Source organism: Vitis vinifera, chromosome 6, assembly GCF_030704535.1.
Source record: "Vitis vinifera cultivar Pinot Noir 40024 chromosome 6, ASM3070453v1".
NCBI lineage: Eukaryota > Viridiplantae > Streptophyta > Magnoliopsida > Vitales > Vitaceae > Vitis > Vitis vinifera.
Window position 1 is genome coordinate 10,313,927 of NC_081810.1, and position 144,179 is coordinate 10,458,105.

General features: G+C 39.5%; 1 protein-coding gene, 1 non-coding gene and 1 pseudogene across 2 annotated transcripts; 2 read left to right on the top strand and 1 right to left on the bottom strand.

Moving 5' to 3' along the window:
* Positions 1-11,992: 11,992 nt before the first annotated feature.
* Positions 11,993-19,909, bottom strand: LOC104878003 (anther-specific proline-rich protein APG-like). The gene is made up of 2 exons (XM_010647653.1): positions 19,359-19,909; positions 11,993-12,101 (listed from the first exon to the last, which is right to left on the bottom strand). The coding sequence occupies exons 1-2, from the start codon at positions 19,907-19,909 to the stop codon at positions 11,993-11,995; spliced, it is 660 nt and encodes a 219-aa protein (XP_010645955.1).
* A 42-nt stretch (positions 19,910-19,951) lies between these two features.
* LOC100258560 (asparagine--tRNA ligase, cytoplasmic 1-like) lies at positions 19,952-105,536 on the top strand (annotated as a pseudogene).
* On the top strand, positions 56,176-56,282 carry LOC132253985 (small nucleolar RNA R71). The gene has a single exon (XR_009465935.1). It is a non-coding gene; the product is annotated as a small nucleolar RNA R71 (small nucleolar RNA).
* Positions 105,537-144,179: the final 38,643 nt, after the last annotated feature.

The following is a 144,179-nucleotide window of genomic DNA, read 5'->3' on the forward strand; positions in this document are numbered from 1 at the left end:
CACTATGTTTCCTCCGTGGAGCCTCTCGGGAGTTACCCAGTTAGGCTTGCACCTCGCGACGCTTCAATGTCATCATGCTTTCCTTCCGAGAGACGCCCCTTTGATCTATGGGTCTTTTTCAGTTGTACACGTGGATGACTTGGATCGCGCATTCGATGACGGGTGATCTGGGCTCATCTGGTTCTTTTGACTCATCATGCATTGTGTTTGATAGCTCTTATGTGAGCGATACTTGGGATTGATTCGAGAGCGTTTTGATTGTGATGGACCAGGAGTTATGGTATGACCCTACACTGTGGCATAACCATCTCAGAGAGTTCTTTTCTATTGGATGACCATTATGTTGAGGCATACTCTTCTCAGTTGATGATGGATTTTTTAGCCACGTCCATTCCTCGAAGGATATCAGATGTCCTTTTTCACATTGGAGCATGAGACATGATTGGCACGTTTCATCTGGTGTATTTTACACAGGGGCATACCCCTTTCGGTCCATGATGGTTTTTAGGCATAGCTATTCCTTGGAGGCAACTAGATTCATTTCATATTGGAGTACGAGATATGATTGGGTGATATATTTGATGTGATCACAGGAGCATAGCCTTCTCATCATTGTTGACATATTTTTGAGATGATTGGATCGGGACACGGACACTTATGAGAGCATGCAGCGGAGTTTAGTCATTTCAGGGTTTGCCCTATACTGGGGCATAACCCTTTCATTGGCGGTTGATCTTAGAGATATCAGTTCACATTGGGACATGCTCTTTCTTTGGGGGAGGTCAGATATTCTCTTCACATTACCACGATGGCTTTGATGAGCAGATGTTCATTTTGATAAGATGATGTATGATTGGTTGTATTCTTCTCATGGATGTTTGATTTGGAGATGCTTACACTGGGGCATAACCCACTCGTCTTGGCTATGATTTTGTGAGATGACAGTTTATACCAGACACTTACTTTCCAGAGATCATTCTGCATTGAGAGCTTACCCATTCTGAGATGATGCATTCATACTGGGGCATAGCCACCTTGCTGATTTTGACATTGAGACTCCACTTCTTGTTTATGATCGTTGCTCTCGATGGATTATAGAGTTGTTGGCACCCTGGGTTCAGTCTTCTCAGCATACCTAGTTGGATTCGGGTACCCACTTTCCTTTGTTACACACCTATCCATCCTACATTGAGCACTGTTATACCTGCGCCCTTCTTATCAGAGCCTTACATCTTTTGAGCCCACATATTTCATCGTCTTACATTACCTTATCCATTTCTCTTGTGATCAGAGGAGGATGCAGACCAGTCTCGGGCTTTCTGGTTGGGTTTTCACATGCCTTTGGACATTAGGTTCAACATCTCCCATGATGATAGGGCCTATTAGATTGTTGATGCACTTGTGATGATGTACTCATATTGCCAGTCGACATGTCATGTTTTGATTTGCTTACATTTCAGACCTAGGGTCTCGGTCAGCATTTGTTTGATCCATTATTTTAGTTTTGCTTTGTCAGCATAGTTTCAGTGATGTTTGGACTCGTTTTAACGTTTGTTCATTGAGGCTATGTATATCATTTTCATTGCATCATCATTGAACATATCCCAGAGTATCTTGTTCGGTGACATTCTGTGTCCCATGTTGACTACTATCTTACATTGGGGCATACCCCCGTCCTTGAGTTCATCGATTCTCTTTTGCAGACTTTCTCGCTGCTCATTCTACTTCTTGATCTTCATGGGTCATCACACTGGGACATACCTCCCATCCTTGAGTTTATCAGGTCTTTTGTGTACTTTCTCAGTGCTTGATCCATTTCTTGATCTTGGTGAGTCATCATACTAGGGCATACCTCCTTTAGCGCTTTTCCTACTGGGTCATACACCCCTCTCTTTGGGTTTGCCATGTCTCGTGTTGATTTCATGGTTGTCAGACCCATTTGTAGATCTTTACGAGTTATCACTTAGGGCATCCCCCTACCATCATCTTGTTTAGGGCATCCCCCTATTGACATCTTATTTAGGCCCCCCCCCCCCCCCCCCTTCTTTCAGTTATATCACCACCATGGATTTTCATCCTTGGGCTTTCAGATTTATCACCACCATAGATTTTCATCTATGGGCATTTCAGTTATTTCACCACCATGTCATCCTTGGGCTTTCGGGATTTTCACCACCATAGGTTTTCATCTATAGGCATTTCAGATTTATTACCACCATAGATCAGCTATCTATGGGCATTTCAGTTATTTCACCACCATAGATTTTCATCTATGGGCATTTCAGATTCACCATCATGGATTTTCATCCATGACCCTTTGTTTCAGTTATCACCACCATAGATTGTCATATATGGGCATTTCAGATTCACCACCATAGATTTTCATCTATGGGCTTTTCAGTTGTTATCACCACCATAGATTTTCATCTATGGGCATTTCAGATTCACCACCATAGATTTTCATCTATGGGCTTTTTAGTTATTATCACCACCATAGATCAGACATCTATGGGCATTTCAGATTCACCACCATGGATTTTCATCTATGGGCTTTTCAGTTGTTATCACCACCATAGATTTTCATCTATGGGCATTTCAGATTCACCACCATAGATTTTCATCTATGGGCTTTTCAGTTATTATCACCACCATAGATCAGACATCTATGGGCATTTCAGATTTCACCACCATGGATTTTCATCCTTGGGCTTTCGAGATTTTCACCACCATAGATCTTCATCTATGGGCTTTGATTAGGTTTTTACCATCATAGATTTTCATCTATGAGCATTTATTTCAGTTATTTCACCACCATAGATCGGACATCTATGGGCTTTGATCAGTTTATCACCACCATGGATTGTCATCCTTGGGCTTTCAGTTATTTCACCGTCATAGATCAGACATCTATGGGCTTTGATCAGTTTATCACCACCATGGATTTTCATCCTTGGGCTTTCAAATTTATCACCACCATAGATTTTCATCTATGGGCATTTCAGATTCACCACCATAGATTTTCATCTATGGGCTTTTCAGTTATTATCACCACCATAGATCAGACATCTATGGGCATTTCAGATTCACCACCATGGATTTTCATCTATGGGCTTTTCAGTTGTTATCACCACCATAGATTTTCATCTATGGGCTTTTCAGTTATTATCACCACCATAGATCAGACATCTATGGGCATTTCAGATTCACCACCATGGATTTTCATCTATGGGCTTTTCAGTTGTTATCACCACCATAGATTTTCATCTATGGGCATTTCAGATTCACCACCATAGATTTTCATCTATGGGCATTTCAGATTTCACCACCATGGATTTTCATCCTTGGGCTTTCGAGATTTTCACCACCATAGATCTTCATCTATGGGCTTTGATTAGGTTTTCACCATCATATATTTTCATCTATGAGCATTTATTTCAGTTATTTCACCACCATAGATCAGACATCTATGGGCTTTGATCAGTTTATCACCACCATGGATCAGCTATCTATGGGCATTTCAGTTATTTCACCACCATAGATTTTCATCTATGGGCATTTCAGATTCACCATCATGGATTTTCATCCACGAGCCTTTGTTTCAGTTATCACCACCATAGATTTTCATCTATGGGCATTTCAGATTCACCACCATAGATTTTCATCTATGGGCTTTTTAGTTATTATCACCACCATAGATCAGACATCTATGGGCATTTCAGTTTATCACCACCATGGATTGTCATCCTTGGGATTTCAATTATTTCACCATCATAGATCAGACATCTATGGGCTTTGATCAGTTTTTCACCATCATAGATTTTCATCTATGAGCCTTTATTTCAATTTATCACCACCATGGATTTTCATCCTTGGGCTTTCGGATTTATCACCACCATAGATCAGACATCTATGGGCTTTGATCAGTTTTTCACCATCATAGATTTTCATCTATGAGCATTTATTTTAGTTATTTCACCACCATAGATCGGGCATCTATGGGCATTTTTATTGTATCACCACTGTAGGTCTTCACCTACGGGCCCTCTAGTTTAGTGTAGAGTTAGTTTTTTTGGTTTGGTTTCCAGAGCCATTATACTTCTAGTTTAGCGTTTAGAGTTTAGCTTTTTGGTTTGGCTTCCAGAGCTATTATTTTCTCAGTTTGGTGCTTAGAGTCAGTTTCGTCATTTAGAGCCACATCTCCTGGCATTCATATTCACTGGCACTGCACATCTTACCTTCAGGGTTTTGCATTCGTCCTCGGCTTTCCTCACTTCGTTACCCGGTGCTTATCGCATATTCATCTCGTACTCCAGGGTGGTTTGACCGTTACTCATCTTTGACATGGTCTTTCGAGTCATTTTTGGAGATATCTTAGAGGGAGCCTAAGTCCTTAGTATAGCTTCAGAGGCGCTTTGAGATATGTTTTTCTTTTAGTATTAGAGCCTTTGTGTTCGTCTGCTAGCCTGAATGAGTTTGCGTTTCACTAGTGTCCCTATGGGGGTCTCCTTGGTTCTTCGGTAGAATTCACTTCATTCCACTCACTATTCACACTTTCTTTTCACTTCAGTGGTCATATTCCTTACACTCGTGAACTCTACCGAAGAGGGGCATATTTGTAGACCCCCATTTGGGGGGCCAGGGATCTTAGTTTTTTAGATAGCATTAGAGGAGCCGGGTAGCACGAGAGATAAGTGGGGGCCCCTTTTTCCCTACGCCTGGGAAATCAGCTGTAGGGGGGGTTGCAAGCCCATGCTTGCTGATGCATGAACAGGAAGGCAAGTAGTGACTTGCTGAGGAAGACACAAACAGGGAGGATAGAAGAAAGACAGAGAAGGAGGATGGAGAGGAGAGGGGCTTGCGGGTTCCGGGGTGATCCTGGAGATTGAAGCTTGGAGAAAAGAAGAGGGGGGCGCAGGGGGATTCAGAGGGGAGAGGAAGGAAGGAAAGCAGAGGGATTTTTATGAAGAAAACCTAGAGTCTTGTGGGCTTTTGCTGGAGAGATACTTCCACAGGTATGAATATTATAGGCTTGTTGATTGATTTGGCTGCTTATATTTCCTCCATAAATCTTGCCAATGTATGCATGTTGCTTGGTTTTCATGAGTTTCTCGTTTGTTATGGCCATCTTTGCTCTTGGATTCCATTAGTTGTATGAGCTCCAAGGAGTAGAAACTCCTTTTCTCCGCGCATAGGCGCGTCCTTTTTGCTTCGGGTGCATGGGAGCCATGCAAATATGGCTACCTTTTCCACACCTATCCCTGCAAGGAATCTTAAAGTCGCCCTTCTGCACGCATGGGGTCCAAACATGCAAGTCGCCTCTGCCATCTCTGCCGTCCGCCTCTTCTTTGCCGCCGACGGCATGTTTTACTCTTCCCATGGTCTCCATTGGGACGAGGCTCGGCGTATGGGCAGCACGGTCAGTGACTGACCGACGGTGGGACACGTCTTCGACGCCGGTTGCGGCTGCGGCATTCTCCTCAACACCGTCGCCATGCAGCTGGAAGAGGAGGACGTTCGACACGCGCTGCGAGCCTGGACCGCCAGATGACCGCGGTTCCCACGCTCTGCACCGCCGGGATTGAGAGGGCGCTGGAGTACGTGGACGCGCCGGGAAGAGGACGCGTGTCAGCTTCCGCTCTCTGGTAGCTGTTCCGACATGGTGGTGTCGTCGTTGCCGCCGCGAGGAGGTGGCTGTCGGTGTTGAAGCCAGGAGCGGGGGGAAGCTAGGAAGAAGATGAAGTTTTGGTTTTTGGGCTTGGGTTATGGCATTAGGCCTAAATTTGTGATGGATGGTTGCTTTGAGGCTTGCCCACTGATGTCTTTAGACTTGGGCTTAAGTTGTGGCATTAGGCTCAAATTTGTGATGGATGGTTGCTTTGGGCTTGCCCATGAAGACATTGGACTTGGGCTTGAGTTGGCGCCCAAGCCCAGTTCGTGTGGATGAAAGGCTCTATGCCAATCCTTTTACAAAAAGTATCCTAAGTTTTGATTTAATTTTTTTCGAATACTTGCTTAAATCATATTTTCATAATTCGAATTATTATTTTCCGTACTTATTATTTACTCAAAGTCCAATCTATAAAAGAAAATCAATATCACATGTTTTTTTAATTCTTCAAATACTCTTTTAAATCTCATATTTATCAACTTGAATTATTATCTCGCATTCACCTATTATATTTATACCGATCCTTCAAAAATCTCATGCTTTAATTTAATTCTTCAAATACTTGTTTAAATCTTATTTTCATAAATTGAATCATCATCCCGTATTATTAGTTGTTCGAATTCTAATCCATTAAGAAAACCCCATGTTTTTAATTTAATTCTTCAAGTACTTGTTTAAATCATATTTTCATAAATCGAATTATTATCCCATGTTTATTTAGTTATTTAAAATCTCATCCTTCAAAAATCCCCTATCTTAATTTAGTTTCTCAGTAATTCGTTTAGATCTTATTTTCATCAATTAGGATTATTATCTCGTATTCGTCTATTTATTTAAAACCTAGTTCTGCAAAAATCTCTTGTCTTAACTCAATTTTTCAACCCTAAAAATTCTATAGTTCGTTTAAATTTTATCCTCATCAATTAGAATCATTATTTCCATATCTATTCAAAGTCCAATCTTCCGAAAACCTCATGCCTTAATTAAAACTTCAATCCCAAAAATTCTACTATCCATCTTTATTCGCCTAAATATTATTCTCGTTAATTAATATTATAATCCCATACTTACCTATTTATTCAAAGTCATATCCTTCAAAAATCTAACGCCCTAATTTGAATTTCCAATTAGAAAAATCTCATTATTTTATTCGTTTGAACATTATTTTTGTTAATAAGTATTGTTATTCCATATTCGTTCATTTATTTATTTCAATCATTAAAATTCAACTCTTCAAAACCGAATTTCCAAATCTAACCTTTAGACTAAAAAAATTCCACCATTCAATTTTGTTCATTTAAATATCATCCTTGTAATCATTATTATAAATTCCACGTTTGCTTGTTTCTTTCTTCTAAAAATTCCAATAATCAGAGTTCAATTATTCAAAGGCCCGACTTTCAAATTTTTAATTTTCAAAATCCCACTATTCACTATTCATCCGCCCAATATCGTTTTGATTAATCAGTAACATTACTCCATACTTGCCCATTTATTTCCCTTAAAAATTTCAATCATTAGAGTCTAATTCTTCAAAATTCCGATTCCTAAATTTAGCTATTTGAAACTCCAATTGTCCTATTTCCGAACTTAATTTTCAGTTTCTCATGCTCCAACTCCCGTATTTATCCCGTTACTTATTATTATCATTATCATTATCATCTTATTCATTATTTCTATAAGTTTCGCCTTCGAATGATTTCTAAGATTTCCAATTTTTACACATCAACTTTCATAATTTCTATTTCTCAAATAACTTACGATTCTCATCTCTTTCAAAATTCAACTCCCAAAGTCTCAATTTTCTCAACTTAATCTTTCTTTAAAATCCCCAACTCTCAAATCGTTTTCAAAATTCCAACCTCTTTCAAATTCAGTTTCTGAAAATTCTCATTCTCACATTCAATTTCTAAAAGTCTAATATCCAAATAAACTCTAAAACTCCAATTTTCTAGTGATCTTCGAGATTTCAATTTTTCAATTAAATTTCAAAAATCTAATTTTCTTCCGAATAGTTTTAATTCCGCTCTGGCTTTCAAACAATCTTCTGCTCCTCTGGGCTTTGGTGGGGGCCCCACATACACATTTTTATGATTGATTGATTAATTAGTTGATTTGATGGTCGTACATGCTTGAGTTATTCTGCTCTATGACATGCATGATATTATTTCTTAATTGTGCGCTAACCCTCTTTCTTGATAGCGCACTGATCGTTTGATGCCAAGGTATGCTTCGCTCCCATTTTGATTGTTCTTATTGAGTATTTTGATTTTCACATGAGCATGGTCATTCTAGGTATTCATTGATTTATTCATCGATTGCCATGATTGTTTCATTTTATTAGTAGAGACCCGTTTTTAGGGACTTAGAGGGGTGCTACGGTCTCTACCGTACCTTCCTGATAAGTAACCTGACCCTCGAACCCGATCCGGTTTTTCACAGACCACCTTTTGTGAAACAAGGAGTCACACTTAGGGTTTTCTTTCTTATTTTGTTTACCCTTTTAAAAATAAAACAAAAACAAGTGGCGACTCCAAGTCATTTTCAAATAATCAATAAAAAATCAATTTTTCTGAATTAAAATCGAGCTCGCCATTCGAGTGGGAAACGCATTGAGCCGAAATGCGGGGTCCACAGGGTCACACTTTCTCTTCATTAAAAGCTGAAACAACAAAACTTCCAAGTTTTGCATGTGGAAACTTACCCGACTTTCTTCACTCCAAGAGACAAAGAGCCTAGCCACTCATCCTCTGAGGAAACATCCTCAGAGTTTGTTTGGCTAGAAATAAAAATAACTAGAAAACAAAAATATGAAGGACAAACACTTATATTTCTTACTATCATCCTCCTCTAAGCGGATTACATATCTTACAAGATTTTACATTGGTTCAAAGATATATATAGAGAAGATATTTTCTAAGAAATATCCCAATAATATCATTGACTGATTACAAGGAGAAAATAGAAATTTACGCAAAATATCTTGAGAAAAAATCTAACTTAGTCGGTAGCAAATATCTGAGATTGCACAGGTGGATTTCGCACGTTGAATTGTCCATTTTCCAAGTTTGAACTTTGATTTTGCAAGTTGAATTTGTGATTTCACAACTTGGAGGTGATTCCGCAACTTGGAGATGATTTGCAACTTCTTTCTCAGCTTGGAGGTGATTTCACAACGTGGTTCGCAGCTGCGAAGATGGAAGCATGGGCTGCGAAATGGCACTCGTGTGCCAAAGGTGGGTTTCGCAGCTCATTTCGCAGTTGCGAAATGGCTTTTGGACTGCGAAATTTTCGCTCAACTTTGCGTGGTTATATTCAAACGACCATAACTTCTTCGTTTCAACTCCAATTCACACATCGTTTAAAGCGTTGGACTCCTGACTTCCCGAGATTCGAAATGACATATAGTACACATGAAATGGACTCCAGGAAGTACTCAAAATGTGTCCAACAGTTGCTGTCCTCTTGAATTCTTCATGTTAGATTTCTCTCTTTGTTTCTCCTCCTTGCATTCATGATTTCCTTTTGGCAAAGGACTACAAAGCTCCAAATCTTGGATTCTTATTGTAAATGAGCTTCCATTTGCTTTGCCATGGATTATATAAAGCTCTCCCTCATCTTAGATTTCTTTGGTGATCAAAAAGCTATCAAAAACACCAAAACTTAACACAATTTCATTAGAAACGATTGCAAGGGTCCTTAACATGCCAATTGAGTTAAAAGGTAATAACTACTACTCAAAAGTATTAATTAAAAGCTATAAAATAGCACTTTTTGAGTAGTAATCACCCTTGTAACAAGCATTGAGGTCGGTGATTCCCAACTAATAAAGGCTTAAGGCACCGGGTTTTAAAGACTTTCACCATATACCCCTCGGACCTTGCTCGGGTTTCAAGGCAAGTGTAACACTTTGTTATTTCTTTCTTCCTTTTTTTTTTAAAGGATCATTGGCCTTTTATAAGGTGCCCCAACACTATCAAAATGAGGTCAAAGGTACCAAGTCGAAATTTTCCTAAGTTCAGGGGGTGAGATAGTTTTTCATCTTATAATCGGAAACTAATGTGCATAGTGTGTGGTAAGATTAAAGTGGAAGAAATAAAGTTGAATTCAATAGGAGTTTCAATTGTTCATCAACCTCAATAAGCATAATACAAACTTTAAGATTCAAGTAAAAAGGCAAGAACTCAATTTCTCCCATTTCATTTTGAGAATTTTTCCTTAATAACCATGGAGAGTAGAGTAAAAACTTTTAAATTAAGAAAAAAGTAACTAAATTAACAAATTAACCTAGCATGGTTAACAATACTTCCTTCCTCAACTCTCCCCCCAACCAAGATCAACATTGCCCTCAATGTGTCAAGAACAATTGAAAATAAAGGGAGAAAGTGGTACCTCCTGAGTGAAATGGAGTCTAAGTCGTATAAGAGAAACCACATGAGTCAAAAAATAAAAGAGTAATGAGTAGAGGAAATAGAAAAATGCTAAGTATAATAAAAAATGATGTCTATATATTAATCTGAGAAAGTACAATATGAGATATCATCAGGTAATACATCAAATCCCAAAATATAAAGCATTAAAACAAGGAACAATCTCCACTAATATAATATGTAAATAGAATAAGATAAAGAGATGTCCTATGATCAAGTAGTGGCACCCTCCGATGGAGACGATGCATCCTGAGGTGTAGTTGTGACTGTGTCAACTGTCTGAGGCTCATCTTGAGGATCAACTGAAGCAATGGCATCTGTGATGGCCTCCTGAGGTGGCAAGATCTAGACCTCTAATGTGGTAGTGTCCTTAGCTGGAATAGTATCCTTAGTTGGAATAGTACCCTTAGTTGGAGTTAAAGGCTCTGATGATGCTGGAAGGTCAGGCTAAGGTGAAGGCAGAAGACCCAGGTGCTGCTACATCTGGCGGAGTATAGCAGTCTGCTGGTCCTGCTGGGAACGCATCTCAACCATTTGCTCGAAGAGAGCAGCCTCTATGGTGGACAGTGTCTACAAGGTAGGTACAAGGTTGCGAAACTCTGAAGTAGAGATGGTGATGGAAGGCTCGGATGTAGTAGGAGCAACAGGTGGAATAGTAGGAGTCATAGGGGAAGCAGTAGAAGCAGCCTCAAGCATGGCCATTGGTGGTGCTAAAGTAGGTGATGCAGGGGCAGGTGGTATAGTCTCTATCAGAAGCTCGCCTTGCTCTGTAGGTACTGGAGTTGATTGTGCCTACTCAGTCTGTGGGGGCACTGGAGGTGCTACCATGGGAGGGGCTCCTGGAGGTGCAGAATAGCCCACCAATTGATTCCATTTGTTAAGAGTGAAATGCTCTCGACAAATGCGGCCGCGCTCGTGCTGAGGCTTAGTAGAAAAAACCCATATGCTCCAAGATCTAGCAAAGCAACCTCGGGAATAGCAATGGAATGGTGTCCGCCCTCTGAAGCTTCTTCATATGGACCTTATCCTCAAAGTGGACGAGGGAGGCCATGATCAAGTGGTGTGGGCCAAAGTAGAAGCCCTCTGATATGCGGAACAAAGCATCCAAGATAGCTCTTTACCTTTGTACCGAATGTTGTAGAGGAAAGAGGTTGGCGCATAACACCACATCTATGAGGAGCATCCCAGGTAGAAGCTCCTTCCGAAGAAGGATTGAATCTGTAGAGGTCCCCTTGGATAAAATGCGGTCCATGTCCCTCTGAGATACTGGGGACCACTGGCGGAAAGCAGATGGATCAACTGGATTGAAAGGAATCTATAGAGCCTTTACAATATCTCTAGCCTCGAGGATACCATGACGTCCATCAATGGTGAAGTGAATCGAGGTAAGACTCAGGACGCCGCGAGTAGTCATGGATTGGTAAAAGTCTAATGCTACTCTGAGATAAAAGAACTCACGAGGAGTCATAAATTGCTCAAGATAGTACCTCTGCAGTAGGCCATAAGTGTCTCGGAGCTCAGGTTGTTGTCACAAGGCCTCCTGATCAAAATAGAACTCCGAGTGAAAAGGTCTCGATCTATAATCTGAGTTGCCCTCAATGGGTGATGTTGTGAGCATCGGGCGTCTGATAATATACCCCGATGACATGTTGGAAGGAAGCTTAGAATCTACAGGAGCTCAAGCAGGTATAGCAACATGAGGCTCAGGCTATGAAGCTCTGGATGACTCGTCTGGGCCTGAAGTCCTCGCCCTCTTGGCAGGAGGGCGCCGCACTGAACTCATAGAGTGTGACAAATTCGCCTCTAATGTAGTAGCTGCTCTTCTAGTCTCATACCTGCATTGAGGAGTAGAAGATAAGGGACTAGTGGGCGCTCCACCCTCAGAAGGTGGAATCTACGGGGCCTCCGTGGCCTGAGATGGAGAACCACGAGGCACCCGAGCAGAGGAGGCTCTCTGCCTCGGAGTGCAACTCTGTGAAGGGGCCGCAAAGGCCCCTCGGGTCCTTTCCATATGGAAATAGAGAAATAGGGCTAATTGGGAAATGAAGAGATGATGGGCTTGGAAGAGTGGGGAGCCGGTTGTGGTGAGGTTGGATGAGAAATGTGGATTCCTAAAGAGTGTGCGGATGGTGGATGGAATTTCGCAAAGAAATGGAAGGTGGGGGTTTTCGAATGTTAAATGAGTGGATGAATTGATAAGTGAGATGCGAGAAGGAGAAGTAGGCTCGAAGGGGGGTGTCGAATGGGAGAGGGACGGAGAAGTGAGATGTGAGGGGGTGTGAACAAAGGGTGGAAATTTTGAAATGGAACAAAGACACGAGGTGACACTATGAAGAGGCCGCAAGGTGGCAGAGAGATTCGCAATGGGAGGGAGAGGGAACAATTTTTCACCAAGCTCACTAAAAATTCACAGGGTCTGCAAATTGCTATTTGAAAAGCCAAAATAGGTAGTAGCCAATGTTGACTTTCGCAGGGTGTGCGAAATGAGAATTTGCATCCTAAAACTGATAGTAGCCATTTTGAGGAGAGACATGAATTTCGCATGCCCTACGAAAATTTCGTAGGGTGAACGAATTTGGGTTTTAAGAGTGAAAATTGGCAGTAGCTAACCTTACTATTTGAGAAGGGTTTCGCATAACCTGCGAAATTTTTGCAAGGGTGTGCGAAATGCCTTGGTGATTTTTTATTTTTTTCAGGGTTTTTCCTCTGCCAAGAATCTTTAAGGACATGCCCAACTGCTTTAAAGTCCGCCCTATAATTGATCATCAAAAACCTAAGTTAAATCAAACAAAAATGAAATTAAATCGAGAAATCAAAATAAAAAATAAAACAAAAAGATATGGACTTGATAGTCTTTAGAAAGACTAAGTCCATCCAAAAACTTGTCTTGTCAAGCTTCATGTGGATCAAGGAGGTTGAATTCCTCCTTGTCAAGAGAAAAAGGCTCCACAAAGGGCTTGAGACGGTGGCCATTCACTTTGAAGCTCCGGGTGTTGTTGGAGTTGAGTAGTTCCACTACTCCATTTGAATGCACTTGGTGAATGGTAAAAGGACCTATCCACCTTGATTTCAGCTTGCCCGAAAAGATGTGGAGCTTAGAATCGTAGAGAAAGACTCTTTGTCCCTTTTCAAAATCTTTACGGGAAACCAACTGATCATGCCACCTCTTCAATCTCTCTTTTACAATTATTGAATTGATGTAGGCATCATTTCTTAGTTCCTCCAACTCACTGAGGTCTAATAACCTCTTCAACCCAGCTCTGCTTAAATCCACGTTGAGCTTCTTGATTGCCCACCAAGCCTTGTATTCTAATTCCACAAGGACATGACATGCTTTGCCATAGACTAGGTGATAAGGAGACATCCCAAGAATGGTCTTGTAAGTTGTTCTATATGCCCATAGTGAATCAATGAGCTTGACAGACCAATCTTTTCTGTTCGTGTTCACCACCTTTATCAATATGTTTTTAATCTCCCGGTTTGCTAACTCAACTTGCCCACTAGTTTAAGGGTGGTAAGGTGTAGCTACCTTATTAATTACTACTCAAAATGTGTTATTTTATAGCTTGTAATTAACTCTTTTAAACACTTTTGAGTAGTAGTTATTACCTTTTAACTCAATTGACATGTTAAGGACCCTTGCAAGTGTTTCTAATCAAAATCTGGCAAGTTTTGGTGTTTTTGATAGCTTTTTGATCACCAAAGCAATCCAAGAATGATGGAGAGCTCTGTATAGTCCATGACAAAGCAAATGGAAGCTCATTTACATGAAGAATCCAAGCTTTGGAGCTTCATAGTCCTTTGCCAAAGCCAATCAAGAATGCAAAAAGGAAAAACAGAGAGAGGAATCTAACATGAAGAAATTCAAGAGGAAAGCAGCAGCAAGACACATTTTGAGCACTTACTGGAGTTCATTTTATACATACTATATATCATTTCGAAGCTTGGGAAGTTAGGAGTCCAATACTTGAAATGGTGTGCAAATCGGAGCTGAAATGAAGAGTTTATGGCCATTAGAAGACAACCGCACCAAGTTGAAAGACAATTTTGCAAGTTGTGAAATCACAAATTCAACTTGCGAAATCAAAGTTCAACTTGCGAAATGGACAATTTCAACTTGCAAATTTTTCACAAGTCATGTTTCAACTTGTAAAATCCACCTGTGTAATACCAGATATTTACGACTGACTCTGTTAGATCTTTTCTTCAGATATTTTTGTATAAATCCCTATTTTCTCCTTGTAATCCACCAATCATAGGATTTCTTAGTTACGAAGTTAGAAGGAGGGGTGAATAGCCTCTCTATATAATTTATTGTAATTTTCTTTTAAATGAGCTCGGGAGTTTTTCTCAGAGACAACACTTTTGTATAGTTTTTTCAAGAAAGTAATACACAAGGTTTTGCTCTGCCTTACCTACTCATTTTGTTTTCTCTTTTATTTCTATTTCTAGCAAATCAAACTCTGAGGATGTTTTCCCAGAGGATGAGTGGCTAGGATTTTTGGTTCTTGGAGTGAAGAAAGCTAGGTAAGGTTCTGAATGCAAAATTAGAAGTTTTGTTGTTTCAGTTTTTAATGAAGAGAAAGTGTGATCTATTAATGGTTTTTATCTTTTTAGTTAACTTAAAATTCCTTAAAATCACTTGGTAAGGCAAGTGGTCTCCATCCATTGAGATACACTAGTTTATCTCTTACAAGCAAGCCTTTGGGAGGTGGTTTAAAGGTAGGATTATCTAGAATAGCCTGATTTCGTGCCCAATTGGTGTCTCAGCTGATTCGTGTCCAGTTGATGCTCCTTGATTGAGGGAGTAATCAACAAAATTTATAACCTATAACACCATATACTAGGGTAGCAAAGACAAAGCTACTATAGTATAGCGGCTCTAGGATCGTTCACTGGGAAGGATTAACAAGCTATCAATGATACCAATTCCAAGTGAATTGGTTTTGTTTCATTTCATGGTTAGCTTAAGAAGTAAAACACAAACTTTGATTAGTAAAGGTTTAGACTTAAACTAACTAACATAACAGAAGTTTGGAATAATTTAGGAAGAAAAGCATTCCCTGGAGAGTTAGGTTCACTGGGGTGGTTCCTCATGCAAAAGACATGGCTCTGGTCAGATGGTTCATTTCCTCGCGTTAGAGATTCAACATATAGTCAATTCTCTAACCGGTGTTGTACAGAGACTCCTTCAATTAGATTTCACTTTAATTCTCTCACTGATGCAACTTGCCATGGTTTAAGCCTCTCACTAAGCCTTAACCATTCAAGGTGATCTTTAACCTTGGATTACCCGTCAAAAGCTCGCAAGAGATAACTAATGGATGTCTCCTTGGAGTCCAAAAGCTTACCAAGTGTTGGCTATTCTAGAAAATCCTACCTTGAAGTCACCTCCCAGAGGCTCGCAAGGGGTAAACTAGTGCATTTCCATGGTTGGAAATCACTTGCCTTACCAAGTGTTGGCCCAGGTGACTCTAAGGTGTTTTAAGTTAACTAAAAACATAGAAATCATTAAAGGATTTCACTTCCTCTTCATTAATAGCTAAAACCACAAAGCTTTGCATTCTTGCACTTGGAACCTTCCCCGGCAACCTTAGCTCCAAGGAACTAGAGGTTTAGTTACTCATTCTCTGGGGAAAACTCCTCAGAGAGTTCATAACTTAGTAAGAAAATGAAAATACAAAGTGAGAAGGTAAGGCAATAGAAAGAAAATAAACTTTACTTGCTTACCCAAACTTTTACAGAAGGAACTCCTTCTTGAGAACAGGCTCTCGAGAGGTATATATATGAACATAATATAAAACTAATTATTACATAGATATTTACTCTTTTTACTAACTTAAAAGCTAAGGAATCATGTAATTGGTGGCTTACAAGGAGTATTTTGGGATTTAGACAACAAAAATCTGATGTAAAATATCTCCCAATGTCGGTAGCAAATATCGGGGTGCTTCAGGAACCATTTCGCAAGAGAAAATGGTGTCTGCGAGATTTCGCAGACACTCAAGAGGGGCTGCGAAATATTTCGCAACAACATGCTATCTTCGCAGGGCTGCGAAGTTGGCTTCCACCTTGAGGTTCCAAGCTTCCCTCTCGCGGTATACGTCGGGCATCTTCAGGAGGAAATACACCCTACTGTACAAAAAGGCAGTGGAATCACTTCACAACAAAAGGGTGATTTCGCAGCACTTTGCAAAATGCTTTCTTCAGCTCGGAGTGATTGGCTTGCAATGGCTGCAACTTCTTCGTTTCAACTCCGAATTGCACACCGTTTGAAGCAGTGGATTATTGATTTCCTGAGCTTTGAAATGGTATATAGCATGCATCATTTGGACTTCATAAAGTGCTCCAAAAGTGGCTGCTACCACTGTCATCAAGAATATGCTACATGGCAGATTCTCTTTACTTTTTCTCCTTGCATTTCGGATTCACTCTTGGCAAATGAATTCTAAGCTTTGCCCAAGATTCCTCATAGCTCTCCTCAGTCTTGACTTGCTTTGGTGATCAAATTACTAACAAAAACACCAAAACTTACACAAAGTGATTAAAATTGCTTTCAAGGGTCCTTAACATGCCAATTGAGTTAAAAGGCCAAAACTACTACTCAAAAGTGTTTAAAAGGATTAATTATAAGCTATCAAATAGAACTTTTTGAGTAGTAATCACTCCCCCCAACCGACATATTGCTAGTCCCTTAGCAAAATAGGAGAGAAAAAATGAAAATAAAAAGCAACCTATACTAAAATTTACAACATCATGCTGATCAAAATCAATTCTCAAGTGGCATGATGATCTAATTCTCACATGAAACATTAAAGAAATATAAACCCAAATTTCAACAAGAGTTATAACAAACTATGCTAAACACTGTCAATCAAGGGAGTGCATTATGCAAACTGAAGTTTTAAAATCATTTCCACTTTCAAAGAACCAAACTTTAATCTTCCACAAAAATCTATGTGTATTGGTTCCTTAGCTTCCGAGAATAATATGCTAAACTAATCTCTCCCCCCAACCTATCTCTTTTCAACACTTAGCAAACTGACCAAAATCAATAAGAAAAGAACACACTTTCATCTTTTTTTTTTTTTTTTTTTTTTTTTTTTTTTAAGGTAGCTTTATGGGGTACTCTTTCTGACTTGCCCATGTAATGGGGGTCCATCGATGACTCCCAACCAATTAAGGTTTAGGGCACCAAGCTTTAATGATCTTTCAACCACTAACTCCTCGGATTTTTCCCCGAACTTTTAAGAATGAATTTCTAATACCCAAGCATCTACCATATGTTAACTCTACCTATTCACCCTTTTAACGAGCATTGAGGTCGGTGACTCCCAACCAATTAAGGCTTAGGGCACCAGGCTTTAAAGATTTTCACCATATACCCCTCAGACCTTGCTCGGGTTTCAAGGCAAGCAAACAACTTTCTTTATTTCAAAGGCTCATTGGCCTTTTGCAGGATGTTTCAATTTTTATCAAATGAGGTCAAATGTACCAAGTCCCAAAATTATCCTAAGTCAAGAGGGAAATAGCTTTTCATCTTATAATTGGAATCTAATGTGCATAGTGTGTGAATAGCTTAAAGTGGAAGAACTAAATTCAATTTCAATAGAAGTTTAAACAATTGAACCACTTTAGTGAGCATAATCCATACTCTAAGTTAAGTGAAAAACAACAGTTCAATTTCTCTTGGTTTAATTTGAAAATTTTTCCTCAGAATTCATGGAGAAAAGAGTAACAAGAGTAAAAAGTAAAAACTACAACTAATTAACCAATATAATTGCAATACAAAAAAGATTTAGCATACTTCCTTCCCCATTCCCCCCAGTCGAACTGAGCATTGTCCTCAATGTAATATGAGTGACTGTAATTAAAGGGAGGAAGTGGTACCTCCTGGCTGATATCAAATTCGAATATTGATTGGGGAAACCACATGTTTCAAAAAGAATAGAATATGTGAGAAAAGGAAATAAGGATAACTTAATGTTAAGTGTTAATAAGAAATATTAAACTTGTATTACTTTAAATTCATTTGATTACAATGTAAAAGACAAGTAACACAAGGAATCCCAAATATAGTACCAAAATACTGGGACTTCTTTTCAACTAAAAAAAACAAATACATAAAAATATTAGATATATATAATAGTCTGATGAGTGGGGTGGTGGGGCTAGGCAGATGGGTCTGCCTCTTCAGTAGGTGCATCAGCTGGGGCTTGGGGATCTGGAGGATGAGACTCTGAGGGATGAGAGTGTGGCTCTGTTGGTGTATCAGTGGAGGGCTCTACAGCTGTGGCAGATCGAAATGAAGCTGGAGCTGCCTTAAGATGGCAGCTTGTTGAGCCTGAGTGGCCAACATCTTCTCTTGGCATGCTTTAATGGATGCCATCTCTTGAGCAAGACTGCTCTGAGAAGCTGTGAGAGTCTCCAATGCACGACATAACTCTCTATATTCAGATATAGGAATGGCCATCCTCGGTTCAGCTGATGTGGATGGCTGAGATGAAGCTGGTGCAGCTGGTGGAGCTCTAGGAATGGCAGGAGTAGCAACTGTTATACCCTCAGGTATGTGTCGTGGGGATGCTCTCCTTGCAGCTGGATGAGGCTGCTCAGGCTGATCAACTTTGTAGGCCGTCATGTTGTTCCATTTATCAAGAGTGAATGGCTCACGGCAAATGCGTTTTTTCTCCAGCTGAGGCTCAAAAGGATATCCCAAGTGCTCCAGAATTTGGCATAGCAGCCTTGGAAAGAGGAGAGGAATGCAATCAGCTCTCTGAAGCTTCTTTTTGTGTACCTTCTCTTCGAAATAGAGAAGGGCTGCCATGATCAGATGATGAGGCCCAAAGAAAAATCCTTCTAACATCTTGTAAAGAGCTTCTAAGAGGACTCCCCTTCTTTGGGTCCAATGCTGCAATGGGTAGATATTATGACGCAAAAATGCATCAATCAAAAACATAACTGGAGGAAGCTCTCCTCTCAACAAATGTGATCGATTTGCAGCTCCTCTAGAAAGGGTGCGCACCATCTCCAGCTCAGTAGGATTTATCCAAGCTCTAAAATTATCGAATTGGGTTGGCTCAAAGGGAATTTGCAGGGCTTCAGCAATATGGCGTGCTCCCAATATGCCATGTCTCCCATCGATAGTGAAATGAATCAAAGTTGGATCCCTGACCTGGTTGGTTGTCATGGATTGATAGAAATCCGTGGCTACCCGGGGGTAGAAAAAGTCTCTCGGAGCTAGCAGATGCTCCATATGGTACCTCCTCAGCAGTTGGAATGATTGGGCAAGCTCCGGCCTCACTCTAAATGCCGGTAAGTCGAAGCATAGCTCGGAATGGAATGGCCGAGCTCTACAATCCAAGTTTCCCTCAATTGGGGGCTGAGGTAGCATTGGCCGCCTGATTACTTCTTCCAGAGCTGTTTTTGATGGAATTTGGGGCTCAGGAAGTGGCGCTTGAGGCTCTTGAGATTTTTCTTGCAGCGCCGGAGATGGCACCGACGACGGAACTGACACGGGACTCGGCGAGGGAACTGGAGTTGGAACCGGTGATGGAATTGGTGAAGGCTCTGGAGATTGCTCATTCAAATCGATGGGTTCTGAGCTCTGCACCCTGGGTCTCTTTTGCAGTGTACGACCTCCTGACCTGGTAAGGTAACGTTTTGCCAGAGGCTTTGGCGGCGCTGGCTTCACCGGAGGAGGAATTGTTTTCGGCTGCGAAGGCTTTGGAGCAGAATTTGGAACTGGCTCCTTTCGCAGACTCTTCTTGCGATTCGAAGGAGATGAAGATTTAGCCCCTCGTGTTCGCGCCATTTCGGGATACCGAACTTTGGCCGACGTTGCTGATCGGAGAAGATGACCGGAGGTTTGGACAGCGTGGCTCACTGAAGAAGACGAACAGCTTGCGAGAATGGCGCTCTGATTTTTGAAACCCTTTTCGCAGCTCAAATGACTGGTATAAATAGGAAAAACGGAAGCCTAAGGGTCAGTTTAAGTTTCGCAACAAAACGCCAATTTCGCAGCAAAATTCCATTTTCGCAGCAAAATGCCATTTTCACAACAACTTCGCAATGCGTTTCGCAGCTGCGAAATGAGAGTTCCTGTGCTATGAAGTGGCACTCGTGTGCCAAAACCACTTTCGCAATTGCGAAATACCCTGCGAAATGGGACTTTTGGTGCGAAATCTGGGCTTTACCACTTCACAATGCGTTTCGCAGCTGCCAAATGAGAGCTCCTGTGTTGCGAAGTGGCACTCGTGTGCCAAAAACGCCTTCGCAGCTGCGAAATACCCACGCAGAGACTTCTACAGTGTTGCGGAATGGTTTTGCAGCATAGTGCTGATTTCGCAGAGGCTGCGAAATCTCGTAGAGCTCTGTTTTTTGCTCTGTTTTTGCTCCGATTTCGATCCGATTCTTTTCCTTTCAATTTCCTTGCAATTTCTTCCACCTGGGATCATTCAAAAAGATTAAAATACACATAAAAACATGATTTAAGATCAAAAACTAAGATCAAAAGTATGGAAACAACTTGAAAATTTACAAAATTTACAAAAATTTTGGACTGTGGTAAAACCACGTCCAGCAAACCCTTCTTTGCTTAGGCTTTTTGAGGCTCAAGGAGGTTGATCTCCTCCTTTTCTGGTTTGAATGGCTCCATGAATGGCTTGAGACGATATCCATTGACTTTGAAGGTGTCCTCGCCATTGGAATTCAATAATTCCACCACTCCATTGGAACATACTCGGTGAATTATGAACGGGCCTATCCATCTTGACTTGAGCTTCCCAGGAAAGATATGGAGTCTTGTGTCATACAGTAAAACTCTTTGCCCTTCCTGAAATTCCTTGTTGGAGATGAGTTGGTCATGCCACTTCTTCATCCTCTGTTTTGCAACTTTGGAATTGATATAAGCATTATTTCTTAATTCCTCCATCTCATTAAGGTCTAGATATCTCTTTTCTCCTGCCTTGATCAAGTCCATATTCAGCTTCTTTATTGCCCACCAAGCCTTGTATTCAAATTCCACAGGGAGATGGCATGTTTTGCCATAGACAAGACGATAGGGAGACATACCAAGAATAGTCTTATAAGCTGTTCTATATGCCCACAATGAATCATGAAGCCTAATAGACCAATCCTTTCTGTTGGAATTCACCACTTTCATCAATATGTTCTTTATTTCCCTGTTAGCTAGCTCAACTTGCCCGGAAGTCTGAGGATGATAAGGTGTAGCCACCTTATGCTTCACTCCATACTTGGATAACAGAGCTTCAAAAGGTTTGTAGCAAAAATGAGCACCTCCATCACTGATTATGGCTTTGGGCACCCCAAATCTTGAGAAAATGTTCTCTTTAAGAAACTTGAGAACCACCCTGTGATCATTTTGTTTACAGGGGATTGCCTCAACCCATTTAGAAACATAATCCACCCCCACCAAGATGTAAGAATTACCAAAAGACATTGGGAAAGGTCCCATGAAGTCAATGCCCCATACATCAAATAGCTCAACTATTAGAATGGGGTTCATAGGCATTTGATTTCTTTTTGTTAGCTTTCCAAGCCTTTGGCATCTGTCACAACTTCTACACATGATGTGGGCATCTTTGAAAAGAGATGGCCAAGTAAACCCTGATTGCAATACCTTCATGGCTGTTTTCTGAGAGGCAAAGTGGCCTCCACATGCATTCTCATGACAATGAGATAGAATCCCTTGCTGCTCATCTTCAGGGACACACTTCCTTATTATCTGATCTACACAATACTTAAAAAGAAAGGGCTCTTCCCAATAATAAGCATGAATTTTGGCAAAGAAGTGCTTCTTGTCCTATGCATTCCACTCACTTGGAATTTCTCCAGTTACTAAATAATTAGCAATATGAGCATACCAAGGAGTTTTCACTAGGAACATGAGTGATTCTTCAAGAAAATCATCATTAATAGGCAAGGGATGGGAATTATGTGCTATAACTAACCTTGAAAGGTGGTCAGCTACTACATTCTCCACTCCTTTCTTATCTTTGATTTGGAGATCGAATTCTTGTAACAAAAGAATCCATCTAATCAACCTTGCTTTTGCATCTTGCTTTGTCAATAAATGCTTCAAGGCTTAATGGTCAGTGAAGACAATGATGAAAGACCCCACTAAATAAGCACAAAATTTGTCCAAAGCAAATACCATAGCTAACAATTCTTTCTCTATAGTTGTGTAGTTCCTTTGAGCTTCATTCAGTGTTTTACTTGCATAGTAAATCACATAGGGCTTCCCATCTTCCCTTTGGCCAAGCACAGCTCCTATAGCAAAGTCACTGGCATCACACATCAGTTCAAAAGGTAGTTGCCAGTTAGGGGCTCTCACTATTAGAGTTGTTGTTAAAAATTTCTTCAGTTGATCAAAGCTATTTTGACACCTTTCATCCCATATAAACTTAGCATCCTTAGCTAACAGCTCACAAAGAGGTTTTGAAAGACTTGAAAAACCTTTTATAAACCGCCTATAGAACCCTGCATGGCCAAGGAACTACCTTACTCCTTTTACAGTTGTTGGGGATGGTAATTTGATAATAAGCTCCACCTTTCCTTTATCAACTTCAATGCCTCTTTCAGAGATGATATGGCCAAGGACAATTCCTTGACGTACCATAAAATGTCATTTCTCCCAGTTGAGCACCAGATCTTTTTCAATGCATCTGTGAAGAACTGCTTCCAAATTAACTAAGCATTCCTCAAATGTACCTCCATATACGGTGATGTCATCCATGAAAACCTCCATAATTCTCTCCACCATATCACTGAAAATACTCAACATACATCTTTGAAATGTAGCAGGTGCATTGCATAAACCAAAAGGCATTCTCCTATAAGCATATGTTCCAAATGGACATGTAAAAGTGGTCTTTTCCTGATCTGCCAAATCAATTTCAATCTGAAAATACCCTGAATACCCATCCAAGAAACAATAAAATGGATGTCCAGAGACTCTCTCCAGAACTTGATCAATAAATGGCAATGGAAAATGATCTTTCCTGGTTACAGCATTCAGCTTTCTATAATCAATACACACCCTCCAACCTGAAGTGAGGCGTGTAGTAATTTCTTCTCCTTTTTCATTCTGAACCATTGTGATCCCTGACTTCTTTGGTACCACTTGAGTAGGACTCACCCAAGGGCTATCAGATATAGGGTAAATGATTCCTGCTTGAAGTAGCTTCAACACTTCAGCTCGCACCACCTCTTGTAGATGAGGATTCAACCTTCTTTGAAATTGACGAATTGGCTTTGCTTCCTCCTCCATATATATATGATGAGTACAAACTAAAGGACTAATGCCTTTCAAGTCAGATATTTGCCATCCTATTGCCTTCTTACACCTCTTGAGAACTTCCATTAAATAATTCTCTTGATGACTAGTCAGAGATGAAGATATCACAATAGGACATTGATTATTTTTTTCAAGATATGTATATTTCAGCTCCACAGGTAAAGGCTTCAGATTGAGTTTTGGAATTTCTTTTTCAGCAGATGCCTCTTCTTCTTTATTGAACAAAGGTAGAATTTCTTCTATCTTTCTCCAACTTTGTAGAGTAGCAAGCCCAGTAGGAGATTCAGACAACCCTTCCTCAAAATTCACAAGACTTTCATTCAACTTGTCTTGCATATTTTGATTACAGTGCTCCTCCACCAAAGTATCAATAATGCACAGCTCTTCTGGACCCTCTTCTTCTTCCGGAGTGATTTGCTTTTTAGACATATAGAAAATATTGAGATCCAATGTCATGTTGCCAAAAGTGAGTTGCATAAGTAATTCATGCCCAGCCGGGTCTTTTAATAAAAAATATTTATAAATCCTATGACCTTATACTGGCGTAGCAAAGCTACTATAGTATAGCAGTTCTAGGGTCGAACTCAGGGATGGGTTTTCACTTTATCAGTGACAGACTCTAAATTAGAAAGTGATTCTGATGATTTCCTTTAGCACAAACTTGAAATTTAAAAGAAAATAAAATTGTTTTGAAAGTAGTGATTGAAACTAAACTCACATAGAACTAAGTAAAAGTGGAAGAAAGAAAGTTTCCCGGAGCTAAAGGTTGCTAGGTTCAAGTTCAGGATGCAAAGTGGAAAATTCCGGATTTTTCTCCTCGCATTGGGGATTTAACCTATAGTTATTTCCCGAACCGGTATAGGTTTGACAATGAAGATTTAATCCATAAAAAGTCAATATAGATGGTAGTCAAGGTCCATTAATGGCTTAAGACACTATGGGTTATCACCTTGAATTACTTTCCACTGGCTCGTACATGATAACTAATGGACTGATATGGATCTAGCAATAAGCATCCACAGAGACCTGAAGCTTACCATGTATTGGCCAGTCAAAGTGATTCTAAGGGATTTAAAGCAAAACTTTAGGTTTAGAAGCCATTTATGGATTCCAACTACCTGAATTTAATGCACGGAAAATTTCCACCTTTTAATCTGGACTTTTCACCTAGCTTCCTTCACTCCAAGAAACTATAAGTTTAGCCTCTCATCCTCTGGGAAAACATCCTCAGAGGCTGTTTGGCTTCCAAGAAAATAGAAAATAGTAGAGAGAAAAAGAAAGCAAAAGAAATCTCTGTATTTCACTTAGTGTAGAATTTACATCAGTTGGTCTCCTGGAGAAAGCTCCCGAGTGTTTTTTCAGCGTTTACAAGAGAATTTATATAGGAAGGTAATTTTACCCTTCCTTGGATACTTCCTAGCTAAGGAATTACATGAGTAGCTGAATACAAGGAGAAAATGGAAATTTAGACACAAAAAATATCAGAAGAAAAAGAGTCGGCAAAAATATCCAATTTTCGCACGTTGGAGTTCCAATTTCGCACTTTGGTTTGGGGTGTGCGAAATTCCCACACTTTGGACTGAGGAATTCGCACCTTGATTTCCATCGTGCGAAATTGTCCCTCAGCTTGATGCAGTTGTCTTCCGAAGGCCCTATCTTCCTCATTTCAGCTCCAAATCGTACATAGTTTGAATCGTTGGATTCTTGACTTTCTGAGCTTTGAAATGGTATATAGAATGTAAAAAATGGACTTCGGGAAGTGCTCCAAAAGTGCAATGAAAGACTGCAGCTGTGTCCCCTGTTTTCATCACCCTGTTTTCCTCTTCTCCATTGTTCTCTCCTTGCATACTTTGAACTACTAAGGCAAAGGATTATGAGGCTCCAAAGCTTGGTTTCTTCATAAATTTAAGCTTTCCAAAAGCTTTGCCATGAACCATAAATAGCTCTCCCTCATTCATAAATTGCTTTGGTGAGCATAAAGCTATCAAAAAGCACCAAAACTTAACACAATTGTTAGAAACGATTGCAAGGGTCCCTAACATGTTAATTGAGTTAAAAGGTAATAATTACTACTCAAGGGTGTTTAAAAGAGATAATTACAAGCTACTAAATAGCATGTTTTGAGTAGTAATCAATAAGCCCATTCCTGTAGTTGATGATTGCATTTGAAGTAGCAAGAAATGGCCTTCCAAGGATGATAGGAACTAAATTAGCTTCCTTTATAGTAGGATCTGTATCAAGAACAATAAAATCTACTGGATAGTAGAAATTATCCACTTGAACCAATACATCCTCAATTACCCCTCTTGGAATTTTCACTGATCTATCTGCCAGAGATAGAGTGATTGCTGTTGGCTTCAACTCTCCAAGTCCCAATTGCTTGTAGACGGAATATGGAAGCAAATTCACACTTGCTCCCAAATCTAGCAAGGCTTTTTCCACTACCTTTCCTCTAATCATGACTGAAATGGTAGGACTTCCAGGGTCTTTGTACTTCAAAGGAGACTTACATTGTAAGATTGCACTTACTTGCTCATTCAAGAAGGCTTTCTTGTTTACAGTCAACCCTCTTTTGATAGTACATAAGTCCTTTAGGAATTTTGCATACGTTGGAACTTGTTTAATCATATCCAACAGTGGAATATTGACTTTCATTTGTCTCAATACTTCAAGGATTTCAGCTGCATTTCTAACCCCCTTCCCATGTAATGCTTGAGGAAAAGGAGGAGAAGTTGATTTCTTCAGCATTTCTTCATTCATAAATTCCTTCTCTGGAATTGCATTCATTGTTGAATCAGAGTCCTTCTTTTCTTCACTGATCTCACTGTCTTTATCTTCCATTTACTTCCCTTTCTTTATCTCTTCTTCTTTCTCAACATGTGGCTTGGGTGTTGGCTGCTCAATTTTTTTACCACTCCTTAGAGTGATCAAGGCTTTGACATCTTTCATCTGTGATGATTCTCCCTCTTGGCTTTCCACTTCATGGACACCTTTGGGATTTTGGTGAGGTTGAGAAGGAAATCTTCCCTTTTCTTGCAGTGTATTCAAATTTGTAAGCCTTGAAATTGAATATTGGATGTTATCAAACTTTTGGTTCATATCATTTTGCATTCCATCCATCCTTTTATTCAACATACTCTCCACTCTGTCAATTCTTTGATAGATTTGAGCATTGGTGGCTTCTTGCTTTCCAACAAAATCTCCCACTACCTTGCTGAGATTAGCCATTGCTTGTTCAAGACTTGAAGGTTGTTGAGATGGTGGATCCGGCTGTTGGTACTGAGCTGCTCTGGCTTTCCATGAGAAATTTGGATGATTCCTCCAACTTGAGTTGTAGGTATTTCCATATGGCGCATTGTTATTGGGCCTGAATTGTCCAACAACATTTGCTTGATCTCTAAACATCTCCCTTTCAGTTGAAATTGCAGGGCATTCCTCCACCAAATGTTCATATGATTGACAATTGGGACACAACTTCACTTGCACTGGTGCTTCAGCAACAGCTTGCACTTCATGTATTCTTTTCAGCTCCAGCTCCTCCAATCTTCTTGTCATAGCTGCCAACTTTGCTTTCATATCATCATCTTCTTTTAAGGTGCACATCCCAGCCTTTGCATTGTAAGCATTCAACTGAGACTTCATCTTTCCCACTTCTCCTTTGGTTGGTTCATCCCATCCCCTTGAAACATCAACTACATAGCTCAAGAAATCCGTAGCTTCCTCTGGATTTTTGCTCATGAAATCTCCTCCACACATTGTCTCGAGGAGTTGCTTCATTGAGGAGGACATACCATCATAAAAATAGCTCACCAATAGCCAAGTATCAAAGCCATGGTGAGGACAAGCATTTATAGCTTCCATGTATCTTTCCCAACACTCATAGAATTTCTCATTCTCTTTCGCTGAGAAGTTTGAAATTTGCCTTTTCAAGCCATTTGTTCTATGAGTGGGAAAAAATTTCTTGAGGAATTCAGCTTGTAAATCAGTCCAAGAACGAATACTCCTTGGCCTTAAAGAATTAAGCCAAATTTTGGCCTTATCCTTTAAAGTAAAAGGAAATAACTTAAGCCTCATCAAATCAATTGAAGCTCCCCCCTCTTGGAATGTATTACAAACATCTTCAAATTCCTTGATGTGTGCATACGGATTCTCACTTTCCATTCCATGGAAAGTTGGTAGAAGTGGAACAAGATACGGTCTGATCACTAGCTGCTCTGTAGAGGGCACTATACATGATGGTGCACTCATACGAGGTGGATGCATGCGGTCCCTCATTGATCTGAATTCATTGAGATTGTCCTGACGACCTTGGTGACTATGCTGATCTTCAGGTGTAGCTTCCATGATATTCAAGATCACTTCGAATTCTTTTCTCTGAGGTGTATCACACTTAACAAGCCTTCCTCCACTGTCTCGTATCCACTTTGGCATACACAACTAGTATCTATCTGCAACTTAAATAAAAACAGAGGACAACAAGAGAAACAGGGCTACAACAACAAAATTAAACTAGGCTAAATTTTAAAAGATACACTTAGCTTATGAATAAATAAAGAAAGAATGAGAGTTAGTAAAGTGAAAGAAACATTACCAACTTGTGATGAAAATCACAAGTGCTCAAAAATGGTATCAATATAAACTTGACATCTTCCTCGGCAACGACGCCATTTGATTCCGTGCCCAATTGGTGTCTCAGCTGATTCGTGTCCAGCTGGTGCTCCTTGATTGAGGGAGTAATCAACAAAATTTATAACCTATAACACCATATACTAGGGTAGCAAAGACAAAGCTACTATAGTATAGCGGCTCTAGGATCGTTCACTAGGAATGATTAACAAGCTATCAATGATACCAATTCCAAGTGAATTGGTTTTGTTTCATTTCATGGTTAGCTTAAGAAGTAAAACACAAACTTTGATTGGTAAAGGTTTAGACTTAAACTAACTAACATAACAAAAGTTTGGAATAATTTAGGAAGAAAAGCATTCCCTGGAGAGTTAGGTTCACTGGGGTGGTTCCTCATGCAAAAGACACGGCTCTGGTCAGATGGTTCATTTCCTCGCGTTAGAGATTCAACATATAGTCAATTCTCTAACCGGTGTTGTACAGAGACTCCTTCAATTAGATTTCACTTTAATTCTCTCACTGATGCAACTTGCCATGGTTTAAGCCTCTCACTAAGCCTTAACCATTCAAGGTGATCTTTAACCTTGGATTACCCGTCAAAAGCTCGCAAGAGATAACTAAGGGATGTCTCCTTGGAGTCCAAAAGCTTACCAAGTGTTGGCTATTCTAGAAAATCCTACCTTGAAGTCACCTCCCAGAGGCTCGCAAGGGGTAAACTAGTGCATTTCCATGGTTGGAAATCACTTGCCTTACCAAGTGTTGGCCCAGGTGACTCTAAGGTGTTTTAAGTTAACTAAAAACATAGAAATCATTAAAGGATTTCACTTCCTCTTCATTAATAGCTAAAACCACAAAGCTTTGCATTCTTGCACTTGGAACCTTCCCCGACAATCTTAGCTCCAAGGAACTAGAGGTTTAGTTACTCATTCTCTGGGGAAAACTCCTCAAAGAGTTCATAACTTAGTAAGAAAATGAAAATACAAAGTGAGAAGGTAAGGCAATAGAAAGAAAATAAACTTTACTTGCTTACCCAAACTTTTACAGAAGGAACTCCTTCTTGAGAACAGGCTCTCGAGAGGTATATATATGAACATAATATAAAACTAATTATTACATAGATATTTACTCTTTTTACTAACTTAAAAGCTAAGGAATCATGTAATTGGTGGCTTACAAGGAGTATTTTGGGATTTAGACAACAAAAATCTGATGTAAAATATCTCCCAATGTCGGTAGCAAATATCGGGGTGCTTCAGGAACCATTTCGCAAGAGAAAATGGTGTCTGCGAGATTTCACAGACACTCAAGAGGGGCTGCGAAATATTTCGCAACAACATGCTATCTTCGCAGGGCTGCGAAGTTGGCTTCCACCTTGAGGTTCTAAGCTTCCCTCTCGCGTTATACGTCGGGCATCTTCAGGAGGAAATACACCCTACTGTACAAAAAGGCTGCGAAATCACTTCGCAACAAAAGGGTGATTTCGCAGCACTTTGCAAAATGCTTCCTTCAGCTCGGAGTGATTGGCTTGAAATGGCTGTAACTTATTCGTTTCAACTCCGAGTTGCACACCGTTTGAAGAAGTGGATTGTTGACTTCCTGAGCTTTGAAATGGTATATAGCATGCATCATTTGGACTTCAGAAAGTGCTCCAAAAGTGGCTGCTACGACTGTCATCAAGAATATGCTTCATGGCAGATTCTCTTTACTTTTTCTCCTTGCATTTCGGATTCACTCTTGGAAAATGACTTCTAAGCTTTGCCCAAGATTCCTCATAGCTCTCCTCAGTCTTGACTTGCTTTGGTGATCAAATTACTAACAAAAACACCAAAACTTACACAAAGTGATTAAAATTGCTTTCAAGGGTCCTTAACATGCCAATTGAGTTAAAAGGCCAAAACTACTACTCAAAAGTGTTTAAAAGGATTAATTATAAGCTATCAAATAGCACTTTTTGAGTAGTAATCATAGCCAACACTTGGTAAGCTTTTGGACTCCTAAGAGACATCCATTAGTTATCTCTTGCGAGCTTTTGATGGGTAATCCAAGGTTAAGGATCACTTTGAATGGCCAATACTAGGTGAGAGGTATGAACCATTGCAAGATGATTCAGTGACAGGGATTTAGTGTTTGAACCCATTAGAGGGAAGCATCTATACCACACCGGTTCGAGAAATAACTATATGTTAAATCTCCAATACGAGGAAAAGATTTAAGTGACCAGAATTCCCTTTTTGTATAAGAAACCTAAGCCTAGTGATCTAAAACTCCAAGAAGCACTTTTCTTTGTAAGTAATTTCCATTACTTTATTATTGGTTTCACTTAAAACCAACCATTTCAAACATCTTTATGTTTTCTTTTAAAGCTAACTTGAAAAGAAAAAACACCAATTTAGCTCTTTAACTAATATCAATTGTGAAGTAAAAACTCATCCCAGTGAACGATCCTAGAGCCATTGTGCTATGCTAGCTAATGTTACCCTAGTATATGGTGAAATAGGTTTATAAATTTTGTTAATTACTCCCGCCTGAGGACTGAAATCAAAGCACACCAGTTGATTGAACACCAATCAACAAGGGATACACCAACTGGGCACGAATCACTTATGCTTCACCCCATACTTGGCTAGGAGAGTTTCAAAAGGATTGTTGCAAAAATGAGTACCCCCATCACTAATTATGGCTTTAAGCCCCCCAAATCTCGAGAAGATCTTCTCCTTGAGAAACTTGAGAACCACTCTATGGTCATTTTGCTTGCATGGGACCGCCTCAACTCACTTAGAAACATAATCTACTCCCACCAAGATGTAAGAGTGGCCAAAAGACATAAAGAAAGGTCCCATGAAGTCAATGCCCTAGACATAAAAAAAGATCAACTATCAAAATAGGGCTCAAAAGAATCATGTTCCTACGTGTCAACTTCCCAACCATCTGGCATCGATCACAACTCTTGCACATGGTGTGGGCATCTTTGAAAAGTGATGGCCAACAGAAACCCGATTACAACATCCTCATAGCTGTCTTTTGAGAAGCAAAGTGGCCTCCACATGCATTTTCATGGCAATGACTGAGGATCCCCTGTTGCTCTTCTTAAAGAACACACTTCCTTATTATCTGATCTGCACAATACTTGAATAGAAATGGCTTTTCCCAATAGTAGGCATGAATTTTTACAAAGAAGTGCTTCTTATCTTGTGCTTTCCACTCACTTGGAACTTCTCCTGTGACTAGGTAGTTAGCAATGTGAGCACACCAAGGAGCAACTTCCACCAACATGAGAGACTCCTCTGAAAAATCATCATCAATAGGAAAACCATGGGAATTATGTGTGATAGCTAGCCTTGAAAGGTAGTCTGCTACCACATTCTCCACTCCTTTCTTATCTTTGATCTAGAGATTGAACTCTTGAAGCAAGATGATCCATCTAATCAACCTTGCTTTAGCATCTTGCTTAGTCAATAGATACTTCAAAGCAGAGTGATTAATGAAAACAACAATGAAGGACCTCACCAAGTAAGCACGAAACTTATCCAAGGCAAAAACTACAGCTAACAATTCTTTCTCGGTGGTTGTGTAGTTTCTTTGTGCCTTATTCAATGTCTTGCTTGCATAGTAGATCACATAGGGTTTTCCATCTTCTCTCTTTGCCCAAGAACAACTCCTATGGCAAAGTCACTAGCATCACACATTACCTCAAAGGGCAGTTGCCAGTTGGGAGTCCTCACTATTGGTGCGGTTGTCAAAAATAGCTTCAATTCTTCAAAACTCCTTTAGCATCTATCATCCCATATGAATTTAGCATCCTTCACCAATAGTTCACAAAGAGGCCTTGCAAGCTTAGAGAAATCCTTGATAAACCTCCTATAGAACTCGACATGGCCAAGGAATTGCCTTACTCCTTTGACATTTGTTGGGGATGGCAACTTGACAATCAGTTCAACCTTTGCTTTGTCAACTTCAATGCCTTGCTTGGAGATGATGTGCCCAAGGACAATCCCTTGTTGTACCATGAAATGACACTTCTCCTAGTTAAGAACTAAGTATTTCTCAATGCATCGATTCAGGATAGCTTTTAAGTTGACCAAGCATTCATCAAATGCACTTCCATATATGGTGATATCATCAATAAAGACTTCCATAATACGCTCCACCATATCAATGAAAATGCTTAACATGCATCTTTGGAAAGTTGCAAGTGCATTGCATAAGCCGAAAGGCATTCTCCTGTATGCATTGTTGCCAAATGGGCACGTGAAAGTGGTCTTCTCTTAGTCTTCAACATCAATTTCTATCTGAAAGTACCCGGAGTAGCCATCCAAGAAACAATAAAAAGGATGCCCAGAGACCCTCTCAAGCACCTGATCAATAAAGGGCAACGGGAAATGGTCCTTCCTTGTCACTACATTCAACCTCTTGTAATCGATACACACCCTCCAACCTGTAGTGAGGCGTGTAAAGACATCTTCTCCCTTATCATTTTGTACCACCGTGATCCCAGACTTCTTTGGCACAACTTGAGTAGGACTCACCCATGGGCTATCTGATATGGGGTAGATAATATCGGCCTGAAGCAGCTTAAGAACTTCAGCTCACACCATCTCTTGCATGTGAGGGTTCAACCTTCTTTGAGGTTGATGAACTGGCTTAGCTTCATCCTCCAGGTAAATATGATGGGTGCAGACTAAAGGGTTGATCTCTTTCAAATAAGAAAATTGCCACCCTATTGCCTTCTTACATCTTCTAAGGAATTCAAGTAGACAATCCTCTTTATAAATGGTAGAGCTGAAGATATAACAACAGGGCACTGCTTGTCTTCTTCCAAGTATGCATACTTCAACTCTTTGGGTAGTGGCTTAAGAATAAGCTTTGGGGGCTCTTCCTTAGTAGCTCTTTGTCTCTTCTCCTCATTGAATAAGGGTAGAATTTCTTCTTTCCTCCTTCAATGGGACAGGGTAGCAAGCAAATCTGAGGGTTTAGGTAACCCTTCGTCAAGATCCCCAAGACTCTCGGTCAAATCCTCCTACATTCTCTAATCAAAATGCTCCTCCACTAAAGTGTCAATCATGCACACTTCCTCTGAACCTTCTTCTTCTTTCGGATGGATATGCTTCTTACACAAATGGAAGATGTTGAGCTCTAGTGTCATGTTGCCAAACGTGAGTTGCATGACTTCATTCCTATAATTGATGATTACATTTGATGTAGCTAGGAATTATCTTCCAAGTATGATAGAAACATAATTAGTTCCTTTGACAATCAGATCCATATCAAGAACAACAAAATCCACTAGATAGTAGAATTTGTCAACTTAAATAAAGACATCTTCGATCATCCCTCTTGGCATCTTCACTTATCTATTTGCCAGAGATAGAGTGATGGATGTTGGATTCAACTCTCCAAGTCCCAACTGCTTTTAGATAGAGTAGGATAGCAAATTCACACTTGCTCCCAAGTCTAACAAAGCTTTCTCCACACAAGTCCCCCCAATACTCACTAAGATAGTAGGCAGCCCGGATATTTATACTTCACTAGAGACTTGCACTGTATGATGACACTCACTTACTCAGTCAAGAAGGCTTTCTTTTTCACATTCAACCCTCTATTTATATTGCACAAGTCCTTCAAGAATTTTGCATATGTTGACACTTGTTTGATCATGTCTAGCAAAGGGATATTGACCTTCACTTGCCTCAGCACTTCAAAAATTTCTGATGCATTATTGGCTTTCTTTTTGCCATGCAAAGCTTGGGGGAAAGGTGGAGACATGTGTTTCTTCATCATATCTTCCTTGATGACAATCCTCTCGGATTCTTCATCCACACTAGAATCATGGTCATCTTTCTTTGTACTTTTCCTTTTTCTCTTTCCTTTAATTTCCTCACTCTTTTCTTTTTCTACTACCATCTCTTCATCATGCTTTGGCTTGGATGTGGGATGATCAACCTCTTTACCACTCCTCAAGGTGATAACTGCTTTGACTTCCCTCACCTTTGAAGATTCTCCCTCTTGAGCCTCCACTTCATGGATACCCTTGGGATTTTGATGAGGTTGATAAGGAAACTTTCCTTTCTCTTGCACTGTGTTGAGGTTGGTAAGCCTTGAGATTGTGTATTGGGCATTGTCTATCTTCTGAGATAGATCATTTTGCATCCTATCCATCCTATCCATCCTTTTGTTCAATGTACTCTCCACACTGTCAATTCTATGATTCAGTTGAGCATTGATGGACTTCTGATCTCCCACAAAGTCTCCCACAACCTTGCTAAGGTTCACAATAGCTTGTTCAAGATTCGAGGCTTGCTGAGGTGCTTGAGCAGGTTATGTGTACTGAGGTGGCTTTGGTTTCCAAGAGAAATTTGGATGGTTCCTCCAATTTGAATTGTAGGTGTTGCCATATGAAGCATTGTTATTGGGCTTGAATTGACCAATAACATTTGCTTGATCACCAAACATCTCTCTTACTACTGGAATGGTAGGACACTCCTCCACTAAGTGCTCATAAGATTGAAAAATGGAACAAGGTATAACTTGCACTAGCATCTCAGAAATGGCTTGCACTTCTTGTACCTTCTTCATTTCTAGCTCTTCCAATCTCCTTGCCATAGCTACAACCTTTGCCTTCATGCCAATGTCTTCATTTAAAACATACATCCCACCCTTAGCATTAGGTTGAGACTTCCTTCTTCCCACCTCTCTAGCATTTAGTTCATCCCATCCTCTTGAAACTTCAGCCACATAACTCAAAAAGTCCATGTCTTCCTCCGGATTCTTACTCATGAAGTCTCCTCCACACATAGTTTCTAGGAGTTGCTTCATTGAAGAAGACATACCATTGTAAAAATAGCTCACTAAGAGCCATGTGTCAAAGCCATGGTGAGGATAAGCATTAATAGCTTCCATGTACCTCTCCCAACACTCATAGAATTTCTTATTCTCTTTAGTTGAGAAGTTTGAAATTTGCCTTTTCAAACCATTGGTCCTATGAGTAGGGAAGAACTCCTTGAGAAACTAGGCTTGCAAATCAGTCCAAGTTTGGATACTCCTTGGCCTTAGAGAATTGAGTCAAACCTTGGCCTTATGCTTCAAGGTGAAAGGAAATAGCTTGTGCCTCATGAAGTCAATTGAAGCTCCTACTTCTTGGAATGTATTATAAACCTCCTTGAATTCCTTAATATGCGAGTAGGGATTCTCACTTTCCATCCCATGGAAAGTAGGTAGGAGTGGCACAATGTGAGGTCGGATTACTAGCTACTCAGTGGGAGGCACTATGCATGAAGGTGCACTCATACGAGGTGGATGCATGTGGTCTCTCATGGATCGGTATGCATTGAAATTATCCTCTTGACCATGTTGGCTATTATGGTCTTCAGGCAGAACATCCATGATGCTCAAGCACACTTCCAACTCAGTTTCTTGAGGAGTTTCAATCTTCACAAGTCTTCCATCAATATCTCTTATCCAATAGGGTATGCACAACTAGAGATCACTGAAACAAAAACAAAGAAAATAAAAGAAATACAATTCTAGGAAGAGGTTAAGGTTAGCTAAAAACTAAATAAAAGATAAGCTAAAATAGAGACAAAGAAAAAGAATTAGTAAAAGAAAAATCACCAAACTTATGATGAAGATCAAAAGTGTTCACCAAAGGTAATGTCAATGTACTTTGGCACCTTCCCCGGCAATGGCACTATTTGATTCGTCCCTAGACAGGTGTTATCAACAAAATTTATAAAACCTAAATCACCTTACACTAGGGTAGCATGGCTACTATAGTACAATGGCTCTAGGATCGTCCATAGGGATGGGTTTTCTTCGTAAAAGTGACTTTAGTGAAGGTAATGAAATGGTGATTTTCCTTATGAAAAATAGCTTTTAAAGAAAATGGAATTGTGGTTGAAAAAGTTAATTTTAAGTTAAGCAAAAATAACAATTGAAGTTAACTACAAAGAGAAGGTCTCTTAGAGCTTTAGCACTAGGATCGGGTTCCTTAGGCAAAGGGGGAGATTCTGGATCTTCTCCTCGCATTGGAGACAATAACATAAAGGATGGTTATCTCCCAAATCGGTTTTGTATTTATCAATTAAGATTTGATCCAAAGGGTTCATGAAAAATGGTAGTTGCTTCTCATTAATGGCTTCAAACACTAAAGATCGTCACCTTGAACAACCTTCCAATGGCTCGTACTTGATAACTAATGGACATCCATGGATCTAGCAATAAGCATCCATAGAATCCAGAAAGCTTACCAAGTATTGGCCATTCAAGGTGATTCTAAGGGATTTAAAGCTAAACCTTGAAATAAAAACCATTAATGGTTAACAACTACCTTCATTTAAAGCAAGGAGAACTCCCACCTTTGCATCCGGGTCCTTCACCTAGCTTCCATTACTCCAAGAAACATGAAACTTAGTGATTCGTGCCCAATTGGTGTCTCAGCTGATTTGTGTCTAGCTGGTGCTCCTTGATTGAGGGAGTAATCAACAAAATTTATAACCTATTACACCATATACTAGGGTAGCAAAGACAAAGCTGCTATAGCATAGTGGCTCTAGGATCGTTAACTGGGATGGGTTTTCACTTTGCAAATGATATTAATTCAAAGCTGAATTGGTACCTTTTCATTTCAAGGTTAGCTTTGAAAGAAAACATAAAGATATTTCAGTGAAAAAGGTTTGGTTTTAAACTAACCACAAATAGTAACTGATTTTACTTACAAAGAAAAGTGTTTCTTGGAGTTCAGATCACTAGGCTCAGATTCCTCATACAAAAAGGGAGTTCCGGTCACTTGTTTCTTTTCCTCGCATTAGAGAATTAACATATAGTTAATTCTCTAACCGGTGTTGTATAGATGCTTCCCATTAATGGGTTCAAACACTAAATCCCTCTCACTGATGCACCTTGCAATGGCTCATACCTCTCACCTAGCACTTGCCATTCAAGGTGATCTTTAACCTTGGATTACCCGTCAAAAGCTCGCAAGAGATAACTAATGGATGTCTCCTTGGAGTCCAAAAGCTTACCAAGTGTTGGTTATTCTAGAAAATCCTACCTTCAAACCACCTCCCAAAAGCTCGCAAGAGATAAACTAGTGCATCTCCATGGACGAAGATCACTTGCCTTACCAATTTTTGGCTCAGGTGAATTGAAGACATTTTAAGTTAACTAGAAAGATAAAAACCATTAACGGGTCACACTTTCTCTTCATTAAAAACTAAAACAACAAAACTTCCAAATTATGCATGTGGAAACTTACCCGGTTTTCTTCACTCCAAGAGACGAAGAGCCTAGCCTCTCATCCTCTGAGGAAAAATCCTCAGAGTTTGATTGGCTAGAAATAAAAAGAACGAGAAAACAAAAATATGTATGAAAAGCAGAGCAAGTGCTCTGTAGATATATTTCTTACTTATACAAAAGGGTGTCTCCTCCTCCTCCTCGAGAACAGGCTCCCGAGAGCTATATATAAAGAAAATTACAAAACAAAATATCTGAGGTTATTCACCCCTTTTCCAAACTTAATAACTAAGGAATCCTATAATTGGTGGGTTACAAGGAGAAAATTGGGATTTAGACATCAAATATCTGAAGCAAAATATCAAAAAATGTCGGTCGCAAATATCTGGAAGCACTCAGGAGAATTTCGCAGGCGCACAAAATGGCTGCGAAATTTCGCAGACGAACAAGATGGCTGCGAAATCATTTCGCAGCCAAAGGCTGATTTCGTAGCCCTGCGAAATTGGCCTTCAACTTGGAGTGATCGGCTTCCAATGGCTGTAACTCCTTCATTTCAACTCTGAATAGCACACCGTTTGAAGCATTGGATTTTTAACTTTCTGAGCTTCGAAACGACATATAGCATGCATAAATTGGACTCCAGAAAGTGCTCCAAAAGTGGCTAACATGACTGTCATCAAGAATACTTCATGGTAGATTTCTCTTTGCTTCCCCTCCTTGCATTCCGGATTTGCTTATGGCAAAGGACTTCAAAGCTTTGGTTCTTCATGTTTCTGAGCTTTCCATTGCTTTGCCATGGATTCCAAATAACTCTCCTCAATCTTGGATTGCTTTGGTGATCAAAAAGCTATCAAAACACCAAAACTTAACACAATTTGATTAGAATTGATTGCAAGGGTCCTTAACATGCCAATTGAGTTAAAAGGTAATAACTATTACTGAAAAGTGTTTAAAAGAGTTAATTACAAGCTATCAAATAGCACTTTTTGAGTAGTAATCACTTAGCCACTCATCCCCTGAGAAATCATCCTCAGAGGTTGTCTGGTTAGAAAAAAAAATGAAAAACAAAATGAGAAGGAAAGGCAGAGCAAGGGCTCTATATATTTCTTCCTACGGGAATTATAAGTGAAGAATGATACAAAAGATGTCTAGAGAGGTCTTTCCAACCCCCTTTATAGTTCTTAACCATGAAATCCTATCATTGGTTGATTACAAGGAGAAAATAGGAAATTACAAAAAAATCTGGAGATAAAAATCTAACATAGTCGGTGCACAGGAAGATTTCACAAACCATGCGAAATTTCACATGGTGTACGAAATTCATTTTTGACTGCATCTTGTGGTTTCTTAGGGTGTGCGAAATTTCCTTCACTCAGTCCTATAACTACTCCTCCTCTTGATTTTGCATGCTATGCGAAATTTTCACATAGCCATGCAAAATTGCTACATGTTGGATTTCTCCCTCTGTTTTTCTTCCTTGCATCTCTAATTGGCTTAGCAACCTATTGCCAAGCTTGGCAAAGGGCTATGAAGTGCTCCAGAGCTCGGATTCTTCATGTATTTGAGCTTCAACTTGCATTTCCATGGGTTGCACAAAATTCTCCCTCATTCTTGGCTTGTTTCAACGATAAAAAAGCTACCAAAAACACCAAAACTTGCCAAAAAATGATTAGTAACCCTTGCTAGGTTCCTTAATGTGCCAATTGAGTTAAAAAGTATTAACTACTGCTCAAAAGTGTTTAAAACAATTAATTTCAAGCTATAAAAGAGCACTTTTTGAGTAGTAATCAATAACACCTAGAGCTCTAAGCTCATGACGCATAGTCTTTCATGTCATTGACAACCTTAATTTGTGCATAGCATTTAAAGCCCTATGCTCATGACTTAGAGTCATTCATGTCAACCATAACTCTGAGTTGTTCATAAAATCTTGAGGCTTGAGCTCATGACCTAAAGTCGTTCATGTTATCCACAACCCTAAGTTATCAATAGCATCTAAAGCCCTAAGCATGTGACCCATAGTCATTCATTTCATCCATAACACTAAGGAGTTCATAGAATCTAAGGACTTCAGCTCATGGTGTAGAATCATTCAAATCATCCATAATTCTTAGCGATTCATAGCATCTAGAGGCTTGATCTTAGGGGATCCTAACTTGAACATATCATCCACAACTCTCACTTGTTCATAGTATTTAGAGCCTTGAGCTCATAACCCAGAGTTGTTTATGTCAACCACAACCCTGAGCTCTTGACCTATAGTCTTTCATGTCATCAAAAGCCCATACCTTTGTATAGAATCTAGAGGCCTCAACTCATAACCAAGACTCTTTCATGTAATCGATAGCCCTAAGTTGTGCATAACATCTAAATCCTTGAGCTCACGACTCAGAGTCTTTCATGTCAACTAGAATCCTTAGTTATTAATAGAATCTAGAGGCCTAAGCTCATGACCCAGATTCAATCATGTCATCCACAACTCTGTGTTGTTAATAGCATCTACATCCTTAAACTCATGACTCGAAGTCGTTCATGTCAATTACAACCTTGAGTTATTCATAGCATATAGAACCTTGAGCTAACGACTAAAAGTTGTTTATGTCTTCTATAGCCCTGAGTAGTTCATAGCATCTAGAAGCTTGAGCTCATAACATAGAATCGTTCATACCATGCATAACCTAAGCAGTTTATAGCATCTAGATGACTAAGCTTAGGGGATCTCGAGTCATTCATATAATCCACAACTATGAGTTGCTCATAGCATCCAAAGCCTTAGGATCATGACTCAGAGTAGTGCATGTCATTTACAGCCTTGGGTTATTCATAGTGTCTGAAGCTCTAAGCGCATAACCTAGAGTCATTCATGTCATCCATAGCCCTAAGTTTTTCATAGTATCAAGAGCCTTGAGCTCACGACCTGGACTCTTTCATGTCATCGACAACTTTAAGTTATGTACAATATTTAAAGCCCCAAGCGCACAAATTGAAGTCATTCATGTCCACCACATCCCTTAACTGTTCATGGAATCTAAAGGCCTAAGCTCATGACCCAAATTTGTACATGTCATCCATAACCTTGAGTTGTTAATAGCATCTAGAGGCCTAAGCTCACAACTCAAAGTTGTTCAAATCATACACAACCCTAAATTTTTCATATCATCTTGAGCCCTAAGCTCATGACCCATAGTCGTTCATGTCAATCACAACCCTAAGTTGTTTGTTGCATGTAGAGCACTAAAATCACATCCTAGAGTCTTTCATGTCAATAACAACCTTGAGTTGTTCACAGAATCTAGAGGCCTGATCTCATAACCTAGAGTTGTTCATGTATCCATAGCCTTGAGTTGTTAATAGCATTCAGAGGCCTTTGCTCATCACCCAGAGTTGTTCATGTCAACAACAACCCTGAGTTGTTCATAGCATCTAGAGCCTTAAGTTCACAAGTCGGAGTCTTTCATTTCATCAACAACCTTAAGTTGTGATTCGTGCCCAATTGGTGTCTCAGCTGATTCATGTCCAGCTGGTGCTCCTTGATTGAGGGAGTAATCAACAAAATTTATAACCTATAACTCCATATACTAGGGTAGCAAAGAAAAAACTACTATAGTATAGTGGCTCTAGGATCGTCCACTGGGAATGATTAACAAGCTATCAATGATACCAATTCCAAGTGAATTGGTTTTGTTTCATTTCATGGTTAGCTTAAGAAGTAAAACACAAGCTTTGATTGGTAAAGGTTTAGACTTAAACTAACTAACACAGCAGAAGTTTGGAATAATTTAGGAAGAAAAGCATTCCTTGGAGATTTAGGTTCACTGGGGTGGTTCCTCATGCAAAAGACACGGCTCTGGTCAGATGGTTCATTTCCTCGCGTTAGAGATTCAACATATAGTCAATTCTCTAACCGGTGTTGTACAGAGACTCCTTCAATTAGATTTCACTTTAATTCTCTCACTGATGCAACTTGCAATGGTTTAAGCCTCTCACTAAGCCTTAACCATTCAAGGTGATCTTTAACCTTGGATTACCCGTCAAAAGCTCGCAAGAGATAACTAATGGATGTCTCCTTGGAGTCCAAAAGCTTATCAAGTGTTGGCTATTCTAGAAAATCCTACCCTGAAGTCACCTACCAGAGGCTCGCAAGGGGTAAACTAGTGCATTTCCATGGTTGGAAATCACTTGCCTTACCAAGTGTTGGCCCAGGTGACTCCAAGGTGTTTTAAGTTAACTAAAAACATAGAAATCACTAAAGGATTTCACTTCCTCTTCATTACTAGCTAAAACCACAAAGCTTTGCATTCTTGCACTTGAAACCTTCCCCGGCAACCTTAGCTCCAAGGAATTAGAGGTTTAATTACTCATTCTCTAGGGAAAACTCCTCGAAAAATTCATAACTTAGTAAGAAAATAAAAATACAAAGTGAGAAGGTAAGGCAGTAGAAAGAAATAGACTTTACTTGCTTACCTAAACTTTTTACAGAAGGAACTCCTCCTTGAGAACAGGCTCCCGAGAGGTATATATATGTACATAATTTAAAACTAATTATTACATAGATATTTAGTCTTTTTACTAACTTAAAAACTAAGGAATCATGTAATTGGTGGTTTACAAGGAGTATTTTGGGATTTAGACAACAAAAATCTAATGAAAAATATCTCCCAATGTCGGTTGCAAATATCGGGAGGCTTCAGGAACCATTTCGCAGGAGAAAAATGGTGTCTGCGAGATTTCGCAGACACTCAAGAGGGCTGCGAAATAATTTCGCAACACCAAGCTAAACTCGCAGGGCTGCGAAGTTGGCTTCCACCTTGAGGTTCCAAGCTTCCTTCTCGCGGTATATGTCGGGCATCGTCAGAAGGAGAAACATCACACTGTACAAAAAGGCTGCGAAATCACTTTGCAACAAAAGGGTGATTTTGCAACACTTTGCAAAATGCTTCCTTCAGCTCGGAGTGATTGGCTTGTAATGGCTGCAACTTCTTCGTTTCAACTCCGAATTGCACAACGTTTGAAGCATTGGATTGTTGACTTCCTGAGATTTGAAATGGTATATAGCATGCATCATTTGGACTTCAGAAAGTGCTCCAAACGTGGCTGCTACTACTGTCATCAAGAATATGCTTTATGGCAGATTCTCTTTGCTTTTTCTCCTTGCAATCCAGATTTACTCTTGGCAAATGACTTCTAAGCTTTGCCCAAGATTCCTCATAGCTCTCCTCAGTCTTGACTTGCTTTGGTGATCAAAATACTAACAAAAACACCAAAACTTACACAAAGTGATCAAAATTGCTTTCAAGGGTCCTTAACATGCCAATTGAGTTAAAAGGCCAAAACTACTACTCAAAAGTGTTTAAAAGGATTAATTATAAGCTATCAAATAGCACTTTTTGAGTAGTAATCAAGTTGCACATAACATCTAGAGCTTTGAGCCCATAAATTAAAGTCTTTCATGTAAATGACAACCCTTAGTTGTTCATAGAATCTAAAGGCCTGAGCTCATGACTCGGAGTTGTTCATAGCATCTGGGTTGTTAATAATATTTAGAGCCTTAAGCTCATAACCCGAATTTGTTCATGTCATTAATTCGTGCCCAGTTGGGTATTTTAATAAAAAATATTTATAAATCCTATGACCTCATACTAGCATAGCAAAGCTACTATAGTATAGCAGCTCTAGGGTCGAACTCTGGGATGGGTTTTCACTCTACCAGTGATAGACTCGAGATTAGAAATTGAATCTGATGATTTCCTTTGTCAAAAACTTAAAGTTTAAAAGAAAATAAAATTTGTTTTGAAAGTGGTGTTTGAAACTAAACTAACATAAAACTAGGTAAAAATGGAAGAAATAAAGTCTCCCAGAGCTAAAGGTTGCTAGGGTCAAATTCAGAATGCAAAGTGGGAAATTCCAGATTTTTCTCCTCGTATTGGGGACAACAACATAAAGGATGGTTGTTTCCTAAACCGGTATAGGTTTAACAATGAAGATTTAATCCATAAAAAGTCAATAGAAATGGTAGTCAAGTTCCATTAATGGCTTTAGACACTATGGGTCTTCACCTTGACCCACTTTCCAATGGCTCGTACATGATAACTAATGGTCTGATGTGGATCTAGCAATAAGTATCCACAGAGACCTAAAGTTTATCATGTATTGGCCATTCAAAGTGATTCTAAGGGATTTAAAGCAAAACTTTAGATTTAAAAGCCATTTATGAACTCCAACTACCTGTATTTAATGCACGAGAGTTTTCCAGTTTTGCATCTGGACTTTTCACCTAGCTTCCTTCACTCCAAGAAACCAAAGGTTTGGCCTCTCATCCTCTGGGAAAACATCCTCAGAGGTTGTTTGGCTTCCAAGAAAAAGAAAATATAGAAGAGAGAAAAGGAAAGCAAAGAGAACTCTGTATTTCTCCCCGAGAGGAAAATTTCACTAAGTGTAAAAAATATAATATATGTTTCGAGAGATGATTTCCACCCCTCTTATAGTCTTTACAAAGCAAAGTCTGTGATTGGCTAATTACAGGGATAAGAAAGGAATTTACATCCCAAAATACAAAAGAAAAGATCTCATGTGGAGTCAGTAGAATAGAAGAGATTTCGCACCAAAGTCGCATGGGCTGGTGCGAAATTCGCACTTGCATGGGCTGGTGCGAAATTCGCACTTGCTTGGGCTGGTGCGAAATTCGCACTTTTAAGCTCTTTAAACGAATGGCAATATAGGACTATAGGTACTTGATTTGTCAGCAATTCTGAGCCGGTTCAGAATATGGGATTCTTGAAAGGTGATTTTGCATGATGAACAAAATAGAGCCTCCCAAAGTGACTGTGCACGGCTACAAAAACTGCTTCTTTCCTCTGTTTTTCCTCTTTGCTTCTCTCCTTTACTTGGCTTGTCTTAATGATCCAAAAAACTGTCAAAACACTAAAACTAGCCACAAATATGATTAGAAGTCATTGATAGGTCCTTAACATGCCAATTGGAATAAAAATGGAGAACTACTACACAAAAGTGCTTAAAATATAATGAATTAAAGGCGCAAAATAGCACTTTTGGGTAGTAATCATTCCCCCCAACTGACACATTGCTAGTCCCTTAGCAATGAAAAGGAGAAAAAGAAAGAAAAATAGATAATATAATAATTTACAAAATCATGCTTATCACTCCAAAAAATAATCAAGTGGCATGATTGGATCAAACTCTTACATGGCAAGTCAAGGATATAAAACTCAATCATCAACAAGAGTCATCAAATAACTTACCTATCACAACATACAAAGAGTGGGCATTATGAAAATTTGAGTATCAAAATAATTTCCACTTCCAAAGGACCAACTCTTAATCTTCCACAAAAATCTAAGTGTTAAGGTGCTTAGTTTCCAGTTATAGTATGTCAAACTATATTCTCCCCCCAACTAAGGTTTTTCTCTAACTTTAGCAACACTAACCCCCATATAAAAGGCTAAGAACGCACCTCTTCAAAACTCCACCCATCCACCCATGTAACGAGCAGTGAGGTCGGTGACTCCCAACCAATAAAGGCTTAGGGCACCAGGCTTCAAAGATTTTCACCATATACCCCTCGGACCATGCTCGGGTTTCAAAGCAAGTGAAGCAAATTTATTTATTTATTTATTTATTTTTCATAAGACACATTGGCCTTTTATAAGGTGTCCCAACACTAATAGAATGAGGTCAAAGGCACCAAGTCGAAAATTTCCTAAGTTTAGGGGGTGAGAAAGTTTTCCATCTTATAACTGGAATCTAATGTGTTCAGTGTGTGAAAAGATTAGAGTGGAAGACTTAAGATTGAAATCAAAAGGAGTTTCAACAATTTATCAACTTAAATAAGCATAATACAAACTCTGAGACTATGGCAAAAAAAATAAGAATTTAATTTCTCCCATTTACTTTTGAGAATTATCTTTGAGAAACAAAGAGAGTTTGCAAAAATTTGTTAGCAAAATAACCTAACCAAAAATCCAACAAATACTTCCTCAACTCTCCCCCCAACTAGGATGAACATTGTCCTCAATGTGACAAAAGCGATTGAAAAAGAGGGAGGAAGTGGTACCTCCTTAGTGACATGGAGTCTGAGTCGTATAGGAGAAACCACATGTTTCAAAAAAAACAAAAGAGTTAGTGAGTAGAGGAAATAGAAAAATGCCAAGTTTAAACAAAAATTATGTCTATATATGATGCATCATCAGTAATGCATCCAATCCCAGAATATAAGACATCAAAACATGGAATTATCTATATTAATATAATATGTAAATACAAGTCGAAATGGGGGCACGGCTGCGAAATCAAAAAAAAAATCCCGCTTTGGCTTTGCGCGGTTTGTCTTCAAACGACCATAACTTCTTCGTTTCAACTCCAAATCGTGCACTGTTTGAAGCACTGGACTCCTGACTTCCTAAGATTCAAAATAACATATGGTATGAATAATTTGAGCTCCATAAAGTGCTCCAAAAACGTGTCCAACAGTAGCAAAATTAGGTGCGGCTGCAACATTTCCGTTCAGCTTTGCACAGTCGTCTTCAAATGGCCATAACTTCTTCGATTCAACTCCAAATCGTGCACCGTTTGAAGCTATGAACTCCTGACTTCCCAAGATTTGAAACGAGATATAATATGCATGAAATGAACTTCAGGAAGTGATCAAAATGTGTCCAACAGTTTCCGAAATGGGGGTGGGGTGGTGCGAATTTCGCACAGGTGGAGATGGTGGTGCGAATTTCGCACAAGTGGAGTAGTGTTGTGCGAATTTCGCACAATGTTCACATTCTTGTGCATTTTCGCACTGAGATTTTGGGTAGGGACTGAGAGCATGCTTTCTGGAAAATGCTCACAAAGGCAATTTCACACAAGGGGGTAGGGTGGTGCGAATTTCGCACCAGAGAATTGGGTGGTGCGAATTTCACCGTGTCTTGGCTTTTCTCCCCTGTTTTCCCCTTGACTTCATTCTTCAAGCTTTCATACCTGCATGTTAACACAAAAACCAATTCAAATCACATTAGAATGAAATTAAAGTCAAAAATAAAAATCAAAACATGCATAAACACAAGAAAAACACTAGATTAAACTAAAATCAACGTAAAAGGAAACAAAAAGAGGATGAACTTTTTAGTCTTTGAAGAGACTAAGTTCAACCATGAACTGAGTGTTTTCATGTTAGAGGTGGATCAAGGAGGATGAATTCCTCCTTGTCTCGGGAAAATGATTCCATATAGGGCTTGAGACGATGCCCATTCACTTTGAATGTTCGAGTGCTCTTGAAGTTGAGTAGTTCCACTACTCCATTTGATTGCACGTCATGAATTATGAAAGGATCCGTCCACCTTGATTTCAATTTTCCAGAAAAAAGATGAAGTTTAGAGTCATAAAGCAAGACTCTTTGTCCCTTGGTAAAATTCTTCTGATTTACCAACTGATCATGCCATTTCTTCAACCTCTCTTTTGCAATTTTTGAATTGAGGTAAGCATCATTCCTCATTTCCTCCAATTCGTTCAAATCCAAACATCTCTTTAACCCGGCTCTTGTCAAATCCATGTTGAGCTTCTTGATTGCCCACCATGCTTTATATTCAACCTCCACTGGGAGATGACACGCTTTGCCATAAACAAGGCAATAAGGAGACATTCCAAGAATGGTCTTATAAGCGGTCCTATAAGCCCATAATGAATCAAGGAGCTTAATAGACCAATCCTTCCTATTCACATTCACCACCTTCATCAGTATATTCTTGATTTCCCGGTTGCCTAACTCAACTTGGCCACTTGTTTGAGGGTGATAAAGTGTAGCTACCTTGTGCTTGACCCCATATTTGGCTAGAAGAGTCTCAAAAGGCTTGTTGCAAAAGTTGGTTCCTCCATCACTGATAATGGCCTTAGGCACTCCAAACCTTGAAAAGATGTTCTCCTTGAGAAATTTGAGAACCACCTTATGATCATTGCTCCTGCATGGGATCGCTTCTACCCACTTAAAGACATAATCCACTCCCACCAAAATGTAGGAGTGTCCAAATGACATTGGAAATGGTCCCATGAAGTCTATCCCCCAAACATCAAAGACATCCACTATCAAGATAGGGTTCAAGGGCATCATATTCCGGCGTGTAAGCTTCCCAAGCCTTTGACACCGATCACATCCCTTGCACATAGCATGGGCGTCCTTGAAAAGAGAGGGCCACCAAAAACCTGATTGGACCTGTAGACCCCCCCCCCCCCCCTCCCCCCCATTTGGGGCCATTCTGGCAGCTGCTCATTTTGCCACGTGGAAGGGCCTTGCTCCACCACGTGTTTTCTCTTGAGAGGCTGGTGCGGAATCATATGATGCTTTTAGGATGCCAATGGAGGTTTGACAGGTGGCATAGGATTCTTCTAGAAGAGGGGAGCGTGCTTTCCGTTAGGAGGTGTTGCCAGCTGCACGAAGGGAGTGGTGGAGGCTGGCAGCTGTAGGAAGGTGGTCTGAGTTGCAGAGTGTAGTGGTGCTGGAGGTGGCTGCAGAGATTGTTGGAGGGGCAAATCCGGGAGAGAAAATAGATATCGCCTAGAAGAGAAAGGTGGCAGAGATCTTTAGAAGAGGGGGGTGCTTTTGTTTGGTTTTTCTTAGGAGAGTTCAGAAGAGAAAACCAGGGTGAGCTTGCTGGTGAGAGGAGGAGGAGATATCTTTTCTTTTCTAGAGGTAGAGATTGGGAGGAGAGAGTTTGAGAGGGAAGGAAGGATTCCAGTGAGCTTCGATGGAGAGATTTTGAGCATTGCATCTTTTCTCGGGGAGCTTTCGGGGGGAGCTTTTTGGGGGAGAGTTTTCTGTAGCATTGTAATTTTGAGGACGTGAGACTTGAGAGAGAGAGAGACTTGAGAGAGAAAGAGATTGTGTTTTCTGGGTTAACTAAGAAGAAAACGTAGAGAGTGGTAGAGAGACATTAGAGGTCGGAGAGGAGCGAGCTAGGAGGTGCTTTTGGCTTGCCATTTTTGAGGGTTTATAGCTCTCGAAGAACCAAGTGTTTCGGCTTCAAGGGAGGCATTCAGGTTTGATCATCTCCTACTTGAGGTTTCTTCATTTTTACAGTCATATTTTAACCATTTCTGATGTTTTGGGATGCATATTTTTTTACTGTCTAAGACTTTAAGCTGGTTTCTCATCTTTGTTTGCTTGATCTCTGTTTGTTCCCGTGCTAGTTACATGATGCTTATGCTATCTCCTTATATGTTGAAACCACTCATGATGTCCCACCAGTTTTTTTTTAAAGCTCCGTGGTTTTCATGAAATGCAGCTATGTTTAATCTCATTATCTACTCTTGTACACACTCTATTTCTCTTCATTTTTATCTCTGTTCCTAGTACTCTTTGAGTGGGTATCCTGTTTGGGCTGGCCGTCTGGATTGAAAGGTTTCTAAAGGAGATCAACATCTGAGTCTTTTAGAGGTGGACAAGGAAAGCATATGAGTTTGCTTAGGCAGTCTAAGTTGAAGTAGACTGTGGAACTAGGCTCTGGTTGTGGTATAACTGCCTGCATTGCTGCTCTTTTGGGTGCTCAGGTTTCCTTACCGATCTTCCTGAAAGGCTGAAGTTGCTGAAAAAGAGTGTTGAAACCAATCTGAAACAAGGAAAACTGCAGGGCTCTGCAACAGTACATGGGCTTGCATGGGGTGATGATCATCAACCATAATTGATTGAACCTCTGCCTGATTATGTACTAGGGTCCAATGTAACAAGCGAGGATTTTCTGTGCTCCGTCTGGCGACACTCTTGAATCAAGCTGATATAGCTTTTATCCTCATGGAATCTGGAACAAGTTTAGAGCGCAAGAGTGTAGAGAGAAAAACATCACTTGGTTGTGTATCTGCTTCGTTGTAATGCAAGATGTAGAAGAAGATAAAAGGAAGTGGGCAGAAGAGCTGAATCTATGTCATCTGAGAGAAGTGTTCTTGTACAAGGCTAACCCTATCTCTCACTTCTCATACCTACCCAAACTCACACCCACCCAACTATTTTCACCACTTTCCCCTAGTCATTCACCGTGCATTCCTTTCTATTCTTTCCTTGATGCATGCGTATGACCACTCTCATCCACATACTTCAGCATGCCCAGTGACTGTACCCACGATACCCGTTCTCTTTCATTGCTATATTTCCATCCTCCATACTCCTCTCATACCCACTGCCATGCTATCCCATTCTCCATACCACCCTCCTCATGCATTCCCATTATTCCTATTACTCTTCACACCCGTTCCCACCACCTAGTCCACTAACTCCACACTCATTCTCTAAACCCATTAAACCCCTTCCATGTTCATCACCTCACCCACTCTACATATTTCACCTACCCGTAGTCCATCCTTGTGCATGTATAGCTGCCCCAAAGTCCTTTCAATCACCATTGACAGCGTCCCAAATTCATCTCCCCGTGTGCATGGACCCATGCAAACCCTTCCATCATTTTTTCCATCTTCACTCCTCCCATATCACTATGCTTTACATGCCCATAGCCCACTCCCTCACCCCTATACTTCACTATACCTATTTTCTTTTTTTCTTTTTTTTATCCTCATCATCAAAGAAAGAGAGGCGAAATCTGCAGAAGGAAGTTTTGGCTGCTTTGTTTATCACTTCTGAGAAGCCTGAGGAGTTGCTTGCAAGAACAGCTAAACCCAGACCAGTGAGAAAATCTGGAGTTGCAGGAAATCTAGTACAGTCCCATCCACTGAAATCTTGTAGCAAGGCAAGGGTTTGCTTGCTTCCCTTGAACTCAATGATGGGTCCTATCCGGCGAACCTTCAGGTCATCGTTGACGCCGCCTTAGTGCCTCTGGGCCAGCTCGTGCAGATAAGCACGTGCGTGCACGTGGAGAGCTCGCTCAAGGTTCCTCCTGAGGGGACAAAGCAGAGGGTGGAGTTTAGGGTTGAGAAGGTCCATCACGTTGGTCCTGTGGATCCAGCCAAGTATCCGTTGCCTAAGACCAGGCTAACCCTCAAGTTTCTAAGAGTTTTTGTTCACTTTCGGTCAAGAACCAACATGATTCCTGCAGTTGCCAGAATCTGTAATGCATTGGCTTATGCTACCCACACATTCTTCCAAAATCATGGCTTTCTCCATGCGCACACTCCAATTATCACCACCAGTGATTGTGAGGGTGCTGGTGAAATGTTTCGAGTTACAACCTTGATTAGTGATGCGGAAAAGGTGAAAAAGGAGCTTATTAAGAATCCTTCTCCATCAGAAGTTGACATCGAAGCTGACAAGGCACTTGTTAAGGAGAAAGGAGAGGCTGTTGCCCAACCTAAATCTGTTAAAGCAAGTAAGGGGGAAATCACCGCATTTGTGGCTGAACTTAACAAGGCTAAGGAGAATCTCTCAAGGCTGGAAGAGAGATCTAAGCTTAAGCCTGGTATCCCTCAAAAAGATGGGAAGATTGATTATTCCCAGGATTTCTTTGTCCGTCAAGCATTTTTGACTGTTTCTGGCCAACTGCAAGTTGAGACTTATGCATGTGCTATTGGCAGTGTTTATACATTTGGGCCAATTTTCCGAGCTGAACACTCTCACACATCAAGGCATTTGGTAGAATTCTGGATGATGGAGCCTGAAATAGCATTTGCAGATCTTAAGGATGATATGAATTGTGCGGAGGCCTATGTGAAATTTCTTTGCTAGTGGTTACCTGACAATTGCATTGATGATATGGAATTCATGGCTAAAAATTTTGATAAAGGCTCCATTGATCATCTAAGAATGGTTGCATCAATGCCCTTTGAGTGAATTTCATACGCAGAGGCAATCAAACTTCTGGATGAAGTAGTCAAGAAAGATAAGAAATTTGAGAATAAAGTGGAATGGGGGATTGATTTAGCATCTGAGCATGAAAGATTCTCGACAGAGGAATTATTTAAGAAGCTTGTTATTGTTCATGATTACCTAAAAGGAATCAAAGCATTCTACATGATGCTTAATGATGACATGAAGACTGCAGCAGCTGATAAGCCACTGAGGCAGGAAGTGAATATACATTACAATAGCAATAGTGGCAACGACAGTGGCAATAATAGCACAGAGGAGAGCTCCAGCCCCACAGACTTTGACCTCCATGAAAGCTTGGAGCCCATCCTCCTTATTCAAGCCTCATTGGTGAAAGCTTTGCATGGCCATCTTTGGGCCATAGTGCCATTTCCCATTTCACCTTCTCTAATTTTGAAAAATATTCTTTTAAATCCCTTTCTTCAAATAATTTTCTAGATCTTAGTTTGTTTTAAAATAATTTCGAACTCATCCATTTTTCATCCTTAGTTTTTTTTTTTTTCTTAGGTTCCAAAAATCCATTTTCCCAATAAAATTTTGCTGCCACTCTTCTTCTTGGAAGGCCATTTTCACATCTCTTTTGTTTTTTTAAAATGTTTTAAAATAAGCAAGAATCAAATTTTGTAATTCCTAATGATGGAATTTACGGATTTGGTTCATGCAAAATAAACAGGCTTTGGTGGGGGCCCTACATCAGATAAATTTGCTTTAAAATAAAAATGAATTTTGAATGAAATATCATGCGTGCTATTGGTGCTTCTTTATCTGTTTTGGTGACATGAGTGACATACTTTATGTTCATTACTATGCACTAATCTCATTTTGTGATAGCGCGTTGCCGTTTGCTGATCAGGTACGCATCCACTTCCACTTCAGTTATCCTCTATTGCATATTCTGATACTCATATGTGCATGATTTGATTTGAGTATTCATTGTTTTTCTCATTGATTGCCATGTCAGCTTCATTTTAGTAGTAGAGACCCGACTTTAGGGCCTTAGAGGGGTGCTACGGTTTTTGCCGTACCTTCCCGATAAGTAACCTGACCCCCGAACCCGATCCGGTTTTCGTAGATCACCTTTTCCAAAATAAGGAGTCACGCTTAGGGTTTTTCTTTCTTATTTTGTTTACCCTTTAAAAAATAAAATAAAAATAAGTGGCGACTCCAAGTCATTTTTCAATAATTAATAAAAATCAATTTTTCAAATAAAATTCGAGTGGAGAACACATAAGCCGAAATACGGGGTCCACAGACCACTTTCATGGCTGTTTTCTAGGAAGCAAAATGACCTCCACATGCACTATCATGACAATGGGATAGAATTCCTGATTGCTCTTGTTCAGGAACACATTTCCTTATGATTTGATCCGCACAATATTTGAAGAGAAAAGGCTCCTCCCAATAATAGGCATGGATCTTAGCAAAAAAATGCTTCTTGTCTTGGGCACTCCACTCACTTGGAACTTCTCTAGTAACCAAGTAATTTGCAATGTGAGAATACCATAGAGCTACCTCTATTGACATAAGAGACTCCTCAGGGAAGTCATCATTGATAGGTAGGCCATGTGAGTCATGTGCTATCACAAGTCTTGACAAGTGGTCAGCTACCACATTTTCTACTCCCTTTTTATCCCGAATTTGGAGATTGAATTCTTGAAGCAAAAGGATCCATCTTATCAATCTTGCCTTGGCATCTTGCTTGGTTAGCAAGTACTTCAAAGCAGAATGGTCAATGAACACCACTATAAAGGACCCTACCAAATAGGCACGAAACTTATCCAAGGCAAAAACTACTGCCAACAACTCCTTCTCAGTAGTTGTGTAGTTCCTTTGAGCCTCATTCAAAGTTTTGATTGCATAATAAATCACATAGGGCTTTCCATCTTCTCTTTGCCCCAAAACAACCCCCATAACAAGATCACTTGCATCACACATTACCTCAAAAGGTAATTTCCAATTTGGGGCTCTCACTATTGGTGCAGTTGTGAGAAATTGCTTCAGTTCCTCAAAACTCTTCTAACATTTCTCATCCCACACAAACTTGGCATCCTTTACCAAGAGTTCATAAAGAGGTTTTGAGATTTTTGGGAAATCCTTAATGAACCTCCTATAAAACCCGACATGTCCTAGGAATTGGCTAATTCCTTTAACATTTGTGGGAGGTGGCAACTTAACAATTAGCTCCACCATTGCCTTATCTAACTCAATGCCATTCTTGAAGATTATATGTCCTAAGACAATTCCTTGTTGTACCATAAAATGGCACTTCTCCCAATTTAGCACTAGGTCTTTCTCAATACATCTTTGGAGAACATCTTCTAAATGCAACAAACACTCCTTATAAGAACCTCCATATACAGTGATGTCATCCATGAAGACTTCCATGATGCGCTCCACCATATCACTGAAGATGCTTAGCATACATCTTTGGAAAGTTGCAGGTGCATTACATAGACCAAAGGGCATCCTCCTATAGGCAAAAGTACCAAAGGGGCAAGTGAAGGTTGTCTTTTCTTGATCTTCCAAATCAATCTCTATTTGGAAGTACCCCGAGTAACCATCCAAAAAATAGTAGAAAGGATGCCCTGAGACTCTCTTAAGGGCTTGGTCCATGAAAGGCAATGGGAAATGGTCCTTCCTAGTCACTGAATGCAACCTCCTGTAGTCTATGCACACCCTCCATCCTGAGGTAACACGTGTAAAGACTTCCTTCCCTTTCTCATTCTGGATCACAGTAATTCCAGATTTCTTTGGGACTACTTGGGTTAGGCTCACCCACAAGCTATCTGAAATGGGATATATGATCCCTGCTTGAAGTAGCTTCAAAACTTCACCCCTTATCACCTCTTACATGTGAGGATTCAACCTCCTCTGGGGCTGTCTCACTGGTTTTGCATCTTCCTCCATGTAGATACGGTGGGTGCATACCAAAGGGCTAATTCCTTTTAAATCAGAAATCTGTCATCCAATGGCCTTTTTGCATTTTCTGAGGACTCCCAAAAGACTATCCTCTTGATTACTTGTGAGAGTTGAAGAAACCACCACTGGACATTTCTCATCTTCCTCCAAATATGCATACTTCAAATCAACAGGAAGTGGCTTCAAAACTAGCTTTGGAGGGTCCTCCCTAGCTGCTCCTTGTGAGTCCTCCTCATTGAACAAGGGTAAGATCTCTTCCCTTCTCCTCCAAGGAGACATGATGGCTAACACATCAGAGGGTTCAGGCAACCCTTCTTCGAGCACTCCAAGGCTTTCATTCAAGTTCTCTTCTAAATTCTTGTCACAATGCTCTTCAACCAAAGTGTTGATCAAGCACACCTCCTCCAATCCTTCCTCCTCTTTAGGGTGAAGATGCCTCTTGCATAGGTGGAATATGTTTAGTTCCAAGGTCATGTTTCCAAATGTGAGCTGCATTACCCCATTCCTACAATTGATGAATGCATTGGAGGTAGCTAGGAAAGGTCTCCCAAGGATGATTGGCACATAATTTGCTTCCTTAATAGTGGGATCAGTATCAAGCACCACAAAATCCATGGGATAATAGAATTTGTCCACTTAAACTAGAACATCCTCTATCACCCCTCTTGGGATTTTGACTGACCTATCAACTAAGGAGAGAGTGATGGTTGTGGGCTTCAATCCCCCAAGTCCTAGTTGCTTATACACAGAGTATGGGAGCAAATTCACACTTGCCCCCAAGTCTAGTAAAGCCTTCTCCACATGTGTCCCTCCAATGTTGACTGAAATGGTGGGACATCCTGGATCTTTGTACTTAACTGGAGACTTACACTGAATGATGGCACTTACTTGCTCAGTGAGGAATGCCTTCTTTGACACAATTAACCCTCTCTTGACCGTGCACAAGTCCTTTAAAAATTTTTCATATGTGGGGACTTGCTTGATCATATCAAGTAAGGGTATATTCACCTTCACTTGTCTCAAAACTTCCATAATTTCTGATGAATTCTTGATTCCCTTATTTCCATGTAAAGCTTGAGGAAAAGGGGAAGGCATATGTTTCTTCATCATATCCGCTTTAATCACTATCCTTGGCTCTTCTTCAATGCTTGATTTAGATGCATTTTTCTTCCCACTCTTCTCTTCTTGGTTATTGCTCTCTTTAACCAAGGTTCTCCTTGACATGAGTTCTTCATCTTGCCTCACCTTAGGCAAGGGTTGATCAACCTCCTTCCCACTTTTCAAGGTGATCACAGCTTTGACCTCCCTCAACTTTGAAGACTCCCCATCTTGGGTTTCAACTTCATGAATACCCTTTGGATTTTGGCTTGGTTGAGAGGGAAACTTTCCTTTCTCATTCATTGTGTTGAGGTTGGTAAGCCTAGAGATGGAGTATTGAATATTATCTATCTTCTGAGATAGATCATTTTGCATCCCATCCATTCTCTTAATTTGAGAACTCTCAACATTTTCAATCGTTTGGTGCAATTGGGAGTTGATTGCCTTTTGCTCACCCACAAAGTCACCCATGACTTTACTTAGGTTCACAATGGCTTGCTCCACTGAAGAGGTTTGTTGAGGTGCTTGGGTTTGGGCTTGTGGTTGGTATGGGAGTGGCCTTGGTTTCCAAGAAAAATTTGGATAGTTTCTCCAGCTTGAATTATAGGTGTTTCCATAAGGTGCATTGTTGTTGGGCCTAAATTGCCCCATAACATTGGCTTGATCACCTAACATCTCCCTCACAGCTGGGATGGTTGGGCACTCATCTACCACATGATCACATGATTGGAAAATGGTGCATGGCATGACATGGCCTTGTGTCTCAGAAATGGCTTAGACTTCATGCATTTTTTTCAACTCAAGTTCTTCCAACCTCCTTGCCATTGTTGCCACCTTAGCTTTCATGTCCATGTCTTCACTTAACATGTACATTCCACCCTTTGGATTTACAGGAGCTTTCATCCTTCCCATTTCTCTTGAGTTGGGCTCATCCCATCCTCTTGATACCTTAGATACATAACTTAAAAAGTCCATGGCTTCTTTCGGATTCTTACTCATAAAATCACCCCCACACATGGTTTCAAGAATTTGCTTCATGGAGGAAGACATCCCATCATAAAAATAGCTCACCAAGAGCCATGTATCAAAGCCATGATGAGGACAAGCATTGATGGCCTCCATATACCTTTCCCAACATTCATAGAACTTTTCATTTTCTTTTGCAGAAAAGTTTGAGATTTGTCTCTTCAACCCATTGGTCCTATGGGTGGGGAAAAATTTCTTCAAAAATTCGGCCTGAAGATCAACCCAATTCTTTATGCTCCTTGGCCTTAAAGAGTTAAGCATATTTTTGCCTTGTCCTTCAAAGTAAAAGGGAATAGCTTGAGTCTCATCGAGTCTATTGAAGCTCCTCCCTCTCTAAAAGTATTGCACACCTCCTCAAACTCCTTGATGTGGGCATATGGGTTCTCACTCTCCATTCCATGGAAATTTGGTAGGAGGGGCACAATATGGGGCCTTATAATCAGCTGCTCAAGAGGAGGTACGATGCATGAGGGTGCACTCATCCTTGGTGGGTGCATCCTATCCCTCATGGATAGATATGCATTTGGATTACCCCCTTGACCGTGTTGAGAATTCTGATCCTCTTGTGGAGGGTCCATGATGTTTACACAGATATCCAACTCTGTGTCTTGAGGATTCTCTATCCTCACTACTCTTCCCTCTTGGTCCCGAATCTAATAGGGCATGCACAAGTTACAACTTCCCTGAAAACAAAACAAAGACAACAAAAACAAAAGAAAGCTAGAAGAAAGATAAGGTTAGAAAGAAAATGAAAGTAAACTTAACAAAAGGAATTCTACAATTAAAAGAAAGGAAATGAACTTAGTGAAAAAGGAATTCACCAAACTTGTGATGGAAATCACAAGTAGCCTCTAAAAAGTTGTATCACTATATCGTGGCACCATCCCCGGCAACAACGCCATTTTTGATTCATGCCCAGTTGGGTATTTTAATAAAAAATATTTATAAATCCTATGACCTCATACTAGCATAGCAAAGCTACTATAGTATAGCAGCTCTAGGGTCGAACTCTGGGATGGGTTTTCACTCTACCAGTGATAGACTCGAGATTAGAAATTGAATCTGATGATTTCCTTTGTCAAAAACTTAAAGTTTAAAAGAAAATAAAATTTGTTTTGAAAGTGGGGTTTGAAACTAAACTAACATAAAACTAGGTAAAAATGGAAGAAAGAAAGTCTCCCGGAGCTAAAGATTGCTAGGGTCAAATTCAAAATGCAAAGTAGGAAATTCCAGATTTTTCTTCTCGTATTAGGGACAACAACATAAAGGATGGTTGTTTCTCGAACTGGTATAGGTTTAACAATGATGATTTAATCCATAAAAATTCAATAGAAATGGTAGTCAAGTTCCATTAATGGCTTTAGACACTATGGGTCTTCACCTTGACCCACTTTCCAATGGCTCGTACATGATAACTAATGGTCTGATGTGGATCTAGCAATAAGTATCCACAGAGACCTAAAGCTTATCATGTATTGGCCATTCAAAGTGATTCTAAGGGATTTAAAGCAAAACTTTAGATTTAAAAGCCATTTATGAACTCCAACTACCTGTATTTAATGCACGAGAGTTTTCCACTTTTGCATCTGGACTTTTCACCTAGCTTCCTTCACTCCAAGAAACCAAAGGTTTGGCCTCTCATCCTCTGGGAAAACATCCTCAGAGGTTGTTTGGCTTCCAAGAAAAAGAAAATATAGAAGAGAGAAAAGGAAAGCAAAGAGAACCCTGTATTTCTCCCCGAGAGGAAAATTTCACTAAGTGTAAAAAATACAATATATTTTTCGAGAGATGATTTCCACCCCTCTTATAGTCTTTACAAAGCAAAGCCTGTGATTGGCTAATTAGAGGGATAAGAAAGGAATTTACATCAAAAAATACAAAAGAAAAGATCTCATGTGGATTCGGCAGAACAGAGGAGATTTCGCACCAAAGTCGCATGGGCTGGTGCGAAATTCACACTTGCATGGGCTGGTGCGAAATTCGCAAGTTGCATGGGCTGGTTCGAAATTTGCACTTGCTTGAGCTAGTGCAAAATTCGCACTTTTGAGCTCCTTAAACGAATGGCAATATACCACTATAGGTACTTGATTTGTCTGCAATTCCGAGCCGGTTCGGAATATGGGATTCTTGAAAGGTGATTTTGCATGATGAACAAAATAGAGCCTCCCAAAGTGACAGTGCACGACTACAAAAACTGCTTCTTTCCTCTGTTTTTCCTCTTTGCTTCTCTCCTTTACTTGGCTTGTCTTAATGATCCAAAAAACTGTCAAAAAACTAAAACTAGCCACAAATGTGATTAGAAGTCATTGCTAGGTCCTTAACATGCCAATTGGAATAAAAATGGAGAACTACTACACAAAAGTGCTTAAAACATAATGAATTAAAAGCGCAAAATAACACTTTTTGGGTAGTAATCAGTCATCCACAACCCTAAGAAGTTCATAGAATTTAGAGGCTTGAGCTCATGACATAGAAACATTCGTATCATCAATAACCCTTAGCGGTTCATAGCATCTAGAAGCTTGAGCTCACGGGATCCCGAGTCATTCATAGAATCCAAAACTTTGAATTGTTTATAGCATCTAGAGCCCTGGGCTCATGAACTATAGTATCTCATGTAATTAACAACCTAGAGTTGTTCATAGAATTTAGAGCCTTGAGCTCAAGTCCCCGAGTCATTCATGTCAACCACAACCCTAAGCTTTTCATAGCATCTTGAGCCTTGAGCTCACGACCCGAAGTCATTCATGTCATCCACAATGATGAGTTATTCAAAGAATCTAGAGGCCTAAGTACATGAGATCATAACTCATTCATTTCATCCACAACTCTAAGCTATTCATATCATCTAGAGCCCTGAGCTCACGACCTAGAGTTTTTCATGTGAAAAAACCTAAGCAGTTCATAGCTTCTAGAGGATTTTGCTCATAGGATCCTAAGTCATTCATATCATTCACAACTCTAGATTGTTTGTAACATCTAGAGTCTCGAGCTCATGACGCTGAGTAGCTTATGTCATCCATAGCCCTAAGTTGTTCATAGCATCCAAATTCCTGAGCTCATGACTTGGAGTAGCTCATCTCATCCGTACCCTTGAGTTGTTCATAGCATATTTAGAGCCTTGAGTTTATGACCCAGATTCATCCATGTCATCCATAACCCTAAGTTGTTCATAGCATCTAGAGGCTTGAGTTCATGATGTAGAATCGTTCATATCACCCATAGCCTTGAGTGGTTCATAGTATCTAGGGGCCTGAGCTCACGGGATCCTAAGTTGCTTATATCATCCATAACTCTTACATGTTCATAGCATCTAAAGCCCTCAGTTGACAACCCAAGGTTTTCAAGTCAACCATAACCCTATGTTGTTCATAGTATCTGGAGCCTTAATCTCATGACCCAGTGTCATTGATGTCATCCATAGCCTTGAGTTATTCACACCATCTAGAGTTAAGAGCTTGTGACCCATAGTTGTTAATGTCAACCAAAACCCTTCATCGCATCTAAGGACCTAAGCTCATGACTTGGAGTTGTTCATTTCATCTACAACCCTTATCCTTTCATAGCATTTAAAGACTTGAGTTAATGACACAAAACCATTCATATCATTTATTGCCCTGAGCGGTTCAAAGCATTAGGAGGCCTGAGGTCATGGGATCCCAAGTCATTCATATCATCCATAACTCTAACCTATTCATGGCATCTAGATCCCTAAGCTCATAACCTTTAGTTGTTTAACTCAACCAAAGCCTTGAGCAGTTCATATCATCTAGACACTTGCACTCACCGCATCCTAAGTTGTTCATATCATTCACAACACTAAGTTGTTCATAACATCCAAAGCATTGAGCTCATGACCCGAAGTAGCTCATGTCATCAACAAGCTTAAGTTGTTCATAGCATCCAGGCCTTAAGCTCATGACTCAGAGTAGTTCATCTCATCCACACTCCTAAGATTTTCATAAAATCTAAAGCCCTAAGCTTATGACCTAGAGTCGTTCAAGTAAACCACAACCCTGAGGTGTTCATAGTATATAGAGCGCTAAGCTCATGACCAGGAGTCATTAATGTCATCCATAACCTTAAGTGGTTCACAACATCTAGAGGCCTGAATTAACAGGAACCTAAGTCATTCATATCATCCATAACTCTGAGTTGTTCATTGCTTCTAGAGCCTTAAGCTCACAACCCAAATTCTTTCATGTCATCTATAGCCATGGCTCGTTCATAACATTTAAAGGCTTAAGCTTATGATGTAGAATCCTTCATAGAATTCATAACCTTGAGTGGTTCATAGCATCTAGAGGCCTAATCTCACAGGATCTTGAGTCATTCATATCATCCACAATTCTAAGTTGTTTATAGCATCCAAAGCATCAAGCTCGCCACCCAGAGTAGTTGATTACTACCCAAAAAGTGCTATTTTACACCTTTAATGCATTATGTTTTAAGCACTTTTGTGTAGTAGTTCTCCATCTTTAGTCCAATTGGCATGTTAAGGGCCTAGCAATATCTTCTAATCATATTTGTGGCTAGTTTTAATGTTTTGACAGCTTTTTGGATCATTAAGACAAGTCAAGCAAAGGAGAGAAGCAAAGAGAAGCAAAGTGAAAAAATCAGAGGACAGCAGCTGCAGTTTTCTTTCACACTTTTGGAGCACTTCCCGAAGCCCATTTTTTACTTACTATATACCATTTCAAAGCTCTGGAAGTCAAGAATCCAACGCTTCAAACCGTACACGATTTGGAGCTGAAATGAGGAAGATATGGCCTTCGGAAGCCAACTGCTCCAGGTTATGCGAAAATTTCGCATTCCACAAGGTGTTATGCGAAATTCGCATAACACCTTCAAAATTCGCATAACCCATGCGTGTTGCGAATTTTCCTCTGCCTTTGCCGACTCCACTTTAGATATTTTCCTTTGTATTTTGTGATGTAATTTCCTTTCTTATCCTTGTAACTAACCAATCACAAGCTTTTGCTTTTGTAAAGACTTTATAAGGGGTGGAAATCACCTCTTGAAGAATATAGAATACGTATTACGTTTGACACTTAGAATTTTTACAGAGCTCTCTCGTTTCTCTTTTCTCTTTATTATTTTCTTTTTCTTGGAAGCCAAACAACCTCTGAGGATGTTTGCCCGGAGGATGAGAGGCTAAACTTTCGGTTTCTTGGAGTAAAGGAAGCTAGGTGAAAAGTCCAGATGAAAAGGTGGAAAGCTTCCATGCATTAAATTCAGGTAGTTGGAATTCATAAATGGCTTCTAAAATCCAAAGTTTTGCTTTAAATCCCTTAGAATCACTTTGAATGACCAATACATGGTAAGCTTCAGGTCTTTATGGATGCTTATTGCTAGATCCATATTAGTCCATTAGTTATCATGTACGAGTCATTGGAAAGTGATTCAAGGTGAAGACCCATAGTGTCTTAAGCCATTAATGGACCTTGACTACCATTTCTATTGACCTTTTATGGATTAAATCTTCATTGTCAAACCTATACCGGTTCGGGAAATAACTATAGGTTAAATCCCCAATGCGAGGAGAAAAATCCAGAATTTTCCACTTTCTATTCTGAACTTGATCCTAGCAACCCTTAGCTCCGGGAGACTTTCTTTCTTCCATTTTTAATTAGTTTATGTTAGTTTAGTTTCAAACACTTTCAAAAAAAATTTTATTTTCTTTTAAACTTTAAGTTTTTGATCAAGGAAATCATTAAATACAATTTCTAATCTTGAGTATATCACTGGTAGAATGAAAACCCATCCCAGAGTTCGACCCTAGAGCCACTATACTATAGTAGCTTTGCTACGTTAGTATGAGGTCATAGGTTTTATAAATGTTTTTGATTAAATGACCCAATTGGAGTTACACGCGAATCAGTAGCTTTTATCATCCATAACCCTCAGTTGTTCATAGCATTTGGAGCCCTAAGCTCACGACCAGGAGTCGATCATGTCAACCACAACATTTGCTTATTCATAGTATCTAGAGCCCTAAGTTTCTGATTTAGAGTCATTCATGTCATCCACAACCCCGAGTGGTGTAGAATCTAGATCTCTAAGCTCCTGACTCGGAGTCATTCATGACATCGACAAACCTAAGTTGTGCATAGCATTTGGAGCTCTAAGCTCACGACCTAAAGACTTTATGCCCCACCATATTTTATGTCAACCACAACCCTAAGCTATTCATAGTATCTAAAAGCTAGAGTTCATCACTCAGAGTCATTCTTATCTTCCACAACCTTGAGATCTTCATAGCATTTAGAGCCCTGGGGTCACGACCCGAAGTCATTCATGTCAACCACAGGCCTAAACTATTCATAACATTTAAAGCCCTAAGCTCACAACCTTATGTTGTCAATGATAGCCTTGAGCTATTCATAGCATTTGGAGCCTTAAGCTCATAACTCAAAGTTGTCTAACTCAACCAAAGCAAAGAGTTATTCATTACAACCCTAACCCTTAGTTGTTCATAGCATCCATAGCCTTCACATTAAAACCCAAAGTCTTCCATGTGAATAACAGCCCAGAGCTGGTCATAGTATCTAGAGGCTTTAGCTTAGGAGCCGAAGTCATACATGTCATCCATAACCCTGACTTGTTCACAACATTTAGAGCCTTGAGATCACGAGCTGGAGTTGTTCATGTCAACCATAGCCTTGAGCTTTTCATAGCATCTAGAGCCTTGAGCTCATGACCCATAATCGTTCATGTCAACCATAGCCTAGAGTTATTCATAGCATCTAAAAACTTGTCCTCGTGACTTGGAGTCATTCATATAAACTATAGCCTTGAGTTGTGCATAGTATCTCAAGCTCAAAGCTCAAGACCCATAGTGATTCATTTCAAGCATAGCCTAAAGCTATTCATAGCATTTAGAGCCCTAAGCTCATGACTTAGAGTCATCCATGTGAACCACAACCCTTAGCTATTCATAGCATTTAAAGCCTTGAGTTTACGACCTATAGTCACTCATGTCAATCATAGATTAAAGTTGTTTGTAGCATCTAGAGCCCTGAGCTCATGACCTAGAGTCATTCATGTTAGCTACAACCCTTAGTGGTTGATAGCATTGAAAGCCCTAAGCTCACGGCCTATAGTCATTCATGTCAACCACAACTTAAAGCTATTCATAGCTTCTAAAGCTTTAAGCTCACAACCTAGAGTCGTCATGTCAACCATAACTCTAAGCTCTTTATAGTATCTAGTAGTCTGAGCTGACCTGGAGTCGTTCAAATCATCTATAAGCCTGAATTATTACTAGGATCTAGAGCATTGAGATCACAACTTAAAGTCATTCATGTCATCGATAGCCCAAACTTGTGTTTAGCATGTAGAGCCCTAAGCTCATGATTCAAAGTCTTTCTTGTCATCGAAAACCTTATGTTATGTAGAATAATTAGAACCCTAAGCTCATAAATTGAAGTCATTCATGTAAACCATATCCCTTAGATGTTTATAGAATCTAGAGGCTTAAGCTTATGACCTAAAGTCATTCATGTCATCCACAACCTTGAGTTATTAATAACATCTAGAGCCCTGAGCTCATGACCCAGAGTTGTTCATGTCATCCACAACCTTGAATTATTCTCTTCATAGTATCTAAAGGCTTGAGCTCATGACCCAAAGTTGCTAATGTTAGTCACAACCCTGAATTATTCATAAGATTAAGAACCCTAAGCTCACAACTCAGAGTAGTTCATGTCATCCACGAGCCTCAATTTTTCATAGCATGTTAAGCCCTGAGCTCACAAACCACAGTCGTTCATGTCAATCACAACCCTGAGTTATTTGCTAGATGTAAAGCATTTCACTCATGTCCTAGAGTCTTTCATGTCAACAACAACCTTGAGTTGTTCATAGAATCTAAGGATATGAGATTATAACGCAGAGTTCTCCATGTATATATAGCCTTGAGTTGTTAATAGCATTGAGAGGCCTTACCTTATGACTCGGAATCATTCATGTCAATGACAACCCTAAGTTGTTCATAGTATCTAGAGCCTTGAGCTCATGAGTCGGAGTCTTTCATTTCATCAACAACCTTAAGTTGTGCATAACATCTAGAGCTTTGATGTCATAAATTGTAGTCTTTCATGTCAATGGCAACCCTTAGTTATTCATAGAATCTAAAGGCCTGAGCTCATGACCCAAAGTCATTCATGTCATCCACAAACCTGAGTTGTTAGTAACATCTAGAGCCTTCAGCTCATGACCCAGATTTGTTCATGTCATCCATAACCACCCTAAGAAGTTCATAGCATCTAGAGGCTTGAGGTCATGACATAGCATCATTCATATCATCAACAACCTTTAGGGGTAAATATCATCTAGAGGCTTGATCTCATAAGATCCCGAATCATTCATATCATCCACAATTTTGAGTTGTTCATAGCATCTAGAGCCCTGGGCTTACGACCCATAGTAGGTCATGTAATCCACAACCTAAAGTGGTTCAGAGAATTTGGAGCTTTGAGCTCACAACCTTAATTCATTCATGTCAACCATAACCTAAGCTTTTCATAGCATTTTGAGACTTGAGCTCACGACCCAGAGTCGTTCATGTCCTCTACAACCCTGAGTTTGTAATAGAATCTAGTAGCCTAAGCACACGAGATCGTAACTCATTCATTTCATCCACAACTCTGAGTTGTTCCTAGAACCTGGAGCTCTAAGCTCACGACCTAGAGTCATTCATGTGAACCAAAGTCCTGAGCATTTCATAGCTTCTTGAGGACTTTGCTCATAGGATTCCTAGTCTTCCATATCATTAACAACTCTAGATTATTCATAACATGTAGAGTCCTGAGCTCATGACCCTAAGTAGCTCATGTCATCCATAGCCCTAAGCTATTCATAGCATCCAAAGCCCCGAGCTCATGACTCAGAGTAGCTCATCTCATCTCCACCCTTGAGTTGTTCATAACATTTAGAGCCTTGAGATTACCCAAAGTCATCCATGTCATCCACAACCCTCAACTATTCATAGAATCTAGAGGCTAGATTTCATGATGCAGAATTGTTTATATCATTTATAGCCTTAAGTGGTTCATAGTTTCTAGGGGTCTGAGCTCACGAGATCCTAAGTTATTCAAATCATCTACAACTCTGACATGTTCATAGCATCTAAAGCCTCAACTAATGACCCAAGGTTGTTTAGGTCAACCACAACTCTATTCTATTCATAGTATCTGGAACCCTGAGCTCATGACTTGGTGTCATTAATGTCATCCATAGCCTTGAGTTGTTTACACCATCTTGAGCCTAGAGCTTATGATCCATAGTCGTTCATGTCAAGCATAACCCTGAATTGTTCATCACATCTAGAGCCTTAAGCTAACGACTCGGAGTCATTCATTTCATCCACAACCCTTATCTATTCATATCATTCAGAGGGTTGAGCTAATGACATACAATCATTATCCATTGCCCTGAGTTGTTCAAAGCATTTAGAGGCCTAAGCTCATAGGATCCCCATTTGTTCATATTATCCATAACTCTGACATGTTCATGACATCTAGATCCCTAACCCTAAGCTCATGATCTGGAGTTGTTCACCTCAACCAAAGCCTTGAGTGGTTCATATCTTTTAGAGACATGTGCTCACGGTATGTTGAGTCATTCATATCATTCATAACTCTAAGTTGTTCATAACATCCAAAGCCTTCAGCTTATGGCCTAAAGTAACTCATGTCTTCCACAACCCTAAGTTGTTCATAGCATCTCGGCCTTAAGCTTATGACCCAGAGTAGTTCATCTCATTCAGACTCCTAAGTTTTTCATTGCATCAGAGTCATTCATGTCAACCACAACCCTGAGATGTTCATAGTATCTAGAGTGTTAATCTCATGACCCAGAGTCATTATTGTCATCCACAACCCTAAGTAATTCACAACATCTAAAGGCTTGAATTGACGGGATCCTAAGTCATTCATATCATTTATAACTCTAAGTTGTTCCTTACTTTTAGAGCTTGAAGCTCACAACCCAAAGTCTTTCATGTCATCAATAGTCATGAACTGTTCATAGCATTTATAGGCTTAAGCTCATGATATAGAATCTTTCATAGAATCTATAACCTTTAGTGTTTCATAACATCCAGAGACTGAAGTTCATGGGATCCCGAGTTGTTCATATCATCCATAATTTTGAGTTGTTTATAGTATCTAGAGCCTTGAGGTCACACCCAAAGTAACACTTGTCATCCACAGTCTTGAGTTGTTCATAACATCTAGAGCCCTAAGCTCACGACCAGGAGTAGGTCATGTCACCCATAACACTCGATTTTTTATAGTATCTAGAGCCTTAAGCTTCTAATCCAAAGTCATCCATGTCATATACAACCTTGAGTTGTGCATAGCATTTAGATCCCTAAGCTCTTAACCTAGAGTCTTTCATAACATTGACAGACCTAAGTTGTGCATAGCATTTAGAGCTCTAAGCTCATGGCTTGAACTCTTTCATGTCATTGATAGCCTTGAGTTATGCATAGCCTCTAGAGACCTGAGCTCATGTCTTGGAGTCATTTATGTCAACCACAACCTTGAGTTGTTCATAGTATCTAGAGGCCAGAGCTCTTCACCCGAACTCATTCTTCTCTTTCACAACCTTGAGTTGTTCTAACACTTAAAGCCTTGAGGTCATGACCTGGAATCATTCATGTCAACCACAGGCCTGAGATGTTCATAACATCTAAAGCCTTAAGATCATAACTAAGAGTTGTTCATCTTAACCAAAACAAAGACCTGTTCATTGCATCTAGAGTCCTGAGCTCATGACCTGGAGTTGTTCATGTCATCTATAGCCCTAAGTTATTAATAACACTTAGAGGTTTGAGCTAATGATGTAGAATCATTCATATCATCCACAACTTTAAGCGGTTGATAGTATGTAGAGGCCTGAGCTAACAGGATCCAAAGTTGTTCATATAATAAAAAAATCTAAGCTATTTATAGCATCTAAAATCTTTACCTCACAACCCAAAGTTGTTCATGTCAACCAAAGCTCTAAGTGATTCATAACATTTATATGCTCAAGCTCAGGGGATTATAAGTCATTCATATCATTAACAACTCTAGGTTGTTCATAGCATCCATAATCTTTACCTCATGATCCGAAGTAGCTCATGTCATCCACTACCCTGAAGGTTTTGTAGCATCCAAAGCCTTAAGCTCATGACTTAGAATAGCCCATGTCATGCACAACCCTAAGTAGTTCATAGCATCAATAGCCCTGAGCCCATGCCTTAGATTTGTTTATGTCAACCACAACCTTGAGTTGTTCATAGTGTTTTGAGCCTTGATCTCATGACCAAGAATCGTTCATGTCATTCATAGCCTTAAGCTGTTCATAGCATCTACTAACTCGAAGGATCCCGATTCATTCATATCATCCACAACTTCGAGTTGTTCATTACTTTTAAAGCAATGACCTTAAGACCTAGAGTCTTTCATGTCAACCACAACCCTGTTCATAGCATCTAGAGCCTTGAGCTCATAACCCGAAGTTAGTCATGTCATTCATAACCCTTAGTTGTTCATAGCATCTAGAGCCCTAAGCTCATGACCTGGAGTCGATCATATTAACCACAACCCTGAGTTGTTCATAGCATGTAGAACCTAGAGCTCCCAACCCATAGTCTTTCAAGTCAACAATAGTCTTAAGCTATTTAGAGTATCTAGTGGCCTCATATCGTGACCTAGAGTCATTCATGTCATCCACAACTCTGAATTGTTGATAGGATCTAGTGCCCATAGCTCATAACCTTGAGTCATTCATTTCAACCCCAACCCTAAGTTGTTCATAGCATCTAGAGCCTTGAACTCAAGACTCGGAGTGTTTCAAGTCAACAACAACCCAGAGCTAGTTATAGTATCTAGAGGCTTAAGCTTATGAGCTAGAGTCATTCATGTCATCCACAACCCTGAGTTGTTCATAACATCTAGACCTTGAGATCACGAGCTAGAGTTGTTCATATCAACCATAGCCCTAAGCTTTTCATAACATCTAAAGCCCTAAGCTCACGACCCATAGTCGTTCATGTCAATCACAACCTAGATTTATATATAGCATCTACAAACCTGTCCTCACTACCTAGAGTCATTCATGTCAACTATAGCCTTGAGCTGTGCATACTATCTCAAGCCCAGACCTCAAAACCCATAGTAGTTCATATCAAGCACAACCCAGAGTCATTCATATAATTTAGAGCCCTAAGCTAATAACCAAGAGTTATTCATGTGAACCACAACCCTTAGTTGTTCATAGCATCTAGAGCCTTAAGCTCACGACCTAGAGTAGTTCATGTCAACCACAACCTTGAGTTGTTCATAGTATCTAGAGGCTTCAACTCATGACTCAGAGTTGTTCATGTCATCCACATCCCTGAATTATTCATAAGATCTAGAGCCTTTAGCTCATAACCTAGATCCATTTATGTTAACCACAACCTTGAGCTCAAACCCTAAAGTCTTTGAGGTTAGTATTGACTTGAGCTATTCATAGTATGCAGAGCCCTAAGCTCATGAGTCAGAGTCATTCATGTCATCCATAACCCTGACTTGTTCATAGTAATCTAGAGCCCTAAGCTCATGACCTAAATTTGTTCATCTCGACCATAGCTCTGAGTTGTTCATAGTATCTAGGACCCTAAGCTCATAACCCGTAATCATTCATGTCAACCACAACCTAGAGCTGATCAATACATTAAGAACCCTTAGCTCATAACCCCAGGTTTGAGCTGTTCATAGCCTCTAGAGCCCTAAGCTCATGACCTAGAGTTGTTCATGTGAACCATAACTGAGAGTTGTTCATAATATCTAGAACTTTGAGCTAACAGCCTAGATTCGTTCATGTCAACCACAACCCTAAGTTCTTTATAGTATCTATAGGCTTGAGCTCATGACACGGAGTCGTTCATGTCATCCGCAATCTTGAATTATTTATAAGATTAAGATCCTTGAGATCATGACTCGAAGTTGTTCATGCCAACCACAACCTTCAGTTATTCAAAGCATCTAAAGCCTTAAGCTCATGACCCAGAGTCTTTCAAGTCAACAATATCATTGAGCTAATCATAGTATCTAGAGGCTTTAACTCATGAGCTAGAGTCATTTATGTCATCCATGACCTAGAGTTGTTCATAGAATTTAGAGCCTTGAGCTAACGACTTGGTGTCGTTCTTGTCAACCACAACCCTGAGGTATTCATAGTATCTATAGGCCTAAGCTCATGACCTGGAGTAGTTAATGTTATCCACATCCCTAAATTAATCATAGGATCTAATGCCTTGAGCTTACAACCTCGAGTCATTCATTTAAACGATAGCACTTAGTTGTTTATTTCATTTGGAGCCATTAAATCATAACTCACAGTCTTTCAAGTTAATAAAGGCCTTGAGCATTACATCGTATCAAGAGGCTTGAGCTCTTGAGCTAGTGTCATTCATGTCATCCACAACCTTGAGTTGTTCATAACACTTAGAGCCTTGAGCTCATGACATGGAGTTGTTCATGTTAACCATAGCTCTGAGTTGGTCATAGGATCTAGAGCCTTAAGCTCATGACTCGTGGTCATTCATGTCAACCATAACCCAGAGTTGCTCATAGCATCTAGAACCATGAGCTCACAACCTAGAGTCATTCATCTCCACTACAACCCTGACCTATTCATAACATCTAAAGCCTTGAGCTCATGACTAAAAGTCATTCAAGTCAATAACAGCCATGAGCTGGTCATAGTATCTAGAGGCCTGAGCTCATGAGCCAGAGTCATTCATGTCATCCACAACCTTGAGTTGTTTACAACATCTAGACCCTTGAGATCATGGGCTAAAGTTTTTCATGTCAATTATAGCCCTCCATTATTCATACCATCTAGTGCCTTCAACTCAGGACCCATAGTCATTCATGTCAATAGCATCCAAGATTTATTCATACCATACAGAGACTTGAGCTTATGACCTGGAGTTATTCATGTCAACCACAACTTTTAGTTGTTCATAGCATTTAGAGCTGTGAGCTCAAGACCAAGAGTGGCTCAAGTCCTCCACAGCCTTGAGTTGTTCGTAGCATTTAGAGCTCTGAGCTCATAACCTAGAGTCTTTCATGTCAGCCATAACCTAATATTGTTCAATGCATATAGGGCCCTGAGCTCATGACCCGGTGTCATTCATATCATCCACAACACTAAGTTGTTCATAGAATCTAGACCCTTGATCTAATAACCCAGAGTCTTTCATGTCATCAACAGACTTGAGTTGTTCATAGAATCTAGAGCCTTGAGCTCACAACCTAGAATTTTTCATGCTATCGATAGCCTTGAGATGTTCATAGCATCTAAAGTCCTTAGCTCACGACCCAAAGAAGCTCATGTCATCAATAGATGTGAGCTATTCATAGCATCTGAAGCCCTTAAATCATGACCCAGGGTCACTCATGTCAACTATAACAGAGAGTTGTTCAAAGCATGTATAGCCCAGAGCTCATAACCTAAACTCTTGAGCTCAAGACCCAAAGTGACTCATGTCATCCACAACCCTGAGCTATTCATAGCATCTAGAGCTTTGAGCTCATGACCCAATGTTTTTCATGACAAGTGCAACCCAGAGCTGTTCATTACATCTAAGGCCATGTGCTCCCAACCCAATCATTGATATCATCCATAATAATAAGTTGTTCATAGAATCTATATCCTTGAGCTCACGACCTAGAGTCTTTCATGTCATCATTAGCCTTGAGCTATTCATAGAATCTAAAGCCTTAAGCTTATGATCTAGAGTTGTTCATGTCAATCACAACTAAAGGCTAGAAATGTTTATAGCATCTAAAGCCTTAAGCTCACGACTCGAAGTCGTTCATCTCATCTACAACCGTGAGTTGTTCATAGCATTTAGAGCCCTTGGCTCATGATAGAAAGTCGTTCATGTCAACCACAACCCTGAGTTGTTCGTAGCCTAAAAAGCCCTCAGTTGATGGTCTAGAGTCGTTCATGTTATCCATTACCCTAGGTTTTTTATAGTATTTAGAGCCCTAAGGTCATGACCTGAAGTCATTCATGTCATTAATAGCCTTGAGCTATTCTTAGGTTCTAAAGCCATGAGCTCATGACCAGGAGTCGTTTATGTCAACGATACCCTTGAGTTGTATGTAAGATCTAGAGCCCTAAGCTCATGACCTGGAGTCACTCATGTCATCCATAACCATAAGCATTTCATAGCATTTGGAGCCCTAAGCTCATGACCTAGATTTTGTCATGTCAACCATAACCCTAAGTTGTTCATATCATTTAGAACCTTGAGCTCATGACCTAGAGTAATTCATGTCATCCACAAGTTTTTTTTTTTTTTTTTGTTCATATAATCTAGCACCTTAATCTCATGGCCTAGAGTCATTCATGTCATATAAAGCCCTAAGTTGTTCATAGCATCTAGAGACATAAGTTCACTACCTGAAGTCATTGATTTCATCCACACCCTTGAGCTATTCATACCATTCAGAGACCTAAGTTGTTATTAACATCTAAAGCCCTGAGCTCATGACTTAAAGTTGTTCCTCTCAACTATGCTCTAAGTTGTTCATAGCATCTAGAGACTTAAGCTCAAGACCTAAAGTCATTCATTTGAACCATAACCCTAAGTTGTTGATAGCATCGAAGGGCCTGAGTTCATGACATAGAGTTGTCTATGTCATCAACGACTCTAATCTTTTCATATGATCCAAAGCTCATAGCTCATCACCTGAAGTCGTTCATGTTAACCATAGTCCCGATTTGCTCACAAAATCTAAAGCCTTAACCTCATGACCTAGAGTCATTCATATCATCTACAATCCTGAGCTTTTCATAACATCTAGAACATTGAGCTCATGACTCAGAGTCATTCATGTCCTTTACAACTCAAAGTTGTCCAAAACAACTAGAGCCTTGAGCATTTGACCTAAAGTTGTTCATGTCATGTAAAGCCCTGAACTATTCATAACATCTAGAACCCTAAAATCGTTCTTATCATCCATAGCCCTAAGATGTTCATAGCATCTAGATCCCTAAGTTCACATCCTGGAGTCATTCATGTCAACCACAACCCTATGTTGTTCATAGTATATAAAGCCCTGAGCTCATGAGCCTGAGTCGTTCATGTCATCCATAAACCCGAGTTGTTCACAGCATCCTAGAGCTTGGAGCTCACATCTTAGAGTCATTTATGTCAACTACAACCTTGAGTTGTTGATACCTCTAGAATCCTGAGCACATAAGTTCTCGAGTCATTCATATCATCTAAAACCCTTAGTTGTTCCTAGCTTTTAAAGCCTTAAGTTCACAACCTTAATTCGTTAATGTCAACAACAACCTAAACCTGTTCATAGTAACTACAACCTTGATCTCATGACCCAAAATTGTTCAAGTCATCCACATCCTCGAGATCATGATGTAGAATAATTTATACCATCAACAACCCTAAGTTGTTCATATAATCTAAAGGCCTTAGCTCATAAGATCCCGAGTCATTCATATCATCTACAAAATTTATCTATTCAGAGCATTGAGAGCCCAAAGCTTATGACCCAGAGTCATTCATGTCAACCATAACCTTAAGTTGTTCATAGCATCTGGAGGCCTGAGCTCAAGACCTAGAGTAGTTCATGTCAATCATAACCTTAAGCTTTTAATATCATTTAGGGTCATGGGCTCACAACCAAGAATTGTTCATAACATCCACAAACTTGAGTTGTTTATAGAATTTAGATTACTGAGCTCATGGGATCTAGAGTCGTTTGTATCATCCATAAACCTAGGCCATCCATAACATCAACATTGTTAAGCTCACAACCTGGTGTAGCTCATGTCATCCACAACCTTGAGCTCTTCATAGCATTTAGAGCCTTGAGCTCACTACCTAAGTCATTCATGTCATCTATAACCTTAAGTTGTTCATAGCATCTAGAGCCCTGAGCTCACAACCCAGATTCATTCTTGTCAACCATAGCTTTAAGATGTTCATAGCATTTATAGTCCCGAGCTCATGACCCAATGTTGTTCAAGTAATCTACAGCCCTTAGCTATTCATAGCATTTAGACCATAGGCTCATGTCCTAGAATCATTCATATCATCCTCAACCCAAAGTTGTTCATAGAATCTACAGGCTTGAGCTCATGACTTAGAGTCGTTTATTTTAGCCATGTAAAGAGTTATTCATAAGATCTAGAGCCTTCAGCTCATGACCTATAGTCATTCTTGTCAACTATAGCCCTAAGCTTTTCATAGCACGTAGAGCCATAGGCTTATGACTTACAATTGCTCATATCATCCTTAGCCTAAAGTTTTTCATACCATCTAGAGGCCTCTACTAACGACCTAGAGTCGTTCATGTCAACCATAATTCTGAGTTGTTCATAGCATTTATAACCATAAGCTCACGACGTAGAGTTATTTATGTCAACCATAACCTTGAGTTATTCATAATACTTTTTACCTAGAGGCTCACAACCAAGAATAGTTCATATCATTCTTATCCTTGAGCCATTCATAACATCTAGAGGCTTGAGCTCACAACCCAGAATTGTTCATGTAAGCCATAGCCTTGAGTTGTTCACGACATCTAAAGTTGTGAGCTCAACACCTAGAGTCATTCATGTCAACCACAACCCTAAGTTGATCAAACCATCTATAGCACTACACTCATGACCTAGAATTGATCATGTCTGCCATAACAATGAGCTATTCATAACATTTAAATCCATGGGCTCAAAACTAAGAATCGGTGATATCATCCTCAATCTTGAGTTGTTCATGGACTTTAGAGGCCTGAGCTAATGGGATCTCGAATCATTCTTATTCTCCATAACCCTAAAATGTTCAAAGCGTATAGAGCCTTGAGTTGACAGCTTGGACTCATTCATGTCATCCACAGCCTTAAGCTAATCATAACATCTATAACATTAAGCTCATGACCCTGAGTTCTTCATGTCAACTATAACTCTGAGTTATTCATAACATCTAGAGCTTTGAGGTCATGACCTAGAGTCGTTCATGTCATTCACAATCGTGAGGTATTCATAGACTTTAGGGCCATGGTCTCACAACCAAGAATCATTCATATCGTCCACAACCTTGAGCTAGTCATAGCATTTAGAGGCCTGAGCTGATAAGATCCCAAGTCATTCTTATCATCCCCAACCTTAAATTGGTCATAAGATCCAAAGCCTTGAACTCAGAATATGGAGTAGCTCATGTCATCCATAACCCTAAGCTGATGACTTAGAGTCATTCATGCCATCAATAGTTTTAAGTTGTTTATAGCATCTAGAGCCCTTAGCTCACGACCCATAGTTGTACATGTTAGCCATAGCCCTGAGCTATTGATATCACCTCAAGCCCTAAGCTCATGATCCAATGTCATTCATGTCATCCATAGCCTTGAGTTTTTCGTAGGATTTATAACCTTGAGCACACAACCCAAAGTCATTCATGTCATCCATAACCCTGAGCTATTCATACCATGTCAAGCCTTGAGCTCATGACCTAAAGTCGTTCATTTCATCCATAACCCTAAACTATTCATAGCATCTAGAGTCTTGAGTTCACAACCTAGAATCATTCATATCATCCTCGGCCTTGAGCTATTTATAGAATCTAGAAGCCTGTGCTCACGGGATCTCGAGTTGTTCTTATCATCCATAACGCTATGTTGTTCAAAGCATATAAAGCCTTGAGCAGACAACCTAGATTCATTCATGTTATCCACAACCTTGAGTTGTTCATAACATTTAGAGTCTTGAGCTCATGACCCAGAGTCATTCATGTCAACCACAACCCTAAGCTATTCCTAACATTTAGAGTTTTGAGCTTACTTCCCAAAGTCATTCATGTCATTCATAGCTCTAAGATATTCATAGCATTTAGGGCCATGGGCTCATGACCAAGAATCATTCACATCATCCACAACCCTGAGTTGGTCATAGCATTTAGAAGCCTGAGCTCACTAGATCCCAAGTCGTTCATATCATCGACATCCCTAAGCTACTCATAGAGTCTAAAGCCCTAAGCTCATGACACAAAGTAGCTTATGTCATCTACAACCTTAAGTTGTTCATAATACCTAGATCCTTGAGCTCATGACTGAGAGTCATTCATGTCATCCATATCCTTAAGCTGCTCATAGCATCTAGAGCCCTCAACTCACAAACCACAGTCATTCATCTCAACCATAGCATTGAGATGTTGATAGCATCTCAAGCCTTTAGCTTATGACCCAATGTCATTCATTTCATCTACAGCCCTAAGCTCAAGATCCGGAGTTGTTAATGTTATCCATAACCCTTAGTTATTCATACCATCTTGAGTTCTTAGCTCACCACCCATAGTCGTTCATTTCATCCACAATCCTGGATTGTTCATAACATCTATAGTCTTGAGTTCATAACCCAAAATTGTTCATATCATCCACAACCCTAAGTGGTTCATATCATCTATGTCCTTGAGCTCACGTCCTAGAATCGTGCATATCATTCACCACTATGAGTTGTACATAGTATCTAAAGACCTAAGCTCATGACCTAGCGAAGTTCATGTCATCGACAACCTAAAGCTATTCATAGCATTTGTAACCCTGAGCTCACAACCCAGAGTCATGTGACCAACAACCTTAAGTTATTCATAGTATTTAAGGCCTAATGCTCATGACCTGAAGTTGTTCATATCATCCATAATCGTCAGTTGTTTATAACATCTAGAGCCCTAAACCCATGACCCGTAGTTGTTAATGTCAACTATAACCCTCAGTTGTTCATAGCATCTAAAGCCTTAAGCTCACAACATTGAGTCATTCATGGCAACTACAACCATGAGTTGTTCATAACATTTTGAACTTTGGGCTCAAGACCAAGAATTGTTCATATAATTCATAGCCTTGAACTATTCGTATGATCTAGAGGCCTGAACTCAAAGGATCTTGATTTTTTTCATATCATTCATGACCCTAGGTTGTTCATAACATCTAAAGTCATGAGCTAATGACCCGGAGTAGCTCATGTCATCCAATGGCATGAGTTGTTCATAGCATTTAGAGCCCTGAGCTCATGACCCATAATCGTTCATGTGAACCACAAGCCTAAGCTCTTCAGAGCATTTAGAGCCCTTTACTCATGATCCAAAGTCATTCATGTTATCCACAACCTTAAGTTATTCATAGAATCTAGAGGCTTGAGCACATGACGTAGAATTATTCATATCGTCCAATGCCCTGAGCTATTTATAGCACATAGAGGTTTGAGCTCACTACCGAAACCATTTATGTCATCCATAACCATGAGCTACTCATAGTATCTAAATCCTTGAGTTCACAACCCAAAATAGTTCATATCATACACAACCCTAAGTTGTTCAAAATTTCTAAAGCTTTGAACTGATGACATAGAATCATGCATGTCATCCACGACCCTTAGTTTTTCAGAGCATCTTAAGACCAGTGCTCATGACTTAAAGTAGTTCATCTCATCCGCAACCCTAAGTTGTACATAGCATTTAGAGCTATGGGCTCATGACCAAGAATTGTTCATATCACCCTCAACTTGAGTAGTTCATACCTTCTAGAGGCTTGAGCTTAAGAGATCCCAAGTCATTCATATCATCCACAACTTTAAGATATTCATAACATTTAGAGCTCTAAGCTCATGACTTGAAGTCATTCATTTCATCCATAGCTTTATGCTATTAATATCTAAAGCCTTTTATTCACGACTCATAATCATTCATATCATCAACAATCCTAAGCTCTTTACAACATCTAGATCCTCGAGCTCACGACTTAGACTCCTGCATATCATCCATAACCCTTTGTTGTTCATAGCATTTAGAGGCATAAGCTCATGACTTAAAGTCATTGATGTCATCCATAGCCTTGAGCAGGTCATAGCATCTAATGCCTTATGTTCACCACCTAGAGTAGCTCATATCATCCACAACCTTGAGTTGTTCATAGCATCTAGAGTAGTGAGCTCACAACCCGGAGTCATTCATGTCATCCATAGCCATGAGTAGTTCATACCATCTAGAGCTTTGAGTTTACATCCCAGAGTTGTTCATATAATCCATAGCCTTGAGCTATTCATAGCACCTAAAGTCATTTGTTCATGACCTAGAGTTATTCATATCAACCACAACCGTAAGCTATTCATAGCATCTAGAATGTTGAGTTAATGACCATGAGTTATTCATGTCAACCACAATTGTAAGTTATTCATAGCATCTACAATCCTGAGCTCATTATCCAAATTCATTCATATCATCCATAGCCCTATGTTGTTCGTAGAATTTAGAGCCATGGCTCACGACCAAGAATCATTCATATCATAAACAAACCTGAGTTGTTCCTAAGATATAGAGGCCTAAGCTCATGGGATCCCAATTCGTTTATATCTTCCAATACCCTGAGTTCTTCGTAGCATCCAGAGTCATAAGCTCATGACTTGGAGTAACTCATGTCACCCACAACCTTGTGTTGTTCATAGCATCTAGAGCCTTGATTTGTGCCCAGCTAGTGTATGTCCTGTTGATTGGTGTTTAATCAACTGGTGTGCCTTCATTTCAGTCCTCAGACGGGAGTAATCAAAAAATTTTATAAACCTAATTCACCATATACTAGGGTAGCATTAACTAGCATAGCATAGTGGCTCTAGGATCGTTCACTGGGATGGGTTTTCAAATTACAACTGATATTAGTTCAAAAGCTGAATTGGTGTTTTTTCTTTTCAAGGTTAGCTTTAAAAGAAAAATAAAAGATGTTTGAAAAGGTTGGTTTTTAAATGAAACCAATAATAAAGTAATGGAAATTACTTACAAAGAAAAATGCTTCTTGTAGTTTTTAGATCACTGGGCTTAGGTTCCTTATACAAAAAGGGAGTTCCGGTCACTTGAATCTTTTCCTCGCATTGGGGATTTAACATATAGTTATTTCCTTAACCGATGTGGTACAAATGTTTCCCCTTAATGGATTCAAACACTAATTCCCTATCACTAAATCATCTTACAATGGTTCATACCTCTCACCTAGTATTGGCCATTCAAGGTGATCCTTAACCTTGGATTACCCGTCAAAATCTCGCAAGAGATAACTAATGGATGTCTCCTTTGAGTCCAAAGGCTTACCAAGTGTTGGCTATTCTAGAAAATCCTACCTTTAAACCACCTTCCAAAGGCTCGCAAGAGATAAAATAATGTAACTCAATGGACGGAGTCCACTTGCCTTACCAAGTGTTGGCCCAGGTGATTTTAAGGCATTTTAAGTTAACTAAAAAGATAAAAACCATTAACGGGTTACACTTTCTCTTCATTAAAAACTAAAACAACAAAACTTCCAATTTTTGCATTCAGAACCTTACCCAGCTTCCTTCCTTCCAAGAAACAAAAAGCCTAGCCACTCATCCTCTAGGAAAACATCCTCAGAGTTTGTTTGGCTAGTGAGAAAAATACAATCAAAATGAGTAGGTAAGGCAGAGTAAAGCTCTATGTTTTACTTTCTTCCAAACTATACAAATTTGGTCTCTGAGAAAAACTCTCGAGATATCTTTTAAAATAAAATTATAATAGATTATATAAAAAGGCTATTCACTCCTCCTTCTTACTTCCTAACTAAGGAATCCTATGATTGGTGGATTATAAGGAGAAAATAGGGATTTAAACAAAAAATATCTGAAGAAAAAATCTAACAGAGTCGGTCGCAAATATTTGGGACTACACAGGTGGATTTCGCAAGTTGAAACATGACTTGCGAAAATTTTCAAGTTGAAAGTGGCCATTTCGCAAGTTGAACTTTGATTTCGCAACTTGTGAAATTGTCTTTCAACTTGGTGCAGTTGTCTTCCAATGGCCATAACCTCTTCATTTCAGCTCCGATTTGCACACCGTTTGAAGCGTTGCACTCCTAACTTCCCAAGCTTCGAAACATATATAGTATGCATAAAATGGACTCCAGGAAGTGCTCCAAAATGTGTCCTGCAGCTGCTCTCCTCTTGAATTTCTTCATGTTAGATTCATCTCTTTGTTTTTCGTCCTTGCATTCTTGATTAGCTTTGGCAAAGGACTATGAAGCTCCAAAGCTTGGATTATTCATGTAAATGATCTTCCATTTGCTTTTCCATAGACTATACAGAGCTCTCCCTCATTTTTAGATTGCTTTGGTGATAAAAAAGCTATTAAAAACACCAAAACTTGCCACAATTTGATTAAAAACATTTGCAAAGGTCCTTAACATGTCAATTGAGTTAAAAGGTAATAACTACTACTCAAAAGTGTTTAAAAGAGTTAATTACAAACTATAAAATAGCACTTTTTGAGTAGTAATCACTCCCCCCAATCGACATATTGCTAGTCCCTTAGCAATGAAGGAGAAAAAAAGAAAAATAAACAGTACTATAGTTTACAACATCATGCTGATCACTTCAAAAAAAAATTCAAGTGGCATGATGATCAAACTCTCTCATGGAACATTAAAGATATAAAACTCAAACTTCAACAAGAGTTATCAAATAACTTGTCTAATCACAATTCATGAAGAGAAGACATTATGCAAATTTAAGCTTTAGAAGAGTTTCCACTCCCAAAGGGTCAATCCTAACTCTTCCACAAAAATCTATGTGTTACTTATTAGTTTTCGAATATAGCATACTGAATTAATCTCTCCCCCCAACCTAGTTATTTTTCAAATCTTAGCAAACTGACAACCTTCAATAGGCTAAGAACGCACCTCATTTATTTCACACATTTTTTTCTTGTAGGAGTACAAAGCTTAAAGGTATTCTTTTCTAAATTGTCCATGTAACAGGGGTCCATCGATGACTCCCAACCAATTAAGGTTTAGGGCATCAATCTTTAATGATCTTTCAACCACTAACTCCTTAGATTTTACCTCGGACTTTTGAGAATGAATTTTAATACCTAAGCACCTATAGTATGTTAAACTCCACCTATTCACCTTTGTAATGAGCATTGAGGTCGGTGACTCCCAACCAATGAAGGCTTAGGGCACCAAGTTTTAAAGATTTTCACCATATACCCCTCAGACCTTGCTCGGGTTTCAAGGCAAGTAAAACAATTTTTATTTTTATTTTTTTTCAAAGGCTCATTGACCTTTTATAAGGTGTCCCAACACTATTAAAATGAGGTCAAAAGTACCAAGTCTAAATTTTCCTAAGTCAAGGGGGTGAAATAGTTTTTCATCTTATAATCGGAACCTAGTGCACAATGTGTGAATAGCTTAAAGTGGAAGAAATAAGGTTGAATTCAATAGAAGTTTCAACAATTCATCAACTTTAATAAGCATAATACAAATTCTAAGTCAAGTAAAAAGACAAAAATTCAATTTCTCCCATTTCATTTTGAGAATTTTTCCTTAATAACCATGGAGAGTAGAACAAAGACTTTAAAAAAAAATTAAAAAGTAAGCAAAAAGCAACTAAATTATCAAATAACTTAGCATTTATAGCAAAACTTCCTTCTTCAACTCTCTTCCCCCCAACCAAGCTAAACATTGCTCTCAATGTGGCAAGAGCGATTGAAAATACAGGGAGGAAGTGGTGCCTCCTGAGTGACATGGAGTCTGAGTTGTCTAGGAGAAACAACATGATTAAAAAAAAAAATTATGAGTAGAGGAAATGAAATAATAGCATGCTAAGTATACTAAAAAATGATGGATATGTATTACTTTAAGAAAGTACAATATGAACTATGAACAAGTAATACATCCAATCCCAGTATATAAAACATCAAAAACATGGGAATAAGAGTTCTACTATAATAAGTAAATACAAAAAAGTAGATAGATGATCAGATAGTGGTGGGAGGATTGTGTGGAGACGATGGCTCGACTGTGGTAGTCTGAGTGCTCTGGATCGGAGTCTCAGTAGTGGTAGGAGGAGCAGAAGATGTAGCCTCAGGCGTGGGCACTATAAAAGGTGCTGCAGGGCAAGTGGTATGATCTCTACATGTATCTTAGCCTGCTCTACCTATTGTGGTTGTTGTGGTTGCTCGTCTTATGGTATTTCTGGATGTACTGGCCTAGTTGGGGCTCTTGGAGGTGCAACATAAGCCGTCATATGATTCCATTTGTCGAGAGTGGATAGCTCTTGGCAAATGCGTCAACGCTCAAGCTGAGGCTTAGAAGGATAGCCCAAATACTCTAATATCTGATACAACATCCTAGGAAAAAGTAGTGGAATGGCATCTGCTCTCTATAGTTTCTTCCTGTGGACCTTCTCTTCAAAGTAAAGAAGATAAGTCATAATCAAATGATGAGGGCCCAAGTAAAAACCCTCTAATATCCTGAATAAGGCCTCTAGTATAGCTCCTCTCCTCTGCACCATTTGCTGAAGTGGAAATATGTTAGAGTGCAGCACCACATCCAAAAGAAACATCCCAGACGGAAGCTCCTTCCTAAAAAGAAATGAGCTTGTAGATGTCCCCTTGGACAATATACGGACCATGTCACTCTGAGAAAAATGAGCCCACTCTCTATAATCTGCTAGACTCCCAGGCTCATATGGAATGTGCAGGGCCTCTGTAATGTGTTTGGCTCCTAAAATACCATGGCATCCATCAATAGTGAAGTGGATGATAGTAGGATCCCGGATGCGATATGCAGTCATAGACTGATAAAAGTCTAATGCTACTCGGGAATAGAAGAAATCCCTAGGAGTCATCAGGTACTCCAAATGGTATCTCTACAGTAGGTGGAATGAATCTCTGAGCTCCGGCTGGTGTCTGAAAGTCTCTCTATCAAAGCATAGCTCGAAATGGAATGGCTTAGCTCGACAGTCCAAATTTCCCTCTATAGGTGGCTGTGTAACCATAGGTCGCTTGATAATCCCTTCCGGAGTCATCCCAGCAGGAATCTGAGACTCTCTTGGGCCTAAAACTCTAGCTTTCTTTGCAAGAGGGCGACGAATTGATTTCTTGGGGCGCAAATTACTTGCCCCAGGTGTAGTGGGAGGCCTCCTCATCTCATACCTTCACTGAGGAGGACTAGGTGGCATTCCACCCTCAGAAAGTGGAATGGCAAAGGCCTATGGAGCCTCAGACATGGAATCTCGCGTAGGTGAAGCTCTCGGTCCAGTGTTGCAAGCTGATGGAGACGGGGTTTGGGCTCCTCTCATCTTGGCTATGGCTGAAGTGGAGAGGCTCGTGTTCCACACGGTACGCAGAGGTGCGCGGAGTGGTCATCTTCAGACGCACAACTTCTGGCTTCCTTTGGAGGGGATCCTTTGAGATTTTTGGGCTTCGTAACTTGGAGGGCTTTTTCGCAAGTTCAAATGGCTGTGCAAAATGAAAAATGAGAGAATTAGAGGTTTAAATAGAAATTTAAATGACAGTTGGTATTTTTGCAAATTGGATTTTTTAAGTTGCAAAATGGCACACGTGGGCCTAAGAGGTGTTTCGCAACTGCAAAAATATTTGCAAGTTGGCTAGTGAACTTGCGAAATTTGGCTTTGATGATTTCGCAAGTTGGTTCGTAGCTGTGAAATTGGATTTTGAAGATGCGAAATGGCACACATGTGCCTAGGAGGTGTTTCCCAGCTGCGAATATTTTCCCAACTTGAAAAATGAACTTGCGAAATTTGGCTTTGAGGATTTCACAAGTTGGCCTCATTTTCCCAAGTTGAAAAATTGCTTGCTTTTCTCCTTTGGTTCTTTATAGCTTCCCTCCAATTCCTTTGAAATTCCTTCTGATTTTGATCATTCAAAAAGTCTAAGTTATATCAAAATAAAATAAATAAAAACTAAAATTAAAATTAAAATAATTAATAAAGCTTTTAAATCAACAAAATTAAAATAAAAACATGGACTTTGATTACTCTTCAAAAAGACTAAGTGCATCTAACCCTTTTTTGGTTAAGATTTCTATGGCTCAAGGAGACTGACTTCCTTCTTGTCTTGATTGAATGGCTCCATGAATGGTTTGAGATGGTGGCCATTGACTTTAAAAGTGTCGGTGCTGTTAGAATTGAGTAGTTCCACTACTCTATTGAGATGCACTTGGTGAATAATGAAAGGGTCTATCCACCTTAACTTTAGCTTTCTTGGAAAGATATGGAGCCTAGAGTCATAGAGTAAGACTCTTTGTCCCTTTTGAAATTCTTTGTTGGAGATTAACTGATCATGCCACCTCTTCATTATTTGTTTTGCAATTTTGGAATTGATGTAGGCATCATTTCTCAATTCCTCCATCTCATTAAGGTCTAAGCACCTCTTCATCCCGACTCTGTTCAAGTCCATGTTTGCCTTCTTAATTGCCCACCAAGCCTTGTATTCAACTTCCACAGGGAGATGGCATGCTTTTCCATAGACTAGGTGATAAAGAGACATGCCAAGAATAGTCTTGTAAGTTGTTCTATATGCCCATAGTGAATCATGGAGCTTAATAGACCAATCTCTTCTGCTGGTGATCACCACCTTCATCAATATATTCTTGATTTCCCTTTTTGCTAACTCAACTTGCCCAGAAGTCTGAGGGTGGTAAGGTGTAGCTACCTTGTGCTTCACCCCATACTTGGCTAAAAGAGTTTCAAAAGGTTTGTTGCAAAAATGAGTTCCCCCATCACTGATTATGGCCTTGGGCACCCTAAATCTTAGGAAGATGTTCTCTTTGAGAAACTTGAGAACAACTCTGTGATCATTGTGTTTACACGAGATTGCCTCAACCCATTTAGAAACATAGTCTACCCCCACCAAAATGTAAGAATTACCAAAAGACATAGGGAAAGGTCACATGAAGTCAATGACCCAAACATCGAAGAAATCAACTATTAAAATGGGGTTCATAGGCATTTGATTTCTACATGTTAGTTTCCCAAGCCTTTGGCATCTATCATAGCTCCTACACATGGTGTGAGCATCTTTGAAAAGTGATGGCCAACTAAAACCTGATTGCAATACCTTCATGGCTGTTTTCTGAGAGGCAAAGTGGCCTCCACATGTGATTACTACTCAAAAAGTGCTATTTCATAGCTTGTAATTAACTCTTTTAAACACTTTTGAGTAGTAGTTATTGCCTTTTAACCCAATTAACATATTAAGGACCTTTGCAAGTACTTCTAATCAATTTGTGTCAAGTTTTGGTGTTTTGATAGCTTTTTGATCACAAAAGCAATATGAGACTGAGGAGAATTATTTGGAATTCATGGAAAAGCAATGGAAAGCTCAGAAACATGAAGAACCAAAGCTTTGAAGTTTTTTGCCATAAGCAAATCCGGAATGCAAGGAGGGGAAGTAAAGAGAAATCTGCCATGAAGCATTTTTTATGACAGTCATGTCAGCCACTTTTGGAGCACTTTATGAAGTCCAATTTATGCATTCTATATCTCGTTTCAAAGCTTAGGAAGTCAGCAATCCAATTCTTCAAACAGTGCGTAATTTGGAGCTAAAATGAAGGAGTTACAGTCGTTGGAAGCTGAACACCGCAAGCTGAAAGCCAACTTCACAGCGCTGCGAAATCAGCCTTTTGCTGCGAAGTGATTTCGCAGCCTTTTTGTGCATCTGCGAAATCTTGCAGACCTCGTTTTCACCTGCGAAATGGTCTTAAGTGCTTCCCGATATTTGCGACCCACACTTTGAGATATTTTTCTTCAAATTTTTGTTGTCTAAATCCCCAAACTCTCCTTGTAAGCCACCAATTATAGGATTCCTTAGCTATTAAGTTAGAAAAAAGGGGAAAATATCCATGTAATAATTATTATTGTAATTTTCATATAAATAGCTCTCGGGAGCCTGTTCTCAAAGAGGAGGACGACAGACCTTTTGTAAAAGTTTGAAAGAAAGTAAAATACAGAGCTTTGCTCTGCCTTACCTTCTCAATTTGATTATATTTTTCATTTACTAGTTATGCACTCTCTGAGGAAGTTTCCCCAGAGAATGAGTAACTAATACCTTTAGTTCCTTGGAGCTAAGGTTGCTGGGAAAGGTTCCAAGTGCAAGAATTAGTAGCTTTGTGGTTTCATCCATGAATGAAGAGAAAGTGTGATCCTTTAGTGTTTTCTATATTTTTAGTTAACTTAAAACGCCTTGGAGTCACCTGGGCCAACACTTGGTAAGGCAAGTGATCTCTGTCCATGGAGATGCACTAGTTTACCCCTTGCGAGCCTCTGGGAGGTGACTTGAAGGTAGGATTTTCTAGAATTGCCAACACTTGGTAAGCTTTTGGACTCCAAGGAGACATCCATTAGTTATCCCTTGCGAGCTTGAGAAGGGAAGTCCAAGGTTAAAGATCACCTTGAATGGTAAATGCTAAGTGAGAGGCACGAACCATTGCAAGTTGCATCAGTGAGAGGGAATTAGAGCTGAAATCCAATTAAGGGATGCATCTATACAACACTGATTAGAGAATTGACTATATGTTAATTCTCTAATGCGAGGAAATGAACCAACTGACCGGAGCTATGTTTTTGCATGAGGAACCTCCCCTGTGAACCTATATCTCCAAGAAATGTTTTTCTTCATAAATAATTTCCATTACTTGATGTGCCGTTAGTTTAAATCTAAACCTTTTTCAACCAAAGTTTGTGTTTTATTTCTTAAGCTAACCTTGAAATGAAACAGCACCAATTCACTTTGAATTGGTATCATTTGTAATTTGAAAACCCTTCCCAGTGAACGATCCTAGAGCCACTATGCTATAGTAGCTTTTTCTTTGCTACCCTAGTATATGGTGTAATAGGTTATAAATTTTGTTGATTACTCCCTCAATCAAGGAGCACCAGCTGGACATGAATCAGCTGAGACACCAGTTGGGCATGAATCAACATGCACTTTCATGGAAATGACTGAGGATTCCCTGTTGCTCTTGTTCAGGGACACACTTCCTTATTATTTGATCTGCACAATACTTGGAACGAAAAGGTTCTTCCCAATAGTAGGCATCAATTTTTGTAAAGAAGTGCTTCCTATCTTGTGCTTTCCACTCACTTGGGACTTCACCAGTAACTAGATAGTTAGCAATATGAGCATACCAAGGAGCATCTTCTAACAACATGAGTGACTTCTCTGGAAAATCATCATTAATAGGTAAAACATGGGAATTATGTGCTATAGCCACCTTTGAAAGGTGGTCAGCTACCACATTCTCCACTACTTTCTTATCTTTGATTTGGAGATTGAACTCTTGTAGTAAGAGAATCCATCTAATCAACCTTGCTTTTGCATCTTGCTTTTTCAATAAGTACTTCAAGGTTGAATGGTTAGTGAAAACCACAATGAAAGACCCTACTAGATAAGCACGAAATTTGTCTAAGGCAAAAACTACAGCCAACAATTCTTTCTCTATGGTTGTGTAGTTTCTTTGTGCTTTGTTCAATGTTTTTCTTGCTTAGTAGATCACATAGGGCTTTCCATCCTCTCTTTGACCAAGAACAACTCCTATAGCAAAGTCACTGGCATCACACCACTTCAAAAGGTAGTTGCTAGTTAGGAGCCCTTACTATTGGAGCGGTTGTCAAGAACTGCTTCAGTTGTTCAAAACTCCTTTCACGTCTCTCATCCCATACAAATTTAGCATCCTTACCCAATAGTTCACAAAGAGGCTTTGAATGTTTAGAGAAATCTTTAATAAACCTCCTGTAGAACCCAGCATGGCCAAGGAATTGCCTTACTCCTTTTATAGTTGTTAGGCTTGGCAATTTGATAATAAGTTTCACCTTTGCTTTATCAACTTCAATGCCTTTCTCGGAGATGATGTGGCTAAGGAAAATTCCTTGCTGTACCATAAAATGGCCTTTATCCCAGTTAAACACTAAGTCCTTTTCAATGCATTGGTTCAAAACCGCTTCCAAGTTGACTAAGCATTCCCTCGAATGTGCTTCCATATATGGTGATATCATCCATAAAAACCTTCATAATACGCTCCACCATATCACTGAAAATGCTTAACATACATCGTTGGAATGTTGCAAGTGCATTGCATAAACCAAAAGGCATTCTTTTGTAGGCATATGTTCCAAATGGACATGTGAAAGTGGTCTTCTCCTGGTTTTCAACATTGATTTCTATTTGAAAATACCTAGAGTAGCCATCCAAGAAACAATAGCAAGGATGGCCTGAGACTCTCTCCAACACTTGATCAATAAATGGCAATGGAAAATGATCCGTCCTTGTCACAACATTCAATTTTCTATAATCAATCCACACCCTCCAACCTGAAGTGAGGTGTGTAGCAACTTCTTCTCCCTTTTCATTTTGCACCATTGTGATTCCTAATTTCATTGGTACTACTTGAGTAGGACTCACCCATGGGCTATCTGATATGGGGTAAATGATACCGGCTTGAAGTAGCTTAAGAACCTCAGCTCACACCACCTCTTGCATATGATGATTCAATCTTCTTTGAGGTTGACGAATTGGCTTAACTTCTTCTTCCAGGTATATATGATGTGTACAGACCAAAGGACTGATGCCTTTCAAGTCAGATATTTGCCATCCTATTGCTTTCTCACATCTTCTAAGAACTTCAAGTAAACACACCTCCTGAAGAGTAGTAAGAGATGAAGATATAACAATAGGGCACTTCTTATTCTCTTCTAGGTATGTATACTTCAACTCCGTGGGCAGGAGGCTTCAAATTAAGCTTTGGGGGCTCCTCTTTAACAGCTTCTTGTGTCTCCTCTTTATTGAATAAAGGTAGAATTTCTTCTATCCTCCTCCAACCTGGTAGAGTAGCAAGCAAATCTGAGGGTTCAGGCAACCCTTCATCAAGATCCCCAAGACTTTCATTCAACTTCTATTGCATTTTCTGATTACAATGCTCTTCCACTAAAGTGTCAATAATGCACACCTCTTCTGGACCTTCCTCTTCTTCCGGATTGATTGGCTTTTTGAACATATAGAAGATATTGAGCTCTAATGTCATGTTGCCAAACGTGAGTTGCATGAGTCCATTCCTACAATTTATGATTGCGTTTGATGTAGCTAGGAATGGTATTCCAAGTATGATAGGAACATAATTAGTTTCCTTGACAATTAGGTTTGTATCAAGAATAAAAAAATCCACTAGATAGTAGAAAATGCCAACTTGAACTAAGACATCTTGAATTATCCCTCTTAGAATTTTCACTGATCTATCTGCTAGAGATAGAGTGATTGATGTTGGCTTTAATTCACCAAGTCCCAATTGCTTGTAGACAGAGTATGGTAGCAAATTCATATTTGCCCCCAAGTCTAACAAAGCTTTCTCCACTACAGTTCCTACAATCATCACTGAGGTGGTAGGGTAACTCGGATCTTTGTACTTCACTGGAGACTTGCATTGTATGATGGCGCTTACTTGCTCAGTCAAGAAGGCTTTCTTATTCACATTCAACCCTCTTTTGATAGTACACAAGTCCTTTAGGAATTTTGCATAAGTTGGCACTTGTTTAATCATATCTAGTAATGGGATGTTGACTTTCACCTGTCTCAATACTTCAAGAATTTCTTATGCATTTCTGATTCCCTTTTTCCCATGCAAAGCTTAAGGAAAAGATGGAGGTATGTGTTTCTTCATCACATCTCCCTTAATAACTATTTTCTCCAGATTTTCATTCACTGTTGAATCATGGTCCTCTTTCCTTTCACTGTTACCTTTCTTCTTACCTTTGATTTCCTCCCTTTTCTCTATCACTTCTTCTTCTTCCTCTTTTTCAACATGTGGCTTGAGTGTTGGCAGCTCAACCTCTTTACCACTCCTTAGAGTGATCAAGGCTTTGACGTCCCTCACCTATGAAGATTCTCTCTCATGAGCTTCCACTTCATGGATACTTTTGAGGTTTTAGTGAGGTTGAGAAGGAAACCTCCCCTTTTCTTGCACTGTGTTAAGGTTAGTGAGCCTTGAGATTGAGTATTGGAGATTATCTATCTTTTGAGATAGATCATTTTGCATTCCATCCATCCTTTTATTCAATGTATTCTCTACACTGTCAATTGCTTTCAGGTCAATATCTTCATTCAAGGTATACATCCCAGCCTTAGCATTAAAGGCATTTGGTTGAGACTTTGTCCTCCCCACTTCTCCTTTGTTCGGTTCATCCCATCCTCTTGAGACTTCAACAACATAATTCAAGAAATCCATGGCTTCCTTTGGATTCTTACTCATGAAATCTCCTCCACACATAGTCTCGAGGAGTTGCTTCATTGAGGAAGACATACCGTCATAAAAGTAACTCACCAATAGCCATGTATCAAAACCATGGTGAGGACAAGCATTAATAGCTTCCATGTATCTCTCCCAACACTCATAGAATTTCTCATTCCCTTTAGCTGAGAAGTTTGAAATTTTCCTTTTCAAGCCATTTGTCTTATGAGTAGGGAAAAATTTCTTGAGAAATTCAGCTTGCAAGTCAGTCCAAGTTCGGATACTCCTTTGCCTTAAAGTATTAAGCCAAATCTTGGCCTTATCCTTCAAAGTAAAATGAAATAGCTTTAGCCTCATCAAGTCGATTGAAGCTCCTCCCTCTTGGAATGTTTTACAAACATCTTCAAATTCCTTGATATACGCGTAGGGATTCTCACTTTCCATCCCATGGAAAGTAGGTAGAAGCGGCACAACATGTAGTCTGATTACTAGTTGTACTGTAGGAGGCACTATGCATGATGGTGCACTCATATGAGGTGGATGCATGCGGTCCCTCATTGATCTGAATGCATTGGGATCGTTTTGGTGACCATGGTGACTATGTTGATCTTCAGGTGTAACTTCCATGATGTTCAAGCACAATTCCAACTCTGTTTTGTGAGGTGTTTCAATTTTCACAAGTCTTCCTCCACTATCTCTCATCCAATATGGCATAACAACTAGTAACAACTGTAACAAAAAACAAAGAAACAAAATAAAACAAAACTAAAAAAAAGACTAAGATTAACTAAAAACTAAATTAAAAAATAGGCTAAAATATGAACAAGTAAAAGAAACAATTAAAAAGAGTTAGTAAAATAATAGAAAAATCACCAAACTTGTGATGAAGATCACAAGTACTCTGAAAAGGTGATATCACTGTAAAGTTAGCACCATCCCCGGTAACGGCGCCATTTGATTCATGCCCAACTGGTGTATGTCCTGTTGATTGCTGTTTAATCAATTGGTGTGCCTTGATTTCGGTCCTCAAATGGGAGTAATCAACAAAATTTAGAAACCTATTTCACCATATACTAGGGTAGCATTAGCTAGCATAGCATAGTGGCTCTAGGATTGTTCATTGGGATGGGTTTTCAAATTACAACTGATATTAGTTCAAAAGCCGAATTGGTGTTTTTTATTTTCAAGGTTAGCTTTAAAAGAAAACATAAAAATGTTTGAAAAGGTTGGTTTTTTAGTGAAACCAATAATAAAGTAACGGAAATTACTTACAAAGAAGTAAGTAATTTCCCAAACTGAATCTTTTCCTTATATAAAAAGGGAGTTCCGGTCACTTGAATCTTTTCCTCGCATTGGGGATTTAATATATAGTTATTTCCCAAACTGGTGTGGTACAGATGTTTCCCCTTAACGGATTCAAACACTAATTCCCTATCACTGAATCATCTTGCAACGATTCATACCTCTCACCTAGTATTGGCCATTTAAGGTGATCCTTAACCTTGGATTACCCATCAAAAGCTCGCAAGAGATAACTAATGGATGTCTCCTTTGAGTCCAAAAGCTTACCAAGTGTTGGCTATTCTAGAAAATCCTACCTTTAAATCACCTCCCAAAGGCTCGTAAGAGATAAACTAGTGTAACTCAATAGACGGAGTCCACTTGCCTTACCAAGTGTTGGCCCAGATGATTTAAAGGCATTTTAAGTTAACTAAAAAGATATAAACCATTAACGGGTCACACTTTCTCTTCATTAAAAACTGAAACAACAAAACTTCCAATTTTTACATTCGGAACCTTACCCAGCTTCCTTCACTCCAAGAAACAAAAAGCCTAGCCACTCATCCTCTAGGAAAACATCCTTAGAGTTTGTTTGGCTAGTGAGAAAAATACAATCAAAATGAGTAGGTAAGGCAGAGCAAAGCTCTATGTTTTACTTTCTTCCAAACTATACAAAGTTGGCATTCAAGAAAAACTCCTGAGATATCTTTTAAAAGAAAATTACAATAGATTATATAGAAATTCTATTCACCCTTCCTTCTTACTTCCTAACTAGGGAATCCTATGATTGGTGGATTACAAGGAGAAAATTGGGATTTAAACAAAAAATATCTGAAGAAAAAATCTAACAGAGTCGGTCGCAAATATCTGGGATTACACAGGTGGATTTCGCAAGTTGAAACATGACTTGAAAAAATTTCGCAAGTTGAACTTTGATTTCGTAAGTTGAATTTGTGATTTTGCAACTTGCGAAATTGTCTTTCAGCTTGGTGCAGTTGTCTTCCAATGGACATAACTTCTTTATTTCAGCTTTGATTTGCACACTGTTTGAAGCATTGGACTCCTGACTTCCCAAGCTTCGAAGCAATATATAGCATGTATAAAATGGACCCTAGAAAGTGATCCAAAATGTGTCCTGCAGCTGCTCTCCTCTTGAATTTATTCATGTTAGATTCCTCTCTTTGTTTTTCCTCCTTGCATTCTTGATTAGCTTTGGCAAAGGACTACGAAGCTCCAAAGCTTCAATTATTCATGTAAATGAGCTTCCATTTGCTTTTCCATGGACTATACAAAGCTCTCCCTCATTCTTGGATTGCTTTGGTGATAAAAAAAGCTATCAAAAACACCAAAACTTGCCACAATTTGATCAGAAACATTTGCAAAGGTCCTTAACATGTCAATTGAGTTAGAAGGTAATAACTACTACTCAAAAGTGTTTAAAAGAGTTAATTACAAACTATAAAATAGCACTTTTTGAGTAGTAATCAAGCCTCAGCTCATGGTTGGAACTCGTTCTTGTCAACCACAACCCTGAGTTGTTCATGGCATATAGAGCTCTGAGCTCACGACTTGAAGTCCTCCACGTCAAACATTGCCCTTATCTTTTGATAGCATTTAAAGCCATAGGCTCACGACCAAGAATCGCTCATATCATTCTTAACCCTAAGTTATTCATAGCATCTAGAGGCTTAAGGTAACGGGATCCCGAGTCATTCATATCATCCACAATAATCAGGTGTTCATAACATCTAGGGCCTTGAGCTCATGACCTGAACTCATTTATACATCCTTAACTTTGAGTAGCTTTGTCTAGACCTTTGAATTCATGGTCCAAAATCGTTCATATCATCCACAACCCTTAGTTGTTCATAACATCTAGATCCTTGAGCTCATGACCCAGAATGATGTGTATAAACCATAACATGGAGTTGTTCATAGCATCTAAAGATCTGAGCTCATGACCTAGAGTAGTTGATGTCATTAATAGGCATAAGTTGTTCATAGCATCTAGAGCCCTAAGCTCACGACCTAGAGTTGTTCATGTTAACCATAAGCCTATGCTCTTCATAATATGTATAGCCTTGAGCTCATGACCTAGAGTTGTTAATGTCATCCACAACCTTGAGTTGTTCATAGCATCTAAAGCCCTCAACTCATAACCCATAGTCATTCATGTCAGCTATAACCTTGAGTTGTCCATAACATCTAAAGTGTGGAGCTCATGACCCAAAGTTGTTGATGTCAAACATAACCTTGAGTTGTTCATAGCATCTAAAGCCTTGAGCACATTACCTGAAGTCATTCATATCATCGACAACCCTCAGCCACTCATAGTATTTAGAGCCATGAGCTCACATCCAAGAACTATTCGTATGATCCATAACCTTGAGTTGTTTATAGCATCTAGAGGACTAAGGTCACATGATTATGAGTTGTTGATATCATTCACAACCCTGAGTTGTTCATATCATCCAAAGTCATGAGCTCATGACCTAGCGTAACTCATGTCATTAACAACCATGAGTTGTTTATAACATCTAAATCCATGAGCTCATGACCCAAACTCATTCTTGTCAACCACAACCCTAAGCTCATGGCTCAAAGTATTTCATGTGATACACAATCTTAAGTTGTTCATAGCATTTAAAGTCATTGGCCCACAACCAAGAATCATTCATCTTATTCTCAACCCTGAGCTATTCATATCATCTAGAAGCTTAGGTTCACAAGATCTCAAGTCATTCATATCATCCATAACTCTGAACTCACAACCCGTAGTCATTCATGTTATCCACAACCCTAAGCTCATGAAGCAGATAAATTCATATCATCGACAGCTTTGAGTTGTACTTAGCATCTAGAGGCTTGACCTCACGGGATCTTCAGTTGTTCCTATCATCCATGATGCTTAATTGTTCATAGCATCCATAGCCCTCAGCTTATGACCTAGAGTCATTCATGTTAACTATAACCCTAAGTTGTTCATAGTATTAGAGCCCCGAGCTCATGACTTAGAGTCATTCATGTCATCCATAGCCTTAAGCTATTCATAGCATTTAAAGCATCAAGGTCATAACTCGGAGTTGTTCTTATCAACCATAACCCTAAGTTTTTCATAACATCTAGAGCCCTGAGCTCACTACCTGTGGTCGTTCATGTCATCCATAGCCTTAAGCTATTCATATCATTTACAGCCATGTGCTCATGACCAAAAAATCATTCATATCATCCTTGGCCTTGAGCTGTTCATAAAATAGAGGACTAAGCTCATGAAATCCTGATTCATATAATCCAATACCCTAAGTTCTTCATAGCATCCAAAGTTGTAAGCTCATGACCTGGAGTTGCTCATGTCATCCATAATCCTTAGTTGTTCATAGAATCTAGAGCCTTGAGCTCACGACCTGAACTTCTTCTTGTCAACCATAGCCATGATTAGTTCATAGCATCTAAAGCCTTCAGCTCATGACCTGGGGTTGTTCATAGCATCCACAATCTTAAGTTGTTCATAGCATATAAAGGCTTGAGCACATGATGTTGAATTGTTATTAACATCTATAGCCCTAAGCAGTTCATAGCATTTAGAGGCCTTAGGTCATAGGAGACCGATTCATTCATATCATCCAGAACTATGAGTTGTTCATAGCATCTAGACCCTTGAGGTCACAACCCAAAGTTGTTCAGGTCAACCATAACCATGAATTGTTGATAACATCTTGAGCCCTAAGCTCACGACCTAGAGTTGTTAATGTCATCCATAACATTGTGCAGTTCATAACATCTAAAGGCTTAAGCTCATGACATAAAATCATTCGTATTTTTCCCAACCCTGATCAGTTCATAAAATGGAGGACTGAGCTCATGGGATCCCAAGCCATTCATATCATCAACAACTTTGAGTTGTTTATAACTTCTAGAACCCTGAACTCAGAACCCGAAGCCTTTCACGTCAGCCACAACCTTGAGTTATTCATAAAATCTTGAGGTTATGACCTAGAGTCTTTCATGTCATCCACAACCTTGAGTTGTTCAAAGCATCTAGAGCCCTAAGCTCAAGACCTAGAGTCGTTCATATCAACCATAACCCTAAGTTGTTCATAGCATCTACAGGCCTAAGATCATGACTCAGAGTGGTTGTTTTCCACGATAACCCCAAGTTATTCATAGCATTTAGATCCCTGACCTAATGACCTAGAGTAGTTGATGTCATCAACAACCTTAGACAGTTCATAGAACCTAAACCCCTAAGCTCACGACTTGAAATCATTCATGTCATCCATAACCATGATCTATTCATAGTATCTATACGATTGTGCTCAGGACCCAAAGTCGTTCATGTCATCTATAGCCCTAAGTTATTCATAGCATCTAAAGCCATGAGCTCACGACCCAGAGTCATTTATGTCAACCATAACCTAGAGGTGTACGTTGCATCTAGAGCCTTGAGCTCACGACCTAGAGTCGCTCATGTCAACTAGTACCATGAGTATTTTATAACATTTAGAGTCCTGTGATCATGACACGGAGTCGTTCATGTCATCCACACCTTGATTTGTTCATAGCTTTGAGCTATTCAAAGCATTTAGAGCCCTGAGTTCATGACCCAAATTCGTTCATGTCAACTCAACTTTGAGTTGTTTATAGTATATAGAGCTTGGAGATCATGACCCAAAATCATTCATGCCATCCACAATCCTAAGTTGTTCATAGCATCTAGAGTTCTCAGCTCACGACCTAGAGTCTTTCAGGTGATCAACAACCCAAATCTATGTATGGCATCTACAATCCTTATATCATGACCTTTGCTCTTTCATGTCACTCACAACCCTGAGTTGTTTGTAGAATGTGGAGGCTTTAAGGTCATGACTCGGAGTGGTTGATGTAAACCACAACCCTGAGTAGATCATAGCATCTAGAGCCCTGAGCTCAGGACACAAATTCGTTCATGTAAAATATAACCATCAGTTGTTCATAGCATCAAGAGCCCTCAACTCATGACCCATAGTCATTCATATCAACCATAGTGATTACTACTCAAAAAGTGTTATTTCATAGCTTGTAATTAACTCTTTTAAATACTTTTGAGTAGTAGTTATCACATTGTAACCCAATTAACATATTAGGGACCCTTGCAATCAATTCTAATCAAATTGTGTTAAGTTTTGGTGTTTTGATAGCTTTTTTATCACCAAAGCAATCCGAGATTGAGGAGAGTTCTTTGGAATCCATGGCAAAAAATGTCCGGACAGAGCGTCCGGACACACCATCGGAGGGTGGCGGAACGTGGGCTGTGGCAGGCTGTCGAAATGACGTAGCAAGGCTTACTCACTTTAGTCAATGATCCGGACAACATATCCAGATAAGGTATGCTATCGTCCGGGGTGTGATGTTCACGAGTGTCATGTGCTTCTCTCTTGGGGAATCCGGATGGAGTTGCTCCGGATAGCGATGCGCGCTCCGTGTCATCAGGGGGAGGGGTCCCTACACCTTGCACACGTAGACGGTCCCCCTTGTGACGTGCGGCATAGCTCATTCCACCCGGGGAAGAATTATATCCGGTCGACATTCCACCTTCTCCGGATATTTCACATCCGGCACCTGACGCCGGATGGGAGAGCAGGGCGTTTCAACTTCCTCGGTCAGACATATCTGGATCCTCTGATAGCGCTTACCCAGAGAGCATCCGCGACCGACAATTCAAATTCCCCGGACAGTTTGGCTCGTCAGACACTTGTGATTCGCCGGATCCATTTCCACCCACAATCAAAAAGCAAACTCTGATAATACTGACGACCAAGTCTCCATTTTGCACAGTGCAACGAAATTTCTCCTGAAGCTTCCCGATATTTCCGACCGACTTTTTGAGATATTTTGCTTTAGATATTTGATGTCTAAATCCCCAAACTCTCCTTGTAATCCACCTATCATAGGATTCCTTAGTCTTTAAGTAAGAACAAAGGGTGAATAACCTCTTATATATAGTTTGTAATTTCCTTTACATAAAGGATATCATAGATCAGATATATCATATAGATAGCATGTAATCCGACGAGAGGAAGTAATATATTTTTACAGAGCACTTGCTCTATTTTTCCTTGATATTTTTGTTTTCTCGTTCTTTTTCTTTCTAGCCAATCAAACTCTGAGGATTTTTCCTCAGAGGATGAGAGGCTAGGTTCTTCGTCTCTTAGAGTGAAGAAAGCCGGGTAAGTTTCCACATGCATAAATTGGAAGTTTTGTTGTTTTAGTTTTTAATGAAGAGAAAGTGTGACCCGTTAATGGTTTTTATCTTTTTAGTTAACTTAAAATGCCTTTAAATCACCTGGGCCAACACTTGGTAAGGCAAGTGATCTTCATCCATTGAGATGCACTAGTTTATCTCTTGTGAGCCTTTGGGAGGTGGTTTGAAGGTAGGATTTTCTATAATAGCCAACACTTGGTAAGCTTTTGGACTCTAAGGAGACATCCATTAGTTATCTCTTGCGAGCTTGTGAAGGGAAATCCAAGGTTAAAGATCACCTTGAATGGCAAATGCTAGGTGAGAGGCACGAGCCATTGCAAGTTGCATCAGTGAGAGGGATTTAGTGTTTGAACCCATTAAAAGGAAGCATCTATACCACACCGGTTAGAGAATTAACTATATGTTAATTCTCTAATGCAAGGAAAAGAAACAAGTGACCGGAACTCCCTTTTTGTATAAGGAACCTGAGCCTAGTGATCTAAACTGCAAGAAACACTTTTCTTTGTAAGTAAAATCAGTTACTATTTTTGGTTAGCTTAAAACCAATCATTTTTCAAACATCTTTATGTCTTCTTTTAAAGCTAACCTTGAAATGAAAAGGCACCAATTCAGCTTTGAATTGATATCAATTGTGAAGTGAAAACCCATCCCAGTGAACGACCCTAGAGCCACTATGCTATGTTAGCGAAGGCTATCATAGTATATGGTGTAATAGGTTATAAATTTTGTTGATTACTCCCTGAGGACCAAAATCAAGGGACACCAGCTGGACATGAATCAGCCGAGACACCAATTGGGAACGAATCACATAGCCCTAAGATGTTCACAACATCTAAAACCCTGAACCCATGACTTAAAGTCTTTCTTGTCATCGATAGCCTTTGTGCATGGCATCTAAAGCCTTAAGCTCACAACTTGGGGTCTTTCTTATCAACCACAACCCTAAGCTACTCATAGAATCTAGAGGTCCAATCTCATGAACTAAAGTTATTCATGTTATTCACAACCTTGAGTTGTTGATAGCATCTATAACCTTGAGCTCATGAACCAGAGTTGTTCATGTCATCCATAGCCTGAGCAACTCATCGCATCTAAAGGCTTGAACTCATGATGGAGAATCATTCACATCATCCAAAGCTTTGAGCAATTCATAAGATCTAGAGGCTTAATCTCATAGGATCCCGGGTCATTCATATCATCTACAACTCTGAGCTCTACATAACATCTAGAGCCCTAGGCTCACGACTAGGGGTGGCTCATGCCATCCATAGTTAAGAGTTGTTCATAGCATCTAGAGCCTTAAGCTCATAACCCAAAGTCGTTTATGTCAACCATAGCCTAGAGTTGTTCATAGCATCTAGAGCCCTAAGCTCTTAACCTAGAGTCTTTCATGGCATCAACAACCTTGACCTATGTATAGCATCTAGAGCCCTCAACTCACAACTCAGAGTCCTTCATGTCATCAAAAACCTTAAGTTATACATAACATCTAGAGCTCTAAGCTTATAACTAGGAGTCTTTGATGTCAACCACAACCTTGAGTTGTACATAAAATATAGAGGCTTGATCCCATGACCCAAAATTGTTCATGTCATCCATAACCCTGGTTTATTAGTAGCATTTAGAGCCCTAAGCTCACGGCCTAGAGTTGTTCATGTCTTCCACTGCCCAAAGCAATTCATAGCATCTAGAGGCTTGAGCTCATGACACAAAATCGTTCATATCATCCACAAGCTAGAATGATTCCTTACATTTACAGGCCTAAGCTCATGGGATCCCTAGTTCCCCATATCATCCACAACTATGAGTTATTCATGGTTTTTAAAGCCCTAAGCTCAATACCTAGAGTCCTTCATGTCAACCACCACCTTAAGTTGTTCATAGTATCTAGAGCCTTGAACTCATAACCTAAAGTCATTCATGTCATCCATAATCTTGAGTTTTTCATAGCATATAGCACCTTGAGACCCATTCATGTCATCCATAGCCCTGAGTTGTTCATAGTATCCTAAGCCCTAAGCTCACAACACGAAGTTGTTTATGTCATCCACAACCTTGAGCTATTGATACCATATAGGCCCTAAGCGCACAACCTGGAGTTGTTCATGTGTACCATAGCCTTGAGCTGCTCATAGTACTTAGAACCCTAAGCTCACAACCTGAAGTCGTTCATGTCATCCATAGCCCTTACATGTTCATAGCTTCTAACGCCTTAAGCTCAAGACCTAGACTCATCCATGTCAACCATTACCTTGAGTTTTCCATAGCATTTAAAGCCCTAAGCTCACGATATGGAGTCGTTCATCTCAACCATAGTCATAAGTTGTTCATCTCATCTAGAGCCCTTAGCTAATGAGCCAGAGTCGTTCATGTCATCCAAAACCCATAGCTTTTCATAGCATCTAAAGCCTTAAGCTCACGACTTATAGTCGTTCATGTCAATCATTGCCCTAAGCTGTTCATAGCATTCAAGGCCTTGAGCCCAGGAGATTTTGATTCATTAATATCATCTATAATGCTAAGCTGATCATAGCATCCAAAGCCCTAAGCTCATGACCCAGAGTAGCTCATGTCTTTCATAGCCTTAAGTTGTTTATAACATTTAGAACCCTAAACTCATGTGTAGGAGCCATTCATGTCAACCATAACCCTGAGTTGTTCAACATATCTAGAACCCTGAGATCATGACCAGAGGTCATTCATGTCATCCACATCCTTGTGCTCATGAAGCAAAATCATTCATATCATCCATAACCCTTATGTGTGCATAACATCTAAAGGCATGAGCTCATGTGATATGGAGTCATTCATTTCATCCACAATGCTAAGTTGTTGATACCATCCATCACTCTGAGCTCACAACCCAGAGTAGCTCATATCATCCACAACCTTGAGTTGTTCATACCATCTAGAGCCTTGAGCCCACGACCCAAAGTTGTTCATGTCAACCATAACCTTAAGTTATTCATAGATTCTACATCATTGAGCTCATGATCCAGAGTCGTTCGTGTCATCCACAACCCTGAGCTTTTAATAGAAGCTAAAGCCCTAAGCTCATGACCTCGACTCGATTAGGGCAACCACACCCCTAAGCTATTCATAGTATTTAGAGACCTGAGCTCACAAATCGGAGTCATTCATTTCATCCACAACCTTATCATTTTCATAGCATATAAAGGCCTAAGATCATGACTTAGAGACATTCATGTCAACCATAGCGTTGAGTTATTCATAACATCTATAACCCTAAGCTCAGGACCTAGAGTCGTTCATGTCAACCAAAGCCTTGAGATGTTTATAGCATCCAAAGCCTTGAGCTCACAGCCTAGAGTTGTCAATGTCATTCACAACCCTGAGTTGTTCATTGTATTTAGAGCCATGGGATCACAACTAAGAATCATTCATACCAACTACACCCTTGACCTGTTCATAGCATCCAGAGACCTAAGCTCATGGGATCTTGAGTCATTCAGATCATCCACAACCCTGAGCTATTCACAACATCTAGAGGATTGAGCTAATGATTGAGAGTAGTTCATGTCATTTGTAGTCCTAAGTTGTTCATACCATCGAGAGCCTTAAGCTCACGACCTAGAATCATTCCTTTCAACAACACTCCTAGGTTATTCATAGCATTTAGATCCCTAAGCTCATGACTCATAGTCATTTAGGCCAACCATGGCCTAAAGATGTTCATAGCATCTATAGTCCAAAGCTCATGACCTGGAGTCATTCATCTCATCCAAAACCATGAGTTGTTCATAACATCTAGAGCCCTCAACTCATGACCTAGAGTCGTTCATGTCAACCATAACCCTGATCTGTGTATAACACCTACAACCGTCAGTTGACGACTTAGAGTCATTCATGTCATCCACAACCCTGAGATTTTCATAGGATTTAAAGCCTTGTGGTCATGACCAGGACTAGTTCATGTAATACACAACCCTGAGCTATTCTTATCTTAGCATCGTGAGGTCAAAACCAGGAGTCGTTTATGTCAACCACAACCTTGAGCTGTTCAATTTATGTAAAGGCTTAAGCTCACGTCATGAAGTCGTTCATGTCATCGACAACCCTTATGTGTCGGATAACATCTAGAGCCACGAGTTCACATTATAATAATGTTTATTTTTATTTTTTCTCTCCTTCATTGCTAAGGGACTAGCAATATGTCGGTTGGGGGGAGTGATTACTACTCAAAAAGTGCTATTTGATAGCTTGTAATTAACTCTTTTAAACACTTTTGAGTAGTAGTTATTACCTTTTAACTCAATTGACATGTTAAGGACCCTTGCAATCGTTTCTAATCAAATTGTGTTAAGTTTTGGTGTTTTTGATAGCTTTTAGCTACACCAAAGCAATCCAAGAATGAGGGAGAGCTGTATATAGTTCATGGCAAAGCCTTTGGAAGCTCAAATTCATGAAGAACCAAGCTTTGGAGCTCCATAGCCCTTTGCCAAAGTCGTTCAAAGTATGCAAGGAAAGAACAATGGAGAGAGGAAAAACAGAGTGAAGAAAACAGAGGACAGAAGCTGCAGTCTTCTTTCGCACTTTTGGAGCACTTCCTGAAGTCCATTTTCTAAATTCTATATACCATTTCAAATCTCAGGAAGTCAAAAATCCAATTCTTCAAACGGTGCATGATTCGGAGTTGAAACGAAGGAGTTACAGCCATTGCAATAAGATCACTCCAAGCTGAAGGAAGATTTTTGCACGGCTGCGAAATCAACCTTTTGCTACAAGAATTTCGCAGCCATTTTGCACAGTGCACGGGTGTTCTCCTGAAGCTTCCCGATAGTTGCCACCGACACTTTTGGATATTTTTCTTCAGATATTTTTGTATAAATTTCCATTCTTCTCCTTGTAATCCACCAACCATAAGATTTCTTAGTTAGGAAGGTTGGAAAAACGTCTCTATATATATTCCCTTGCATCCACTGTAAAAAATAGAGAAATCATGTAATCCAATATAGATATAGATATATAAATATATAGAATATACAGAGCCTTGCTCTATTTTTTCCTTCTCTTTCATTTTCATTTTCTTGCTAGCCAAACAAACTCTGAGGATTTTTCCTCAGAGGATGAGAGGCTAGGCTTTTTGTCTCTTGGAGTGAGGAAATCCGGGTAAGTTTCCACATGCATAATTTGGAAGTTTTGTTGTTTTAGTTTTTAATGAAGAGAACGTGTGACCCGTTAATGGTTTTTATCTTTTTAGTTAACTTAAAACGCCTTTAATTTACCTGAGCCAACACTTGGTAAGGCAAGTGATCTCCGTCCATGGAGATGCACTAGTTTATCTCTTGCGAGCTTTTGGTAGGTGGTTTGAAGGTAGGATTTTCTAGAATAGCCAACACTTGGTAAGCTTTTGGACTCCAAGGAGACATCCATTAGTTATCTCTTGCGAGCTTTTGATGGCTAATCCAAGGTTAAAGATCACCTTGAATGGCAAGTGCTAGGTGAGAGGTATGAGCCATTGCAAGGTGCTTCAGTGAGAGGGATTTAGTGTTTGAACCCATTAAGGGGAAGCATCTATACAACACCGGTTAGAGAATTAACTATATGTTAAATCTCTAATGCGAGGAAAAGAAACAAGTGAGCGGAACTCTCCTTTTTGTATGAGGAACCTGAGCCTAGTGATCTGAACTCCAAGAAACACTTTTTCTTTATAAGTAAAATCAGTTACTATTTTTGATTAGTTTAAAGCCAAACCTTTTTCATTCAAACATCTTTATGTTTTCTTTTAAAGCTAACCTTGAAATGAAAAGGCACCAATTCAGCTTTGAATTAATATCATTTGCAAAGTGAAAACCCATCCCAATGAACGATCCTAGAGCCACTATGCTATAGTAGCTTTGTCTTTGCTACCCTAGTTCATGGTGTAATAGGTTATAAATTTTGTTGATTACTCCCTCAATCAAGGAGTACCAGTTGGGCACGAATCAGCTGAGACACCAATTGGGCACGAATCACTCAAGATATTTTTTTGTTAGATATTTAGGATATTTTAGTGAGGGGTTGCAAATATCTCTCTATATATGTCTTATAATATCTCCTTTTGTAATATCTCTTGAGCTAGGAATCTCTAAAGCTCGGAATCTCGGAAAAAATTCCAAAGAGATCACTTGTACATTATCTTAGTAAGTAAAACACAGAGCTTTGCTCTGCCTTACCTTCTAATTTTGTCTTTTATTTTCTTTCTAGTCATGCAACATTTGAGGACGTTTTCTCAGAGGATGAGTGGCTAGGATTTTTTTTTCTTGGAAGTAAAGGAAGCTAGGTAAGGGATCCAGATACAAAAGTGGGAGTTTTCCTTGTTTCAGTTTTAAATGAAAGGAAGTTGTGACCTGTTGATGGTTTTTATTTTTCTAGTTAACTTAAAATCCCTTAAAATCACTTGGGCCAACACTTGGTAAGCTTTTTGGACTCAGTCCATAGAGATCCATTAGTTATCTCTTGCGAGCCTCTGGGAGGTGGTTTAAAGGTAGGATAACTTAGAATAGCCAACACTTGGTAAGCTTTTGGACTCCCCGGAGACATCCATTAGTTATCTCTTGCGAGCTTGTGAAGGGTAATCCAAGGTTAAGGACCACCTTGAATGGCTAATACCAGGTGAGAAGTATGAACCATTACAAGATGAGTCAATGAGAGGTTTTAGTGTTGAAACCATTAGTGGGAAGCAACTGTACCACACCGGTTCGGGAAATAATTATAGGTTAAAAATTCTAAGAAACCTTTTCTTTGTAATTAATCTCAATTACTATTTTTGGTTAGCTTAAAACCAATCTTTTTCAACCATGATTATGTTTTCTTTTAAAGCTAACTCATAAAAGAAAAAGCACCATTTTAGTACGTTAAACTAATATCATGTGTGATATGAAAACCCATCCATGTGGACAATCCTAAAGCCACTATGCTATGCTAGCTATGCTACCCTAGTATATGGTGAATTAGGTTTATAAATTTTGTTGATAACTCCCGTTTGAGGACCAAATAAAGAAGAACACCAATTGGGGACAAACCAAATGGCGCTGCTGTCAGGGACGGTGCCACTTCAATGTGATATGACTTTTTCAGAACACTTCTGATTTTGATCACAAGTTCGGTGATTTTTCTTTTTCTTTTACTAACCCTTTTTATTTGATTTCTTTTAATTGTTCTTGTTTTAATTTATCATTTGATTTGTTTTCTTTATTTATTTTGTTTTTCTTATTTTTTTCTTGTTTTTCTTGTTTTTGTTTCAATTACCGCTAGTTGTGTATGCCATATTGGATACGAGACAGTGGGGGAAGACTTGTAAAAATTGAAAATCCTCATGAGACAGAGTTGGAACTTTGCTTGAATATCATGGAGGCTACACCTGAAGATCAGCATAGTCAACACGCTCAGGAGGACAATTTCAATGCATTCCGATCTATGAGGGATCGCATGCATCCACCTCGTATGAGTGCACTGTCATGTATAGGGCCACCTATAGAGCAGTTAGTGATCAAACCACATATTATACCACTTCTACCTACTTTCCATGGCATGGAAGAGAGAATATCTATGCGCATATCAAGGAATTTGAATAAGTTTGTAATACGTTTTAATAAGGAGAAGCCTCCATTAACTTGATGCGGCTGAAGCTATTTCCTTTTACCTTAAAGGATAAAGCCGAAATTTGGCTTAATTCTTTGAGGCCAAGGAGTATCCGAGCTTGAACGGATTTACAAGCTAAATTTTTCAAGAAATTTTTCTCGACTCATAGGACCAACGACTTGAAAAGGAAAATTTCGAATTTCTCAGCTAAAGAGAATGAGAAATTCTATGAGTGTTGGGAAACATACATGGAAACGATCAACACTTGTCATCACCATGGCTTTGATACATGGCTATTGGTGAACTATTTCTATGACGGAATGTCTTCCTCAATGAAGCAGCTCTTGGAAACGATGTGTGGAGGAGACTTCATGAGTAAGAATCCAGAGGAAGCCATGGATTTCTTGAGTTATGTAGCTAAAGTTTCATGAGGAAGGGATGAACCGAATACTAGAGAAGTGGGAAAAATGAATTCTCAACCTAGTGTTTCCAATTCTAAGGTTGGGATGTATACGTTGAACGAAGATACGGATATGAAAGTAAAATTCGCAGTTATGGCAAGAAGACTGGAGGAGCTAGAAATAAAGAAGTTACGCGAAGTGTAGGCCGTTACTAAAACACCGATGCAAGTTACCCATGTACTATTTGTCAATCTTTTGAGCACGTGGTGGCGGAGTGTTCTACAATTCCAACTGTGAGAGAGATGTTCGGGGATCAAGCAAATGTTATTGGACAATTTAAACTCAATAACAATGCTTCATATGGTAATACCTACAATGAAAATTTGAGAAACCATCCGAATTTCTCTTAGAAACCAAAGGTACCTCAGTACACGCAACTCGGCCAAGCACCTCCGCAAGCAACAAATCTTGAACAAGCCATTGTGAATCTTAGCAAGGTTGTGGGAGATTTTGTTGGAGACCAGAAATCCATCAATGCTCAACTCATTCAAAGAATTGACAATCTAGACAAAAAGATGGATGAGAGGCAAAATAATTTATCTCAAAAGATAGATAATCTCCAGTACTCAATCTCCAGGCTCACCAACCTCAACATAGTGCAAAAGAAGGGAAGGTTTCCTTCTCAACCTCATCAAAGTCCACAGCTATCCATGAAGTGGAGGTTGAAGAAAGAGAATCTTCACAGATGAGGGAACTTAAAGCGGTGATCACTCTAAGAAGTGGTAAAGAGGTTGATCTGGCAACAACCAAGCCAGAACATGAAACATAGAGAGAAGCAGAGGAAGAGAAGAAGGAGGAGTTCAAAGGAAAGAGACCAAGGAACAACACGAAGAAAGAGGACTATGATTTTACTATGAAAGAAGGACCAGAGAGGACCATTGTCAAAGAAGATATGAGGAAGAACCACATGCCTCCACTTTTCCCCAAGATTTACATGGGAAAAAGGGAATCATCAACGCATTAGAAATTCTTGAAGTGTTGAGGCAAGTGAAAGTTAACATCCCGTTGCTAGATATGATTAAACAAGTTTCGAATTATGCAAAATTCCTGAAGGACTTATGCACTATAAAAAAAGGGTTGAATGTAAGCAAGAAAGCCTTCTTTACTAAGCAAGTAAGTTCCATTATACAGTGCAAGTCTTCAGTAAAATACAAAGATCTGTGCTACCCTACCATCTCAATAACGATTTGAGGGGTGTCTATGGAAATAGCTTTGTTGGACTTGGGAGCAAGTGTGAATTTGCTGCCATACTTTGTCTAAGAGCAATTGGGATTGGGAGAGTTGAAGCTAACATCAATCACTCTATCTCTAGTAGATAGATCTATGAAAATTCGAAGAGGCATAATTGAAGATGTCCTAGTTCAATTTGACAAATTCTACTACCCAATGGATTTTGTTGTCTTAGATACGGATTTGAGTGCAAAAGGAACCAACTGTGTCCCTATTATACTTGGAAGACCATTCCTAGATACATCAAATGCCATTATCAATTGTAGAAATGGAATGATGCAACTCTCATTTGGCAATATGACAATGGAACTCAACATCTTCTACTTATGTAAGAAACAATTCCATCCGGAAGAAGAAGAAGGACCAAAAGAGGTGTGTATGATTAACAACCTAGTGGAGAAGTATTGTGATCAGAAAATGCTAGAAGAATTCAACGAGAGTCTTGGGGATCTTGATAAAGGGTCACTTGAACCCTCAGAGTTGCTTGCTACTTTTTACCCTTTGAAGGGACGGAAAGAAATTTTTCCCTTATTCAAAGGGGAGGAGACACAAGACGTCGTTAAGGAGGAGACCCCAAAGCTTATTCTGAAGCCATTACCCGCTGAGTTGAAGTATGCATACCTGGAGGAGAACAAGCAGAGCCCTGTTGTTAATTCTTCATCTCTTACTACTACTTAGGAGGATTGTCTACTGGAAGTCCTCAGGAGATGTAAGAAGGCAATAGGGTGGAAAATCTCTGATCTAAAGGGGATCAACCCTTTAGTCTGTACCCATCATATATATATGGAAGAAGAAGCTAAGCCAGTTTGTCAACCCCAAAGAAGGTTGAACCCTCATATGCAAGAGGTGGTGTGAGCTGAGGTGCTTAAGCTACTTTAGGCCGGTATTATCTACCCCATATAAGATAGCCCATGGGTGAGTCCTACACAAGTAGTGCCAAAGAAATTTGGGATCATGATTACTAATCAAAAAGTGTTATTTTATAGTTTTTAATTAACTCTTTTAAACACTTTTGAGTAGTAGTTATTACCTTTTAACTCAATTGACATGTTAAGGACCTTTGGAAATGTTTCTAATCAAATTATGGCAAGTTTTGGTGTTTTTGATAGCTTTTTTATCACCAAAGCAATCCAAGAATGAGGGAGAGCTCTGTATAGTCCATGGAAAAGCAAATGGAAGCTTATTTACATGAATAATCCAAGCTTTGGAGCTTCGTAGTCCTTTGCCAAAGGCAATCAAGAATGCAAGGAGGAAAAAAAGAGAGAAGAATCTAACATGAAGAAATTCAAGAGGACAGCAGCTGAAGGACACATTTTGAGCACTTCTTGGAGTCCATTTTATACATACTATATATCGTTTCGAAGCTTGGGAAGTCAGGAGTCCAACTTCAAACAGTGTACAAATCGGAGTTGAAATGAAGAAGTTATGGCCATTGGAAGACAACCACACCAAGCTAAAAGACAATTTCGCAAGTTACGAAATCACAAATTCAACTTGTGAAATCAAAGTTCAACTTGCGAAATGGACACTTTCAACTTGAGAAATTTTCGCAAGTCATGTTTCAACTTGCGAAATCCACCTGTATAATCCCAGATATTTGCGACCGACTCTGTTAGATTTTTTTTGTTTAAATCCCTATTTTCTCTTTGTAATCCACCAATCATAGGATTCCTTAGTTAGGAAGTAATAAGGAAGGGTGAATAGACTTTCTATATAATCTATTGTAATTTTCTTTTAAAAGATATCTCCGGAGTTTTTCTCAGAGACCAACTTTGTATAGTTTGGAAGAAAGTAAAACACAGAGCTTTGCTCTGCCTTACCTACTCATTTTGATTGTATTTTTCTCACTAGCCAAACAAACTCTGAGGATGTTTTCCTAGAGGATGAGTGGCTAGGTTTTTTGTTTCTTGGAGTGAAGAAAGTTGGGTAAGGTTCCAAATGAAAAAATTGGAAGTTTTGTTGTTTCAGTTTTTAATGAAGAGAAAGTGTGACCCGTTAATGGTTTTTATCTTTTTAGTTAACTTAAAATGCCTTAAAATCACTTGGACCAACACTTGGTAAGCTTTTGGACTCAAAGGAGACATCCATTAGTTATCTCTTGCGAGCTTTTAACGGGTAATCCAAGGTTAAGAATCACCTTGAATGGCCAATACTAGGTGAGAGGTATGAACCATTGCAAGATGATTTAGTGACAGGGAATTAGTGTTTGAATCGATTAAGGGGAAACATTTGTAGCACACCGGTTCGGGAAATAACTATATGTTAAATCCCCAATGCAAGGAAAAGAGTCAAGTGATCGGAACTCCCTTTTTGTATAAGGAACCTGAGCCCAGTGATCTAAAAACTCTAAGAAGCACTTTTCTTTGTAAGTAATTTTTGTTACTTTATTATTGGTTTCACTTAAAAACCAACCTTTTCAAACATCTTTATGTTTTCTTTTAAAGCTAACCTTGAAAAGAAAAAGCACTAATTCAACTTTTGAACTAATATCAGTTGTAATTTGAAAACCCATCCCGGTGAACAATCCTAGAGCCACTATGCTATGCTAGCTAATTGTCACAGGATGCTTCAAATGACCCTCCCCAGGGGCTTATATAGGAGGAGGGAAGCTTCTGGAGACTCCTGGAGCCATCTACACTAAGCCATTGGTGGGAAGAGTGTGGAAGGTTCTAGAAATGCCTAGAGATGTCCACACATCTCTACACTATGGAGGAAGGCATGGGAGGAGTCCAAGGCTTTCTAGAGACTTCTAAGAATCTCTTGTATATTCTTGTACATAGGGTTGTACATAGAATAAGGTAGGATGTTCTAGAATATTCTTGATTTGTAAGGAACCCTCCAAGGTTCCAGAGAGTTCCCTTGGTGCCTATAAATAGGTGAGGGCCTCATTTGGCCAAGGCACCACCCAAATCACTTCCTAACCAAGCAAGTGAGCATCCAAGCACTTGTAAAGGCTTTCTTGAGTTAATAGAGCTTCCATTCTTTAAGGAGTTGCCTACCAAGCTTCCTAAACTTTTGAGTCGCAAGTGTCTTAGCCTAGTAAGCTAAGCATTGGAGAACAAGGCTGACTTAGCAAGATCAAGCTTCTTGGCTTGTCTAAGTGCCGCACGAGCTTAGTAAACGACTAAGTCTGTGACATAATGCTACCCTAGTATATGGTGAAATAGGTTTATAAATTTTGTTGATTACTTCCATCTAAGGACCAAAATCAAGGCACACCAATTGATTAAACACCAATCAACAGGACATACACTAGCTGGGCACGAATCAAATGGCGCCGTTGCTGGGGATGGTGCCAACTTTATAGTGATATCACCTTTTCAGAGTACTTGTGATCTTCATCACAAGTTTGGTGATTTTTCTTTTATTTTAATAACTCTTTTTAATTGTTTCTTTAACTTGTTCATATTTTAGCCTATCTTTTAATTTAGTTTTTAGTAAATCTTATGATTACTACCCAAAAAGTGCTATTTTGCACCTTTAATTCATTATGTTTTAAGCACTTTTGTGTAGTAGTTCTCCATCTTTATTCCAATTGGCATGTTAAGGACCTAGCAATGACTTCTAATCATATTTGTTGCTAGTTTTAGTGTTTTGACAGCTTTTTGGATCATTAAGACAAGCCAAGTAAAGGAGAGAAGCAAAGTGAAGAAAATAGACGACAGCAGCTGTAGTCTTTCTTCACACTTCCCAAAGTCCATTTTCTACATGCTATATACCATTTCAAAGTTCAGAAAGTCAAGAATCCAATGCTTTAAACCGTGTACAATTTGGAGCTGAAATGAGGAAGATATGGCCTTTGGAAGACAACTGCTCCAGGCTTGTGCGAAATTCACACAACACCTTGAAATTCGCACAACACCTCCAGGTTGTGCGAAATTCGCACAACACCTTCCAAATTCGCACCAGCCCATGCGTGGTGCTAATTCTCCTCTATTTTTGCCAACTCCACTTTAGATCTTTTCTTATGTATTTTTTGATGTAATTTCCTTTTTATCCTTGTAACTAACCAATCACAAGCTTTGCTTTTGTAAAGACTATAAGAGGGGTGGAAATCATCTCTCGACATGGTGTTACATTTTACACTTAGTAAAATACAGAGCTCTCTCGTTTTCCTTTTCTCTCTACTATTTTCTTTTTCTTGGAAGCCAAACAACCTCTGAGGATGTTTTCCCAGAGGATGAGAGGCTAAACTTTTGGTTTCTTGGAGTGAAGGAAGCTAGGTGAAAAGTCCAGATGCTAAAGTGGAAAATTCTCGTGCGTTAAATACAGGTAGTTGGAGTTCATAAATGCCTTTTAAATCTAAAGTTTTGCTTTAAATCCCTTAGAATCACTTTGAATGGCCAATACATGGTAAGCTTCAGGTCTTTGTGGATGCTTATTGCTAGATCCATATCAGTCCATTAGTTATCATGTACGAGCCATTGGAAAGTGGCTCAAGGTGAAGACCCATAGTGTCTAAAGCCATTAATGGAACTTGACTACCATTTCTATTGAATTTTTATGGATTAAATCTTCATTGTTAAACCTATACCGGTTCGGGAAATAACAATAGGTTAAATCCCCAATGCGAGGAGAAAAATCCGGAATTTCCCACTTTGCATTTTGAACTTGATCCTAGCAACCTTTAGTTTCGGGAAACTTTCTTTCTTCCATTTTTACTTAGTTTTATGTTAGTTTAGTTTCAAACACCTTTCAAAACAAATTTTATTTTCTTTTAAACTTTAATTTTTTGATAAAGGAAATCATTAAATTCAATTTCTAATCTTGAGTATATCACTGGTAGAATGAAAACCCATCCCAGAGTTTGACCCTAGAGCCACTATGCTATAGTAGCTTTGCTACGCTAGTATGAGGTCATAGGTTTTATAAATGTTTTTGATTAAATGACCCGACTGGATTATCACGGAATCAAAATGACGTCGTTGCCGGGGATGGTGCCACGATACAGTGATACAACCTTTTAGAGGCTACTTGTGATTTCCATCACAAGTTTGGTGAATTCCTTTTTCACTAACTTCATTTCCTTTCTTTTTCCTTTTGTTAAGTTTATTTTCGTTTTCTTTCTAACTTTAACCTTTTTTCTAGTTTTCTTTTGTTTTTGTTGTCTTTGTTTTGTTTTCAGGTAAGTTGTAACTTGTGCATGCCCTATTAGATTCGGGACCAAGAGGGAAGATTAGTAAGGATTGAGAATCCTCAAGACACAGAGTTAGATATCTGTGTAAACATCATGGACCCTCCACCAGAGGATCAGAATTCTCAACACGGTCAAGGGGGTAATCCAAATGCATATCTATCCATGAGGGATAGAATGCACCCAGCAAGGATGAGTGCACCCTCATGCATTGTAACTCCTCTTGAGCAGCTGATTATAAGGCCCCATATTGTGCCCCTCCTACCAAATTTCCATGGAATGGAGAGTGAGAATCCATATGCCCACATCAAGAAGTTTGAGGAGGTTTGCAATACTTTTAGAGAGGAAGGAGCTTCAATAGACTTGATGAGACTCAAGCTATTCCCTTTTACTTTGAAGGACAAGGCAAAAATATGGCTTAATTCTTTAAGGCCAAGGAGCATAAGGAATTGGGTTCTTCTTCAGGATGAATTTTTGAAGAAATTTTTCCCCACCCATAGGACAAATGGGTTGAAGAGACAAATCTCAAACTTTTCTGCAAAAGAAAATTAGAAGTTCCATGAATGTTGGGAAAGGTATATGGAGGCCATCAATGCTTGTCCTCATCATGGCTTTGATACATGGCTCTTGGTGAGCTATTTTTATGATGGAATGTCTTCCTCCATGAAGCAAATTCTTGAAACCATATGTGGGGGAGATTTTATGAGTAAGAATCCAGAAGAAGCCATGGACTTTTTAAGTTATGTATCTGAAGTAACAAGAGGATGGGATGAGCCCAACTCAAGGGAAATGGGAAGGATGAAAGCTCCTGTAAATCCAAAGGGTGGTATGTACATATTAAGTGAAGACATGGACATGAAAGCTAAGGTGGCAACAATAGCAAGGAGGTTGGAAGAACTTGAGTTGAAAAAGATGTATGAAGTCCAAGCCATTTCCGAGACACAAGCCCATGCCATGCCATGCACCATTTGCCAATCATGTGATCATGTGGTAGATGAGTGCCCAACCATGCCAGTTGTGAGGGAGATGTTAGGTGATCAAGCCAATGTTGTGGGGCAATTTAGGCCCAACAACAATGCACCTTATGGAAACACCTATAACTCAAGCTGGAGAAACCATTCAAATTTTTCTTGGAAACCAAGACCACCTCCATACCAACCACAAGCCCAAACCCAAGCACCTCAACAAACCTCTTCAGTGGAGCAAGCCATTGCGAACCTAAGTAAAGTCATGGGTGACTTTGTGGATGAACAAAAGGCAATCAACTCACAATTGCACCAAAAGATTGAAAATGTTGAGAGTTCTCAAATTAAGAGAATGGAGGGGTTGCAAAATGATCTATCTCAGAAGATAGATAATATTCAATACTCCATCTCTAGACTTACCAACCTCAACACAGTGAATGAGAAAGGAAAGTTTCCCTCTCAACCAAGCCAAAATCCCAAGGGTGTTCATGAAGTTGAAACCCAAGATGGGGAGTCTTCAAAGTTGAGGGAGGTCAAAGTTGTGATCACCTTGAGGAGTGGAAAGGAGGTTGATCAACCCTTGCCTAAGGTGAGGTAAGATGAAGAACTCATGTCAAAGAGAACCTTGGTTAAAGAGAGCAATAACCAAGAAGAGAAGAGTGGGAAGAAAAGTGCATCCAAATCAAGCATTGAAGAAGAGCCAAGGATAGTGATTAAAGAGGATATGATGAAGAAACATATGCCTCCCCCTTTTCCTTAAGCTTTACATGGAAAGAAGGAAATCAAGAATTCATCAGAAATTCTTGAAGTTTTGAGACAAGTGAAGGTGAATATACCCTTACTTGATATGATCAAGCAAGTCCCCACATATGCAAAATTTTTAAAGGACTTGTGCACGGTTAAGAGAGGGTTACATGTGACAAAGAATGCATTCCTCACTGAGCAAGTAAGTGCTATCATTCAGAGTAAGTCTCCAGTTAAGTACAAAGATCCGGGATGCCCCACCATTTCAGTCAACATTGGAGGGACACATGTGGAGAAAGCTTTACTAGACTTGGGGCCAAGTGTGAATTTGCTCCCATACTCTGTGTACAAGCAACTAGGACTTGGAGGATTGAAGCCCACAACTATCACTCTCTCCTTAGCTGATAGGTCAGTCAAAATCCCATGGGGGGTGATAGAGGATGTTCTAGTTCAAGTGGACAAATTTTACTATCCCGTGGATTTTGTTGTGCTTGATATTGATCCCACTGTTAAGGAAGCAAATTACGTGCCAATCATCCTTGGGAGACCTTTCCTAGCTACCTCCAATGCCATCATCAATTGTAGGAATGGGGTGATACAACTCACATTTGGAAACATGACCCTAGAACTAAACGTATTCCACCTATACAAGAGGCATCTTCACCCTGAAGAGGAGAAGGGATCAGAGGAGGTGTGCTTGATCAACACTTTGGTTGAAGAGCATTGTGACAAGAATTTAGAAGAGAACCTGAATGAAAACCTTAGAGTGCTTGATGAAGGGTTGCTTGAAACCTCTGATGTGTTAGCCATCATGTCTCCTTGGAGGAGAAGGGAAGAGATCTTACCACTGTTCAATAAGGAGCAGCTAGGGAGGACCCTCCAAAGCTAGTTTTGAAGCCACTTTCTGTTGATTTAAATGCAAACTTCATATGGGATCCGGGCAAGCTGAATCCAGATCAAAAATTTTTTTTATGGACTTAGTCTTTCTAAAGACTAGCTAGTCCATATCTTTTTCTTTTATTTTTAAACTTGTTTTGATTTTTCTTTTTGACTTTAATTTCATTCTAATGTGGTTTGAATTGGTTTTTTGTGTTAACATGTAGGTAGGAAAGCTTGAAGAATGAAGTCAAGGTGAAAACAAGGGAAAACAGGGGAAAAAAGCCAAGACACAGCAAAATTCGCACCACCCATTCCCCTTGTGTGAAATTTGCGCACAACACATCCCCCTGTGCGAATTCTCTTTTGTGACAAATTTTCAAAAGCATGCTCTCGGTCCCTTCCCAAAATCTCAGTGCGAATTTCACAGGAATGCGAACCTTGTGCGAACCTTGTGCGAATTCATTTTTGTGCCAATTTTCAAAACCATGCTCTCTATCTTGGAGAACCACTGGAATGCGAAATTTTCGCACTACCCATCACCTTGTGCGAAATTCGCACTTCCTCTTTAAAAGCCATGTTCTCCTCTTTAATTCTAAGCTTCTTCTTCTTCAATTCTCTCAACACCTCTATTCCGATCACCCATTTCCATCCTTAAGCTCCTCTCCTTCATCATTCCCCATCCTCAACACCACCATGGCAGCCCATCCCCATAGCTTCACTCCATAGCCGCGGCCTTCACTATTCACCACAGTCCACACCTTCCATTTTCAGCTCTTTCTCCTCCTTCCACCATAAAAAAACCCTTCAATTCTTCACTCAACACTCTAAATCCATCCCTAAACCAATCCCAACCTTGCTTTTACCAAACCACAACTTCAAGCTAAGGATTCAAGCCACGGTTTCTTCATAAGAAACCCATTGCCGCCGGTTAGAGGAGCTTCCAAATTCTAAATTCTCTTCTTGAAAAGCTCCAATTCCAAGCTTAGCCGCCATGAAAAACTCATTTCCTGCCTCAGCCAGCATTTCCCACCCTCAAAAACCAAGAATTTTTCCCATTTGAAAGCACCACAATTTTGCATTTGGGCGGGTGAATAGTGTCTTGTGTGAAATTTTCACACAACACCCCCCTTGTGCAAATTTTTCAGCTTCTCCATCCCTACCCTCCCCAATCCCAAGCCTCTGAGCCTCATTTCGTCGCTTCCTCGTGCCTAAGACTCGAGAAGGATATACCTCAGCTCCCCAGAGCAGTCAGAGAGCTGCCCCTATGCGTGCCCCACTAGATGCACCTCCACATTTACCTGATTCTGCCCCTCAGAGCAGATACCATATGAGGAGAGCATCTACCACGCATGTGGCCCCTACTCAGATTCCACCTAGGAGTCCTCCTACAAAGAAAGCCAAGACTTCAGAGCCAGGAGAGTCCTCTAGAGCACCTCGGGATTCACAATCTCAACCTCCTACCTTAGAGCCGCCCATTACTATCCCTGGTGCAGAGTACCGTGCCTTGCTCGCTTCTTTCCAGACTCTGACCACTACTCAGACGGCCATTATGGAGTGGATGGACCACTTCCAGCTTCGGCAGGACCAGCAGACTCTCATTCTCCGTGAGATTCAGCAGCACCTCGGTCTTTTGCCACCAGCTCCACCTGTAGCGTTACCTTCTTCAGCTCCAGTAGAGGACCCCTCCTATCCACCAGAGGAGCCTACTACTTGATCATACGATCACTCCTCTCCTTTTTTGTATCTATATTCTATGTTTTTGGATGTTTAATATATTTTGGACCACTTTTATACTGGGATTGGATGTATTCCATGTTTCTCTTGTATATTGTACTCTCTCAGTTTATATAGACATCTTCCTTTTTGTGTATTTTAGCTATTCGTTTTTTATTTCCTCTAATCATCACTCTTATGATTTTTTCTTTTCTTATGCAACATGTGGTTTCTCATGTTCATTCAAAGTCCCTTACTATCAAGAGGTATCACTTCCTCCCTTTTATTATCACTTGCTTTTGGAACATTGGGGACAATGTTCATCCTAGTTAGGAGGAGAGTTGAGGAAGTAATTTGTTGAATTTCTGGTTAAGTTATTTTGCTAACAAATTTTTGCAAACTCTCTTTGTTTCTCAAAGATAAATTATCAAAAGTAAATGGGAGAAATTAAATTCTTATCTTATTGCCATAGTCTTAGAGTTTGTATTATGCTTATTAAAGTTGATAAATTGTTGAAGTTCCTTTTGATTTCAATCTTAAGTCTTCCACTCTAATCTTTTCACACACTGAACACATTAGATTCCAGTTATAAGATGGAAAACTTTCTCACCCCCTAAACTTAGGAAATTTTCGACTTGGTGCCATTGACCTAATTCTATTAGTGTTGGGACACCTTATAAAAGGCCAATGTGTCTTATGAAAAAAATTTTGCTTCACTTGCTTTGAAACTAGAGCAAGGTCCAAGGGGTATATGGTGAAAATCTTTAAAGCCTGGTGCCCTAAGCCTTAATTGGTTGGGAGTCACCGACCTCACTGCTCGTTACATGGGTGGATGGGTGGAGTATATATAAAAAAAAAAAAAAAAAAAAAAAGAGAGGAAGAAAAAGAGGTGCGTTCTTAGCCTTTTATATATGAGTTAGTGTTGCTAAAGTTAGAGAAAAACCTTAGTTGGGGGGAGAATATAGTTTGACATACTATAACTGGAAACTAAGCACCTTAACACTTAGATTTTTGTGGAAGATTAAGAGTTGATCCTTTGGGAGTGGAAATTATTTTGATACTCAAATTTGCATAATGCCTGCTCTTTGCATGTTGTGATAGGTAAGTTATTTGATGACTCTTGTTGATGATTGAGTTTTATATCCTTGACTTGCCATGTGAGAGTTTGATCCAATCATGCCACTTGATTATTTTTTGGAGTGATCAGCATGATTTTGTAAATTATTATATTATCTATTTTTTTTTTCTCTCCTACATTGCTCAGGGACTAACAATGTGTTAGTTGGGGGGAGTGATTACTACCCAAAAAGGGCTATTTTGCACCTTTAATTCATTATGTTTTAAGCACTTTTGTGTAGTAGTTCTCCATCTTTATTCCAATTGGCATGTTAAGGACCTAGCAATGACTTCTAATCATATTTGTGGCTAGTTTTAGTGTTTTGACAGCTTTTTGGATCATTAAGACAAGCCAAGTAAAGGAGAGAAGCAAAGTGAAGAAAACAGAGGACATTAGCTGCAGTCTTCCTTCGCACTTTTCGAGTACTTTCCGAAGTCCATTTTCTACATGCTATATACCATTTCAAAGCTCAGGACGTCAAGAATCCAACGCTTCAAACCGTGTATGATTTGGAGCTGAAATGAGGAAGATATGGCCTTTGGAAGACAACTGCTCCAGGCTTGTGCGAAATTCACACAACACCTTGAAATTCGCACAACACCTCCAGGTTGTGCGAAATTCGCACAACACCTTCCAAATTCGCACCAGCCCATGCGTGGTGCTAATTCTCCTCTGTTTTTGCCGACTCCACTTTAGATCTTTTCTTATGTATTTTTTGATGTAATTTCCTTTCTTATCCTTGTAACTAACCAATCACAAGCTTTGCTTTTGTAAAGACTATAAGAGGGGTGGAAATCATCTCTCGACATGGTGTTACATTTTACACTTAGTAAAATATAGAGCTCTCTCGTTTTCCTTTTCTCTCTACTATTTTCTTTTTCTTGGAAGCCAAACAACCTCTGAGGATGTTTTCCCAGAGGATGAGAGGCTAAACTTTTGGTTTCTTGGAGTGAAGGAAGCTAGGTGAAAAGTCCAGATGCTAAAGTGGAAAATTCTCGTGCGTTAAATACAGGTAGTTGGAGTTCATAAATGGCTTTTAAATCTAAAGTTTTGCTTTAAATCCCTTAAAATCACTTTGAATGGCCAATACATGGTAAGCTTCAGGTCTCTGTGGATGCTTATTGTTAGATCCATATCAGTCCATTAGTTATCGTGTACGAACCATTGGAAAGTGGCTCAAGGTGAAGACCCATAGTGTCTAAAGCCATTAATGGAACTTGACTACCATTTCTATTGAATTTTTATGGATTAAATCTTCATTGTTAAACCTATACCGGTTCGGGAAATAACAATAGGTTAAATCCCCAATGCGAGGAGAAAAATCTGGAATTTCCCACTTTGCATTTTGAACTTGATCCTAGCAACCTTTAGCTCCGGGAAACTTTCTTTCTTCCATTTTTACTTAGTTTTATGTTAGTTTAGTTTCAAACACCTTTCAAAACAAATTTTATTTTCTTTTAAACTTTAAGTTTTTGATAAAGGAAATCATTAAATTCAATTTCTAATCTTGAGTATATCACTGGTAGAATGAAAACCCATCCCAGAGTTCAACCCTAGAGCCACTATGCTATAGTAGCTTTGCTACGCTAGTATGAGGTCATAGGTTTTATAAATGTTTTTGATTAAATGACCCGACTGGATTATCACGGAATCATCTTAGTCTTTTTTTTTTAGTTTTGCTTTCTTTTGTTTTCTTTTGTTTCTTTGTTTTTGTTACAATTGTTACTAGTTGTGTATGCCATATTAGATACGAGACAGTGGAGGAAGACTTGTGAAAATTGAAACACCTCACAAAACATAGTTGGAATTGTGCTTGAACATCATGGAAGCTACACCTGAAGATCAGCATAATCACCATACCATGGTCACTAGGATGATCCCAGTGCATTCAGATCAATGAGGGACCGCATGCATCCACCTCGTATGAGTGCACCATCATGCATAGTGCCTCCTACAGAGCATCTAGTAATCAGACCGCATATGGTGCCACTTCTACCTACTTTCCATGGGATGGAAAGTGAGAATCCCTATGCACATATCAAGAAATTTGAAGATGTTTGTAATACATTCCAACATAGAGAAGCTTCAATTGACTTGATGAGGCTAAATCTATTTCCTTTTACTTTGAAGGATAAGGCCAAGATTTAGCTTAATTCTTTAAGGCCAAGGAGTATCCAAACTTGGACTAACTTGCAAGCTAAATTTCTCAAAAAAAATTTCCCTACTCATAGGACAAATGGCTTGAAAAGGCAAATTTCAAACTTCTCAACTAAAGAGAATGAGAAATTCTATGAGTGTTGGGAGAAATACATGGAAGCTATCAATGTTTGTCCTCACCATGGTTTTGATACATGGCTATTGGTGTGTTACTTTTATGACGGTATGTCTTCCTCAATGAAGCAACTCCTCGAGACTATGTGTGGAGGAGATTTCATGAGTAAGAATCTGGAGAAAGCCATGGATTTCTTGAATTATGTTGCTGAAGTCCTAAGAGGATGGGATGAACTAAACAAAGGAGAAGTGGGGAAGACGAAGTCTCAACCAAATGCCTTTAATGCTAAGGCTAGGATGTATCCCTTGAATGAAGATATTGACATCAAAGCAAAAGTTGCAGCTATGACAAGAAGATTGGAGGAGTTAGAATTGAAAAAGATACGTGAAGTGCAAGCCGTTGTTGAAACACCAGTGCAAGTTATGCCTTGTTCTATTTGTCAATCTTATGAGCACTTGGTGGAGGAGTATCCTACAATTCCAACAGTTAAAGAAATGTTTAGAGATCAAGCGAATGTTATTGGACAATTCAAGCCCAACAACAATGCCTCATATGGAAATACCTACAATTCAAATTGGAGGAACCATCCAAATTTCTCCTGGAAGCTAAGAGCACTTTAGTACACACAACCAGGCCAAGCATCTCAACAAGCTTAAAATCTTGAGCAAGCAATAGTGAATCTAAGCAAGGTCGTGGGAGATGTTGTTGGAGATCAAAAAATCCATCAATGCTAAACTCAGTCAAAGAATTGATAGTGTAGAGAATACATTGAATAAAAGGATGGATGAAAAGAAAAATGATCGATCTCAGAAGATAGATAATCTCCAATACTCAATCTCAAGGCTCACTAACCTTAACACAGTGCAAGAAGAGGAGAGGTTTCCTTCTCAACCTCACCAAAACTCCAAAAGTATCCATGAAGTGGAAGCTCATGAGGGAGAATCTTCATAGGTGAGGGACGTCAAAGCCTTGTTCACTCTAAGGAGTGGTAAAGAGGTTAAGTTGCCAACACCCAAGCCATATGTTGAAAAAGAGGAAGAAGAAGAAGAGACAGAGAAGATGGAGGAAATCAAAGGAAAGAAAAAAGGTGGCAGTGAAAGGAAAGAGGACCATGATTCAACAATGAATGAAAATCCAGAGAAAATAGTTATCAAGGGAGATGTGATGAAGAAACACATACCTCCACATTTTCCTCAAGCTTTTCATGGGAAAAAGGGAATCAGAAATGCATAAAAAATTCTTGAAGTATTGAGACAAGTGAAGGTCAACATCCCATTGCTAGATATGATCAAACAAGTGTCGACTTATGCAAAATTCCTGAAGGACTTGTGTACTATCAAAAGAGGGTTGAATGTGAATAAGAAAGCCTTCTTGACTAAGCAAGTAAGCACCATCATACAGTGTAAGTCTCTAGTGAAGTACAAAGATCTGGGTTGCCCTACCATCTCAGTGATGATTGGAGGAACTGTAATGGAGAAAGCTTTGTTAGGCTTGGGGGCAAGTGTGAATTTGCTACCATACTCTGTCTACAAGCAATTGGGACTTGGTGAATTGAAGCCAACATCAATCACGCTATCTCTAGCAGATAGATCAGTGAAAATTCCAAGAGGGATAATTCAAGATGTCTTAGTTCAAGTTGACCATTTCTACTATCCAGTGGATTTTGTTGTTCTTGATATAGACCTAATTGTCAAGGAAACTAATTATGTTCCTATCATACTTGGAAGACCATTCCTAGCTACATCAAACGCAATCATAAATTGTAGGAATGGACTCATGCAACTCATGTTTGGCAACATGACATTGGAGCTCAATATCTTTTATATGTCCAAAAAGCCAATCAATCTGGAAGAAAAGAAAGGTCTAGAAGAGGTGTGCATTATTGACACTTTAGTGGCTGAGCATTGTACTCTGAAAATGCAAGAGAAGTTGAATGACAGTCTTGGGGATCTTGATGAAGGGTTGCCTGAACCCTCATATTTGCTTGCTACTCTACCAGGTTGGAGAAGGATAGAAGAAATTCTACCTTTATTCAATAAAGAGGAGGCATAAGAAGTTGTTAAAGAGGAGCCCCCAAAGCTTAATCTGAAGCCCCTGCCCATGGAGTTGAAGTATACATACCTAGAAGAGAATAAGAAGTGCCATGTTGTTATATCTTCATCTCTTACTACTCCTCAGGAGGTGTGTTTACTTGAAGTTCTCAGGAGATGTAAGAAAGCAATAGGATGGAAAATATCTGACTTGAAAGGCATCAGTCCTTTAGTATGTACACATCATATATACTTGGAAGAAGAAGCTAAGTCAATTCGTCAACCTCAAAGAAGATTGAATCCTTATATGCAAGAGGTGGTGCGAGCTGAGGTTCTTAAGCTACTTCAAGCCAGTATCATCTACCCCATATCAGATAGCCAATGGGTGAGTCCTACTCAAGTAGTACTAAAGAAATCAGGGATCATAGTGGTGCAAAATGAAAAGGGAGAAGAAGTTGCTACACGCCTCACTTCAGGTTGGAGGGTGTGTATTGATTATAGAAAATTAAATGTTGTGACAAGGAAGGATCATTTTCCATTGCCATTTATTGATCAAGTGTTGGAGAGAGTCTTAGGCCATCCTTTCTATTGTTTCTTGGACGGTTACTCTAGGTATTTTCAAATAGAAATCAATGTTGAAGACCAGGAGAAGACCACTTTCACATGTCCATTTGGAACATATGCCTATAGAAGAATGCCTTTTGGTTTATGCAATGCACCTGCAACATTCCAACGATATATGTTAAGCATTTTCAGTGATATGATGGAGCATATTATGGAGGTTTTTATGGATGATATCACCATATATGGAAGTACATTCGAGGACTGCTTAGTCAACTTGGAAGCGATTCTAAACCGATGCATTGAAAAGGACTTAGTGCTTAACTAGGAGAAATGCCATTTTATGGTACAGTAAGGAATTGTCCTTGGCCACATGATTCGTGCCCAATTGGTGTCTCAGTTGATTCATGTCCAGCTGGTGCTCCTTGATTGAGGGAGTAATCAACAAAATTTATAACCTATTACACCATATACTAGGGTAGCAAAGAAAAAGCTACTATAGCATAGTGGCTGAGGATCGTTCACTGGGATGGGTTTTCACTTTGCAAATGATATTAATTCAAAGCTGAATTGGTGCCTTTTCATTTCAATGTTAGCTTTAAAAGAAAACATAAAGATGTTTGAATGAAAAAGGTTTGGCTTTAAACTAATAAAAAATAGTAACTGATTTTATTTACAAAGAAAAGTGTTTCTTGGAGTTCCGGTCACTTGTTTCTTTTCCTCGAATTAGAGAATTAACATATAGTTAATTCTCTAACCGGTGCTGTACAGATGCTTCCCATTAATGGGTTCAAACACTAAATCCCTCTCACTGATGCACCTTGCAATGGCTCATACCTCTCACCTAGCACTTGCCATTCAAGGTGATCTTTAACCTTGGATTACCTATCAAAAGCTCGCAAGAGATAACTAATGGATGTCTCCTTGGAGTCCAAAAGCTTACCAAGTGTTGGCTATTCTAGAAAATCCTACCTTCAAACCACCTCCCAAAGGCTCGCAAGAGATAAACTAGTGAATCTCCATGGACGGAGATCACTTGCCTTACCAAGTGTTGGCCCAGGTGATTTAAAGGCGTTTTAAGTCAACTAAAAAGATAAAAACCATTAACGGGTCACACTTTCTCTTCATTAAAAACTAAAACAACAAAACTTCCAATTTATGCATTTGGAAACTTACCCGATTTTCTTCACTCCAAGAGACAAAGAGCCTAGCCTCTCATCCTTTGAGGAAAAATCCTCAGAGTTTGGTTGGCTAGAAATAAAAAGTAAATAATATACAATACAATCAAAACGAGAAGGTAAGGCAGAGCAAAGGCTCTGTATTTTACTTTCTTTCAAACTTTTACAAAAGGATCCGTTCCTCCTCTCCTCCGAGAACAGGCTCCCGAGAGCTATATATAAAGAAAATTACAAAACAAAATATCTGAGGTTATTCACCCCTTTTCCAAACTTAATAACTAAGGAATCCTATAATTGGTGGGTTACAAGGAGAAAATGGGGATTTAGACATCAAAAATCTGAAGCAAAATATCCAAAAGTGTCAGTCACAAATATCGGGAAACTTCAGGAGAAATTACGTTGCATTGTGTAAAATGGCTGCGAAATCATTTCGCAGCAAAAAGGTGATTTCGTAGCCGTGCAAAATTCTTCCTTCAGCTTGGAGTGATCAGCTTCCAATGGCTGTAACTCCTTCATTTCAACTCCGAATCATGCACCATTTGAAGCATTGGATTTTTGACTTCCTGAGCTTCGAAACGAAATATAGCATGCATAAATTGGACTCCAGGAAGTGCTCCAAAAGTGGCTAACATGACTGTCATCAAGAATGCTTCATGGCAGATTTCTCTTTGCTTCCCCTCCTTGCATTCTGGATTTGCTTATGGCAAAGGACTTCAAAGCTTTGGTTCTTCATGTTTCTGAGCTTTCCATTGCTTTTCCATGGATTCCAAAGAACTCTCCTCAATCTTCGATTGCTTTGGTGATCAAAAAGCTATCAAAACACCAAAACTTAACACAATTTGATTAGAATTGATTGCAAGGGTCCTTAACATGCCAATTGAGTTAAAAGGTAATAACTACTACTCAAAAGTGTTTAAAAGAGTTAATTACAAGCTATCAAATAGCACTTTTTGAGTAGTAAGCACTCAAAAGGGTTCTACAGGAGGTTTATTAAAGATTTCTCTAAACTTTCAAAGCCTCTATGTGAACTATTGGGTAAGGATGCTAAATTTGTATGGGATGAGAGATGTCAAAAGAGTTTTGAGCAACTAAAGCAGTTCTTGAAAACCGCTCCAATAGTGAGGGCTCCTAACTAGCAACTACCTTTTGAAGTGATGTGTGATGCTAGTGACTTTGCTATAGGAGCTGTTCTTGGTCAAAGAGAGGATGGAAAGCCCTATATGATCTACTATGCAAGCAAAACATTGAACGAAGCACAAAGAAACTACACAACCACAGAGAAAGAATTGTTGGCTGTAGTTTTTGCCTTAGACAAATTTCGTGCTTATCTAATAGGGTATTTCATTGTGGTTTTCACTGACCATTCAGCCTTGAAATACTTATTGACAAGATGCAAAAGCAAGGTTGATTAGATGGATTCTCTTACTACAAGAGTTCAATCTTCAAATCAAAGATAAGAAAAGAGTGGAGAATGTGGTAGCTGGCCACCTTTCAAGGTTGGCTATAGCACATAATTCCTATGTTTTACCTATCAATGATGATTTTCCAGAGGAGTCACTCATGTTGTTAGAAGATGCTCCTGGGTATGCTCATATTGCTAACTATCTAGTTACTGGTGAAGTCCCAAGTGAGTGGAAAACACAAGATAGGAAGCACTTATTTGCAAAAATTCGTGCCTGCTATTGGGAAGAACCTTTTCTTTTCAAGTATTGTGTAGATCAAATAATAAGGAAGTGTGTCCCTGAACAAGAGCAACAGGGAATCCTCAGTCATTGCCATGAAAGCACATGCAGAGGCCACTTTGCCTCTCAGAAAATAGCCATGAAAGTATTGCAATCAGGTTTTAGTTGGCCATCACTTTTCAAAGATGCTCACACTATGTGTAGGAGCTGTGATCGATGCCAAAGGCTTGGGAAGCTAACACGTAGAAATCAAATGCCTATTGAACCCCATTTTAATAGTTGATATCTTCGATGTTTGGGGCATTGACTTCATGGGACCTTTCCCTATGTCTTTTGGTAACTCTTACATTTTGGTGGGGGTAGACTATGTTTCTAAATGGGTTGAGACAATCCCATGTAAACACAATGATCACAGAGTTGTTCTCAAGTTTCTCAAAAAGAACATCTTCTCAAGATTTGGGGTGCCCAAGGCCATAATCAATGATGGGGGTACTCATTTTTGCAACAAGCCTTTTGAAACTCTTTTAGACAAGTATGGGGTGAAGCACAAGGTAGCTACACCTTATCACCCTCAGACTTCCGGGCAAGTTGAGCTAGCAAACAAGGAAATCAAGAATATATTGATGAAGGTGGTGAACAAGAGCAGAAGAGATTGGTATGTTAAGCTCCATGATTCACTATGGGCATATAGAATAGCTTATAAGACTATTCTTGGCATGTCTCTTTATCACCTAGTCTATGGAAAAGCATGCCATCTCCCTGTGGAAGTTGAATACAAGGCTTGGTGGGCAATTAAGAAGGTAAACATGGACTTGAACATAGTTGGGATGAAGAGGTGCTTAGACCTTAATGAGATGGAGGAATTGAGAAATGATGCCTACATCAATTCCAAAATTGCAAAACAGAGGATGAAGAGATGACATGATCAGTTAATCTCCAACAAAGAATTTCAAAAGGGACAAAGAGTCTTACTCTATGACTCTAGGTTCCATATCTTTCCAGGAAAGCTAAAGTCAAGGTGGATAGGTTCTTTCATTATTCACCAAGTGCATCTCAATGGAGAAGTGGAACTACTCAATTCCAACAGCACAGACACTTTCAAAGTCAATGGCCACCGTCTCAAACCATTTATGGAGCCATTCAATCAAGACAAGGAGGAAGTCAGTCTCCTTAAGCCACATAAATCTTAGCCAAAAATGGGTTAGATGGACTTAGTCTTTTTGAAGACTAATCAAAGTCCATGTTTTTATTTTAATTTTGTTGATTTAAAAGCTTTATTAATTGTTTTAATTTTAATTTTAGCTTTTATTTATTTTATTTTGATATAACTTAGACTTTTTGAATGATCAAAATCAGGAGGAATTTCAAAGGAATTGGAGGGAAGCCATAAAGAACCAAAGAAGGAGAAAAATAGAGCAATTTTTCAACTTGCGAAAATGAGGCCAACTTGCGACATTCTCAAAGCCAAATTTTGCAATTTCATTTTTCAAGTTGCGAAAATTTTCGCAGTTGCGAAACACCTCCTAGGCACACGTGTGCCATTTCACAACTTAAAAATCCAATTTTGCAACTGCGAATCAAGTTGCGAACCACGTTGCGAAATCACCTCCAAGTTGCGAAAATACCAACCGTTGTTTAAATTTCTATTTAAACCTCTAATTGTCTCATTTTTCATTTTGCACAACCATTTCAACTTGCGAAAAATCCCTCTTAGTTGCAAAGCCCAAAAATCTCAGAGAATCCCCTCCAAAGGAAGCCCAGAAGTCGTGCGTCTAAAGAGGACCACTCCGCGCACCTTCGCGTACCCTGTGGAACACGAGCCTCTCCATTTCAGCCATGGCCAAGACGAGAGGAGCCCAAACCCTGTCTCTATCAGCTCGTAACACTAGACCGAGAGCTTCACCTGCGCGAGATTCCATGTCTGAGGCTCCACAGGCCTCTGCCATTCCACCTTCTGAGGGTGGAGTGCCACCTAGTCTTCCTCAGCATAGGTATGAGACGAGGAGACCACCCACTACACCTGGGGCAAGCAATTCATGCCCCAAGAAATCGATTCGTCGCCCTCCTACAAAGAAAGCTAGAGTTTCATGCGAGTCATCAACACCTTTACAGCCTTCGCCGCCTACTACAGACTCTCAGATTCCTGTTGGGATGACTTCGAAAGGGATTATCAGGCGACCTATGGTTACATAGCCACCTATAGAAGGAAAGTTAGACTGCCAAACTAGGCCATTCCACTCTGAGCTATGCTTTGATAGAGAGACTTTCAGACACCTATCGGAACTCAGAGATTCATTCCACCTACTACAGAGATACCATTTGGAGCACCTCATGACTCATGGGGATTTCTTCTATCCCCGAGTAGCATTAGACTTTTATCAGTCTATGACTACACATCGCGTCCGGGATCCTACTGTCATCCACTTCACTATTAATGGACGCCATGGTATCTTAGGAGCCAGACACATTGAAGAGGCCCTACATAATCCATATGAACCTATGAGTCCAGTAGATTAGAAAGAGTGGGCTCATTTTTCTCAGAGCGACATGGTCAGTATATTGTCCAGGGGGACATCTACACGCTCATTTCTTTTTAGGAAGGAGCTTCCACCTGGGATGTTTCTTCTGGATGTGGTGCTGCGCTCTAACATATTTCCACTTCAGCATATGGTGCAGAGGAGAGGAGCTATACTAGTGGCCTTATTCAGGATATCAGAGGGTTTTTACTTTGGCTCTCATCATTTGATTATGACCTCTCTTCTTTACTTTGAAGAGAAGTTCCATAGGAAGAAGCTACAGAGAACAGATGCCATTCCACTGCTTTTTCCTAGGCTGCTCTATCACATATTAGAGCATTTGGGCTATCATTCTGAGCCTCAACTTGAGCGTCGACCCATTTGTCGAGAGCTATTCACTCTCGACAAATGGAATCATATGAAGGCTTATGTTGCACCTCCAAGAGCCCCAGCTAGGCCAACACATCCAAAGATACCATAGGACGAGCAGCCACAGAAGCCACAACAACCACAACAGGCACAGCAGGCTGAGATACATGTAGAGATCATACCACCTACCCCTGCAGCACCTTTTATAGTGCCCACGCTTGAGGCTACATCTTCTGCTCCTCCTACCACTATTGAGACTCCACCGATCGTACCAGCTACATTAGCGCCTCCTCTATCTGAGTCTACTATCACCGTATCTGCTTCAGAGTTCAGAGGCCTATGTCATACATTGCAGACATTGACTACTACTCGGAGCATTCTTGCCCAGTAGATAGCAGTCATACGTGCACATTAGGATCAACTTATTGCCACGTAGACCCAACATACAGCCATCCTTAGGCAGATACAACAACATTTGTGTATTTTGATGCCACCTGAGCATGATATGCCTGGTCCATCAGAGGCTTCAGATCCATCTCAGGAGGCTCCTCTAGCAGAGCAGACTATTCCCCATGAGGAGACTACTACAGTAGAGATCGAGACTCTAATCCAGAGCACTCAAACTACCACAACTGAGCCATCGTCTCCACATGATCCTCCCACCACTACCTGATAATATATCTACTTTTTTGTATTTACTTATTATAGTAGAACTCTTATTCCCATGTTTTTTTATGTTTTATATACTGGGATTGGATGTATTACTTGTTCATAGTTCATATTGTACTTTCTTAAAGTAATACATATCCATCATTTTTTAGTATACTTGACATGCTATTATTTCATTTCCTCTACTCATATTTTTTTTTGTTTTTTTTTTTGTTTTTGAATCATATTGTTTCTCCTAGACGACTCAAACTCCATGTCACTCAGAAGGCACCACTTCCTCCTTGTATTTTCAATCATTCTTGCCAGATTGAGGGCAATGTTCAGCTTGGTTGGGGGGAAGAGAGTTGAGGAAGGAAGTTTTGCTATAAATGCTAAGTTATTTGATAATTTAGTTGCTTTTTGATTAATTTTTAAATTTCTTTTAAAGTTTTTATTCTACTCTCCATGGTTATTAAGGAAAAATTCTCAAAATGAAATGGGAGAAATTGAATTTTTATCTTTTTACTTGACTTAGAATTTGTATTATGCTTATTAAAGTTGATGAATTGTTGAAACTTCTATTGAATTCAACCTTATTTCTTCCACTTTAAGCTATTCACACACTGTGCACTAGGTTTCGATTATAAGATGAAAAACTATTTCACCCCCTTGACTTAGGAAAATTTAGACTTGGTACTTTTGACCTCATTTTAATAGTGTTGGGACACCTTATAAAAGGCCAATGAGCCTTTGAAAAAAAATAAAATTGTTTTACTTGCCTTGAAACCCGAGCAAGGTTTGAGGGGTATATGGTGAAAATCTTTAAAACTTGGTGCCCTAAGCCTTCATTGGTTGGGAGTCACCGACCTCAATGCTCATTACAAGGGTGAATAGGTGGAGTTTAACATACTATAAGTGCTTGGGTATTAAAATTACTTCTCAAAATTCCGAGGTAAAACCTGAGGAGTTAGTGGTTGAAAGATCCTTAAAGCTTGATGCCCTAAACCTTAATTGGTTGGGAGTCATTGATGGACCCCCGTTACGTGGACAATTTAGAAAAGAATACCTTTAAGCTTTGTACTCTACAAGAAAAAAATGTGTGAAATAAATGAGGTGCGTTCTTTGCCTATTGAAGTTTGTTAGTTTGATAAGATTTGAAAAATAACTAGGTTGGGGGGAGAGATTAGTTCAGCATACTATATTCGAAAACTAATAAGTAACACATAGATTTTTGTGGAAGAGTTAGGATTGACCCTTTGGGAGTGGAAACTCTTTTAAAGCTTAAATTTGCATAATGTCTTCTCTTCACAAATTGTGATTAGACAAGTTATTTGATAACTCTTGTTGAAGTTTGAGTTTTATATCTTTAATGTTCCATGAGAGATTTTGATCATCATGCCACTTGAATTTTTTTTCAAGTGATCAGCATGATGTTGTAAATTATAGTGTTGTTTATTTTTCTTTTTCTCTCATTCATTGCTAAGGGACTAGCAATATGTCGGTTGGGGGGAGTGATTACTACTCAAAAAGTGCTATTTTATAGTTTGTAATTAACTCTTTTAAATATTTTTGAGTAGTAGTTATTACCTTTTAACTCAATTGACATGTTAAGGACCTTTGCAAATGTTTCTAATCAAATTGTGGCAAGTTTTGGTGTTTTTGATAGATTTTTTATCACCAAAGCAATCCAAGAATGAGGGAGAGCTCTATATAGTCCATGGAAAAGCAAATGAAAACTCATTTACATGAATAATCCAAGCTTTGGAGCTTCGTAGTCCTTTACCAAAGCCAATCAAGAATGCAAGGAGGAAAAACAGAGAGAGGAAAGAGAATAGCAGTTGTAGGACACATTTCGAGCACTTTCTAGAGTCCATTTTATACATACTATATATTTTTTCAAAGCTTAGGAAGTCAAGAGTCCAACGCTTCAAACGGTGTGTAAATCAGAGCTTAAATGAAGAAGTTATGGCCATTGGAAGACAATCGCACCAAGCTGAAATATAATTTCGCAAGTTGTGAAATCACAAATTCAACTTGCGAAATCAAAGTTCAACTTGTGAAATGGACACTTTCAACTTGCAAAATTTTTGCAAGTCATGTTTCAACTTGCGAAATCCACCTACGTAATCCCAGATATTTGCGACCGATTCTATTAGATTTTTTCTTCAGATATTTTTTGTTTAAATCCCTATTTTCTCCTTGTAATCCACCAATCATAGGATTCCCTAGTTAGGAAGTAAGAAGGAAGGGTGAATAGCCTTTCTATATAATCTATTGTAATTTTATTTTAAAAGATATCTCTGGAGTTTTTCTCAGAGACCAACTTTGTATAGTTTGGAAGAAAGTAAAACACAGAGCTTTGCTCTGCCTTACCTACTCATTTTGATTGTATTTTTCTCACTAGCCAAACAAACTCTGAGGATGTTTTCCTAGAGGATGAGTGGCTAGGCTTTTTGTTTCTTGGAGTGAAGAAAGTTGGGTAAGTTCCGAATGCAAAAATTGGAAGTTTTGTTGTTTCAGTTTTTAATGAAGAGAAAGTGTGACTCGTTAATGGTTTTTATCTTTTTAGTTAACTTAAAATGCCTTAAAATCACTTGGGCCAACACTTGGTAAGGCAAGTGGACTCCGTTCATTGAGTTACACTAGTTTATCTCTTGTGAGCCTTTGGGAGGTGGTTTAAAGGTAGGATTTTCTAGAATAGCCGACACTTGGTAAGCTTTTGGACTCAAAGGGGACATCCATTAGTTATCTCTTCTAAGCTTTTGACAGGTAATCTAAGGTTAAGGATCACCTTTAATGGCCAATACTAGGTGAGAGGTATGAACCATTGTAAGATGTTTCAATGACAGGAAATTAGTGTTTGAATCCATTAAGGGGAAACATCTGTACCACACCAGTTCGAGAAATAACTATATGTAAAATTCCCATTGCGAGGAAAAGATTCAAGTGACCGGAACTCCCTTTTTGTATAAGGAACCTGAGCCCAGTGATCTAAAAAATCTAAGAAGCACTTTTCTTTGTAAGTAATTTTCGTTGCTTTATTATTGGTTTCACTTAAAAACCAACCTTTTCAAACATCTTTATGTTTTCTTTTAAAGCTAACCTTGAAAAGAAAAAGCACCAATTCAACTTTTGAACTAATATCAGTTGTAATTTGAAAACCCATCCCGGTGAACGATCCTAAAGCCACTATGCTATGCTAGCTAATGCTACCCTAGTATATGGTGAAATAGGTTTATAAATTTTGTTGATTACTCCCGTTTGATGACCGAAAACAAGGCACACAAGTTGATTAAACACTAATCAATAGGACATACACTAGTTGGGCATGAATCAGATCACTGTGGTGCAAAATGATAAGGGAGAGGAAGTTTCTACACGCCTCACTTCAGGTTGGAGGGTGTGTATTGACTATAGGAAATTGAATGTTGTAACAAGGAAGGACCACTTTCCGTTGCCGTTTATGGATCAAGTGCTTGAGAGAGTCTCAGGTCATCCTTTCTATTGTTTTTTAGATGGCTACTCTGGGTATTTTCAAATATAAATTGCTATTGATGACCATGAAAAGACCACCTTTACATGCCCATTCGGAACTTATGCCTACAGAAGAATGTCTTTTGGCTTATACAATGCACCTGCAACATTCCAAAGATGCATGTTAAGCATTTTCAGCGATATGGTGGAGCGTATTATGGAAGTCTTTATGGATGATATCACCATATACGGAAGCACATTTGAGGAATGCTTAGCTAACTTGGAATCTATTTTGAGTCAATGCATTGAAAAGGACCTGGTGCTTAATTGGGAGAAATGTCATTTCATGGTACACCAAGGAATTGTCCTTGGACATATCATCTCCAAAAAAGGCATTGAGGTGGACAAAGCTAAGGTTGAACTTATTGTCAAGCTGCCGTCTCCTACTACTGTCAAAGGAGTAAGGCAATTCCTTGGCCATTCTAGGTTCTATAGGAGGTTTATTAAAGATTTCTCTAAAATCGCCAAACCTCTTTACGAACTATTGGTAAAGGATGTTAAATTCATATGGGATGATAGACGTCAACAAAGTTTTGAAGAATTGAAGCAATTTTTAACGACCGCTCCAATAGTGAGGGCACCCAACTGGCAATTACCCTTTGAAGTGATGTGTAATGCTAGTCACTTCGCTATATGATCCATCCTTGGGCAAAGAGAAGATGGAAAGCCCTATGTGATCTACTATGCAAGCAAAACGTTAAACAAGACACAAAGAAACTACACAACCACAGAGAAAGAGTTGTTGGCTGTAGTTTTTGCCTTAGACAAATTTCGCGCTTACTTGGTGGGGTCTTTCATTATGGTTTTCACTGACCACTCGTCTCTGAAATACCTATTGACCAAGCAGGATGCAAAAGTGAGGTTGATCAGATGGATCCTACTGCTTCAAGAATTGAATCTTCAAATCAAAGACAAGAGAGAAGTGGAAAATGTGGTAGCCGATCATTTGTCAAGGCTGACCATCACACATAATTCCCATTGTTTTCCAATTAATGATGATTTTCCAAAGGAGTCGCTTATGCTGGTGGAAACTGCTCCTTGGTATGCCCATATCGCTAACTATCTAGTTACCAGAGAAATTCCAAGTGAGTGGAAAGCTCAAGACAAGAAGCACTTCTTTGCAAAAATTCATGCTTACTATTGGGATGAGCCATTCTTATTTAAATATTGTGCGGACCGGATAATATGGAAGTGCATCCCTGAAACAAAGCAACAGGGGATCCTCAGTCATTGCCACAAAAGCATATGTGGAGGCCACTTTGCTTCATAGAAGACATCTATGAAAGTATTGCAATCGGGTTTCTGTTGGCCCTCACTTTTCAAAGATGCTCACACCATGTGCAGGAGTTGTGAAAGATGCTAGAAGCTTGGGAAGCTGACACCGAGGAACATGATGCCTTTGAACACCATTTTAAACTTTGATCTTTTCGATGTCTAAGGCATTGACTTCATGGGACCTTTTCCTATGTCCTTTGGCTACTCCTACATCTTGGTGGCGGTTGATTATGTTTCTAAATGGGTTGAAGTAGTCCCGTGGAAACACAATGATCATCGAGTTGTTCTCAAATTTCTGAAGGAGAACATTTTCTCGAGATTTGGGGTACCCAAAGCCATAATTAGTGATGGGGGTACTCATTTTTGTAACAAGCCATTCGAAACTTTCTTAGCCAAGTATGGGATAAAGCATAAAGTAGCTACACCTTACCACCCTCAGACTTCTGGCCAAGTTGAGTTAGCAAACAGGGAGATAAAAAACATACTGATGAGGATGGTGAATGCAAGCAGAAAAGATTGGTCTATTAAGCTCCATGATTCATTATGGACTTACAGAACAACTTATAAGACCATTCTTGGAATGTCGCCTTACTGCGTTGTTTATGGCAAAGCTTGTCATCTCCCCGTGGAAGTAGAATACAAAGCTTGGTGGGCAATCAAGGAGCTCAACATGGACTTAAACAGAGCCGACATGAAGAGGTTCTTAGACCTTAATGAGATGGAGGAACTGAGAAATGACACCTACAATAATTCAAACATTGTAAAGAAGAGACTGAAGAGGTGGCATGATCAATTAATCTCCCGTAAACAATTCCAGAGAGGACAAAGAGTCTTGTTGTATGACTCTAAGCTCCACATCTTTTCGGGAAAGCTAAAGTCAAGGTGGAAAGGTCTGTTTACTATCCAACAAGTATATTCAAATGGAGTAGTGGAACTACTCAATTCTAACATCACCGAGAGCTTTAAAGTCAATGGCCAACATCTCAAGCCATTCTTGGAGCCATTTTCTTGAGACAAGAAGGAAATCACTCTCCTTGAGCCATATCAATCTTGAAAGGAGAACGGGTTAGATGGACTTAGTCTGTCGAAACACTACTAAAGTCCATATTTTCTGTTTTGTCCATATTATTTTTGTTGTTTTACTATTGATTTAAGGTTTCATTGATTTATTACTTGTTTTAAATTCAATCTTTTGTTTTAATTATGCTTTATTGTGATTTAATTTATCCTTTGATGATCAATTGCAGGTGGATTTCAAAAGAGATGGAAAAATCTTTGAAAATTCTTCGAGCGGAGGAAAAATTTGAAAAACAGAGCACGTTTCGCAAGCCACAAATTCCCCTTTATGAAAATTTCGCAAGCTAGCTTTACCTTGTGAAAAATTCGCAAGGGTTGCGAAAATTTCACAACCCAGATCTGCCTTGCGAAATCCCTTGCGAAAATTAAAAAGCTTGTGTAAACTCATTTAACACACCCAAAATGCCTTGTGAAAGCCTTATGAAATTTGAGAGGGTTTGCAAACCTATTTCGCAACCCTAGCACCCAAATTCGCAACCTTGCAAATTTCAATAGTCCTTGCGAATTCCAAAAGTCACTTAAATTTCTATTTAAAAGCATCCCTGCCTTGTTTTCATTTTGCATATCCATCTGTGCCCTGTGAAAACTTCCCCACCACCTTCCGAAGCCCAAGCGTCCCGTGGCCACCATTTGAAGAGACGACCTACACTTCCCTCTCCATTTCTGCCATGGCGTGCATGAGAGGAGGCCATACCGACCCCTCAGTATCTCGTGAGCAGAGGCCAAGAGCCTTCCCTTCTCAGGATTCATCTCAGGCCCTCGAGGCCCAGACCGTACCATCATCCGTGGGATGAGTGCCCTCTAGCCCTCCTCAGCACTATACGCGACACGGAGACCACTGACTTCTCCACCCCTGAGCCATCAGTACTCCGCATTCCACCCAAGAAAACCAGGACCTTAGGCCTTAGAGAGTCATCTAGGCATGCACATCCTAATCCTTAGGCCCCTACCGATTCTCAGCGTCCTTCTGGTATTACTCCGGAAGCCATCATCAAGAGGCCTATGGTCATCGTGCCGCCCATTGAGGGCAATTCGGATTGCAGAGCCCAACCATTTCGTTCTAAGCTTTACTTCGACATAGAGGTCATGTGATAGCAGCAGGAGCTTGAGGATTCATTTGGTCTACTTTAGAGGTACCATCTGGAGCACCTCATGACCCCTAGGGAGTTTTTCTATCCCATAGTAGCCATGGATTTCTATCAGACCATGACTACCCGAGACGTACCAAGTCCTACTGCCATCCATTTTAGCATCGATGGACGTTAGGGTATTCTAGAGGCGCAACATACAGTAGAGGCTCTCCATATTCCATATGAGCCAGTGGACCTAGGAGATTTCTGGGAGTGGTCTCCTATATCTCAGCAGGACATGGTCCGTATCCTATCCAGGGGGACTTCTTCAGATTCCTACATTATACATAAGGAGCTTCTATCTAGGATGCTCCTAGTAGATGTTTTGTTGCGGTCCAACATTTTTCCTCTTCAACATCTAGTGTAGAGGCGAGGAGCCATCCTGGATGCATTATTCAGGATATCTGAGGGCTTCTATTTTGGGCTATATCACCTATTTATGGCCGTTCTCCTCCATTTTGAGGAGAAAATGCACAGAAAGAAGCTACAACAAGTCCATACCATTCTACAATTATTTTCGAGGCTGCTCTATCATATATTGGAGCACATGGGCTATCCTACTGAGCCCCACCTTGAGCGCCGCCACCATTGTTGAGAGCATTTCACTCTCGACAAATGGACACAGTTGGCGAGTTATTCAGTACCTGTAGTAGAGCCACCATAGGCTGAGGAGGCATAGTAGGATGAGCATCCCATAGAGTCTGTACCTACTGCTCCTGCACCACCTATGCCTGAGGCCACACCTATTGCCCCTAAACCAGCTACACCTCCTGTTCCACCAGTTGCCCTTCCTACATCGGAGGCCTCCATCACCATATCTGCCACAGAGTTCCATGCCATGGTACATTTGTTCCAGACACTGACTTCTACACATAATGCTTTATTCTGGCAGATGAAGGCGATGCGTGCGTAGCTAGACCAGCATACTATGATCCTTCATCAGATATAACAACATCTAGGTATTCAGCCACCACCTCAGCCTGACATTCCTGGCCTATCAGAGCTTGTAGCTTCAACTGAGGAGGCCACCATAGCTGAGGCACCGATCTAGACCACTCAGGAGGCGACCACAGACCCATCATCTTCACATGATCCAGCCACCAACTGATCATGTATTTATCTTTTGTATTTACTTATTATATTAGTAGTTATAGTTTTTTACTTTGATATTTTATATTTTGGGATTGGATGTATTACATGATCATATTTCATATTGTACTTTTCTAGAGTAATATATAGACATCATTTCTTATTATATTTGTCATTTCTTTATTTCCTCTACTCATTATTCCTTTGTTTTTTGAATCATGTGGTTTCTCCTATACGACTCAAACTCAATTCAACTCAGGAGGTACCACTTCCTCCCTTTTTGTTCAATCACTCTTGCCACATTAAGGGTAATGTAGACCTCGGTTGGGGGAGAGAGTTGAGGAAGGAAGTATTGTTAATAATATTAGGTTAATTTGTTAATTTAGTCATTTTTGCTTAATTTTTAAAATTTTGCTTAAGTTTAACTTTTTTTACTTTACTCTCCATGATTATTAAGGAAAAATTTCTCAAAATGAAATGGGAGAAGTTGAATTGTTATCCTTTTACTTAAATTTTAGAGTTGGTATTATGATTATTGAGGTTGATGAATTATTGAAACTCCTATTTAATTCAACCTTATTTCTTCCACTTTAATCTTACCACACACTGTGCACACTAGGTTTTGTTTATAAGATGAAAAACTATTTCACCCCTTGACTTAGGAAAATTATGACTTGGTTTTTCTTTGACCTCGTTTTAATAGTGTTGAGACACCTTGTGAAAGGCCAATGAGCTTTCAAAAAAAAAAAAAAAAAAAAGAAAAGAAAAGAAAAGAACAAAGTGTTATGCTTGCTTTGAAACTCAAGCAAGGTCTAAGGGGTATATAGTGAAAATCTTTAAAACCCGGTGCCCTAAGCCTTTATTGGTTGGGAGTCACTGACCTCAATGCTCGTTACAAGGGTGAATAGGTGAATTTTAGCATATTGTAGGTGCTTGGGTATTATATTTCAATTTCAAAAGTCCGAGGAAAAATCTAAAGAGTTAGTGGTCGAAAGATCCTTAAAGCTTGATGCCCTAAACCTTAATTGGTCGGGAGTCATCGATGGACCCCCATTACATGGACACTTTAGAAAGTAATATCTTTAGCATTGCACTCCTACAATAAAAAAATTCTGAAATAAAAGAGGTGCATTCCTAGCCTATTTTTTTGGTTGGTCAATTTGCAAAGATTTGGAAAAGAACTAGGTTAGGGGGAAAGAATAGTTTGACATACTATTTTCCAAAGCTAATAAATAACACTTAGATTTTTATGGAATAGTAAGAATTGGACCTGATTCGTTCCTAATTGGTGTCTCAACTGATTCACGTCCAGCTGGTGCTCTTTGATTGAGAGAGTAATCAACAAAATTTATAATCTATATCACCATGCATTAGGATAGCTTTAGCTAATATAGCATAGTGGCTCTAGGATCGTTCTCTAGGAAGGGTTTTCAACTCACAACTGATACCAATTCAAAGTTAAATTGGTGCTTTTTCATTTCAAGGTTAGCTTAAGAAATAAAACACAAACTTTGGTTAAACGAGGTTTTGTTTCAAGCTAACTAAAAAGAAAGTAATGGAAATTACTTATGAAGAAAAACATTCCTTGGAGGTTTGGGTTCACAGGGGAGGTTCCTTATGCAAAAACAGAGCTCCGGTCATTTGGTTCATTTCCTCGCATTAGAAAATTAACATATAGTCAATTCTCTAACCGATGTTGTACAAATGTATCCTTTAAATGGATTTCAGCTCTAATTCCCTCTCACTGATGCAACTTGCAATGGCTCGTGCCTCTCACCTAGCATTTGCCATTCAAGGTGATCTTTGACTTTGGACTTCCCTTCTCAAGCTCACAAGAGATAACTAATGGATGTCTCCTTGGAGTCCAAAAGCTTACCAAGTGTTGGCAATTCTATAAAATCTTACCTTCAAGTCACTTCCCAAAAGCTCGCAAGAGGTAAACTAGTGCATCTCCATGGACGGAGATCACTTGCCATACCAAGTGTTGGCTCAAGTGAATTGAAGGTGTTTTAAGTTAACTACAAACATAGAAATCATTAAAGGATCACACTTTCTCTTCATTAATGGCTGAAACCACAAAGCCATAAATTATTGCACTTGGATCCTTTCCCGACAACCTTAGCTCCAAGGAACTAAAAGTCTAGCCACTCATTCTCTGAGGAAACTTCCTCAGAGCTTGTTTGGCTAGTAAGAAAAAGAATGAGAAAACAAAAATATATGGGAAAAAACAGAGCAAGTCCTCTGTAAAATATATTTCTTGCAGAATTGTACAAAGGATGCGTCCGAGAACAAGCTCCCCACTCTCTACATGACATATCGTGTAAAGGAAATTACAAACTATATATATAAGGTTATTCACCCTTTGTTCTTACTTAAAGACTAAGGAATCCTATGATAAGTGGATTACAAGGAGAGTTTGGGGATTTAGACATCAAATATCTAAAGCAAAATATCTCAAAATGTCGGTCGCACATATCGAGAAGCTTTAGGAGAACACCGCGACACTGTGCAAAATGGCTGCAAAACTTTCCGGGTGAGCGCTATCAGAGGATCCGGACATGTCTGATCGGGGAAGTTGAAACGCCCTCCTCTCCCATCCGGCGTCAGCCGCCGGATGTGAAATATCCGATTAGAGGATTCAGACATGTCTGACCGGATAGAATTCTGGGAGTGAGATATCCGGAGAAGGTAGAATGTCGGCATGTACAAGGTGTAGGGACCCCTGCCCCTGATGACACGGAGTGCGTATTGCTATCTGGCGCAACTCCATCCGGATTCCCCAAGAGGACACGCACCGCAATGCTATCCGGACTCCCTCAGGGAGAAGCACACGACACTCGCGATCATCGCACCCCGGTCGATAGCATATCCTATCCGGATATGTTGTCTAGATCATTGACTAACGTGAGCAAGCCTTGCTACAGCCCACGTTCTGCCGCCCTCCGATGGTGTGTCCGGACGGCCTGTTCGGACATCTTTTGCAGGGAAGACTGAAGGATCCCATACTGCTTGCATTCCGAATTTGCTTATGGCAAAGGACTTCAAAGCTTCGGTTCTTCATGTTTCTGAGCTTTCCATTGCTCTGCCATGGATTCCAAAGAACTCTCCTCAATCTCGGATTGCTTTGGTGATAAAAAAGCTATCAAAACACCAAAACTTAACACAATTTTATTAGAATTGATTGCAAGGGTCCTTAATATGTTAATTGGGTTAAAAGGAGATAACTACTACTCAAAAGTGTTTAAAGGAATTAATTACAAACTATGAAATAACACTTTTTGAGTAGTAATTAGGACCTTTGGGAGGGGAATTTATTTTGATAAGTAAATTTGCATAATGCCTACTCTTTATAAATTGTGATTGGGCAAATGATTTGATAACTCATGTGAAGGTTGAGTCTTGCTTCTTTAATGTTCCATGTGAGAGTATAATCCAAATCATGCCACTTGAAAATTTTTTGGAGTGATCAACATCATCTTGTAAATTATGTACTGTCTAATTTTTATTTTTCTCTCCTTCATTGCTAAGAAAATAGCAATATGTCGGTTGGGGGGAATGATTACTACTCAAAAAGTACTATTTTATAGCCTGAAATTAACTTTTTTTCAAACACTTCTGAGTAGTAATTAATACCTTTTAACCCAATTGGCATATTAAGGACCTTTGCAAGGGTATTAATTAGTTTTTGGGTAAGTTTTAGTGTTGTTAATAGCTTTTTGATTATTAAAATGAGCCAAGAATGAGGGAGGATCTTGTTTAGTTCATGGCAAAGCTAGTTGAAGCTCAAAACATGAAGAATCCAAGTTTTGGAAAGCTTCGAAGCCTTTGCCAAATCAATCAAGTGCATAAGGAAGAGAATCAGAGAAGGAATCTAACATGCAACAATTTCGCACAACCTTGCAAAACTTTCGCAAGCTTGCGAAATGCCCAAGATGAGTGCAAGCTGTAGGACAGAGAGCGAATTGTGCTGAAGGAATTTCGCAACCCCTTGTGAAATTTTTGCAAGACCTTTTCCCTTGTGAAACTGGTGAAAATGAGTTTCGCAAGGCTTGCGAAAAATTCACAACCTTGCGAAACCAAAGCCGAAGAAAATGAATTTCGCAACCTTGCGAAATTCTCCCTATGTAATTTTCAAATATTTTTTTGCCGACTCCATTAGATTTTTATCTCAAGATATTTTGTGTAATTACCCATTCTCTCCTTGTAATCAAGTAAAGATATTTTTTAGATATTGTAATCAGCTGAATATATTTTTTTTGTTAGATATTTAGGATATTTTAGTGAGGGGTTGCAAATATCTCTCTATATATGTCTTAGAATATCTCATTTTGTAATATCTCTGGAGCTAGGAATCTCTAAAGCTCGGAATCTCATAAGAAATTCCAGAGAGATCACTTGTACATTATCTTAGTAAGTAAAACATAGAGCTTTGCTTTGCCTCATCTTCTAATTTTGTCTTTTATTTTCTTTCTACTCAAGCAACCTCTGAGGACGTTTTCTCAGAGGATGAGTGGCTAGGCTTTTTGTTTCTTGGAAGTAAAGGAAGCTAGGTAAGGGATCCGGATACAAAAGTGGGAGTTTTCCTTGTTTCAATTTTAAATGAAAGGAAGTTGTGACTCGTTGATGGTTTTTATTTTTCTAGTTAACTTAAAATCCCTTAAAATCACCTGGGCCAACACTTGGTAAGCTTTTTGGACTCAATCCATAGAGATCCATTAGTTATCTCTTGCGAGCCTCTGGGAGGTGGTTTAAAGGTAGGATTACTTAGAATAGCCAACACTTGGTAAGCTTTTGGACTCCCCAGAGACATCCATTAGTTATCTCTTGCGAGCTTGTGAAGGGTAATCCAAGGTTAAGGATCACATTGAATGGTCAATACCAAGTGAGAGGTATGAACCATTGCAAGATCAGTCAGTGAGAGGTTTTAGTGTTGAAACCATTAGTGGGAAGCAACTGTACCACATCGGTTCAGGAAATAACTATAGGTTAAATCCCCAATACGAGGAAAAGATTCAAAATCTTCCCTTTTTGTATAAGGGACCTGAACCTAGTGACCTGAAATTCCAAGAAACCTTTTCTTTGTAATTAATCTCAATTACTATTTTTGGTTAGCTTAAAACCAATCTTTTTCAACCATGATTATGTTTTCTTTTAAAGCTAACTCATAAAAGAAAAAACACCATTTTAGTACGTTAAACTAATATCATGTGTGATATGAAAACCCATCTATGTGGACAATCCTAAAGCCACTATGTTATGCTAGCTATGCTACCCTAGTATATGGTGAATTAGGTTTATAAATATTGTAGATAACTCCTGTCTGAGGACTGAATAAAAAAGAACACCAGTTGGGGACGAACCATTGAGTTGTTGATAACATCCATCACCTTGAGCTTACGACCTGGAATAGCTCATATCATCCATAGCCCTAAGTTGTTCATAGCATCTAGGGCCTTGAGCCCATGACCTAGAGTCATTCATGTCATCCATAACCTTGAGTTGTTAATAAATTCTAGAACCTTGAGCTCACGAGATGGAGTCGCTCACGTCATCCACAACCCTAAGCTTTTAATAGCATCTAGAGCCCTAAGGGCATGACCTCAAGTCGATCATGTAAACCACACCCTTGAGCCCACAACTCAGAGTCATTCATGTCATCCATTGCTCTAGCATTTTCATAACATAGAAACCCCTAAGCACATGACTTGGAGACATTCATGTCAACCATAGCACTGAGTTGTACATAGCATCTATAGTCATGAACTCTCGACCCGAAGTCATTCATGTCAACCATAGCCTTAGGCTATTCATAGCATTTAGAGCCTTGAGATCATAATCCGGAGTTGTCAATGTCATCTATAACCCTGAGTTGTTCATCACATTTAGAGCCATGGGATGATGACCAAGAATCGTTCATACCAACTACACCCCTGACCTGTTCATAGCATCCAGAGGCCTAAGCACATGGCTTCCCGAGTCCTTCAGATCGTCCACAACCCTGACCTATTTACAACATCCAAAGCTCTTAGCTAATGTTCAAGAGTAGCTCATGTCATTTGCAACCCTGAGCTATTCATAGCATCGAGAGCCCTAAGCTTACAACCTAGAATCGTTTCTTTCAACCACACCCCTAGGTTGTTCATAGCATCTAGATCCCTTAGCTCATGAACCATAGTCATTCATGTCAACCACAGCTTGGAGATGTTTATAGCATCTAAAACCCTAAGCTCACAACTCGGAGTCATTCATCTCATCCACAACCCTGAGCTATTCATAGCATCTAGAGCCCTCAGCTCACGACACGGAGTCGTTCATGTCAACCACAATCCTGAGCCCTATATTTTTCATAGCATTTAGAGCCTTGAGATCATGGCCTAGAGTCATTTATGCCATCAATAGCCCTGAGCTATTCTTAGGTTTTAAAGTAAATAGATCATGATCGGGAGTCATTTACGTAAATGACAGCCTTGAGTTGTATGTAGGATCTAGAGCCCTAAGCTCATGACCTTGAGTTTATCATGTCAACCATAAGTCTAAGTTGTTCATATCATCTAGAACCTTGAGCTTATGACCTAGAGTCATTCATGTCATCAACAAGTTTTTTTTTTTTTTTTTTTTGTTCATAGAATCTAGCACCTTAAGCTCATGGCCCGGAGTCGTTCATGCTATCTAAAGCCCTAAGTTGTTCATAGCACCTAGAAACCTAAGATCACTACCTTAAGTCATTGATTTCATCCACAACCTTGAGTTTCTCATAGCATCTAGAACCCTAAGCTCATGACCCGGAGTTGTCCATGTAAACAACAACCTTGAGCTATTCATTACAACTAGAGCCCTGAGCTGTATGTAGGATTTGAAGCCCTAAGCTATTCATAGCATTTAAAGCTATTGGCCCAAGACCAAGAATCATTCATATCATCCACACCATTGAGTTATTCAAACCATCGAAAGCCCTAAGCTAATGATGTAGAGTAACCCATGTCATCCACAACCTTGAGTTGTTCTTTACATCTAAAGCCCTAAGCTCATGACCTAGAGTTGTTCCTCTCAACCATAGATTTATGTTGTTCATAACATCTAAAGCTTTGAGCTCAAGATCTAGAGTCATTCATTTGAACCATAACCCTATGTTTCTTATAGCATTGAAGGCCTTAAGCTCACAACTTAGAGTTGTTCATGTCATCAACAACCCTAATCTTTTCATAGCATCCAGAGCTTATAGCTCATGACCTGAAGTCGTTCATGTCAACCATAGTCCTGACCTACTCACAACATCTAGATCCTTGACCTCATGACCTAGAGTGATTCACATCATCCATAATCCTGAGCTTTTCATAGCATCTAGAACATTGAGCTCACGACTCAAAATTTGTCATGTCCTCTACAACTCAAAGTTGTTTAAAGAAACTAGAGCCCTGAGCATATGGTTGAAAGTTGTTCATGTCATGTAGAGCCCTGAGCTATTCATAACATCTAGAGCCCTAAGCTTACCACCTAAAGTCATTTTTATCATCCATAATCCTGAGTTTTTCATACCATCTAGATTACTCAACTCATGGGATCCCAAGTCGTTTGTATCATCCATAACCTTCGGTCATTCATAGCATTCATATCATTGAGTTCACGACCTGGTGCAGCTCATGTCATCCGCAGCCTTGAGTTGTTCATAAAATTTAGAGCCTTGATCTCACGATTTAGAGTCATTCATGTTATTTATAGCCTTAAGTTGTTTGTAGCATCCAGATCCCTAAGCTCACAACCCGGATTCATTCTTGTTAACCACAACCTTGAGATGTTCATAACATTTATAGTCCTAAGCTTATGACCCAATGTTGTTCAAGTCATCTACAACCCTTAGCTATTCATAGCATTTAGACCATAGGCTCACATCCTAGAATCATCCATATCATCCTCAGCCCAAAGCAATTCATAGCATCGAGAGGCATGGGGTCATGATCTAAAGTAATACATTTCACTCATGTCATGAGTTATTCATAAGATCTAAAGCCCTAAGGTCATGACCTAGAGTCAATCATGTCAACTACAACCCTAAGCTTTTCATAGCACTTAAAGCCATTGGCTCATGACTTAGAATCACTCATATCATCCTCAACTCAAAGTTGTTCATAGAATCTAGAGGCCTCTACTCATGACCTCAAGTTACTTATGTTGACCATAGTTCTGAGTTGTTCATAGCATTCAAAGCCCTAAGCTCATGACCTAGAGTCATTCATGTCAACCACAACCCTGAGCTATTCATAGCAGTTTT

What these genes read in the sequence shown, in the direction of transcription:
- LOC104878003 (XM_010647653.1), bottom strand. Translation starts at nt 19,909, where the DNA reads ATGGCGCGAACACGAGGGGCTAAATCTTCATCTCCTTCGAATCGCAAG. An exon ending in TCATTCCAACTGCTGAGGAG is followed by an intron (nt 12,102 to 19,358) that starts GTACCATATGGA and finishes CCATATGGAAAG; the next exon opens with GACCCGAGGGGCCTTTGCGG.